Source organism: Astyanax mexicanus, chromosome 12 (genome assembly GCF_023375975.1).
Source record: "Astyanax mexicanus isolate ESR-SI-001 chromosome 12, AstMex3_surface, whole genome shotgun sequence".
NCBI classification, from domain to species: Eukaryota; Metazoa; Chordata; class Actinopteri; order Characiformes; family Acestrorhamphidae; genus Astyanax; species Astyanax mexicanus.
In genome coordinates, this window is record NC_064419.1 from 39,935,657 (window position 1) to 40,075,018 (window position 139,362).

Genomic DNA, 139,362 nt, shown 5'->3' on the forward strand with positions numbered 1-139,362 from the left:
CCAATAATCACAGTATATTCTTTACATATATAGTAAAACATTGTTTGATCAGGCATGTGACTAACACAGACTCTATTGTGACAAATTAACCCACACGATACATAAGGCGTTTACTAACACATAGGGTCTATTGTATGGCGGTCTAACCACGCGCCACTAACACATTAACATATAACATATGAGATTTATTGTGAGACTTGTGTAGCTCATGCTTGAAGCATTTTGTTTACTGCATGTCTTTGACTAACGGCCATCAATCATCAGCTAGTGCACTCTGTACGAACTAAATTGATACAAAGGAGGCTTCAGGACGAACAGTGCGGCCTTTCTCTCTCTGTGCGTGCAAAGTCCTTCACCTACCAAAGCGGGAGGACGCGCGCACATAGGGAGGGCGGCACTGTCTAATGATTGAAACAACACCACACTGTCCGGCTGGATACAGTCAAGGCCAAACACTAGTGGTCCGATCAGACCTGTGAAAATTGAGTATTAACACGTGAAATTACGCATGCTAACATGAGATGATTTTAGCAACGCCTCATCAGCAGGGTTCACATCATTTGGGGTATAAACATGGAGTCAGATCAGAGGGGGGTCAGAACTTCTACTGGGACGGCTGTTAACTGTCTTGTATGTATTGGTTCTCCTGAATTCAGTAATAAATACTTGGTTTGCTTTCAACTTCACTCCACCTGCCTACGACTCTCTATCTAACGAACACGTAGGGGAGTTGTACCCCGGATGAGAGGTGGGGGTAGCCCACCTTTCATTTTCTTTTCTACAACAATATGCATGGGAGTCTCCTGCATTGAATGTGGCTCTGAGTCCCTGTTTGCAGGGACAATTCAAGCCAGATGCTGTCAGTCATGATCATCATCACCCCCTGTGCTGTGGGTGGTAAAATCGTCTGTGTTCTGTGTGTATTCCCGGTACAAACGTGACTCTGTGGATGGAGGAATGTTAAATGTTCACACAGCTCAGAAACAGAACGTCCCAATCATCTGGCACCCACTATCAGGCCTCGGTCAAACTCAGATAACCTGACATACAAGATAAAAACATCATGACTTAAACAGTTATGGGTTTCAATAAATTAATCATTTTACTGACGTCAGAAGTACACAATGTACAAAGAGTGGTTCATTTCTGCAGCTTAATTTATATTTCTGAATGGATATGTACTGCACATTAATTAATTGTACATGGTGTCCGCAGTGTAGTGAACTTCTAACTTGTCTATTTTATAGTAGTAGATACAAGAGTTTACATATTATAGTAAACTTTTACTAAAAATCAAGGGAGCTGAGTGGTCCAGTGAGCTAAGCGCTGCCAGTATAATGAGGAGACTGCGGTTTGAATCCTGTTTATGCAGCTTGCCATTACCGGAGCCCTGAGAGAGCAAAATTGACCTTGCTCTCTCTGGGTTGGTAGTTGGCGCTCTCTCCCCACATTACTTTAAAGGGTGATGTTTGCAACAAGAGGCATCTTTGAGCTGATGTATCAAAACCAAGTCGCTGTGCTTTCCTCCGAGTGCGCTGTGATGCTACTTAGCAATGCTGCATCATCAGCAGCAGTTAGAAAAGAGGTGGTGGCTGACTTCACATGTATCAGAGGAGGCATGTGCTAGTCTTCACCCTCCTGGTGTTGGCGCATCACTAGTGATAGGGGGAGTCCTAATGAGTGGGTTGGGTAACTGGCCATGTAAATTAAGGAAAGAATCGGAAAGAAATTTAAATAAAACTACTATAAACTTTTTTTTACGAAAAATCAGTTTTCCATGATAAAAGCCCTGTAAAGTTCTTAATCTCTTTTGCGCCTGATTATGTTCCAGTTCCATTGCTGTTTCAGTTTGTAATGCACTCAAAAACACACGATTCTGTAAATAAAATGAATAAAATAATAAATAAGTAAATAATAATCAACCAAACTTTGTATATTGTGTTCCATTTATTGCAGTCTATTTACTTGTTAAATATTGTTGTTTTATTTTATATAACTTTTTGTTTCACAGATCCTAAGCGGTAAAAACATCCCATTAGCTGTGATGCTGCCATGCTTCACTTCAGTTTTACTTTACTGCTTTACTAAGTTTCTGTTCAATTGGCTGATAAATGTCTATTTAATAGACAGTAGGGCTCAATCTGTGTTAAGAGCTAGAATATGCAAGAAAAAACAACACACACGTCCATTGTAATAGATGCAAGGTCTAGAAGGGTTAAAGGTCTGCAAAAACACGTAACATAAACATTTGATTTGTTATGTGAAATCATATCATATCAAATGGTGTCCTTAACTGTCCTTAACTAATAATAGAATTGGCTGTGCTAGTTTGAGCTGGTATTTTTTAGGTTGACAGGGTCATTAATCTAGTTCACCATCCTTATCTGTGCCCTGCTAGTATAAAAATATATAGCATGTTGAGGACGTGAAATACACACTTCACATGAATGAGGTCTTCTTTCCCTTACATGTGCTGAACGTTCACGTGCACACTCTGCTATATCACACTTCACCGCTGCCAAGACTGCTTGCAATTTAAGCATCCATCATGCATGGAAGGATGGAAAGACATATATATATATATATATACATAGAATACAGGAAAATGTACTTATCTTTGGTTGTTTGCTGTGGTGAGACCCATCCATTTCTTTAATCAGTGAAAACATAACAGTATTGTGTTTTTGGGGGGGACTTTGTGGAAAGATTTCCCTTCAAAATACTTTGAAGTGACATCATACCACTTCCTGTTTCGTCCTTTTTAAGCACTGTGCAAGCAATGTGGTTGGGCTTGTCTTTTTTGCTGGATCATTACATCTAATGTTTAAAATATAAACCTCAAAATTTTGAGATGGTAACAAAAAAAAAAATCCTGAAAATTAAATGCTTAGCAAACTCCTTCAAAACATTCAATGTTTCTTCATAACCAGCATAAAAGATTGATAATAGTTTGATAATAACTTTCCCGTTCCACCTTAAATGTGCAATAGATGGCAGGGGGGCTGCAGCATTTAAGGCGAAATGGAAAAATAAAATAAAAGCTAATAAACGTTCATTTCATCTCCCCATCATAGAGAAATTAAGGAATGGACAGTAATAAATAATTTTTGCACCTCCTGCCCCCTTTTTGAAGACATAATGCACTAAAGATAACTAGTTAACCAGCAGCTAGTTTGCTAAACTTTAGCGCTCCTGATTACGTATCAGGTGCTTGAAATTTGTTTAATAATTTATTCTTCCTGGTAACCTTTATTTTCCTTTTCAATAGCATAGCAATCTGACATATCCTTCGGGGTGCAACTATTGTTTTGATGGTATATAGTGTATACATGGCATTAAATGATTTTAAAATGATAAAATATTGTTTATCACAAATATTTCTGGGATAGTATATGGCACAAAAAATAGTTATCGTGACAGGCCTAGCTTAGCAGAATGTTAAAAGGTTAAGTTAATTCCATGAAGGCCATTCCATAATTTCCACCCCTGAAACCCCTGTGAAATATGGTTAACACATAACAGAATACATACAGAAAACTCCTGTCCTTATTTCTTTGCTGACTAACTTATGACTTAGAAGATGAGAGAAGGTGCTGGAGAGCGCCGCAGCTCAAATGATGAGATAGATCCGTGTGCAGCCAAGGAATCTAGGGCAAACACAAGCACACACTTCTTATGTTAGCTGCATGACCTAATTATTAGCATTGGCACCATCATAAAGATTCACACGTGCCCTCAGAGACTAGAGCAAGGAGCAAGTCAAAATAACAAGTAAATTTTGGCTGATATTAGGTTATCACGTGAAAATGTGAAAAAAATCTCTTTTCCCATATGTCTATATTTGTATATTATTTAGTCATTCCCTCTTATACACAGTAATATCATAGTATTTTATTCGACATTGCTACACACTGTACTTGCACTTTATTGCTGTAGACATACTGCACATCTGTATATATAGTACTGCAGCCTTATTACTCTAGGTTTTATTTGACCTTATTTTATTTGTAGATTTTATTTTTTATTTAATCTTTTATTTTATATCATTATGTACTTGTGTGTATCTGTATGTAAAGTGCTGGAACATGTAAGTTATAACAATTTATATATTACATCTTAGTATAATATAACTTATTTCTTATCTTTTTTTTCTTCTCTATTTTCATGCAAATTAATAATTTTACCTCCTATAATTAGCTTTTTTAGAGATTCTGGTGATGCACAAGTGTGTCATTCAGCAACATAAACGTGGTATTGCTACTGTTGAGATAAAAAAAAAATTATATTGCATTTTATGTATGCACAAACATGGATTAAATCTCATAACTAGCTATTTTAATGATGATTAATCATAGAATTTTTTTTTGCAATGAATACAGATACTTTTTTAAGTGATTGACACCACTAATATAAATGTGCATAATTCAATGTTTGCTAATCTAACATGGATCATTTTATTTACAATAAAATCTAAAAGTCTTAAGAAAAAAAAGTGTGATTAATTATGGTTAATCACAAAATATTATTGTAATTAATCAGATTATGTATTTTAATCGATTGACATTACCAGCTGTAACCCACACCACTGGTTTAATAATACATTCTCTTTTTTTTTTTGGATGACCAGGATTCAGATAAAGAGAAAGCTATGAAAAAAAGCAGAGCCGAGACATTCCAGAACTTACTGGAAGGCAGTAGAGCGAGAGAGACTGATGGAGAGTAACTGGTGACTCACTGCCAAGAAAAGATGGTACTCAGAGATGTAATCACACCTGAGCAGGACCTCAGTGAGCCCCTGCGAGAGCGAGAGAGAGCATGTATAGCACGACCCGTTCCTGTTTATAGTCACTTCAGGCCAGACCAGGCCAGGCCAGCGTTCCCGGTTCTAGCAGGCTGCTCACAATGACGGCTCTATTTCTGCACAGCATGCACCAACAACATGATCAGTTTGTGGCGGTCCTCGTGTTACCAGCCTGTGTGTAGGTGTGTGTGTAGGTGTGTTGAGAGGGGGTCAATGAGTTTGTAAATATTCTGGTAGCAACAACAAGAATCTCTGGCACCAACCACATCCAGCGTTCTTTAGCTTTCATGGAACATGCCAAAAGTCATGAAACTATGGGGCCCATGTATAAATAAAAATTTTATATAATATGTAAAAAGAGCAAATTATACTACTTTGGACTCCACTTACATTTGACTATGTAAGTGAGAGGTGGATGTGATTGATATGGAAATACTCAATTCTCACACATATATATATATATATATATATATATATATATATATATATATATATATATATATATATATATATATAAATATAAATACACCCATTTTCTATCTTATCATCTCCACTGATATATAGTAGCATATAGGAGCAATTTGTAGTACTATAATCACAGACTGTTGTCCTGTATCAATTGTTTCTCTGTATACTTTATTATTATCCTCCTTTTAGCCTGTTCTTCATGTTTAACCCCTCTTTTTCCTATCAGCAGTGATGGGAATAACGGCTTTGAAATTACTAACGCCGTTACTTTTTTCAGTATGGAGTAATCTACCTAATTACTCTGACTGTCACTATAACGCCGTTACCATTTCCGACACCCCATCACTGCACGTTACTTTAGCCACTCAGTTAACTTTTTTTTTTTTACTTTGTGCATACAGTCAAAGGCGCAAGTGTGTGTGTGTGTGCATTGTGTGTGAGTCACAAGGGAGGGGAGGATGAGATAACCGCCTTAGCAATGATTGTTGTCTTTGCTGTCGTGCACTCTATTCATCTGGCTTTTGAAACACGATCTGAGAAGGTGGGGGGCGCCGGTGTGTTACGGGGGCAATTAACACAAAAGTAAAGCAATAGTTACTTTCACTGGTAACTAGTTACTTTTATAGTGGAGTAACTCATTTAGTAACTCAGTTACTTTTTTGGAGAAGTAACTAGTAACTATAAATAATTACTTTTTCAAAGTAACGTGCCCAACACTGTGATATCCATATGTGTGGTGCATGGCACATCCCAAAAACTTTTCTCAGGGAGGTACCTCCAGACCTGGACTTGGACAACACCCCCCCAATCCCCTGTCTGAAAAAAAAAACTTGTGCACACACTAAAGATGGACTATTAGATGGATGGATGAATGGATAGATAGACAGATGGATAGATAGATGACTTGCTGGCATCAGGGAGCAGTTATTGATATGCGGTAGACTCCCACGACTTCCGGGACACTTGGGAAGTCTGCGTATGTGCGTGTCCTACATGGACCCATAAACAAAAAGTCTTGGTTTCCAGTTGGTCTTCACATACAGAGACCCCACATATTATCTGGGTTCAGATCAGGCAACCCCTTTTTATGGCTCCGAAGATCAGTCCTAGTGTTTGTGCAAGAAGACTGTAAAAAACATTATGAATGTATGTTTCTGAACTGATATTGGATATTGATATTGGCCTTAGTATTATTGATATTGAAAATGAAAATCAGAAGCATTGGTTCTGAAAGGCAGAGAGGCTGCATCCCCTGCTGCTGAACTTAAGGTATTGCACCAGCTGATCAGAGCTGAAAACCATCTTCTCAGGATGATGAAATCTCACATACTCTTCCAGAACTTTTACAGCACACTGAGTTCACTGTGCCTGCCATGTCTCAATCTCAAACTCTCAAATATCAGAACCCTCTTCAGCTGTAATGGAAAAAGGAATGCACTTCATCAAATTCGTCATTGTGAATTTCCCAATCATGGGACTGCTAAAGGTTTATCTCTATTATTACTTCTTTGTTTTTAGTTATTCAGCAGTGTATTTTACATGAGTGTCTCTTTATTTTGCATTATGTCAAAGTCATTAAAAATCTTTAAACAAAACAAAAAAAAACGTCATCTGTTAGTGTAATTTACAAAAAAAAAATCTAACGATGGGTGTGTTTACATGAACTCAATAATCTTATCATAATCAGATTTCTGCAGTTATTTCATGGTCATGTAAACAGCATATACTCTGATTTCTTAGATTGGATTTAAGCCCAAAAGTCTGATGAAATGTAATCTGATCAGTTGTTTTTTTTCAGACAGTACGTGCTCTTAAATAGGACAAACTGTATGAAGGGCAGTGTTGCAAACTGTAAGAAACCATAAAAACAGAGATCTATATTTATGCCAGTGAAGTGAACCTATGTAGGTCAAAAGCCAGACTTCCTACAAAACAGGATATTTAAAAGCGCGCAAAAATCATATGCTTCAGTAGAAATCTGATTTTTGCCTCAATAACTGAGATGAGGAAAAGTTTTCCCATTATCTGAAAAGTTAATGTTGTGCTGAATAGATTAGTGATCTGATTTGAATTGTTAAATGCAAATATATATACATTTATCAAATGAAAAAGCAATAAAATCCAAATGTATGGATGTTAACTGCAGACGTGTTATAGAATACCAAATACCAACATTTTTACATACTGTTGGAACAAAATGCAATTAATAAAGCTACAATAGAGTGGATATCCAAACACACACACACACGCACACACATTCAGAGCAAACATAAACATACATATTGTTAAAAAAATAGAGATTTTGAATAATATTCAAAATAATAATATTGTTGGCTATAGATGCTGTATATACTTTGTGTTAGGATAATTATAAAGAAATTAATATTCAATTTTCTTTCTATATATACATAGTGTATGCTGCTTACCTTGTAACTGTATAGGCCAGTTTATAGGAGAAGAAGGACTTTTATTGGAGATTGGTCTATTGACCATAAAACCGATATTTTAAAATGCAAAGTAAAACAGCCAAATTCACAGCATGTCAAAAAAGTTACAAATATAGAATAGGAAAGTATAGATATGGCTTAGTGCTTATTACATATATACATATAAATTATTTATGTATTATGCTTTAATAAATCCTAAAGGAAAAATAACTGCTACATCAAGAGCATCCATCAAATCTATTCTGCAGTCTTTTTTTGTACTGTTCACTCAGGCTGATCCACACTTTCCTCTCTGCTCCCCTCGATCTTACTGCCCTCTGCTGGATCTGAACAGTTGTTGCCGCTCACAGTCCAGTAATGGCTCACATTCTCTAAATAATCCAGCACTTCACTGAAGTCGGGTCTCTCCTCTGCTGATTCTCTCCAGCACTTCAGCATGAGGTCATAAATGTGAGGTGGGCATTTGGGAGGGGCGGGCATCCTGTATCCAGATGAGATCAGGTAGAACACTTCATGGTTGTTGTGGCCTAGAAAACCCAACCACAGAACATCTTTTACTGCACTAGTATTACAGATACTAGAACATTAATAGTTTTTTTATTGTCATAAAAGCATGTGAACCAAATATGTGTAAAAAATAAATATTTGTTCATTTATGTAGGTATATAGAGTCACTTATATAGCAAAACACTGATAAGTGAGCAATATGATCAATATCACAATACTTATTATCAAAAATGTGACACAGTACATTTGAGTTGCCATCTATACACTTTGAGGGGTGCACAAGAGTAGTGTATGTTCTGGAACCCACCGGTACAATGATATGGTTCATTGTTTCATTACATTACATTACATTACATTTGGCAGACACTTTTGTCCAAAGCGACTTACAATTGTGAAGTACAAAAGTAATAGAAATTAAAGGTAAAACATCTTTAGATAGGGCTTAAAGGAGGTCAAAGGGAAATAATGGGATAGAGGAGTGAAAGAGGGGAAGAAGGAAATTAGGTTAGAAGTAGTTAGTGTGTTAGAGGTGCTCTTTAAAGAGCTCTGTCTTCAGGAGTTTATTAAAGATAGCGAGAGATTCTCTTGATCTGGTAGTGGAAGGTAGTTTGTTCCACCATTGGGGAACTCTGTATGAGAACAGTCTGAATTGTTCTTGGCTGTGTGTGAATGTTTGTTTGGCAAAGCGAGGCGACGTTCATTGGAGGAGCGCAGGTAGCGTAAGCCTTCAGGAGCGAGTGCAGGTAGGAAGGAGCTGTTCTGTCATCACCTTGTAGGCAATTGTAAGAGCTTTGAATTTGATGCGAGCATCAACTGGTAGCCAATGGAGCTCAATGAGCAGCGGGGAAACATGTGCCCGTTTTGGCTGGTTGAAGACCAGACGTGCTGCTGCATTCTGGATCATTTGGAGTGGTTTTACTACACAGTATAAAGCGTGAAGCAGCAGGATCGAGCAACTGATGCCACATGGTGCGTTTCACATACTGTGTTTGACACTTAAAAAAGTTGCAATTCTTAATAAATTCTCAAAAACACATAACTGATTTTAAATGAATAAATGAACGTAAAGCCCACTATATAACTTGTCCTTATTGTCCAACTTAAAATAACTCAAATTTTATGCATTTGATTGCTTATCTTTTTAAATGTTATAAAAATTGCTATATGTTGTATTGCTTATATTGCTTACACACTTCTCACAATAGCACACTATATTATATCATAAAAATATAATTTATCACAATTATTTTGTATATATAAAATGACTTTTTTCTTTTTCCATAATGCCCACCCCTAGTTGTAGAAGATAAAAAGAAATGTGCTAAATAAAGCACGTACTTGGATAAGGAGATCCACCGTAAGTGAAGATTTCATAGAGGAGTATGCCGAAAGACCACACATCAGATTTGTTGGAGAATCGGCCATGGCTGATGGCCTCAGGAGCGCTCCATTTATATGGAATCTTCTTTTCTTCAGACAAGTAAAACGGCTCCTACAAGAAACACACAAACCAGTGACCGCTACTTTAAGGGAAGTGGACACACCAATACTACGCAAATGACTGTGATGCGATTCTGTTCCCAGAGGTGTTTGTAACAGAGCATATCTGATCACAAAACTATTCTTTCTATATTGACTGACATTCCCAAATGTCATGGGACATGGCAACATCATGATATTTGCCACGTCCCTTGTAAGTAAAAGTACACAGCATCTAGCAAGATGCTGCTGGTCACGAGCATTACCACCCCATGCACTTTACTGTGGGTGGTAAAGCCTTCTATGACATACTGCAGTACATGTGTGACACTGTGCACAACCTTAGAAATGAAATGTTCCATCTATCTAGCATGCTGTCAGTCCTGACACTCTCAGTCTGCCTGCTCTGGACCCTGAACTACTCAAAGACTCTATTTCCCAGAATGCACTCACACTGGACTTCCCTGACTCTGCTGATCATGTCACGCTATGGAGCTCCTGCTTCCCCTGTTACTGATTAGTTCCACCTGTCCTGTCTAGTATAAATACCCGTCGTTTTGAGTTTTGAATTTAGTTAGCTAGCTCTTCTACAACGCATTTCCTTTGTTTAATGCCTTTGTTATTGATTTGATTTTGTTTCTTACCACCGATTTCTCTCTATTGTATATTGCTGTTGCTGAACTATTTTGTATTTTTGACTACTCTTTTACCTTTCCCCTTCTCTGCTGGATTTACAGTGTATGACCCTGTTTGGCCTGACTACACTCTGGTATGTTGTTTATATTGGCTGCCATATTGTAAATTGACCCTGCCTGCCCCTAACTACTCCTGTAAGCCTAGCCCCTTTGTGTCTGTCATGTGTCTGGCCTGCGTGACACATGCACTATCGGGGCTCACTTTAACTAATTAATTCATGTTGCCTAGCCAACAGCTTACTGGCCATTGTTGAGCATTACTCACAAGATAACACCTCACAACTTTTGTGGGCATTGCCAAACTGTCCCTTAAGTTAACAAGTCATGATCAACTTACACACTCCTATCCCATGACTTTCAGCATGTCAGTGTATAATAAAACACAAAATTGTACAATTTTTCCAGACAAATAATCATAATCTGAATAATATAGTCATGAATGACAATTGTGGGACCAAGCACCATAGACCCAATGAGATCTAACTGACTGAGGAAAAGAATGCAGAAAAAAGAGACAATTACAATACGAACAATTGGACCCTTAAAAGCAGGCCAAAAGTAAAAAGTCCAAATGATAGACATATAAAAATATTACTTTTTCTTATATTCTAATATTGTTTGCCTGGGAGATTAACATTTAAAAAGGCCTGTTTTCAGTGTTGATGACACACCTATGCCTTAAAAAGATGGACTGAATTGGAACACGCATTACAGTAGTGATGCAGTTAAAGTTCAGCTGATCTGGTGCACGGCTCATACTGGATTATGACAGCAAAAATATGTGCACATGCAGTCATAAAAATTTATCTGACTGTTGGGGTTGCAAGGCCACATGCTAGATCTGTATCTGATTCAGGGTCATAAATCAAATTGGGTTATAGGATTATGGATTATGGCTCATAATCCAACCAATGAGTGTAAATTCAGCCCTGCAATGTGAATATTGTCCATTATCTTCTCTTCCTTCTTTAAAGTCTTAGACTCCGGCATCTGATGGCAAGCAGTGGATCCAGGATTCTAACTGTCAATCCTCTGATCACAGGGGCATTAGGGGGCATCAATAATATAATATAATATCAGCAGCTCTAAGTAATTCCACTCCATAAAATGTTTAATTCAACCCATTTAGAAATTACAAATAAAGACCTGATAAATACAACATGAAACTACAGCTGTAGTAAAACCCTTTTTGTTGCTTTTTGTATGATGAGTGATGGATGATATGATACCCATCAATATCTATAACCCAAGACCTAATAATATGTCAACTACCTACATCAAATTTCTTTTAAACTTGATGGGCAGACATATCCCATCCTAAATGGCCTCCCCACCCGCATTAAACTGCAAAATGCCCTCATCATTTCTACATTTGTGAGCATTTTTAGCATTTTGCTTTTATGGTTTGTATTATGAGTGTTTTGATTCCATAAGCGTGTTACCTTGATGACCCGTGCCAGGCCAAAATCAGCCACTTTGCAGAGGTTGTCCTCCCCCACCAGAACATTGCGTGCTGCCAGGTCTCTGTGGATGCTGTTTTTCTCCTCTAGATATGCCATCCCATCAGCCACCTGGCTCGCCATATCTGTCAGAGCATGCGGTTCTAAGTTGCGGCCCTCCTGACCTACAGGCAGAGACAATACATGCTGCTTTAAGAGTTTTACATATATTTCTAAAAGTAGCATGACATACCGTATCCTTTAATGTTCCCAAAAATCTGGTGCACCTTATGTATGAATTTTACCAGTCTAGCATTAAGGATCAGTAAAGCCACTCCACTGAAGTACAGCGTTATAAGGGTGAGTTTTCAGTAAAGTTTCTCCAGCACTAAGGCTGGGAGCAGCAGCATTAGCATTAGTCTAGTTATTAACACTTGTTATTTAATCGTTCAGAGGAGAGTATATTGCACTGTAAACTGCATTTTTGCTGTGTTAAGACAAACTACACAGGATGAACTGCTAGCTGATAGCCCTCTGGGTTACTGTTACTCAGTCTAGCGCTGTCGGGGGGGCATTTACGTCCCGCTGGCGCTGCGGTTAGCGGCTAATGCTAATGCTGCTGCTCTCAGCCTTAGTGCTGAAGAATCTTCACCTAAAAATCACCCTTACACAAAATATTGGAAATATAAGCTTACTGTAAATAAACGGAAGCGCTTTACTCACCCAAACAATAAACAGTTTTTCATTGAAGAAGAAATCTATATAGACTAACATGCAGTGCTCGTTTGACTTTGAATTTTATGTTATTTTTTTTTTAATTACAGTTTTGTTTACTAGGACGCTTCCCTCAACTTTCCTATTAGAAGAAAAAACATGGCGACACCCTTGCTCACTTCGATGTCGCTTAATACAGTCAAAAAAATACAGTACTACAATGACATGCCAAAATTCATGGCATAGCAGTATGTAAAATGATCTTAAAGTGTTACCCCATCCTGGGACAGCTTTAAAGCGGCAAGTGCTGTACGAGTTGTGAGGTGATATCTTGTGAGTACGGTTAAACTATATCCCAGCTAACAATTACAATTAACATTGTTCTTAAATTTTTATTTAACTTTTTGAATCATTCAATTTCATTTGTGTCAGTGTCTTCATTTAGCTTTAGAAATGCTATGTTTTGTATTTGTCAAGCTGGGAATGCTGTGTGAGAAACATTCTAAACAGGCTAACCTTCCTGGAGCCTCTTCAAAATGTTGCTAAACATTCTTTTATCGTTCGTATGACAAGGTGACATTAATAAAGGTAACATTGAATGAAGCCTGATAGATCTGGCTTACAGAAGTTTTTGACATTTGAAAGGGTTGAGTCACAGTCGCATGATAAGACCATGGACTGATAAGAAGCGGAACCAATGCGTAATGCCCTGAGTACAAGTGTTTACTGGCAAACTAGTTTCATTTACTTACTTCATTTACATATGAGTAGTTTTAATTTCACTTTGACCCCAATATTCCCTGTTACGTTTTTCTTAGTAAGGATTGCCCAAAAAGATAAATGGGCCAGTATGTTGACTTTTTAAAACAGAGGTTTAATCTATGTTTAAATTTTTTATGATATTTAAACATTTTGTTTTTTTTGTGCTGCATCATTCCTTGTTACAATTATAAAGATGTTAGGAACCCACTCCAAACCCACATTATCACTAAAGACAAAGCAGTAGATGCTCTGCACTGTCACCGAGATGAAGCTGATCTCGCCTTTAACTCTCCAGTGATGGAAAAAAATAAAAATGCTGTTCTTTTGTCTGAAATGCACAGAAAAACGACTTCTACATAGCAAATAACTTTAAATTAACTTTTTTAAACATTGTTTTATTTCCATTGCACTGGAAGGCTGTGTGTAATATTTTATATTTCATATGGATCTCTTTATTTCATAAACAAACAAAAAAAACATGATTAAAAAGTGTTCTAAGTAACATAAAAGGAGTAACAGTTAGCTGTTACTTTGCCTCAATGGCTGTAGTACTAACCTACTGTTTTTCCAGTGCAGTGGGCACCTAGGGGACAAGCTACTGTTTCATTAGTTTATAAACTTGTTAATTGGCTTGTTCATGGTCTATTCAACAGATCTCAAATAGTGTTTTGTGCAACAACAAAAAAAAGAAAACACATGATGTCCATTGTGATGGATGCAGGGTCTGAAAGGGTTAATTTAGTACTTTAGTACTACCACTTGTGTGGAGCATAAAGTACACTTTAACTTCTATTAAAGTCACTCTTTTAGCTCTATTAGCAATTTGAAATTCCTTGCTTGCTCTTTAATAGGTGTAATTGTATAACTATACTATTAACATTATAATAATATCGCTTATCACAATTAATTTTTAACAATATATCGTCCGATTAAAGTACCTATAATCACAAGCCCTTTTATGCTAAACTGTAATCTGACCATGGGAAGTACAGGGCAGGAATAATGCTAACCTCGCAAGACATTCAGCAGGTTGCCCTTCTCCATGAGCTCAGTGATGATGTAGTAGGGGACATTGGTGGTGCAGATGGCAAACAGAGTTATGAGGTGTCTGTGTCGGAGCTTCTTTAGCATCTGAGTCTCCAGCTGGAACTCCCTGTGGTCGAGCGAGTCTGAAAGCATACAGGGAGACAGACATCAGAAAAGCGACAGCATGGATCCATCCTTATCAGACGTCTCTCTCCGACTGAGCAGTTAAGCACATATTGATTTTTTACAGAACTGTCAATTTGCAGTACCACTGACAATCAGCTATTAATGAATTCAGTTAAAGTGAGGTAATGACTGACAGCTAGGGTTATAAACATAAATCAGTGCACTGTGATGCATTAAATGTATTCATATTATACACACATGCACACACATACTAATCTGTGGTGGAAATTAACTTTTGCTGTAGTAATACATGATGATAAAAAGTACATGATACTATGAGCGGGAGGTCGCAGGTTTGAATCCCCGATCATGCAGCTTTGCCATCAAGCTGCCAGCGCCCAGAGGGAGCACAATTGGCCCTGCTCCCTCCGGGTGGGTAGATGGCACTCTCTCCCCATATTACTCCTAGGGTGATGTCCACAGCACGGGGCATCTGTGAGCTGATGTAAGCGCGCTGGCTGCTCGGCAATCCTGCATCACAGTAGCTCGAAAAGAAGCGGTGGCTGATTTCACATGTATCGGAGTTTTCGCCCTCCTGGTGTGTTGGGGCATCACTAGTGATAAGGGGAGTCCTAATGAGTGGGTTGGGTAATTGGCCGTTTAAATTAGGAAGAAAATGGGAAATATTTGAGGAAAAAAAGTACATGATATATATATATAAATCCGGAGTTATTACTACATCTCTGCCCTTTGTAACAAACCAAACTGTGTGAAAATAAAGTTGTGATTAGTATAGGTGTATTAAACACCTTCCTCAGTGTAAATAGATGCACTGGGCACTGGGAGGCAGGCTATGTGGAAGCTATGTATATATGTCTGTCATTATCAGTACAGTGATGGCGGCACCCGGAGCTACAAAGAAGCACTATGGGATGTAATGTCAGCGCTCTCCAGATTCTACCAAGGAGGTGTGGAGCTACTTTGAGCCTGGATAACAGTGTAAAAAACGATTTATCGGGGCAAAATATGCCCTGATACGGCTGTTGTAAAGAGTGCTGGGCAAAAAGCACAAAATTACTGGATCTCAGAAAGCTGTAGGAGAGCAGAGGTAGGCTATTCAACAAAGGTAAGTACTTTTTATCATGTTTTACTATATCAAAAGTCAATTTTACACCAGAGTTCTCCATTTCATTGTTAATTTTATCAGTTCCACTGACCATATAGGAGCACATTGTATTTATATAGTTAGACTTTTTCAATTGGTCGATTAGTCAATGATTATTTCTGCCATGTCCTTCATCTCTAAAAATTATAGAAACAGCTGATCATGATACATTAAGATGCATTTAAATGCCTAGATGCTGTTTATACGTGGAAAGTACGGACATTTAGTGGGTAAATATGTAATGTGTTGTGTTTGGGCACTTTTGGAGACACTGTTGGAGACACTGTTGGAGAGTGTGACCTGTTTGAGTAAGACATTTACCTCGCTCCCATTGCACTTCTGTCTCCATTACTTTGTGTAATGCAATACTGTTACAAATTAACGATTAATCGACAGTGAGATAACCAAGATTAATCCCTGGACAGAGCACCAGCCCCCCCATTCATTCATTCATTCATTCACACACTCATTTCCAGGGGCAAATTAGGGACAGAAACCAAAGTGGGGCCCCTGGAATATTTTTCCTATTAAATCAAATCTACCCTGATTAAGATTTACAGCCTTCATGTCTGTGTTTCCTCTTTGTTTTCAATTACATGTTAAACCACAAAAATGAACAAAGAACCCTGAGCTATGAGGAAGAAACTTCCAAAACGATCTGTCTTATCTGTCTTCTCATTCTTTTAGTTCTTTCAGTGATTACAACCAGAAAAACAGCATTTCTCACATTCTTCAGTCGTGTCCGCCATCACAAAAATGTGAGCGGAAAATGCCAGTAACATTTACGCATTATTCTCGATTCTCTTGACAGCGCAGTAAAGCATCAACATCAAAATAAAAACTGTTTACCATTATTTTTGAGGATCTTAACAGCCACCTTGACCATGCCTTTCCAGGTGCCGCGGTAAACATCAGCGAAGAATCCAGACCCCAGCTGTTCCTCCAGGGCGAACTCCTCCTTGGGCAGCTCCCAGTCGTCCACAGTATTGTGGGACAGGTCCTGTGGCTTCGGCTCTGGCTATAAGAGGAGAAAAACAACAGGGGAAATGTGTGTTAAGCATTATTAGGCATAAGTGTAGGCCTGATGCTGTAGACTACTCTTATCTGTTGTGCTACCATGAAATTATATAGAGCTGTTTATGGTCATTCTTACTCACTGGTGATTCTTACGCATGCCCATATTTCCTGCTTTACATCACACAACTTCAAGAACTGATAGCTCACATGTTTTACAATATATGTATATCCCAACACAATATTATTCAATTAACATCAGTAGTTATAATGTTATGGGTGATCGGATGTATCCACAGTAATAATCAATTAGTACGGATATTTTAAATCCACACCCCTGACCATATCACAGCTGTAAATAAGCTCCTGTAAATAATATGAGCGGGGGGCGAGTGGCATTCAGAACAACAGCAACAAGTATTTCCGGAAACAATTCCATCAGGGCTCAGCAGCAGCAGTCCGAGCAGATTTCTCCCTCCTATTAAATCATTTTCACTCCAGTTACCTCACACATAACACATGAGCCAATGAGTGAGGTCATAACTCACGTAGCTCACATACAGTACACACTCACCCGTGTGCAGGGCTCTCCGAGGAGGGTGCCGGAGCTCAGAGGATGGCTTTTATAATGCTCCACTAACTGCTCCAGTCCGGGGAAAGTGGAATCAGGGTCCACATAGAAACCCTCCTCATCCTCATAAACTTTAAAGTGCTTCACCTCCTTATCGCTTAGTCGAACTAACAGACAGAGAGAGAGAGAGAGAGAGAGAGAGAGAGAGAGAGAAAGTGGGATATTAGATTAGATTATTATACATGAGAGATCCTATTATCCTGAATTTGCATTAAAAAAAACACAGTATCGATTAGAGATGCATAATAATATGGGAATTACATCAGTATGGATCGATAATTCCCTTTTTCTTTTTTTTTAACCATTGGAATCGGATGATATGGCCAACATTTCAAACTGATATTTGCTGATGTATTTATTGTATGCTGGAAAAGGACCAAACAATGCTTTCTGTGCTACTACAACTGGCCATGTTACTTTAAAATATATTGATTTAAGCTCATTTTTGTTTATTTTTATTAGTTTCAAAGTTACCAGGGTATCTAGCTTCTTCTCTGTTATAAATATGCATATCGGCATCAACGTCAACAGATATATAAAGGCTTAGAATTCCCACATCGGTGTATCCCCAGTATCTATATATTTTTTACAATTATTTACATGTAAACATTGGTGTCAGACAGTCGTTCATTTAGTGTTGTAATTAAACCCTGCCCACTAGATAGCAGTGTGGAACTCACAGTTATTTTTTTTTATATTAAAATAATCACGATACATCACCTACAGTGTCACAATTAATCACAATATATTGAATTTTAAGCCCTGTACTGTTCTACATATTGTATACAGCCCTAGTGCAGAGGGAGTCTATTTTGTATTATACCAGTTTGCTAGTTTAAACTATGCCATCCGCAATATGGTGGTTTGGAAAGAGAAAGGAGAAAAGGAGTCAACATTTATTAGTGTTCAAACACTAGTGATTAGTGATCAAACTGTCCTTTTTTTTTATTAGTCAATATAATATTTTTATTTTTACACCTTACACATATTTTTTACACCCTATTTAACTACGCAATGGTGAAAAAAGTGGAAAAATAAATTCTGAAAAAAAGAAAAATTCTGTTTCAGAAAATTTTAATTTTAGTGGATCCCTACCTGTCATGGGAACAAGATAGAGATTGTATTTACACAATTTTAGACTGGGAACTGGAAAAGGGGGGATTGTAATTTTATAACACCTCTAAATGAGAAATATACAATGACCTTCTTTCACTTCACATAGACAAGTCACAATGTACTGCACTGTACTTCTGAACAATTCACTTACCTGACAGCACACAGCCCACCTCATCCCTTTCACTGCGTCGCAGCAGAAATGCACCGACCTTGTTACCTGCGGCCAAAAGCAGTTTCTGGGTCTCCAGGCGATTCAGTGACCCAAAATACCATCTGAAAAAAAACAGGAGATGACATTCTTCCTCACCAGGTAATTTAATTTTCTTTGACTAGTGAATTACCGTAGTTAAAAGGGAGTGCAGATGTTAAATCCTTCTGGATCACACTAGGGACCTGAACAGATCTTAGATATTGTAAGTATTATTCTGTGTCCCATCTGAACCTGGATGTTAGGATTTCTGAGTTCCAAATAGGACATTTTAACTGGAATGCCCCTACAAGCCACATTTCTCACAAGTCAGAAGAGCCTCATGCTGTGCTTCATTTACCTCAAACATTAGATATAGGAATGACATCACAACCCAACAAAACCCATCTAAACAGAGGTACGATACAAGTACTTTTCTGTACTTAATGTACACTTTTCGTAATTGTACCCTCAAAGGTATAATATTCTGTATAATAATATTCCAATCTTTACAGTGTCTGATGTGTTCCTTCAGAAGTACAAAGTATTTCCTTACAGCAGGTAATACAGATTTGTACCATTTAACCAGTCAAAATGTACATTCTGCATTCCGTATCACTGTACTAATAAACAACATATATTGTGATTATACATGTTTCATTTGAAATCCAGACAATTTTGGATCATCAAGTTCTTGACACATATTCAGGTGATGATGATGTTTATAATCTTTACTGGTACAAAAAAACATGGGTATAAAAAAAATAATTTTACTGAAAACTACTCTATTATACCTCAATATAAGGTACAGCCCAAGAGACAAGCTATATACTCTTTAAGTACAAATCTGTACTTACTTTTCTTAGTGTTTAACAGCAGGAAGTACAGATTTGTACCATTTTACCAGCCAAAATGTACATCCTGTGTTCAGTATCTCTATACTAAAAACAATACATATTGATGATGTTTATAATCTCTCTTACAAAAAACATGGGTACAAAAAATACTTAAATATAATTCAATAAAGGTACAGCCCCAGTTTTGTACTCTTTTAAGTACAAATCTGTACTTTTTTTCTAAGTGTGTTCAGTGCACAACAAAAATAAAGGATTTTTTTTTTTGCAGTTCCTGTACTTTAGGAGGGACTGTATGTGAAAACACTCACGGTTGTTCCTCCAGGGTCTGCTCTTTTGCCAGGTAGTTGGAGGGCACGAAGCCCTCAGCCTGTATGAGTCCCTGCGGGCTGATCTTCTCCACCCGACACCACTCTCCCTCCTGCTGCAGCATCCTAAACGAGTCTCCAGTCTGGAAGGAGAGCTCGTCCACGGCGCGGCCCTGGAAACTCCACAGCGCCTTATACAGAGCCCGGGCAGCTGGCGGGTCCGCTGGCTGGGCTGTGGGCGGCTGTGTCGGCGGCTGGGTGTAGTTGTAGGTGCCGATCTCTGGGTTCTCGAAGTTGGAGTCTCCATCTCTCTGCTCTGCTGCCTCTCCCTCCTCCTCCTCCTCCTCCTTCTTCTTCTCTGCCTGTGTGAAGAGGCTGGAGAGCAGAGTCTGGAGGCTCTGGAGACTCGGGCAGGGGCAGCGAGCCTCCCCCTCAGGACCCTTCATCTGGGTGGAGGTGAAGAGACTGAGAAGTGTGTGTCTACATCTCCTCAGAGTGTGTGTGAGTGAGTGAGTAAGGTGTGTGTGAGTGTTGGGGCGGATGTCTCAGGTTGGGCAGGTGTATTTATGGGAGGAGCTTAAAAAAGAAAAAAAAAAACTTTCCATAAAACAGTTGCTATTGGATCATTACCAGAATTGTTGTGGTTTGAGGTTTTCATAACTTTCAAGAAAATGAATTATGTAGGTAAATCATTGAAATGCCTACATTTATAAAAAACATCTACAAAACATTGATATATATATATATATATATATATATATATATATACTTTTAACAAACTTAAAAGAAAGGCTGTCAATCTAAACAGGCAGAATTGTGAAAGAGTGGTTCAGGTAGAATGAGATCATCATCTTCACACATGGATTGTTCACCACAGAGTCCAGACCGTAAAAAAGAGAACTCAGGTGTAAAATGGACTTTTGGTCTAGTAAAAACATGATAAAAAGACCTTACCTTTGTTGAATAGCCCAGCACTCTTTACAACGACCGTATCAGGGTATATTTTGCCTTGATAAATTGCTTTTTACATCTTTATCCAGGCTCAAAGTAGCTCCTCAACTTTTAGGTAGAATCCAGAGAGCCCTGACATTTAAAAAGAGGCATTAATAACTTAAAAAGTTCAAAAGAAGCTTATTAAAAACCACTGTTTACATCCCATAATGCTAACTTTCAGCTTTGTGTGCCACTATCACTGTACTGATAATGACAGACATGTATATACATAGACTCTGCATAGCCTGCCTCCTGGTGTAGCAGCCAGCGCCCAGTGCATTTAATTACATATATATATTATATATATATATATATATATATATATATATATATATATATATAGGAGGAGTTGTGGTTATTATAGGTGTATTAAACACCTTTCTCAGTGTAAGTAAATGCACTGGGCGCCGGCTGCTACACCAAGAGGCAGGCTATGCGGAGTCTATGTATATATGTCTGTCATTATCAGTACAATGATGGCGGTGCCCAGAGCTTCAAGAAGTGATATGGGATGTAAACAGTGGCTTTTAATAAACTTCTTGTGCATTTTTAAAGTTAATAATACCTTGTTTTAAATGTCAGAGCTCTCCAGAATCTACCAATGAGGCGTGTGTAGCTACTTTGAGCCTTGATAATGGTGTAAAAAAGCGATTTATCAGGGAAAAATATGCCCCAAAGCGTCCGTCGTAAAGAGTGCTTGGCAAAAAGCACAAAATTACTGAATTTGCTGTAAAAAGCTGTAGGAAAGCGAAGGTGGGCTATTCATTTATGTACGTAATTAATAACAACACTGGATTGAAATAAATCTAGTGACATTGCAGAAGCTTATCAAAAGAAAGCCACAGTGTGCATGCTGTAATCAAAGCTAAAGGCGGTTCAAGAAATATTAGGGTGTGTGAGCTTTTTTTTTATGGCGATATTTTTTTTTGGACAGGCAGTTTACCAAGAGTGTACAGATCTGTCCTCAAAGCTAAATGTGGTGCTTAAAAATCTATAGTATTAAACATATTCTGGTTTTATTTAACATTTTTATTTACAGAATAAATGTGCATGTGTTCATGTAAAGCTTTAACTGTACACTAGCAGAGTGGATGTAGTGTTTCTAATAAAGTGGCCACCGTGTGTATGGGCTTCAATGGACTAGCTACCTGTACAAGCTGTAAGAAACATGGTGAAGGTGAAGCAGGCAGTGTTGCATCAGTGGTTAGAGCACCAGGTTATTGATGACAGGGTTTTGGGCTCAGTAACCAGGTTTGACAAGCAGTCACAGTTGGGCCCTTAAGCCTAAGACCCCCAGGGATGATGACCCACTGCTCCAGGCACTTGTGCTCACTAGTGTGTATGTGTGTGCTCAGTGGCAGAGACCAGACTCCATCAGTGTCCAACACAAATGATGAATATGGATGTCTTTCTAATATTTTCTGTATTTATTATGTATTTGTACAACTCAAATGATGCATGTATGTGTGTGTGTGTTCAAAAGACAGAAACCCACCACAGAATGAGATTTTTCAGCTCACTGTTTTTATTCAGCAACTCCGTGACACACACACCTCTGGAGGAAAGAGCCTAGCAACTCTGCAGCAGGTGGAAAACCAGACAGTTTTTCAGACCGTAGCGTTGACACCACACTGAAAATGTAAAAAGAGTCTTTTTTTTTCTCAGACGATAATGAGTCTCTTATCAGAGTGATATGTTCAAGGTGGGAAACTCCCCCTCCTCCCTCCCCGCGTTTTTTTTTTTTGTCTTCTTTTTTTTTTGCATGAAACAAACAGAAATGGAATTACCTGCCATTTTTTCCATCTTTTAGTCGCTTCACATATATTCATATATATATTTATATTTATCAACACTTTCTAAAGAATTCAAATATTCAGCCACGTGTACTGAAAAGAAGATTCACTTTTAAATCACAATAATAAATATAAAAAAAGGATATATAGCAAATCCGATATAAATGACGTGGTAGTAGAGAGAGAGAGAGAGAGCGAGGACTGGTCGGTCAGGACATATTGGCCTGTAGTTAAAAACAACAGAACAAAAAAAACAAAACAAAACTCAGATTCAACGGTTCCTGAGGTTCCTATGTTCCCCATATAGACGAACAACATGAGGGGAATGGCTTTTTAAAATCACTGAGAAGCTTCTACAAAAGGTCAAAGTGCAAAATCGAACATTAGAGACCATAACCACATTGGAAAATCTTTAGTCGCGTGGGCCGCTGAGAGGAGGCCGTTTCATTGGCCTTATTTACAAAACAACATTTCAAGTCTTTGCGAAAGGTCAGAAAACATCATTTGAAAGCCGTTAACAAGCAGGCCCTCCGTTTGCTCCGTGTCGTATTTAAGGGAGGAGGATTGGTGTTGCACTTTGAGCTGATAAGAAGCTCTCTGTTGCTCTCTCGCCGTTTTTTTTTTTTCTTCATCATCCAGCACTTTTATTTTCTTTTACCCACCAGCAGTGACTACTGCACCCTGCCTCTAAAGGCCCTTGCACATGGACCCCAGCCCCAATTCACTCCAGACCTAACGCTGAGGAAGTAATGCACTTCTGAGGTGCAAACAATTAAAAAAAGATAAATAAAAAAATCTAACAGTGTTTACGAGAGAGGTAAAGCGAACCTGTAAAGGAAAACAGGCTTCCGTTACAGTAGCACTACAATGAATCGATTTCAAGACTTGGAGTCCCGGTGAGAACGTGAATAAGAAACAGAAGAAAAGTATAAACAACTGTCAAGAAATGCTCAATGAGAGTGTTCTCATTAACAGATATGCCCTGGGATACTAACACGAACCACTGTGGAGCAACAACCGTCACAGATACTCGTTTTTTTTTTTGTTTGTTTTGTTTTTCTTTTTTTTGTAAATTGTGCAAGGACCTTAAACAGTAGTTTAACCAAGTCTCTATAACCTTCTAACATAGCCCCTCCATGCACTAGATTCAAGAAGCAACTCAAGTCCTAAAACAAAGGCTGTGGGGGCTGAGCGGAGGGGTGAGTTCTTAAACGAACACAAAAAAAAAAAGAGAAAGAAAAAAACAACGACGAAATAAAAAACGACAAAAGAATCGGATCCTCTGTACATGTAAACATCACACACTTCCACTGAGTCAAAAAACCAGAAAGAAATAATACAAAGCTTCACATTGGTATACAAAGAGAAACGGCGGCCTCGGCCCGCGGTTTCCAGTAGGTACAGGAGTAGAAACAAATAAAATACAATAATCATATTAAGAACAATAACAATAATTTTACAAAGCACCACAAAATTAAAAGAAACACAGGCAATGGTTGTTTTACCACATTTTGATTGCAGACCTCAGCTGCACTTATAAAAAAATAATTTGTAGCATTTTCTCTGTTTTTCTCACCCCCTTCAAATTTCCTCTAGTTTCCTACCTGTATGTGTATGTGTTTGTAAGTCTGTGTATCTGTGTTTTATGTGTGTGTGTGTGTGTATGCGAGTGTTGGGCTTTACCTCGTGAAAAGATCACAGAGCTTTCCCAAACCAGGAACATTACTGAACTGTCATTTCACTTGAAATCTCACACAAGAAAATGTACACACACACACACACATGTACATACATACATACATACACACAGACACACATACACTAATGCGCCACATTAGGCTGATTTATATAAAAAAGAAACTTGGGGAATAAGTACTTTTCAAAAAAACAAGAAAACAAGCCCTGATTGCCATCCCACCTCACGATCCTTCTTTAAGCACTCATGGGAAATCAACCTGTTCTCTCAGCCACAATGACTCAGATATGGACTCACAACACAAGGGGGTGGATGCAAGTCGTGACGGGGTGGTGCAGTGTTTCTATAATCTTATAAGAGTTAAATTAATTCAATAAATTCAATTTGTATTAATTGATTAATGCAGTGAACTGTGCTCTGTACATTTATGTTGTCAATTTCAGATTTTAAGTAAAACACCAGGATCTGACCAAGCCAACCTATTATAAGTGCTACTGTATTTCATAATGTATTTGAATTTAAAGGGTTACTCCAGTGTCCACACTCTACCTGCACCTACGTGATTACAGCTGCTACAGTTTTTTGACAAAATCTGGCCAAATTCAAACTGTTATTACATTTACAGTAAAAACAATAGGTTTTCCTTTTTAATAAGTCTGTTAATAAGTCTGTTTTAAGTGTTTTCTTCCTTTTCTCTTCTGCTTAAAATGATTGCCATTGATAATCTTACACACGCTACATTTACGACTAGCAGAAATCGGGCAAATTAGTCCAGTGGGAACCCAAATCAATGTTTCTTCACACAGGAAAAGGAGCACACTCTAATAAAATTGAATTTTCAGTCACACAGACTAGATCTATTTTCTGCTTACACTTGGCTGAGGTTAGATTCTGCGATTCTCTGGCTGGGGCTGGCAGAGCTTTGACTGCTATGGCTGGAATGTTGAGACACAAGGTGAATTCCCGTTAGAGTCAGACAGACAGACAGAGCTTTAGGAACTCAATAGACTTTAGACACAGTAAAGAAATACATATAAGGAAATGAAGCACAACATAGAATAAAAAATAAATAAATAATGAAAAATAGAAATTATAATTTGATTTCAATTTCAAGATATTAAATTAAGCACAGTTATCTAGTGGAAAATGCATTGCTCCCCTTAACTGTAAGCCCCCCCTCCAGCGAGAGTATAGTGTGTCTTGGGTTTTTCGAACAGTTGTCGAACAGAGTATGGCTATAACACTTGCTATATATACACTGCCGTGTTAGAAAGGCTTGAGACAAAGAGCAAGTGTTAATATAGCTAAAGTGGTTTAAATTAGCTTCTCCGAGATTGTCTTCTGCTTCTTTATACAGTGTGTTTTTTTTTAAATCTGAGGACAGAATCTGTTTGAAATGACAACAAACAGACTGTGTGTGTGTGTATATATATGTGTGTGTGGGTTGGGGGGCTAGTATAAAGGGGGGCTGGCTAAGAGTCATAGCCTGCATCTTTGAATAGTCGTGAGTACTATATAAACTACAGAAATTTCCATGAGAAGAACAGGAGACATAAGCTTCCAACACCTTCTAGCTTCTACTTAATCCTTAATCGTTACACCTCCTTTCCCAGCCAATCAGAAACCACTCCTGGATAAGACTGACATCACATAAAATTATGACATATCCAGTATGGAGGTTTTTTTTTTTTTTTGAAGCTTTGGCCTCCTTCTACTGATCGTTAGGTCCCTTCAACTCTTCCACTCGTGCATATGTACATAGATAAGTCCCTCTGACAATTCTGATTGGTCCCCCGTACAGTATGAAAGTGACTCAGTCATGAGGTTAGAAAACAAGAGCAGCATTCACAACTTAACAAAATTCGTTTACAATGCAGCATGGGAAAAACGCAGTTCATCTCTCTTTTTTTCTTTCTTTTTTCTTTTCCTCCCCCCCCCCCACGTATGGATATGCCGGTTCCTCTGGTAGGCCCCTCCCAGCCAGACTGCCGCAACCGCCGCCACCAATCTGTTCCTTCTGCGAGTGTGCTTTTCCCAGAATGCATTGCTGTGCTGAGGGCAAGGGGTTGCCAAGGCGATGGAGTGTGTAGGAGGGGTTTGGAGAGGGGGGGTTTCAAGCCTTCCACTCAGCACAGCTTCATTTGCATAATGTCCAACAGTCTGATGTGCCCCTTCGACAGATCTGTAGCGTCTCGAGCGGTCCGCGTCGAGCGCCGACGCTGTAAGTGGAATGTCTGTTTGTACGCTTGTGTTTTTTTTATATATGAGACAGAATAAATGTATGTAAATAATGAATGTAATGTCTGAGAAAGACGCCGTAACAACTGCCGTCTACATTGCACCTTATTCCCAACCTCAGTAGCATTAATCAAATGTCAGATATATCAGAAATATTTCAGTTTAACCCCACCCACTCCTCTTTTTTCTTTGACGGTATCTCTATATGTCTGGAGGCTTGGCTTTGAATGAGTCTATGCAGCTTCTACTACATTCTCCTATTATCATCTTTATGGCAAATTTGCTGGCTAAGAGTTTGCCATCCCATGCTTCCTGTTTAAACTGTTTAAATGCTATGAATAAAACTAAGCCCTTGAATGTTCAGACAGCGCACCTGAAGGTGTTGGGAGGGATCAGTTTGCACCCATTTATCTATACAGACATGCTGTACTTGTGTACTTGTGGTTTGCACCAAATCTCATGTGTTTCGGCTTGAATTAGATTTAATACCAACCATCTTTATTGATGCACGATACAGAAATTCTTGGATAATGGCGATATTTGATATTTCTTATTGTGTTAAGTAAGACAGGGTGTTCAAACTAACCCGCAAAGGCCCAGCGTGGCTACAGGTAAGATTTCTAAACAACCAGCAGCAACTGCAATTGATTGGACCTGTGTGATCAGTTGGTCAGCCTTTAAACAACCTATGGATTAAGCCATGAGCTTCTGCTTGGCCGGAATGAAACCCTGCAGCTAAACAGACACACTTCAGATGAGACTGGACACTAAAGCATTAAGATGTAAAACATCTTGATTGGCATTAAAGGGAAATCATCAAAGCATTTTTCTGTAGGGTTGCAGAAGTGCCAACATGAGCAGACAAAGGCTATGTTCACACAGCAGGTAAATTTAACCCAAATCCAATCTTTTACTTCATATGTGACACAGATGTGGCATTTGTGTGGCTGTGTAAACAACAAAAACACATAAAATCTGACATTTTAAATTCTGATTTGGGCCACTTTAATATGTGGTATTGAAATTTGATTTGTGGGTGTCAGATCAGAATCCATGCAACTTTTACATGCCATGAGAAGGGAGCAGATGAGAAAATGAATGACAGCTGTGAATAACTGTTTAATTGGCAAGATAGTTTTTTATAATATTAGAAGCAGCCTTTTAGCGTTTTTAATGATATGGCCAACCTCAGCCACAGGAGCTGCTTCAGTGTTAAAAAAAAACATAAATAAAAAGTTTAAAAGAGTTTATAGAAGGGGCTGTCTGTATGTGACTGAAACTGTCAGACAACTCATTCATAGCTCTTGAGATTCTGATATGAATTAAAGCAAAATTAAATTTGAAGCAATGCTGTTTTCAAAATAATTGTTTAAACAGCTTAAAATAATCAGATTTGATCAGAATTGGTGAGAAAATCTGATCTTGGATTCTTTCACCTGCTGTGTGAATATAGCCTTAGTGAAGTAGTCGAGCATAGCCAAAAAGTTCTTCTCTTCCAGAGTACAATAAATGAGATATCAAATATCTATTTAAAATATCTTTTTAAAGAGTGATCATCTGCAAACACCCACATTCTAAATGATTCTAAAACTATCTTGCACAGCAGCCGGGATCATAAAGACGCTCAAAAAGTATTTTTCTTTTCTGATACATTTCACACTGTTGTGCATTTTTCTCGCTTAACTGTTATAGACTCCTGGGTACAAATGATCCCACCAATTATAAAAACTACAGCCTAGGAATGAAGAGTAGAGAATGACTACTGGATATTGATGATCCAATCACACAGGAAACGACATTGTGTGCTCATTCTGATAAGACGCCAATAATGCTAATGGTTAGAAGGAACTGATTGTGTAGATTAGTGCAGATCTATTCTCCACAAGTGCTGCAGTGTTTCTCTCTGTGATCAGCCATAGGACTGGCTTTTCTATCACAGCTTGTGCTCTATGTAGTGCTATGTTATGACATCATTGTCTTAGTCAACCCTTTCTCTGTCCCACAACTTTAGCGGATCTCCACTTCTTTCAGCAACACATGGGCAGTTGTGCTGCCCAGCTGCAAATCTAATCACGGGCTAAGGGAATTTGGTAAAGACACTATACTGAAGATAAGGCTGTCATGAAGAATGTAAAATAGGTAGCTCTATAGAGTGAGGGGACTGTGTTTGTGTGTGTGTGTGTATGTGCGTGTGGGTCCATGTAGCTACATATACCTTTTCTGCTAATGTGCATATATCCCAATTTTTTGTACTCTGTACGGTGTGCACATTTCTGTGTCTGTGCACGTTTGTGCATGTGTGTTGCATGTCTGTGTGCATGTGTATGCATGTGTGTGTGTGTGTGTGTTTGTGTGTGAAACATGACTGAACCGTGTGCAGTACGAGTTCTCAGTTCTGCTGTAAGATGAGGTTCTCCAGCTCGTCGGCTGAGCGGAGCAGGAAGGCTGCGGACTCGCGGTAGCCTGCGATGAGCTGCCGGACAGCGGTCACTTCGGGCGGACTGAGCTGGGCTGATGCACCGCCGCCACCACCTCCCTGACCATGGCTGTTAGAAGTGGAGGACGAGGAGGAGCTGGAGCCCAGGGACTTCATGCTGAGATCGGTGGGGCCTGAGAGAGAGAGAGAGAGAGAACCAGAGAGAGAATCGTGAAGAGAGAGAGTAGAGAACAGTGCCAGAGAGAAAAAATAAGTCCTATGCATTTCAGGTGACGTCATTTAAATAAGTCACGAACCGTTGCTCTGAGTCGTCCCACTGTTCTGCAGGCTGTTGCCTAGGGCTCCATAACCACGGAAACTATAACTGAGCCCACCATTGGTGTACAGCTGGTCCTGGGAGTAGGCTGTGGCAGCCAATGAGAAGCCTGAGTGGGCCAAGGCGGCCGGGTCCCGGGAGTTGGGCTTATTATCTGCAGTGATTGGCTCATCCTACAGAGGGCAGCAGAGAGCGTGTGGTGAGAAAGGGAGACAGAATGCGCAGAGAATGTGATACAGAGGGATCTGTATTATTAACAGCAGCAACAACAATTGGATTTTGCTACATTTCTGTACCATTTAACATTACAGTATAAAAAAAATAATTGAGAGTGACTTCATATAAAATGCTTTCTTCTACAGAGAAGAATCATTCAGAATTATTCTTTTTTTTGGTGACATTGTTAGTTCTAATATGTTGTATCTATATTTTCTGGCCTAAAACATTTTACCTTGTGCTGTAAGGCCAAACAAGAATGATTTATTAATATATGTATTACTATATTACTATTTCATACATTTAAAAACTCAGAAGACTTTTTTTTGACAGTTTTTCGGGATAAATTGGATAGCACATGAAATAAATGCCTATAATTTTAACAGTGTGGACACAGTGTCTAGAATTGTCTCAACAAAAGATCATTCCACTTCTAACTTAAACTGAATGTCTGACTTATCAGTAAAGTACATTCATATTTATTTGCAAAACTGCTCCCCTTAAAGCTTAAATTTATTCACAAGGTAACTGTAGAAAGGATTTTTATTTTTGTCTCTTTATGTAATAGTGTTCACTTATATTTACAAAATGAGAGCTGCAATTAATTAGTTATCTTCAGTATTATTTTTGGATATCTCATAGATGCAAACACATATACACACCTGATTACCTGATTAATTGATATACGGAAAAAGTTACTAATAATCTATTGGACTGAGAATCATATATAGCACATTATTCTAATATGGGTTTGAACATCTCCCAGCCAATCAGAATAAAATAATTGAGGAGGTAAAAGTTTACAGTTATGTTTTGATGTCAAAGACTTAAATTTATCAATTCAGCACAACCTTACACTTTGTGCCAAGTATCAAAATGTATGTATAAACCCTGTATATTAGTCCTGCTACTGTAGATGTTATTTATACCTCTATTTCTCATACATTTCTATATATCTGATACCATGATGATACCATTAAATTAATTTATTTTACTTATTTCTGCTCATTTGTTGCTGTAGTTTAATAAACAGTAGAATACGTAGCTCTAAATTTTAATATATTCAAATGTGGGTTTCCAAAAGGTTCTTAAAACTAAGATGATTCTTAGATGGTTGAGCGAGCTTTACACTGAGCATTCTCTTTTTTCATGTTAAATTGTTGTCAATGCTAAAATGCTTTTGGGAAACTGGCCCCAGTCTATTTTGGCATTCTAACTAGCACTGATTATTTATATACATGGACATATGTATTAATACTTCAATTTGAACTGGCTGTTTTATTATTAATTTTATAAATAGGACTTCTATCCTAAATATTTTTTATTTAAAGTTAAATTATTTTTTCCACATTGCACACTCACGTGGGTCTGGTAGATGTCGAGGCGCATCCTTTTGGCAGCATTGCGTGTCTCGCTCTCACAGGCAGCTGCCAGGATGTTTTCAGCCATGGCGGAGGTGAGGTGGGGGGGTGTGGGCCGTGTCTGAGGGGAGGGAAATGGAAAAACAATGGAAATGTCAGGACACCAAGGCTAATGCAGACTGCAGAGTTGCACTTTAAGTAGCCTGCTCCAAAAGAGGTGCAGCTTCTATCCATTATCTACAGTCCCGAGATGTAACAGAGGTCATGACAAGTGTTCATGTTTAGTATGAAATATAACAAATACATCTACTTCCATTTCTGTGAGGCATTTACATTTATTCATTACCCAGACGCTTTTATTCACTGTGACTTGCAGTACAGTGAAGGTATATATATATATATATATATATATATATATATATTTTAGTGAGTGTATGCTTCCACCTGGAAATCTAACTCACGACCTTGGAGCTGCAACTGAGGTACTGAGACATAAAAAAAAAAAAATCAATCAGACAAGAAATCAGAACTAGGCAAGGCAAGCTCTGACAAGCAGATGTGTATTGCAGCTGGCTTGGTTTCTGTAAGCACGAGCAGCAGGTTTATAGACTATAGAGCATGACAATACCCCTGTCAGCTTTGCAGAAATCTATTTTTTGACATTTTAGATTTAAAAAAAAAATAATATTTACACTACTCTTAACTGTCTTTCAGGTGATATTTTCAAAGCCTTTGTCTTTCACCTGAGTAGTTGGGAATCATACCATGCCCACACTAGGCATAATGAAATGGGTCTGCATGTGGAATTAGATTATTTACTAATAATGTGAGCCTGACTGGATCTAAACGGGCAGAAAAAGTTCATAATATATAAATGCATTCTTCTTATTTTTTTACACCCTTGTATTAGTTGTAGTATATTTTGTTCTGTTAGATAACTTTATATATACAAGCACAAATCCTTATGTACTGGAATACAAAAAAGAGGCTTTAAAAGTCTCTGGCATGCATTTGGTGACTTATCAATATAATAAAATATTTCATTATGATTAAAATGGGGAAAAAATAATTTTATGAAAACGTACTGCTGTGCATACTTAATATACATCTATTTTTTATATCAATCAATTAAGTCAGAAGACTTAACCATGCCTAATTTAAATGTAAATCTGCAAATGTTAAGATGTTGAAATGAAATAAAATATTGAATTATAATATTGAGTTATATTTTAATGTTACAGTGAAACAATAATAACTCTTAGGGTTAAACACAAGAAAATCCTTAAGAAAAAACTTGTAAAAATGTCCATATTTTTTTCCTTATCTTTAGATGAGGAAAACGAGCCTGAATATTGATAAATGAGTCACACTGCTCTATCTGTGGGTGTCTTTATATTTTAAATAGTCACTAAGGAACTCTCAAGATATTTTAATGGTACTAGAGAATATCACTAGTAGATTACATAATCATTTTAAGACTATAAGGATCCTGATCTCAGATCACTGCAGGAGAAGCTTTAACACCATGGTGTGTTTCTCTGTGTAATTTGCATGTATTTGAGTGTAGGTAATTTGAGCTTTTGTACCTCAAAGCCTCCCTTCTTCATGCGCCTGCAGGATTTGAGGTAGGTGCGGATGCGTTTGCGAGCGCGCTCCTGGAACTCAGGGAACTGGCGGCTGCAGGACTCGATGATGGCCTGGATCTTCTCTTTGGGCTGCTTGGAGATGGGCACCATCCGGTCCAGATTTTCATCCACAAACAAACGCACAAACATCTGAGAAAATAAGACCAGAGGAAATGAAAGTAAATTTGAGCAAATGGAAGGAAAAGAGGGAGGAAGAGAAGGAGTGGACGGAAATGACGAGAGGAAAGGGAGAGGATGTAGTTGAGCCTGAGTGAAAATGAAGAAACATATGGAGCAGCGTAGCTTTTTAATATATAGAAAAGCTGAGAGACACAGAAATAGGAAAAAGTTGCAAAAACAGAGAGATAGAGAACAGTATAGATTATAGACTAGAGCTGATTGATATGGCCCTAAAATATTATCACAATATTTCAGGGTGTTCTTGGCAATTCAAAAACATACTACAAAACATATACATAACATGTATAACATATATAAAACACATATATATATTTAAAACAGTAGTGTAATGCAATCTAACCACAGTTTTACTACAATACTAATAAACATAAATATTAGTATTATATAAACTTTAATATTAAATAAACATTAACATTTATACAAAAAATACCCAAAATGTTTCACAGTAAATCCCACACAAATGCACAAGACAAAATATCTCTATTATCACTATATGGATTTTTTTTTTTCAAAAACTATGACGCTATATAGCACATCCCTTGAATAGACCTAAATAAATATGGGTCTTACATTAAAAGCTTTAAGTCTCTCGGGGTCCATGCCTTCTGCATCGTTTATTTTGTCGCTGTCGTCGTGATCATCATGATCATCATCATCGTCATCCATGACCTGAGCGCGGGCTGTGTTCAGATCCTCAGTGCACACGCTCAGTTCAGTCTTGACCGAGTCGTAGCTCCCTGAGCTGTACTGAGGAGACTGGACACACAGAACAGAGATTAACATTTACCTCCACAGTCAGAACAGACAGAACAAATAGACACAAATAGACATTAGTGTAATGCACCATTTCACGTTAAGGACAGAGTAAATCTCACATCACAACACTTTGATTTCATTGTGATTCTTGAGAAAATGGCAATCTCAAATTTCACCATAATTTAAATAGATTTCTGTGATATGATTCTGAAAATACTGAATGAGTATGTTTTAATGTTTTTCACTTTCAGAAATAATGTGTATATAGTTTCTCCATTTCTCTTGCACAGTTGGTATTTTGGACATAAGAGTTTACTAAGTGACAGTGACAATATATAAATGCGACTAAAGGAACTTTTTACATAGGAGCAGAATACAGCAAATACAATTATTTTATTGTAAGTTAGTTTTATATGTTGTCCAAAAAATTATAAAATGTTATAATCCATCATAATATTCCACAATTGGTCATTTTCCCCCCTTTAGGTTGATGTACTGTAAAGCCATTTTGCATATCAGTGGCCATTCATACTTAGAGGTTGGGAATCCATATTCATGAACTAAAAATTCATCCCAGTATTTAGTTCCAGATACAACTGAAACAAAAATCCTGGGATGTTTTTTTTCTTTCTGGACATGAAAACCATTTTTGAACTTAATTTTTGTGCCTCACCTTGTTGTTATACTCTGTTTTAATAGCATATTTTCTGCTGGGGTCTGCAGGGTATGATCCAAGGGGTGGGGTAACCCCTGGCAACAGTCTATCACTTAGGTTGACAGGCTGCTGTCCTTCCTCTGAGGAAGAGGAGGATGAGGTGGTGCTGAAGTCCAGCGGCGCTGCGGCTCCGTTCCCATTCACCTCTCCGTACGGGACCATGCCTTCTGACACCGGAACACCACCCGTTACCACAACGGCACCGCTGGGCGGAGTCAGAGCGGGGAGGCCGTTAGCAGTGCTGCCGCTCTCAGAGGAGGAGTCATCTAAGAAGACGAGAAAAGGGTGGAGTTATAATAAAAGCAATTTGTATCATTTAACAATAGATGATAGACCCACATGGGCAAGAAATTACATTGGCAAACCTTTATCAAGGACTACAATAGTTACTACATTTACAATTACCACTTAAACTTTACTCTGAAAAACAAAAGAGATATGTTAACTATGTCTAGAAGCAGTGTTGTCTCCTCTGGGCTTAGAGACAACACTGAGGAATAGATCACCAAACTGTGGAAATGTGTTTAGTGGTCAAACAAATAAGTATTCATGATCTTTTTTGGACGGACATCATGTGCATTTATATAATGGGAACACAATGCAAAACCATATGCTACACACAATAATAAATGAGAATTCTGAAATGACATCTCTGTATTGTTGCACACCTTAAGAGATCTTTGCAGGAAAAATGGGACAGGGTACACCTAAAACATTTCCAACTTTTTTGAAATGTGCTAAAGGCCTGAAATGCAGAAATGAATTAACAAATTGTATTATTTTTGTATTAACAAATTAAATTAAGTTGCTGAGATGTCCTACGGACATACTGTCTGAAGTGAAATAAAAGTCAAAGTAAATGACTTGTACACTACATTTTATATTGGGATCTTCTTTTTTTGTCTTTCTTTTTAATGACTTTGTTCTTATTTTATTTACCTAAGCTGTATTGTATTGTTGCTTATATTCCTCATTAGGGATTGATAAGTGGGATTAGGGATTCATTAGGGATTGATATTAAAGTGTATAAAAATATATTTTTCTGTTTGTATACTTTTACCTACAATGAAATTCACAGCAAGTTATTGCTTAGTGTTTTGGATTAAAAGATTTAAGAAGACTTTATTGTCATTCATATCACATGAGGTACATGAGGTGGAACAAAATTGTATTCTCACAGTTCAGTTTACAGCCAAAGAGCAAATATTATTATAAATAGATAATTATGAAAATAAAATAAAATAGAATACAAAATAATTGAATAATATAGATATCAACGTATAAAGGGGATTAGGAAAGTAGCAGCAACATGAAGTCCAGAGTGCAAATTTGGTAACTATTTTCACTTGAATCCGTTGCTATACAGTATGAATAAAATAAATATTTCATGATCTAACAACGAGATTAAATATGGATATAATGCATGCAATGATTCATTTCTGATCTATCTATGACCTGGAATGACTAATAAAATGAGCATTACATTAATGCACAGGTTATTACCTTGTATAGACTGTGGTTTATGCAATTAAAGTTATTTTCTATTTAAGTCAGGATCTTTTCATTGATCACAAGCAGGACAATTTCTTTGTCCAACTGAGCACATGTAGCTTTGCTTTTGTGTTTGTGAGGAGGGGGGTAGTGGTGGTGCACCATGCTCCACTTTAGCGGTGTATGTCAATGTGTGTATTTGTACATGAGAGCGACATTGGGGTCAACCATCAAACCATGGGGGGTTGGGAAAGTGAGAGAGAGTGTGAGAGAGAGAGAACAAGCTTCGCAAAAACAAAAAGAAGGATGAGGTGAGCAATGGAAGCTATGAGAGGCAGAGAAGATAGAGCACTTCTCATTTAATCACCAGAAAAGGAGATAAAACAAAAGCGCTCGGAGCTATTCTATTCTATTTTATTCTACAGAGTACAGTCATATACATTGGATAATTCAAAGCCACTGTGCAACTGGATGTTGTTTAATTACTTTTAAGCAAACATCTGAGATGGACCACTTCTTCTAAGGGTTTGACAGAACAGAAGGCTTCGCACTAAAAGCATCACATTCCCCACATTCCCAAAAAGCCCCCTGGCTAGAAGCTTTCTGCTCTCACGTTCTCTCTCCCCTCTGAAAGGAGGCTTCCGCCAATCAACACCGGCTCCCTCAAACCAACATCAGCTCCCTCAGGAGACAAATCAGTCCTCCACCAGAACATCACAGCCCCTCCTCTCCTACACACGTTAAAGAGGCAGTGGCTGGCAAAGGCCTACAACGGCCCACAGCTGACACACACAAACTCATAGATGGTACAATACACACACACACATTCACACACACGTGCACACACTCGTAAGTGGGGAGGGGTGTAGGAGGAGGGCTACAGGGCACAGCAGATTAGAGGAGGAGATATGTGGAGTAAAATGGATGGAAATGGTGCAGTGGGTAAACATCTTTTGAGAAATTATAAAGCGCTCCTGGAGAGGCTGCAGAATGAGAATACTAAAACAGGGCCTGGCACCAATAATGTGTGCACGAGCGTTAGATGCTCACTGAAGGAGCAAGGGGTGGGAAGCTTATATTAGAGCACAGTGAGCCCACAAAACTGTTCTTTTATAGACCAACGTAACGTTTTATTTTCTCAAAGAAACGATACTGTAAAGGTTCAGTTATACCAGTGGATGTGATTTTTAATCTACTGGAACAAGTTTTGGTCCTCTGTGCTCTGTTAACAAGACTAAACACTCAATAGCTCTGATAAATTTCCTTGAGTTTTCTTGGTTTTCTGCCCTTTTTAATCTGCTTACTTACACAAGCTAATTCACACAAGTGCTTATTAGTAAGTGAACTATAGACGGCACTATCGGAAAAAAAAAAAAAGTGGTGGAGCGTTCTTCAAAATGTAGACTTAAAAGGAGAAAAAATTGGTACACAAGTTTAAACACTTTCAGATTTGCTCCACCCTAAATTTTCTTTTACATTTTTATAGACAATGTGTAACTCATCATATAAGCTTTTATGTTCTGATCCTAACATCATTAATCTTTCTGCTGTCATCATGCTCATTTGTTTGGTCCGCAAATATGACAACGAAGCTATGTTGCTCAACAAAGCTTAGCTCCAATTGATCAGCTTGATTTTAACACATCTGGCAAAGAAAGAAAAGGCTCCAATAAAAAAAAAAAAAAAAAAGCAATGTTTTAATCCATCAGTTTCATACTTGACGTGAAAGACAACCCTCAATCCCTCTATAGTAGTAGTAGTGTGAGGGCCAGCTTTGTACCTTATTTTACAGATTAATCTTCACAATTTACAGTAACCCAACAGCGATACACTGAGGAAACCTGAGTGTTTTGGTAACCTAGGACAATCTGAGGTAGCGGTTCTTCCCATGCAGCTTGTTTTAATACGGTAAACACGCAGGCTACACTCCAATGTACTCACCTCTGAACGAAAAAAAAGGTCTAGCGCTGCAGTTTGCAGCTAATGCTAATACTGCTCCAGCCTTGGTGCTGAAGAAACTTCACTGGAATTCCTTTCCAAAGCTATACTTCAGCAAAGTGGCTTTACTGCTCCTTATAACCTGACTGGTAAAATTCATACTTAAGGCGCAGCACATTATAAGGTGAACTGTCATTTTTTAGGAAAATTAAAAGATTTTAAGTACGCCCTATAGTGTTAAAAATCTGGTATTTAAGAGAGCTTCCTATTAGGATGCCAACAATAACAGCTCAGCCATTCCAGACAAATATAGTACATGGTCCTGACCTCATGACTGCTGCTGGCCTCTGACCACTGCTCCTAACACTCATCCCTCTTTAGGATAATTCCCCTTAGAGCCTATAGAGCTGTGTGTCAAGGGTAAGTCGTCCTGAGCATTGTGCGCCACTCTTTCTCCACTTTCCCTATCCCCCCTCTGAGGGTGTGCAGCGTGTGTGGCCCAGTGATTCTCTCCAACCCCCTCTGAGTGAGATTACACCGGATTAGCCCACAAAAGAAGCGGCACAAGCTGCTCCTGCTCTCTTTGGCCCGGCTCTCGGTGACCCATCAACCTCTCGGTTGCCTGAGCGGCCATTTTAGAGAGCCCTGTCCCCCTCCTCCTTCTCCTCTCTGTCATGATCAGGCCAAGCACAGGATGGATGGGAGCAAGGAGAGACAGAGGGAGCGAGAAAGAGAGAGAGAGAGAAAGAGCATACTGTATATGTACTGCTATGACAGAAACAGCTCATCTGATATCTGACATACTAGTTAAAGCTGAGATTTTTATTAGGGCTCTTATTATTATCAGCTATACTAATAATCATGTAATCTACTAATTATTTGTGACAAAGTAATTAAATGAAGGTACTTTTATATCAAAGCTATTTAATTCTAGACTAACAGATCAAACAAAGTATTTGAGTGATTCGTAAATAAATAAAAAGGCACAAAAATGATTAGACCCTTGAGTGGAAAGCCGTGAAAAAATGCAGGTACAGGTGTTTATTGATATTCATCTTGTCATCTCTAACAAAAAATAACGAATTGTCTTGATACAGTACTAAAAACATTGCTATGTTATGGTATGCTTTCAAATACGGCTCCTGTAAATCCATGTACTACTATAAAACCAGCCAATCAGAGCAAACTGATTAATTTGCAGTGTTTAATTTGAAAACATCAGTGTTTTATTTATCATATAAATAAAATAACAATCTAAATATTGATTGATAAATGCTATCTATGGTACACTGTCTATTGTACACTGTCTGTCTGTTGCATTTATGACCTAATATTGTGAACACCCCTTCAAATGAATGCAGCAATTAGCTCCTATAATGTGCACCAATTGCTGACACATATGTGTGAATACACACATATACACACACATATAGCTTCTCTAGTCCTTGTAGTGAAGTATAGCCAACAACAACAAAAAAAAAAACTATTGGCACCATGCCTACTGACAAGAATGACAACCAGCACTGGAACTGCATTCTTTGGAATGATGCTGGTCCATCTAATACTTCTGAGCTGCAGAGTTGAGGATGAATCCAACATCCTGACCTCACTAATGCTCTTGTTGCTTAACTCAATGAAATCCTCCAAGTAGTGTGAGTACAAAACAACTCCATATTGTGATAATAGCAATAATCTTGAAATCAGGTTAATAAAAACCACTTTGACTTTTGACTTTGATTTAGTATTTGAAATCCTCACAGTAGTGCTCCAAATCCCAGTAAAAAGCCTTCCCTGGACACTACGCTACAGACTACAGACAAAAACAAGACAAACTCTTCGAGTGTACTCCAAATGAGAGAGAATTTAAAACATGCATTTCTATCATATAAAATATCAACTAATCACTGTTGATTCATCAAGTAAGTTAATTGTAATTAATGCTATTTGTTTTTTGTCTTTGAATGATTAGTCAAAGCTCCTGACTCATGGCATGTGGCATGTCAGTGTAAAATATTTGGAAGGACAGTTCTCCACAGCTGAACACAGGCTAAACACTATACAGTGACTGCCTAAGTGATGCAGCAAGAAGATTCAGAAAGCCTTCAAACTTCCCTTAATGGGGCCAGAATATAATAGACAAGTGAGAGAGCAAAGCACTGAGAATAGACTGTAATGGACTTTATGACATTCCATCAAAATTATCTTCACAAAACACTTACCTAACATCTTAACAATCTTAGTTTCCACTCCACTTAAACATCTCTATCACTGTAAGCCCCTTATATACTCCAAAACAAAATTAGCTTCAAAATATTGTTTTTTTTTTCTTTTCAACCTGATTGTTTTGGGTTATAATGCTGAACCCTACTGTAAATAGACTCTGTGAAATCAGAGAATAGATAAAAGGATCCGCCTGTATCAGTATCTACTGTTGAGTGTAAATGAGTCTTTAAAAACTCTTCTGCTGTCATACATAAAATCTCTAATGAAAAAAGCACTAACACTCAAAACACAGACCAACAACCACCACAAAAACTACCACCTGGAACACCTGGGAAAAAGTCTCAAACAAAATATGACTTTCACTCACTGGACCAATATACACTACACACCCTCATACATCCTTCACAAGAAAGTCTTCATTCTGATCCAGTCTGACCATACAGAATTCCAATGGGATAGAGGGGAGGAATAAAAGAGGAAAAGTAAAAGTGAGATAGCACGGTCTAACCTTCCTCCTCTTTGATGTTGGGTTGTGGAGGGGTGGGCTTCCTCTCTGGCCGCTGCTCGGGAGTGCCGCTGGGCGCTGGAGTGCGCTCACTAGAGACCCAAGCTGGCTCGGCCATGTCCAGATCTTCACTGCTCACCGAACTCTCATCCTAAAAAGCACAGAGGCATAGAGGGAAAGAAAGAGAGAGAGAGAGACAGAGAGAGAGGGGGGAAAAGGCAAAGAAGAAAATGCTTAGAAACATATATCTGGAAAATGCATCAACAGTGCAAAACTATTACCTGGTCAGAAATCAAATTTGATAAAAAATATCCCTCACAGAAGCTACAGGGCGATTGTAAATAAGCAGTGGAAGCTTCTAACTGCCAATTCATCTTAAACTATAGTGATGCAATAGCTAATCACAGCTCAGAGAGCACATACACTCCCCATCCCTCCCCAGCATGATACTTCTCAGTGCAGGTCTCTGTTAGCTGACGCAACAGAATTGGGAGTTAGTGCTCTCCTCCAAGCGTGTTCAGCTTTCCAATGAGATGCCTTTGGTAGAGCCCTATGAAATACGTTGTATTTTTTTCTCTTCGGTTGCTCTTTTTTCCCTTTCAGACTTTTAAGACTTTCTTTGCTTTTGATTTGACAAAAATATAACTAAAGACGTTTCGATAGCGTAGATGCAAATCATATGAAAATCCCAATGATGTCTATCAACATTAAACCCAAGCAATGACCTACAATAATATTACTTGTTAAATATTTAAAATTTAATTGGAATATTAGTTTGATTAATCAATAATAACAACAAAAAAACTAGTCTGTAGTTAAGATAAGTCAGCCATCTTTTCAAGAACAGCATCTACAAGTTTCAAAACTCAGTGGAACTGTGTCAGATCACAACTGCTCTCATTTTCTGCCATTGCAGCTTCGTCTTTACAGCATTTCATCATAAAAAAAGTATTTTCTTTGATTTGTTCAAGTGGTATGATTTGTTCCAAGTCTATGTCTTCTGCATACATATCAGAACCCTCCACACACTCACACCTTGCATTCAGTGATTTTGTAATCTGAAAGGGCACACTTGCTGAACTTATTACCACCCTGCTCTTGGGGAGTATTTGGATTTATCGTGGTATTGTAAGTGTCTATTCATGTCTTGTCTATAGTATTTTGGCACAAATCAGAGAGAAGCTGTCGCGTTCTTTCACCAAGTTAGTCTGTTCAGCATTATTCTCACGCAGTAAATACTGTGATTATTGTGCACAAAGAAAGAAGCATGCCAGCATGTGCCGTAAACTTAGATGCTAACAGAATGAATCCAGTTATTCATATTTTGCACATTTTCAACTTTATGAATGAAAATTCATTTCACAACGAAAGGGAACTGTTTTAGCAACAGTTAGAGCAGATGTGGTTGGCTGGCCTCACAAAGCAAAAGCAAGTGCAAGCCTCTATCCTCCCAACAGGTAGAAACTGGCAAATAACAACATAGAAGGAAATAGAAAAATCCCTTCAAAGAACACACAAGTACATACAAAGTTAACGCTTCATGCTGCTACTGTTTTCAGCTAATGCATGTGCACCCATTTTCACTATACTTTGGGTAAGAAGGAAATAGTGGAAATTATATTTCTCACTAAAATAACCACCTCAATACTTCTTCTATGAATTTACAACTCTTTCTCTGCTACTCCCTGACATCCTGAACATGCACTTAACTGCTTCTGTAGAATTTCTCAGGCAGGTCAAAGTCGACAAAGAAAACCAGCCCTACCTATTAACACATTTCCTCTTTCCTGGTTCACACGGTTTTCCTGGTTCAACATAAACATCGCATCCAAGTCACAGTTCTCTCTGAGGACGTTGAAGGGAAATGAGAAAACAATGTCACGAGTCTTGATCATTTTTTCCCTCAGAAGTCAGAACCAATTCAGTCACTCTGCCTGCTTTAAATTCCTTCCCGAGGAAGTGCTTCCCACTCCCACCAAACTGGGAATGGGAGGGAAGGAGGACGACTCCGTGTTAAATAATGAGTGACTCGGAGCGGTGCTATTTTTAACTGTGTTGGAGCCGGAACCCCAAAGATGCTCAGTGTAGCGTGACATGGAGAGGAGTGGACAGGGAGGGGGCAGAGGCAGTATTGGGGGAAGGAGGGATTGAGTAAAAACACATGCTTGTGTAGGATGTATTAACACCTATACACACACATACAGTGGCATATTTGTGGAATGTGGAGTGTAATATCCTTGCTCTATATATATATATATATACATAAGGTAAAATGATATGATGACATGTGTGTGAGCATTATGTTGGTTTACTAATATTACTACTACTACTATTATTTTAGCCATTTACAAATATGAACTAAATGACATTTCCAGGAAATCAGGTCCAGAAATTAATTGGAATTGTCCTTTCTCTCATGTAGCGTACAGCTGGAGGTTTACTGTGTTTGATGTTTTCTCAGTACAGGAAATGTTCTGTGTGCCTTAGGAAAAGGGTGGCATCTGCGTAGGTTATGCAGGAGACATGGCCTTTCCAGAATTCTCCAGAAAATGATCTGCTCCTTTCACACATGGGCTTTCTCAGACATTACGTGGACTTTATACTGGGGGCTGGCAGAATCTGGGTAATGTTCTGTCCAACTGATAAGAACATTTGTGTTCACACATACAGGTAAGGTCTTACCTCCAGGTAAGGTCGGAAAAAGTTCTGGGTTACAATGCATAAGTGAAAGGGGCTTTCAATGGTGGCGCTATATAGGTTCTATATAGCACTACAAATGTGTTATTTAATTGTAACCACAGTGGAACCTGTTTTGGTGAAATACAGAACATTTTTTATCTATTCTATATGAGACCATGTACAAACGTCATTCCACCAACTTGAGGACCCTCTAACAAGGCAAAGTACCATTCAAACTTCACTACAAGATACAAGCTAAAACAGATTTCGACTGAATCGAAAGGAACACTTAATTGTGTATGACAGGAATAAAATTGGATGCAGTAATGCTCCTCCTGAACAGGTCTGCAAATCATGTGAATACAAAAAACTGTACTTATGTTTGTAAACAAAGTATTGTCCCAGAAATAATTGCAATAAATTATATTATTGTCATTTTAAGACAAATTTATGCCACTGACATTGGTAATATACAACTCTGGGAAAAAAAAATAAAAGACCACTTAAAATGGTGAGTTTTTCTATGATTTTATCAAATTGAAAACCTCTGGAATATAATCAAGAGGAAGATAGATGATCACAAGCCATCAAACCAAGTTAACCTGCTTGAATCTTTGCACCAGGAGTGGCATAAAGGTATCCAAAAGCAGTGTGTAAGACTGGTGGAGGAGAAAATGCCAAGATGCATGAAAATTGCGATTAAAAACCAGCATTATTCCACCAAATATTGATTTCTGAACTCTTAAAACTTTATGAATATGAACTTGTATTTATTGCATTATTTTTTTCTTTTTGTAATTTCAGCCATGTCTTGTTTTCTGCAAATAAATGCTCGAAATTACAATACTTTTATTTGGAATTTGGGAGAAATGTTGTCCGTAGTTTATAGAATAAAACAATATTTTACTTAAACATATTCAATGTTCATTTTATTCAAACATACACCTATAAATTGCAAAAAAAGAGAAACTGATTCAGAAACTGAAGTGGCGTAATAATGGACACACTAAAGCATTAATTAATAATACTTTGAGACAAATACACTTTTAGGAAGTCTGTCAAAAGACAACAAATCAATTTTAATGTCAAGCTGAATTTATTATGCCCAAACATCGTTTGATAAGTTGATAACATAATTATTGTGACAGGCCTACAGTGAATGTGATCGACTGTTCTCACAATGAAAAACCATCAGCCAAATGATAGGTTCATAATTTGACTTATCAAGAACATTAATTTATTCCTTATACACCAAGCACCCCCTCATCTACCACCTCCAAGCACCCATGTTTCTGTGTTGCTGTGTTTGCCTTCTTAAGAGCTAGAAATGCTGTTCTTTGATTCTTCACTAGTGCACTAATAAAACATAACAGCTCCTGCTTAACTGGACAAATACAAACACAAGAAGTATGGGAAACAAGCTGTGTGAAAACATCCCTGCACACACACAAGCCATGCCAGCCACAACTCCCTGCTAGTAGAACACAGAGTCTTAACTGTGGACTGTAGAACACTAACAAGAATAAACTGATTATGGTGTGGGTGTAGGTGTGTGTGTGTTTGTGTGAGTGAATGTGTTACAAGCTGACACATGTCAAGTGCCATGACCCTTCTTATCACCAACTGAGCTGCTGGCAGGCGTGAAGACACCTCTCCCTGTGGTGGAGTGCCCTGACAATAGAAGAAGGAAAAAGCAAGTGTTCTGTTGTTCTAGTTAGGGTTCCACAGTTTCAGACGAGCCCTGCCATCTGGCAAAGCTAATATTAGCCTCTGCACAATCTTGGTCCAAAACTCTTCCTTTCACGTTATGGTTCAAAAAGCTTTACATCAAAGCATCTGGTGTGAAATGAAAACTCCTGCCTGTTTCCGCAAACCAAGCAAAACACTCCTGCTACTCCACACTTTAAAACAAATCATATCTTATCACATAAAGTGACACAACCTTTTTGGGTTTTGGTGCATTGTTATAGGTTTTATTTTCCTATTACAAGTTTGGCAATAATATAGTGTAATGTGTAATGCCATGGTTATGTGGCACTGATACATGCCTGTCATGATACAATTTTTCGGTGGTTGATTTACTGTCCCAGGAATTATTGCGATACACAATATTTTTGTCATTTTAAGACTATTTAATGCCACTGACATAATGATTACAGAATAGCATTAAAAAAAGCAATTACACACTTTTTAAAGAATTCTATACTTATTTTTTTCACCTACTTTAGTCCACACTGTTTGTATGGAGTCACAGTTATTGAAGCATGGCTGGCTTAAGTACTGTTCACTGTTATATATGTAAACAAACATAGAAAGAACCACAATAGACGATATCACAATTATCAAAAATTATTGAGTTCATAATAATTTATTGTACGATAAATCAATATTGCAATGATTGTGACAGGCCTAGCCATTGTTGGTAAAAAGGATCATTTTACTTCTGATTGGAGTAAAAATTAGGAACAAAATTATGCATTTTATGAAGAACATTGCTCACCAGATTTACTTTGAGACCAGAGAAACCAATGTAGATCATATGACTGGAATTTTACCTAGAGAAACAGTCCTTACACAGCCAGTCTTTGGTAAACAAACAAATGCTAAGGCTATGTTATCTCAGCTAACGTTACTATGCTAGCCCTGTACAGCTTGTATTTTTCAGGATGGTTTGAGAGAAGGTATTTTTACTGGATACCGAGCGTAAAGTTATTCCATTTTACTTGTATGAGTAAAGTGTAAAAAGAGTTGTAAAGAGTTGTAAAGAGGTTTCCAATTTTCACTTTTGAGATGGAAATAAAATAATAAACCAAAATATTTTGTTATTCTTATAAACTATAATACGACTTTAGTTTTTCTCATATACTATAAGACTTTCGCTTGTCATTTTTTTTTGCAAGCTCTTTATTGTATGTCCTTGAAAAAATATAAGTAAATAAAGCACATTTAGTTTTTAATGTTAAAACGATAATAAATCGATTACTTATACATTGGAAAAATTGTGAATATATGTTTTTTTCATTGAAAGGGCTCATTACATGTCATTAAACCCAATACTATGCTCACCCCAATACATCAGCTGTGTGGTTTCCCAATAGCTGCCACACTGGACAATCTTCTAGTCACTACTACTAACATCACCAGCCCCCACCTTAGCTTCCCATGCGTGTGCCATCCCCTCACCCATTTCCATCAAAAACAATCTCCCCCTCACAACCATCCCCCAGCCCTTACCAAACCCACACATGCACACTGCCCTGCCACCTCCCATTCCCATCCTCATTTCTACACTCCCTAAGCCCCCATGCTTACCCATCCACATGAGAAAAGCACAAAACACACACACACAAACACTTTTCTTTATCAGGATGTGGGATAGATAGCCTGTAAGATAGACAGACACACAGACAGACAGATAGATACACTGACATAGATGTAAGCACTTCGCAAACTCAGGACATCCGAGGAATGTACCAACAGGCATGAACATACATATATGTATAGACATAACTGTGTGTCCCTATATGCTGAACCATTAAAGCAATCCTCCAACCCCCACCAGTACCCTCACCCAAAACACCAATGGCAGTTTCTCCACTATCCACCCCCTCCCCCTGACTTTCCCCCCTCCTTTGGCACTCCAATCAAACAAGGCCCAGCGCCAATAGCGAATGTGGACGTCAATCCCATATTCTTCTCTTTGTCTCTCCTGGCTCTCGTTTTGCTCCTCACCCATGTATCTTTTCCTCCTGCTCACTGTTTAGTGTTTCCCATGGTAACGGGTGGACTGGGGTGTGTGTGTATATATATATATATATATATATATATATATATATATATGTGTGTTGGGGGGTTAAAAGAACAGAGAAGCTCTAGAAAGAGAAATCCATGTGGGTGTACACTGCATATGGAGGTGTGTGGTGGGGGGTGGAGAGTGGAAGATGAGTGCATGGGTGAGTGCCAATGTGTGCACAGCCCAAACAGTGCTCCTCAGCCACCTCATCAAAGCTCCAAGGTAATGTAAAAAAGCACTTGAGCGGAACCAGCTAACGGCTGATCCTCACTGCAAGCAGACGTGTTCAGAAAACTCTGGCAAACCCTGGAACTGTGGATATTCAAGAACATCCAAGACTGACTTGGATGGGCGAGTGATTTTAAACCGTATCTACAGCTAATGTGACAATATCTACCAATGGTTAGAAGACACTTGACAAGAATAGAGAGTCTTAAGATATCAACTAACATGTCTAGGTTTAAAACTCTGAGAGATTAGAGAGACAGTTACTATCCACACCCAATCCATCCCACCACTCTGATAACACTAAGCTTTTAAGACCCAGACTATGTTACTGTTACTCTGTTAAGTTCAGGCGAGCAACCATTCTGTTATTTCTCCTCCAAACTCTGAAGCCTCTTACTCTGAATACAAAAGGTGCTGAAACCAGTTCCTTGGAGCAATGTTATTAAAAAGAACCAAGAAAGATTAAGACATCAGTATAAGTTGTGAGGTGATATCTTGTGAGTAAAGTTGAACAGGTTGAACCAGCGTGCTTCTGGTAAGGCTATGTGTATTAACTTTGAACATGAAAGTGGGTGACAGGTGGATGGATCAGGGATATTCCATTTCCAAAGATATGGAAGTTTTCAACATTCCTTGATCCACAGTGTCACGTGTGGGAGTGCAGTGGGAATATGTCATAAAAGGCCAACTCCACCTCCAAAAGGCCACCTCCACTTGAGTAGGTGGTAAGGATCGTGCCAGGCAGTGTCCAGCTAGAATTGTCCATGCAAACAGACAAGCAGGAATAACATCCAAGTTCAACGCAGAAGATGCCACACATATATCCCACAGATCATAGCAGTGTTCTTTAATGGGGCATGGCAAAAGTCATGGGACACGATACTAGCTCCTATCCCATGAGGTGACATGTCAGTCTAAATTCCTATTTCTCTCAAGTGAAGAAGTGAAGAAAGATAGAAAAATAGAAGTATTTTTTATATATTTAAGCAGAGGTGGCTCATCATTAGTTTAGGAAGGCCTTGACCCTATGATTTGCATGCTCTCTTACACTTGTGAACACACACACATACATCCACACCTACATACAGGGGACTATATGCGTTGCCAGCTTAACCTCAAGAGGAATAGGGTTCCCTGTGAAGTTTGTTTAGAGGCCTGATGTGCTCAGTGTTGGGTCTATTAGGTACCAAGTGGGGCATGGCATAATACAGGAACAGAGAATAGAGAAAGGGGGAAAGAGAGAATGAGAGAGCGATAGAAAGAAAAAAAGAAAGGAAGATTTGTTAGATCTGTTGAAGATACAAGGGTCGAAAAAAGTGAAACAGATAAAGGGGGATACTAGAGGTTCAGTGCAGAGAAAGAGTCTTTGATGTAAAGGAATTCTGCATTATATCTCTGTATGTGTGTGTGTGTGTGTTTGTGTATATGTGTGTGTGTACACCATCAATAAGGAAGTGCAGAAGAAAGCTTCTAAAGTGCAATAACGTGAGAGAAGGACATGAAGGCCCATCAAGATCCGGTCATGAGCAAGCTAGGAGACAGAGGGATGAAGACTGGTCCGATTCAGAGAGGAAGAAGGGAGCTTCTGGTAAATGGTCTAATGAGTTGAGAGAGGATTTAGCACAGAGGGCTGCTCTCCAGCTGCTTCTGGCCCTGTTGGGTGGGGGATGAGGAGGGAGAGAAAGGGAGTGAGGGAGCCAGGGAAGGATATACTGAGAGAGAAGGAAGCAATATAAGCATGAGAAATGATGGCCTGCTTCTGTCATTTTAGCTCTTCACTATGTAAGTTACTTACTACTTTTAGGGTAGTTAAGGAATGTTTATTGTCTGGTCACTGGTTCACTGGTTAAATTTCTTAAAGACAAAAAACTGAATAATACTCATAAGTTAATAATAATAACATATTTTCATTTGCACATGTTTGTTAAGTTGTATACATCTCTTCATCTGGTTCCCTTTAAATTTAACATTGAATTTTAGTGAGCTGGACAATTTACAGTTAGAGCACATACAAGAATGGAAAGCATAATCTGTTATGCTCATACTGCTACATGAAGTGCATTTAAACTACATTTCAAATGTAACACCCATTCAACTAATCAGGAGCTTCTAAAGGCTGTAATAAGTTGAATCAGGTGGAGGCAACCATAGTCAGAGCCAGGCAGGAGACTACATGTCTAAGACACAAACCAGGGTTTACAGTCTTTTAAGGAAATCATTTTCCACAGCTGTTGCAGGATACTCTCAATGACCTCTTAATATATGATAACATACACATTCTGAGCAAATCCCTCTGTAAATCTGCAATAATGCATACATCTGTCACCAAATAGGGGAAAATGTTATGCAGTCGCTTTCAATTTATGGGAGTTAAACAGTGCCTTAAATATTAACTACAAATGTTTTTTTTTTAAACATTTTTCACTTTTTGACATAAATGGAACTTGAAAATTGTTCATCAATGATTGAGGTCACATTTGTCGAAACTGATAAATGAATAAATGAAAATGCTCTAAAATAACATGGAATAAATTCTTTTTACCCTGTTTACTGAAAGTCTATTTGTTTCATTCCCCTCAATAGTTGTAATTTTGGAGATGAAAATGAATTAATTTTTTTGCATGAAAGCGACAATGAGTATGATAACCTACGCATACATATATAACATTAAACAATATAAGACTTAATGCCAGTGAATGTAGACATTAGGACATCCTGGCCAAATTATAGCATTTTTTCTTGAATTTTCTTTACATTTCAGACTCTTGGGACACAAACCAGATACACTAACTTATATTACTAATTATATTATATTACTTTTATTACTATATTTGCCAATCAACATAAAGTGCATGGTTGTGGTAGGTTAAAACACACCAAACTCTCAAAGGCTGCAGTAAAGTGTGAGACCATGACATAAGGCTTCCAAGAACATGCAGCATAGTTTGTTTGTTATGTTTTTGTTCACTTACTTTTAAGTACTGTTTTTATATTATTTTTATCCTTATCCTAAATGCTTGGTGGTCAAAATAATTACGATTATGACACCAATAGTCCGACTGCTGCTAAATCTTTATTACTACATCCTTATTTACTATAAAAGTACAGTGAAACAATAAATGTAAACTTTAATTATCATCATTAATTATCATTATCAGTTACTTGCAATGCAATATATGTCAATCTTACTACCTAGGTAAAATAATTTAATCACAGCTATTTTTTGTGGCTTATCTTTACAAAACACACTATAATAAGCTGATAGTAAACACAGAACTGGGTCATTTATACGTAAGATAATTTATAACTCAGCACAAAAACACTGTATATAAAAAATATGTGGAGATGGTCCTTTAAATCGTTTGTTTGGCCCTGTGCAAGTGTTCTTCCATCATCTTTCCCTCTCTCTCTCCCTCTCTCTCTCTCTTTCAAACACACATGCGCACACAGTAACTTATTGATTAAATGCAAATTGTGTGCATTGTTGTTCCAAAGGCAGTGGTGTACACTGCACTCCCTTGGTGCTGCAATAACATTAGACAAAATCAGGTTTTAATGGCTGGTGCACTGTATTGCTGTTGTGGTGGTGAAGAAAGAGAGAAAATGGGGAAAAAGAAAGAGAGTATAGGGAAAGTGTGACTTTCACACAATAATAATTCATCCATGGATGTGATGAGGGGAGGTTTTAAGGGCCTGGGGTTATGAAACACACAACAAAGCAGATGTAGGTGTTGTTCTTTTTGTTGTCATATTTTGTTTGTGTACTGCAAACTGCATGGCTTTCTCAAACTCTCTGCCACTCAACAGAGCATCAACAAGCAATCGATAAAACATAACAGCACAAAACACAAAGAGATAAACATACAGAAAAGGAATAGACGCTGGAGACAGTGCTGAGTAAAGCAAAAGCGTTTCAGTGCAGTTGTGAAAGATGAGCAGTCATGGACATATTGCTGCAATTTGCTTCAGAGCGAGGGGGACATGGCACTAAATGACCTGCCACTCAGGGAAGAAAGCACTGCTCTGAGGGGCCAGAGAACCTGAGCTCAAGCAGAAGGTTGGGTTTAATAGTAAACGACTGAAGGAGCTGAAGAAGAGGGGAGAGTGTGAATAAGTGTGGTTTCCAAGACTCAAAAAGTCAATCCTTCAATCCTTGCTACAACCAAGCTGTTGCTTGCTATCAGCAGCCAGAGTCTGAGGGAGCACAATAGGCACAATAGGCACTGCTCTCTCAGGGCTGGGTTAATGGCATTTCCTCAACAAATCACTACTAGAGTAAGGATAGTCAACATAAGTATCTGCTGGGTGATGTTCCAGAGCTGTGGATACAGTGCTTTCCTCCAAGTGTGTTGACCTGTCTAGTGATGCTGCATCAGCAGCAGTCTGAAAAGAGGAGGAGGTGGCTGAATTCACATGTCTGAAGAAGCATGTTCTAGGTTAATGAGACTGAGGATTGGGCACTTGGCCTTCCAAATTGAGTAGAAAATGGAGAAAAAATTGCCAGTTAGCAGAACATTATGTGCTCCTTTCTGAGCTAGACAGAGAAGAATTGATTATACTGAAGGTTTTAGTTGGAAGACCACCGAAAAGGAAATAGTAGTAGTTGCTGCAGCCCTAATTAGGCAGGAACCTGTGCTTCTCTATCCCTCATGTTAAAGCAGCAGTCCCTAACAACTAAAAGCAGTCGTATTCATCAGTTCAGAGGTTTCAAAATTATACTTTAATTAAATGGTACCAGTGATGACCATCCTTGCAACACCTAATCTATATACTCTAAGAACAGAGTTGTCTGGTAGGATTGTTGGATGTAGTTGCTGATAGTATTTTACACTTACTATTCTATGAATAAAATGAACAAAACAATGTACGCAAACACAGCAATTTATTCACATTTAACTGTATTAAAAGTACTCATTTACATGCTATGTGCAGTTAAAACATCCCAACATTCTCAAAAACGTACAGACTGTCACTTTAACCTGAGGGCGAAGGTGAGAAGTGCTGAAAATGCAACTAGCTAATCTAACATGAATTTATTATGATTTTATATAGCCAATATTGTTTTTAAATAGTGCAGAGCATTTTTAATGCTACAAGAGAAGGTGAAAACAGACTTTTGCAGAAGTAACACAACTTCTAGACCATGTTTACGGCGAGTAATAATGTTTTATAACAAAATAAAATAACAATGAATATTAGCTAAAATGCTAACTAGCTAATATAGTTAACTAGAGTATATTAAATGCACACCTTTAGCTCAGAGGTCAGAAGTTAGGTTACCCCCATTCAGCTCATATGTGAAGACACGCAGTACATGCTCAAGTTTATCCCTTCCACCACAAGCCAGCCAGATATTTCTCTAATACCTATATAAGCTAAATGATTTTTTTTAGAGAGAAAACAAACCCCAGCCATGATGCTAACCCCACCTTTAGCAACCCGAGGTCAAACCGAAGCGGGTTGAGTTGGATCTGACAGAGGTTAGCATTAGGTACCATACAGGCACGGGATGCTCTAAAATATCAAACCTACTGCTTTATAATTCTTAAAACAAGTCAAAAAAGGTTCTCACCTACCTCTTTATCTAACAGCTCTAGTCTTTTCGCTGAATGAAGCCTGTCAGGGGCTTTAAACCCGCGGGTTTCCTGCTCTCTCACCGTCCCGGTGCTTCTACTTGTGTTCAGAGCGCTGGAGTCTCCCACCGCCTCAGAGGGAGCAGGAGGAGGAGGGGGCGGGGCCTACACGCACACACTGCGCTGACTGACAGCGGTAACTCCACCCACATGCTACATAGGCTCCTCCCCGAACCCATTTCCCATATAATATACAGTTCCGTAAAAAATAAGACAGTTTCTGAATCAGTTTCTCTGATTTTGCTATTTATAGGTATATGTCGGAGTAAAATTAACATTGTTGTTTTATTCTATAAACTACGGACAACATTTCTCCCAAATTCCAAATAAAAATATTGTCATTTAGAGCATTTATTTGCAGAAAATGAATAATGGTCAAATTAATGAAAAAGATGTAGTGCTTTCAAACCTCAAATAATGCAAAGAAAACAAGTTTGAATTCATAAAGTTTTAAGTTTTCAAGAGTTTTTAAACACAGTTTTCCTGCATCTTGGCATGTTCTCCTCCACCAGTCTTACACAATGCTTTTGGATAACTTTATGCCACTCCTGGTGCAAAAATTCAGCAGTTCAGCTTGGTTTGATGGCTCTGATCATTCATCTTCCTCTTGATTATATTCTAGAGGTTTTCAATTTGGTAAAATCAAAGAAACTCATAACTTTTATTTATTTTTTGCAGAGCTGTATATTCTATACTGTGTATAAGTATATAATACTTAAATACAGTCTATCCAAATCCAAACACTCACTGAATTTGGTATAATAATGTTGGAATGTTTGGTATAAAATAAAATTGTATAATTTTGTAATCAGTCAAAGATGTTTGATATGGGTATTAATAATTAACGTTTATATTGGTAAGATTTAGTTTGTTACCTCTTTCTGCTTCTGTGTGCTATCCCTTTGCTGCTGTAACACTGTAAATTTGCCAGCTGTGGGGCTAATATAAGACTTATCTAAATAAATACATTTAATGTAGGCCATTCTCATATCCAAACACTTTGTGTTTGGCCAAATAAGTGAATTAGACCAAATAATCTATACTGAACAGTGATGTAATTTCAACTGGAATGTTAACTGTTCAATTTCCTTTAAAATGCAAGACAAAAAAAACAAAAAAAACGTTTAAGCTACTTAGGCAATGGTGGAAAAAAGTAGCAAAAATAAACGTGCTTGGCCAAATGTTACATTTTGGCCATTCTGGTGTATCCCTTACAAGTAGTAGTGTTTATAACATCATATTATAGTATTATAGTAATTTATATTTCAAATAATCTAATTCTTTAGCATACCATAAGCAGTAAAATGACCTAAAACAATCAGAATGATCAAATAGGACTCGGTGTGGAGAGAGATAAATATTTCCCCATTCTTAATACAGTCCCCTCATCCACTGATATGTTCTTGATGATATTTATCAATGAAACATATTCAATCTCTTTTCCTCCATTCTGTACAACCAGCTCCTCCTATAATACATTTGTACATCACATTGAGTAAGTAAACGCTGCCCCCTAGTGTTAATATCACCTAACAGCACCTACTTGTAAACAAAGTCAAAGCAACAACGCAGCTCAATGCAAATAAGCTAAACATCAGTTTAACATACTTCAAACAGGCCTGTCCTGCTTCCCAAACCAACAGCCCAGCATATTTCAGCCTATCTGTCAGACTCAGTGCTAAAGTTCAAGTCCAGCTCATGCTATGTTTCAATTAGCTATGTTAGACAAATACCTCTGGAATGTACAGTTCAGTCTCAGGGGCCACCAGTCACAACTTATGACATCAAGGGCGGCTTTGAAATCTCGTTTCATATAGACACACATTTCTAAGCTCTAGAAAATCATATTTGTAATGAAATGCTATTCTAGGAACCCAGGAACATACTGTTGCTGAGGCAACTGAAGCTATAGGAGTTTACCTTGACAACCGCATACCTCACATTATGGCCCCCATGCCTGCGTCGCCGTGATGTATGGAACTGTACAGTGCTTTACACTCAGCTGTGTTTCAGACACTCCATAGGGTTTAACTTTACCCCATTTATTAAGCTGTGTGATAAAAACTATGCAAATCATTAGGCAAGAATATATAATACTGCTTAATAAACACAGAGTTTAAACACAGCCCAGTCATAGCCACAGTTTCAACTTAATTTTATGATGAATAAAATATTTATTTAATGATCCATAAATGTAAGGCATTCAAGTAATTTAATTTCATAGTGTCACCACTGTATAGAAAGTGCAACAGCATTTTTTTAAAGTGATCATGTAGTCTTACAAACAGGACGGCTTGGAAATACCTACAACTGTGTAAGTTGTGAGGTGTAATCTTGTGAGTGAGGCCTGGTAGCAGGAGCCAGATGGATGGGACCATTTACTTCCAAAGTTCTATTGGCATTCAACATTCCTTGATCCACAGAGTCACTTGTGTACTGGGAATACATTACAGCATAGAGAAAACAATGCGTCCGCATATGCACAATGGATGCCTGTGTATCCTCTCTGTTTATTAAATGAATGAGATGGGTGTGTGAGATGCAATTCACACAAAAATGCTAGGGGGCAGTGCAGGCACTCAGCAGCAGCATCAATCTGATGAAAAGTTTTATAGAACAGCTACTCAGAACGAGATGATGTGCACCTTGCACCTGTGGCAAGCGGAAGCCTCTAAAGCAGTGTTTTTCAATCTGTGGGCTGCAGAGGTACTGCAAGGGGGCCATAGGTGAAAATTCTTTTTTTCTTATTTTTCAATTTAAAAAAATCTTAAATACATAGATAGTTTAGCATATCATTTAGACGTTTAAAAAAAAAAAGTTTATTTTGTGCTTGTTGATTAGCTTGGTGTAGTACAGTCACATGACAGGCAGAATGAGCTAGCTGGTAGGTTAACAAGCTATAGTTAGGTTATTAGTGTGGGTCTGAGCGTGCTATATATTTTGCACATCATGAATAAATGGTTAAAAATTCAATGAGTCTTCTATGAGAATAGCAAAAGGCCCTAAAACTGCACCAACTACAAGTGAAGCAGCCACTGTATCTCTGACTGAGGGAACCAAAAAAAGCAAACAGAATACAACAGAGACTACATACAGCAAACCTATACAATATGATGTGCTGCATTTGGCTTTAAATTGCAAAAAAAAACATTTTCTAGTGAGGATTAACCAATAGCAAGTATATCTCTAGCCAACGATCAACAACACACACTGAGCTGTCCACTTTGGGTGGTAATGACAGTGACCGGTGCCTTCAATCTAGAATTGTTAACGCAAACCAACGAGTGATTCTGGCACAAATCACATCCATATTCAATACAGGACATACCACACACATATATCCCACAGGTCAGAGCAGAGTGCTTTAGCTTCCATGGGACATGGCAAAAGTCATGTGACACAATGCACATTTCTGAGTTCCTGTCCCATGACATTTGGCATGCCAGTGTATAAAGTACTGAAAAAGGATCTATGGAGAATGCTTAAATATGTAATAGAACAGCTATAAAACCATCACATAATGTGATTGTCTGTTAAACCTTTTAAATGTGCTGATATATATTTTCAAATTTATATTTTTCAAACCTCTTTTAATGCATTACTTCAAACAAAAAATGTATGGCCATTGTTTGTACACAGCTTTGCTTCAATATAGTACATAAAGTTTATTGACTTGATATAATCTGAAAACACATATATAGGCTTCTTTTTATCGTAAAAAAAAAGATCAGATTTAATGAGGCCAATTTTATTAATCAGCACAACTATTAATGAACTTAGATTAAATTCTCTACTTTTTCACACGCCATTCACAGGACATGGTTCATGGAATAGAAAAGCCAGTAGAGTAACCACAACATTTTCAACCCCCTAAATGCACATCCAATCAACTAGCAGCTGTGTCCCCTTTTCCTGTTTCTGCCCACGCTATTCTGATCAGATAAGGGCCTTTAGGAATACAAAAACATGAAAGAAAGGACTGAGTCAGTCAGGAGACAATCAGTCTACAGCTCCCATCTGCTCTCACCTGCTCGTTGGCATTCATGCACTGCAGTTTCATCTGTTTTAGGTAGGTAGCAGTGAGAGGCATGTTGTAGTCGATGAGGTCCGGGACCAGAGAGGTGGGACGGTCATTTTCTGTGGGAGTGAAAATCCATATTAGTCCCAGAATAACTGATTTACCAACACAAACATAATCACACACATCTGCTTAAACAATCCTACATATTAAAAAGGGGTTTTCCACACAAAAAAAAATAAAATAAAACGAGTAGGCAACAGAAATCATCTTAAATATAATCTAATTTAGGTAATATTTTGTATTACATTATATGCTGAGAAAAATTGTGTAAGATTATTTGAAATATATATGAGATTTTAAATTATATTAAAATGCCCATATTGTGGAAAACTAAAACTTTTCCCTTTTGTGAAATAAAAGAGTTGAGCACTGTAAAACTTCTAAAATGTACCATTCAGTTCTCAATCCACGCAGACTGTATAAGGAAACTATCTAAAATCTAAAAAAAACTCAACACTTACATTTTGTCACTGTTAACATGAGAAAAATAAATACATAATAAAAAAACATAAAACAAACAAGTAAATCCATTCGTTAATACATTTTACATTTAAAAAACATTTCTGTAATTTGACTTTTTGATATAATTTTAATTTGGTACTCAAAATTATAGATTACTTCCATTTAAAGTTACGAAGGATTTTTCCTTTTATGTAAAGTTGTAATTTTAGATGACACTAACAATATAATACCTTTTCAGCCAACACTAGTGGATGCTGTCTCCGCCCATTTGTGTTGTGGTATCTAATCACAACAACAGAACAATCACAACAGTTGCATATCAATTTTTTAAAGACTATTTTTTACTTCATTTTAAGATATAATGGTTCAGTAACTACTAATTCTGATGTCACTAGTGGACTTCTTAGATAAAACAGCACAGTAATGTATATAATGTTACATAACCTTTAATTCATTACAAGTATAATTCTCACCGCACTGGCAGTCAGGTTTGATTAACTAAAGAACTAATGGTAGATTAATGCTTAAAATAAAACTTGAAAGACCTTATCACCTAATAAGATCATATTATATGTTTAGAAATATGATGAATGAGCCTTTAATATTCTTATAATCTTTTAATAATCTCATATTTTAAAAAAGCTTTTGATTTATTGCCTACATTTAAGGAGCTCAGTTCCATGCAGCTGTATTTTTTTACCACTGCACCATCAAGCCACGAGTAGATGAATATTTGTCATATTTTGTTTATGATATATATGAATATGTATATTTAAATCAGTCAGTTAAATTACATTAATTATAATGATTTAACCTTTTAAGATAAGAATAAGTGAAGAGACAACAAACAGTATTGTACAGAAGAATTAAGAGGGAAGTCAAATGCATCATGTATTGATCTGAATGCAGTAAATCAATAGTACTGATTTTGGAATAACATAATTGATCACAAATGGATTATATATTAGTCATTTATGATCACATACAATTCTCAGACTAGTTTCACATTAAAATAGTGTATAACATTTCTATATTTTTATATGTCTATATTTCACTATATATCACATGCAGCATTAACATAAGTAATGCAAAATCACATTTAAACATACAGTAAAAGTAGAAATGATTGAACACAGAGTTTAACTCAAACGCTGTGATGTCAAAGATAGCCAGACCTATAACTGGGATCTATTATTCAATTGTATTATACAATGCTGTGCTGTATACAAATAAGATATCACTTACAAATGGTGAGTTTCTTTGATTTTACCAAATTGAAAACCTCTGGAATGTAATCAAGAGGAAGATGGATGATCACAAGCCAACAAACCAGGCTGAACTGCTTGAATCTTTGAATCAGGAGTGGCATAAAGTTATCCAAAAGCAGGGTGTAAAACTGGTGGAGGAGAACATGCCAAGATGCATGAAAACTATAAATAAAAACCAGTGTCATTCCACCAAATATTGAATATTTCTGAACTCTTAAAAAATTATGAATATAAACTTGTTTTTGCATTATTTGAGATCTGAAAGCTCTGCATCTTTTTTGTCATTTCAGACATTTCTCATTTTCTGAAAATAAATGCTCTAAATTACAATATTTTTATTTGGAATTTGGGAGAAATGTTGTCTGTAGTTTATAGAATAAAACAACAATGTTATTTTTACTCCGACATATACCTATAAATAGCAAAATCAGAGAAACTGATTCAGAAACTGAAGTGGTCTCTTTATTTTTTTTTTCCAGAGCTGTATGTAAGATATTTCAGCAGGTGGACCTTTTGGGCTTCATTTACAACAAATCAAACACAACAGATCAAAAACTCCAGATCTGTCCACTGGAGGGTGATGTTGAGAACCAGTCCAGTCCCAAAATTCCCAGTGAAAATCCCCTGGGTCTTTGTTCAAACACAATAAACACCAGCCTGCCCTGGTTTTATACAGGTCTGTTGACTGTAGGGGTTCACCTCTCCGTTTTAAATAACTATAGCACTGGGTTTTGTAAAGTCTGTGAAATGGGAAATTCTCTGGGCCAGGTGCAGGTGGGGGTGGCACGGGGGTGGGGGTGTTACAGGAGGATTCATCCTTAACCCATTGAATATACCCTGCTTGTGTCATCTGGGCCTCGCTTTTTAAATATGAAGAAAGTCCAACCAGCAGCATCGGTGTGTCTGGGTCTGGGGAGGAACCTGACTAACAGAAAGTGAATTAGTCACTTTTATGACTAACAGCAGACAGACATCCTGTCTGTGTGGTGAAGTATTACAAAGGGAGTGAATGACTGTATGAATGTACTGTATGAACTGCAGTCCAATGTGACAAAGTACAGTGCATACAGAGACATAAACATAACAGAGAGAGGATGTATTGGCAGTGGATAGTGAACTGGCGAAGGTGATTTATTTATATGTCTTAATACTGGCTAGTTAAATTGTGGCTCAATTGTCACCAATTTTTGATAAAACTTGATTATATTTCTATAATACCTTGTCTATGACACATTTAACTTTTTTTTATTCTGATTTGTTTATACTGGTATAATCATTTGTTAATTCTGAAATATGATACATATCCAATACAAAGCAATTCGACTCTGATCTGAACAGCCAGATACAAATTCTGACTTTAACATCAAGAAATTAGTTAAAGAGATAGCCCACCTACTTTTAGAGACATGCCTGGATTTAAGCCACTTTATTTTACTGTTATGTGAACGTAGCCTTAATCAATAATGAGGAATGGTGTCTAAAGCATTGTTAGATATTGATAATTATTTTTCTTTTTTAATAGAGTTCATGTTGGAGTTTGATATCAGCCCAGTGTTTGTTTTAATGGATATGTAATGATTTTCAACCACAATTTAAGATTTGTGAATTATTATGGGTGTGCCATATCGAATCGTACACGATAATATCGACCACCATTTTTAAATATCGTGAACAATATTATACCCTAAAATATCTAGCCATATCACCCACCCATAATTATCACATCAGAGTACTACTTTTTTATTATTTTAGGCAAAAAGAAAAAATTAAACTGTTCTCATTTCTCATTATATTTCTACTAGAGACAGATTATATCTGTCCAGTATCAATTTTTTACTTTAATCTTGGATATATGGAGATATTTGGAGTGCATTATTAGTATCATGACATTCTGGATCATTGACTTCTGTAACAAATATAAGACAATTCTTGTATTTTTTGTTATATATCTCAGTTAGGGGTGTGCCATATCATATTGTATGCAGTAGTTATTTTGTTGCAGTAGTGTATTCTTTAAATCATTTTTAAATTCAGTGTTATCATATCTCCAAGACTATTGTTACCGCGAATATACCATGAAATATTGTGATATTATTTTAGACCATATCGCCCAGCTCTAGTCCAGATTAAGGTCCAGTGCCTCCTAAGTAAAGGCACAGTAGCAAAAAGAGACTGGCTGTTTAATTGAATGGCTTACTAAGAAGTTAAAAGTAACCATATAAAAATGAATTAAGACTGGGATTTCATTCATCTGAATCACCTGAATATTTTTTGGTATATCCTTTGTAAATAAAAGGAAGCATAGTATTAAATATTCTATGTGGCCTAATTATTTTGCCTGCAAATAGACTTGGCTTTACAATACATGAAAATGCCAATTTCTTTAATTAACTCAACAACACAAAACATTATTACATAAATATCCAGCTTTTCCTCATGGTTTAAAGGCTGCATCGTATGCCGGAGGGTGTCAGTCTAATTTCTTTGTCATGTGTCGCTGCTGTGCACCAGGCTTTTGTTTGCTCAGAGGTGTGAAAGAGGATTCTGACCTTTGAACTCTGCGGTGCTGGGGTTGATGTGCATCCTCTTCTGGCACTCCCCACAGCTCATCAGGAAGCGGGTCACTGCCTCCCGGGGCAGAAAGGCATACGTCTCTGCAATCTGGCCACCAGTGAGAGAGAGAGAGAAAAAGAGGATAAGGAGGATGAACTAGAGAGTGAAAAAAGGATGAGGAGAAGATGAGGGTTTTTCAGGTTGGGGGTGGAGGTAGAGGCTCGGGGGTGTGATTGACTTATCCTTACTCCACCTACTAATGTGTTCATTCATAGGAAATGATGTGAAGTTTGACAAGCTTTACAGTAGTTTACACTAGAAACATGAAACTGTATATCATTTTATTTCGAGTCTAAATGTAAAGTTTATGACAATTTAGAAAGACAACTCTATCTAGGCAAGAAAATATAGAAGTCCTTCAAGCAAAGTGCATTCAGACAAACATATTATTTTTAAAGCTTAATTTCTAACAGAAAAAAAGATAGTATCTGATTGATACTGGTATCAGCAGATAATAAAAGTTCCTTTATTGGAATTGGACAAGTGGTATAGTGCCAGCAATAATTTCCGTTTATTCATTCAATTCATTAAGTGATTGTTATAAATTTGAAAAATATTAGGGACATAACAATATACTGTATATATTCATCCCAGATTACCATGGTTACAGTTAAGTGTTTGTAGCTGTATAAATAATATTACTGTAGTCTTTGTAATTAATACTCATAATGCACTCTGTTTTTTTAATTAAATTTTTCCCCTTTTCACAATTTAGCTAGGCCTATTGTTCCAGCTATTCAGCTACTACTCAGCTGTATATCCCCCATCACTGGTGATGCCACCTCTGTGCCTCTTCCGATACATGTGAAGTCAGCCACCGCCTCTTTTCGAGCTGCTGCTGATGCAGCATTGCAGAGTAGCATCACAGCGCACTCGGAGGAAAGCGCAGCGACTCGGTTCTGATACATCAGCTCACAGACGCCTTGTGCTGATCGACATTACCCTAGGAGTGATGAGGGGAAAGAGTGCCATCTACCCACCCAGAGAGATCAAGGCCAATTGTGTTCTTTAGAGGCTCTGGCAGCTGATGGCAAGATGCATGACCAGGATTTGAACAGCAATCTCCCGAACATAGTGGTAGCATTTTAGACCGCTGGACCACTCAGCACCCGATCATTATGCAGCCTGACTGGAGTCTGACTATGGCGAGTGCAAATGACACACACACAGGCTAGCACCTCACCTCCTCTTATCAACTCTCCTGAGGTTCCGTATACAGTATGTGGAAATGTTAGTGGACAGCCCTTCTAATGAATGCATTCTGCTACTTTAAATTGGATCCACTGATGTCAAAGATGCATAAATACAAACATTTATTCACACAGCTTGTCTAGTCTCTCTACAGAAGTATTCTCAATAGAATAGGTCTCTCTGGAGCAGAAAAAACATGAACATATTGGCACCACCCATAATGCCAGATGTAGGTTACAGGGGTATAAAGCCATAGGAGAGGTGGAACTGTGCTGTCTGGAATAATGGTGCTTTTGGGATGAGTTGGGGAGGTGGGTGTTTATTATCCAAAATTCAGACCTCGCGAATGCTATTCTCAATGAATTCAACAATGCAAAAATCCACACAGCAATACAGAAGCAGTGGAAAGACAGTTGAGACAGTTACTCAAATAAAATACCCTTAAAACCCTAGTCCTGTCAGGATAACTACATATTGTACAATTAATGGACATGACCTCAATCATTTTTGATACTGTCTATTGTCGTGTTTATTTGTATGTTTGTTTGCATGTATAAAAGTGAACAGTATTTAAAACATTTGTGCAATGACCAATGTTACAATATCAATACAATACATTTGTCCCAATATAATGTAGTGCGTTGGCACTGCAGTGTGAACTGGACAAAAAATTTCTCAATGTTCTGTAAAGTTTGTTGGACCTGGCAACAGTTGCTATGGAAGAAATAGTGGGTGGTGCTTGGATAGGCCAAGGTGAACAGGGATACACAGGTGAACGGAGATATTTCCCAGAGATTTTCTCTCTTTCTCTCTCTCTCTCTCCCCTTCTGCTGCTGTTCTGTGTGCGACCTTCACCCACACACACACACACACACACACACAGAGTGGGAGCAGTAGCAGCAGGCTCCTCCCGCCTCGGGCAGTGCAGAGGGAAAAGGCCACCCAGGAAAAAAACACACACACACACACACACACACACACCTCCCAGAATGCCACAATCGCACACCCCGCCCCTTTCTGTGTTGGCCGCGCTATGAGACGTGACAGCAGCTCTCTCCAGGGCAGAGGCTGAGGAGAGGAGGTGAACATAAGCCCAAGGGTGTGGTATAGGACCCCTGTCCAACCTCTCAAGTCCCCAAAACACACACACACACACACCAACATGGCATAAATTTCCCTCTTCATCTTTCTTAACCACATTAGTTAAAAATAAATTTCTTATCAATGTTCTACTGACAGGACCCCCTTCTCCAGCAACTACAGACATCATCCTTAAACTTCTGAAGAACAGACACCTATCAATCATTTACCACAGCTCATCTCGAACATGCCAAATCAACACAACAACTACATTAAATCACCACTAGAGGGCAGAGTTCACATCCTGACAGGACAGGACAAGGAAGCAGTAGGCCAAGAGTACACATCCTGAATTGGGCTAAAATGTTTTACACATATTTTCCATAAAACTGATCCAGCTCCGTTGAATTCACCCAAAACTGAAAATATTAATTTATCACAAGTGTTCAGAAATATCAAGCTGCTTTAAAAAGACATTAGCAAAATATTATTAAAATAAAGTGTGTTTAAGTAAGGCTAAAAGATTCATAATAGCCATAATTTTTCTTAGACAGAGGTGGAGTTGAGGGTAAACAACCTATCACCATCAGTCACGGCTGATTACAGCCAATCAAAGCCTGTCCAACCACAGCAAATCACACCAATCACAGAGCATCTCTGCCAGTCACAGCTGATTTTAAAAGTCATAGCCAATCAGCTAGCACCGAAGGCGATAACACAGCAGCTAGCGTCGGTGATGGACAGTTGAGTGGGGCTGTGTGGGACTCTGCGTGCCAAATGTCAAAAACAGACCTATCAGCTGGCTAATTGCTTTAATTAGGTGATTAGCCGAGAGCTCGACGGGGGCTGGAACCTGACACCTGCTTTCACACACTGTGGGATCATAGCTCAGGGCCCAGATTTACCAAGCCTTCTCAAAGAAGGAGTGCCTGTCCAAGACGGGCCCATGTATAAGTCATACGGATGTCAAAGACAAAAGATCCGAGATATAAATATGCTGCTTGGATTTTAATCTGTTAGAATAGTAACAAATCAGAATCGACTGAAAGGGTTGCTGTGCTAAGCTATGTTATGCCCTCAATGCCAGTTCTTCCTGACTGTCTGTAAAATTTAATATAATGGCATCAATTCTGCAAAGAATATTAAGTGCAATTCATCAACCAAGACATGTTTGTTGTTGAAAGTTTTGTATTCTTTTTTTAGAGTGCACTGTAGCTAATGGGTAATGTCTTTTATATAATATTGGGTGAGAATACATCTTCTTTCTCCTAGGCATTATCTCTTCCTTTTTTATTTCTTTGTCTTTTTAAAAAAGATTTTTGGTAATTTTACCCATTTTTTGGAAGGCCAATTACTCAATATCCATTCATATGAACTCCCCTTTTTTTTTTTTTCTTTTCTTTTTATCCCATTTTCTCCCCAGTTCACATGGGTGATTCTCACGAAATCAGACTAATGAGGTGGCATTAAGGAGTGTGATGAACAGGTAAATGCTATCAATTTGGGAAACACTGGTTTATAAACATCTCATCAAAGGCTATATTGGAAGTGATTAAAAGTAGACATTGTGATATTTTAAATTATGTATTTTTTATAATTTAGTGTGAAATTCTCAGTACCGCAACGCGTCCATTGCTGAATCTCGGCTCTTCAATTACACAATTTTAATATTTAAAATAAATAAATAATAAAAAACTTAAATGTATCTCATAAAGTAAATTGTTACAGTCAATAAAAATGTATTACTTGGAATTCATTGGTAAAAGAAAAGAAAATATTTAGAAAAATAACTTTGGTCAGAACCAATGTTCTCAGCCTCCGCAACAATTTTCAAGCACCATTTAAGACCACAAGGAACAGAAAAAAAACAGCCATTTTGAGAGGGGGGACACCTTTTAGTATGACACCCAAGATGGCTACCAGGTAAGCACCTAATTTTATACCTCTCCAGATAAATGTTAAAAACTTGGTTGTCAGCGAGCATACACAACTTTTTGTTTCTCATTACCGAAACAGCTAGTTTTTAATGTTTAAAAAAATGAAAATGTTATTGTGTTTTGGGAATTTTTAAGGTTTTTAAAGTCTAAATACAAAAAGCTAGCAAAAGTTTAGCCAGGCATCATGGTGGCCCCACAGAGATCAAAGAAGGTTAAGGTCCCTCATACTCCGCAACAGCCTTCTCATACACCGCAACAATTTAAGGCCTGTTGCGGTAGAGAGATTCACTGTTGCGGTAAAGAGAAATTAATGTTTTAAGTGACATGAACTTATATATATATATATATATATATATATTTTTTTTTTTTTTTTTCATAAAAAAGCCTTTATTTACTTATAATAAACAATATATAAAACAATACATGATGCAATTTCAGATAAAAAACAGATTTATGTAGCAGGGCAGTGACACCCATATAACTTCCGCATAAGATATAAAAATAATATATAAAAATAATAATAATAATATATATATATATATATATATATATATATATATATATATATATATATATATAATTTTCATATATATAATATATACATTTCATGAAACAACTTTTATTGTTATAAACTGTTAATAAAGGTTGTTTCATGAAATTTATTTTTATAAACTTTTATTGTTATAAACTGTTTATATGTATATATATATATATATATATACACACATTTTATGAAACAACCTTTATTAACAGTTTATAACAATAAAAGTTGTTTCATGAAATGTATATATTATATATATGAAATTTATATATATACACACATATATACATTTCATTAAACAACTTTCTTTAATTTTATCTTTAATTTTAATTTAGTTGCACATTGATGTTTACATTTTTCATGAGATTAATGCTTAATACAAAGATGTTTAATGAGATGTTGAATTGCTTGTTTCATACTTAAATATTTAATTTCAATTTAGTTGTACATTGATGTTTATATCTGTCATGAAATTAATACTTAATAAAAAAGTTGTTTTATGAGATGTTGAATTACTTATTTTGTATTTAAACATTCCATTTCAATTTAGTTATACAGTGATGTTTAAAGTTTTAAGGAATTTATGTCTAATGAGGTATGTTGAAATTTGTTTTATTAAAATACACAGTTCAAAATAGGATATTTTCACAGCTTGAGTCTTACTGAGAATAATTTTCAACAGCAAATACCACATTTTGTTCAATATTACTACTCCATACAAAACTCAAGAAGTACATCATTAGAGTTTGTTATTTATTCACAGCATTCACACTCTGTGTTTGTTGTGTAAAGTGTTATTGTTAATTAAGTAGGAATCCTTGTAATGACTCTCTTTACCGAAACATTGACTCTCTTTACCGAAACACCATTCTCTTTACCGCAACACATATTTATTTACTAATTATTTTACTGTTATAAAACAAATTCTAGTTTATAATGGTATTTGGATAAATTGTATTTCTTCATAGGTCATCTGTACTAAATAAGAAATTATACATGTAATTTTTCAGTTAAATATCCTGAAAAGACAGGACATGAATCATGAAATCTGTTGCGGTAATGAGACAAATCATAAAATAAAAAAAAATGGGAAACTTATAAATATAATATTTTCTGGGTTATATACACATATGAGCACAACTGTTAATAATATCTATTTAAAAAGTAACAAATGTGTAACTTTTAAACCATATCTGTTCTGTGTTATCATGTTGCGGTACTGAGAATGTGTGTGCTCTGACTGACTAAAATGGTGCAAAATATACAGAAAAAAATTATAAAATTAAAAAAAAAAAGTATTTCTAAAAAGTTCAGACCCTAGTCTTGCATAACAAAAAGAAATTTTATATTTAAATGCCTTTTGAAATTTTTCAAGTGTGAACCCTTTTAAATCTGTTTTTCGTGAGAATCACCCACATGGCCAATTACCCAACCCACTCATTAGGACTCCCCTATCACTAGTGATGCCCCAACACCAGGAGGGTGAAGACTAGCACATGCCTCCTCTGATACATGTGAAGGCAGCCACCACCAGCATTGATGCAGGATTGTCGAGCAGCATCACAGTGTGCAGAGGAAAGCACCGCTAAGTTGTTTTGTATAACTGTTATTAGTGTTGGTAAATGATAAAATATTTATGTATTCATGTACAGTATATTATAATTTTGCCCCTACAAAATTAGCTAAGGGTATTTTTGTTAGCTACGGTAAACAACAAAGCACAAAGCACTTTGCTAAATGCCTTTGCTAAAAATGTAAATGTAAATGATACTGAAATAGCCCTGTACTGGCTTTAGTAACAGCTCATGCAATGCCACCAACCACATTAGCAAGTCTCTCCAACAACAAATTTAGTTTTGGAGGTGTGTAATAATTTAGGCATGAAGTCTTTAGCTTGATTTAGCATGATGCTAAATTAGTACTTCCCTTAAGTCTTAGTGGCTTTGACCTTATTTAGCTCCATTGCAAAGCTAAATTACCAAGCTTGGTTATTAAATGCATTTGGTAGATTTTTTTTACCACTACAAACATTAATAAATTCTCACTTAACAATTGTTTTTATATATTTAATTGTGATAAAATACCCACTATTGGAAATAATTACTTTCAAACATTTTATCATCTTCTGTAAAGTGTTTTTTTTTTTTTGTAGAGACACAAGGTTTTGCATCACAGCAATGTGAAACAGTAAAATCCTCAGATGAGGAGGATTCTTGGATGGTGCAACTGTCTAAGCGACTTTGATAACCAAGCCACAGCCTTCATCTATTTAAGAGACATGGCTTGATGGCTAGCACATTATTCTCTCAGCACCAGGGTCTTGGGTTCCCTATCTGAGTGGAGTGTCCATGTTTCCTCTGGGAACTCAGAATTTAATCTTACAGTCCAAAAACATGGAGATCAGGATAACTGGTTACTCTAAAATGCCCTAAAATTGGTTACTCTAAAAAGGTATAAATTCTAAAAAGGTACCATATAACTATAAGTAATAAAATTATTATCCACAGCCAGAAATGGCTGTTAACATTTTCTGAATGTATTGAGCACTCAAATAACCTTGTGTTAGCAGGTGTTCAACTCAAAAATTGGCTAAAATGCAGACTCAGAGAGCTATATTTAAATTTAGAGCGTTTAAAAAACGCTTCTCAGACTCACAGTAAGTCAAGAGTACAGCTCAAAGACCCCCAGGCTCCTTTAACCTGCCCCTCAGGTAGTAGAGGAGAGAGCTGTTCACAACACAAAGCACTCGCTTTACATTGTTAGGAGGCGGCGATAAGCTGCTCTGTATCGCTCGGCGAGGGAAATGAAATTGGACAGAGATGCTATAAAGTAAATGAAAAATTGTGAGGGTGTCCTTCCCCCCAAATGCAATAATATGCTCCCGAGTCGCTGGCTCTCCAGTTCCCCTGGCTTCACACTCTCGCAGGCTGTGGGTGCAATACCCAGTACTTAGTCTGTCCGCGGGTAAGCGTTTCACATAATAAAAACCCCACGGTCGCAATGAACTAGGTGCTTCTCATTTTATTTATAATTCTGAATTGCATTTTGCTGCCCAGTCTGCAGCATGGTCGGCTGCCTGGCTCGCACAATAGCGCTACAGGTGCTGCAAGATGGCCGCGGTTGCCCCAGCAACCGCCTGCGCCAAGCGCTATTAACAATGCAAATGTATTAATGGCCATTAGGCATTTATGAAATAGTGTTAAACCAGCCATGATGCAGAGACATTATAGAGAACTGCACATTTGGTTGGTTAAAGTGTCTGCAGAATGTGAAATATGCACGTTTAACATATTCACTGTTGATACACATGGCGTTATTTACAACCATACATCAGAAAATATTGAGGGAGTATAGAAAATGTGAATATATATAAATAAATAAAACATTTTTGGAACACCTCCCACCACATTTTTTGAACATTGTTTCTTCCATTTACTTGTATTCAGTATTCAGTCTATGGACAACATTTCAGGTCTGGAACACATTCTAAAAAAATGGGATGGGGAAAATTTGGGGCTAGTAATGAAATAAGAAAAATGACTTTGAATAGTTGCAACCAACAGGAGATTATACTCATGATTTGATACAAAAGCAGCATCCAAGAAAGACCTGAGAGTTTGAGGAGCAAAAATGGGCAGAAAATCTCTATTTTGTAAGAAATGCATTAGAAAATTATTGAAATGTTTAAAAATAATATACCTCAAATATAGATTGGAAGGGATTTCTTTACAGTGCACTTAAACTATTCAAGAAATCAGATAAAAGTTTAGTGCATAAAGGGCAAGGGCACAGGCCGTGATCTCCAATCACTCAGTCGGCACTGCATCAAGAATAGTCATTCAACAATAGCTGATAGAACCACATGGGCAATAGATTACTTTGACAAACTTAAGTAAAGCACCGTTATACATGTTACTACATTCATTAATACCATTTCAAAGTTTCAAAAAACGCAAAACAGAAGCAAATAAATCATACTTCATATTAGTTTAGAATAGTAACTCTTAATGGCAGTGATATAACTATTTGGTAAAATATCAGTAAATCAAATATACTGTATTATACTGTAAATCAAAACTAGGTATATTGGTGCATCCTATAATTAGAGAACACTTGGGGGAGAGTGGGGAAGGCATATGCTCTTGTATGTGTATGTAAATATTTTATGTTTTAAAAGAATTCTATTTCAATTCCAATATTCTTAATAAGCAATGGTTCATTGCTTTTAAAAAGGCTGTATTTGCATTACTACTTACAGGGGTTGGACAATGAAACTGAAACACCTGGTTTTAGTCCACAGTAATTTATTGTCCCAACGGACAGTTCTGGTGGAAACAGGAGAGTTGAGGTACACATTGAATTCTGCCGTGATTTGATCAGCCGTGGTTTTATGTTTTTTGGATACAATCCGGGTTAGCACCCGAACATCCCTTTCAGACAGCTTCCTCTTACAGCGTCCACAGTTAATCCTGTTGGATGTGGTTGGTCCTTCTTTGTGGTTATGCTGACATTACATTGGATACTGTGGCTCTTGATACATCACAAAGACTTGCTGTCTTGGTTAAAGATGCGCCAGCAAGACGTGCACCAACAATTTGTCCTCTTTTGAACTCTGGTATGTCACCCATAATGTTGTGTGCATTGCAATATTTTGAGCAAAACTGTGCTCTTACTCTGCTAATTGAACCTTCACACTCTTACTGATGCAATGTGCAATTAATGAAGATTGGCTACCAGGCTGGTTCAATTTAGCCATGAAACCTCCCACACTAAAATGACAGGTGTTTCATTTTCATTGTCCCACCCCTGTATTCAGACGCTAAACAGTATTATTGTAAGTACATTCTATGCCACTGGCATAGCTAATAAGTGGCATGATTTTTTATATGACAATATTATTGCCAATTGCAATAATCACACAAACAAATAAAGTTATCAGGACAGGTCTATCCACAAGTGTGAAACTTTTCCTCACCGCTTTGTATGTTTTCTTCTGGCCTGCATGTTTGGGTGCTCTGCCTGGATCAGCGCCCATCTCCACATGCATGGCATAGATGATGTCAAAGAAATCCTCCACCACGGCCACCCGTTTCAGCGAGCTGTCCTGCGTCTGTCCGCCATCAGAGCACTGCAGAAGAACAAGAAGACAGAGGACAAAGCAGGACACAGATTAGACAGTTCATAAGCCTGAGCTCACAGCGTGAACTATGAAGAAGGATGATAGTGAGACCTGCACTCGCGTCCTGAATGGAAATATCACACAGGCCGTGTTCAGGAACAAATGATATGATGACGCATTTGTGACACATTTGTATTCGAATGCTTTTCTTTCAACGTTTTTATTTTTGCCCAGACGCGAGAGAAACTGGATCCTTTTAGGGTATCTACAGTTTACATCACAATATTTACTTTATTAACTTATTGTATAATATATGCACTTTACCTCAATCATTTTACTGTTCTCAGTATTGCCGATTGTGTGTATACTGACCAAGAAGTCCATTCACATAAATTAACTGATCTGTACACATTGCATAAAAAGAGTTCCAATTCAAATGTCTAAATACTCAAACATTAAAGTTAATTGCTCCTTAAATGTAATCTATACATGCATTTTTATATATGTGTAATCATAATTACATATAATACATAAAATGTTCATAAAATAGAAATAATATTGTTTATTGCAATTACTTCTTGGACAATATATTGACAAAAGAAACATTATTATAACAGGTTTACTTATTTGCAATATTTTCTCCATAAAGCTTTTCCTCCATTTCCATACAAACTTACTGTTTTGGAGATACCAGTTTATTATGGCCGTGACAAACTGTTGTATAAACCATATACCCCAGAGATTTAAGAAGTTGCCTCGCCAGCATCTGCATGCAGAGCCATTCATTCAAGCCAAATGAGCCATGATAGCTTTGATGACACACTGCTGGATTCTTCTAGAGAATCAGTTTGCTCCAGGAGAGAATTGTGTAGGATGGCACCCTCTGAATATGATAATCCTTTAAACTGTATTCACCTTAACCTTAGACAATGGACTCAACTGAAACAATTGACCTTCAGAATAAAAATGGCCATGAAACATAACATTTTATAAAAATCTTGACCAATAATAATAACATGGCTTGGGGATGGCTTAGGAATGCCCAGGTTGTGAAGTGTTATCTTGTGAGTGAGGCTAAACACTGGCTAGCGTGCTCATGGTAAGGCAACACAAATGATCAAACTTGCCCTGAGTCGTGACAGTGGGTGCCAGATGGATAGACAATCCATTTTTAAAATTGTGTGGGCATTTAAAATCTCTTGATCCATGAATATGTCATAAAAAGCACCCACAGTGGGTAGCACAGAATGTGGTATAATTGTGTCATGTGACACAATACTGATACTGATGATTCCTGTCCCATGATGACATTTAAGATGTCAGTGTTATGTCATTTACAGTATATAGTCAAGAGAGTGAGTAATTGAAGTGTGGACCCGCTTCCCACACACAGGGCCTCAGGCTTTGGGGCATTAATAGGCTCACAGTTCAAAAAGGTTAACTAGAAAGACCATAAGATAAGATCATTCCTGTTTAAAAATGGCTTTAGGCACAAAACAGATCCAAAACAGATCCACGATTCGTACTCAATTCCTGAGGCACTTCATACAAGTCAGTGTCTTCTTATAGTGTATATCTAGATCTAAAACCCAGCTAGATCTTAATCCAGGTCTAGTATGCTACACAGGCTACTTTCTACAACACAAGAGGCCTCACATAGCGGCTTTACAACTCTGATATGTGCCAATCAGTGAGACAGACAGACTATGAGAGAGATACTGAGAGCGCCTGAGAGAGAGTGAGACCAAGAGAGAGAGCCTGAGAAAGTGAGACCAAGAGAGTATCAGAGAGAGCCTGAGAGAGAGAGACACTGAGAGAGAATGAGAGAGCCTGAGAGTGAGACCAAAAAAGAGAGTCCGAGAGAGAGCCTGAGCGAGAGAGTGAGACCAATAGAGAGAGCCAGAGAGAGTGAGACCAAAAGAGAGTGTGAGAGAGAGTCTCAGAGGGAAGAGAAAAAGACTGAGAAAGCCAGAGAGTGTGACCATGAGAGAGAGAGTCTCAGAGAGAGCCTGAGAAAGAGAGTGAGAGACTGAGAGTGAGACCAAAAAAAGAGAGTCCGAGACAGAACCTGAGAGAGAGAGAGACCAATAGAGAGAGCCTGAAAGAAAGTGAGAACAAGACCGAGAGAGCATGAGAGAGTGAGACCAAGAGTCTCAGACAGAGCCTGTGAGAGAGTGAGACCAAAAGAGAGTCTGAGAGAGTCTTAGAGAGAGAGTGAGAAAGAGACTGAGAGAGCCAGAGAGAGTGAGACCAAGACAGAGAGTCTCAGAGAGAGCCTGAAAGAATGCGTGAGAGACTGAGAGAGCCTGAGAGTGAGACCAAGACAGAAAAAGTGAGAGACTGAGACCAAGAGAGAGGGCCTGAGAGAAAGTGAGATCAAAAGAGTTATAAAAGAGTCAAGAAAGAGAGTCTAAGTGATAGACACTAGGATGGAGAGCCTGAGAGAGTAAGATCAAGAGAGAGCTAAAGAGAGAGAGCCTGAGAGAGTGACTAAGAGAGAGAGAAACTGAGTGAGACCAAGACAGAGAGAGAGAGAGACCAAGAGTCTAAGAGAGAGACTGGGATAGAGAGCCTGAGAGAGTGCGACCAAGCGAGAGCCTGAGAGAAAGAGAGAAAGACTGACAGAGGGTGTGTGTGGTTTTCATATGCTCTCCCTGCAGCATTTTTAAAATAACACCGTTCTGTGCCGCGCTCAAACACATGCACCCGCTGCCCCACCTCCCACCACAGGCCCCCTTTACAACCCTGTTTTCCATGCTCCTGACCCCGTCGCTATGGCAACAGCTCCCACTCTCTCGGGCAGGTGCGCAGGGCAGCGGGTCATGTGACACCTGCTGAAACTCCTATCGCTACAACAAGCGCCCGGCTCCCCGGTCCCACACGGGCCTTATTGTCACCTGTTTTCTTTTTTTCTCTTTTTTTTTTCTCCTTCCGTCCTCCTGCCGCTCACTCTTTCTTTGTTCTCCTCCTTTGTTTTTTTCCCCTCGTTTGCTTCACTCTGCTTTACAATAACTCCCAAAAGTGTTTACTTTTACCTTTTACCGTACTTTTTCCCTGATTCCAGTTTCCTCCCTTTCAATCAATTTGCATGCTGAAAAAGGTAGTGTTTAAGCATATAACTGCTGATTGCTTTCAGCTATGCTAATAATGCTAACAGCGCTAACATATTCTAGCCTAGAGTGTTCTATGCAGTTCTTTTTTTTTTTTCATTCTAAGACCTGCAGCAGGTGTGTGTGTGTGTGTGTATGTATGAATGTATGAGTTTGAGTAGTCCAGACTCCCATGATTCTGGCAGGCCCCCAGGTGTCAGGAGGAAACATCCACAACAGCTAATCTCCATCTCTCACTTTTTCTATACCTCTCTCTCTATCTCTCGCTCTCCTCCCCTTTTTCCTTTTTCCCTTCGTTCCACTTCTTCAACCCGTCGGATGCCTCCTTTTGTTCTCTATCTCTCTCGCTTACTCTCTCACACCCTTTCCTCATCCTCTAGGCCGGATATTTTCCCTTTCCCCCTCCTTCTATCCATCTCTGTATCTGTCCTGCTCTCTTTTCTCCCACCCCTCTCTCTCTCTTTATCTTTCGCTCCACGTTGCTCTACAGTAACTCCCATAACTGTTTACAGAGGGTTTCAGACATGCTAATAGTAATAATGCTAACTAATGAATAGGAAATGCTAGATGTTAGCCTTAAATGTGCTATACCATTTTTTTTACCCTAAAATCTGCATCAGGTGTGTATGTGTATGTATATGTGTGTGTACGTATGAGTATGAGAAGCCCAGACACGCATGACTTTAAAAGGTCTCCAGGTGTCAAAAGGAAACATGGACAACAGCATATTTTTCTTTCTATATCCCTCTATATCTTCCTCCTCCCCTCTTTCTTTATTTAGATTCTTTCTTTTTCTCCATTCCGTCTGATGTCTTCTTTTGTTCTCTCTCTCGCCTCATCCTTATCTTCTCCCAGATATTTTCCCTTGCCTCTTTTGAAACTCCTTCCATCCATCTCTGTATCTGTCCCGCAGTCTTGTCTCCCCGTCTCCCTTTTATTCTTTCTCTCCACTCTGCCCTACAGTAATTCGCTGAAGTGTTTACTTTTACCCTGTACTGTAAATTTCCCCTCTTTCCAGTTTCCTCCCTGTCAATGAATGTGTGTGCTGATGTGGGTAGTACATGAGGATGCAACCGCTGATTGCTTTTACCTATGATAAAAAAATGGAAATGCTAAATGCTTTTTTTCCACACTAAGACATGCAGCAGGTGTGTATATGTCTGTATGAATTTGAGTAGCCCAGAGTCCCATGACTCTGGCAGGTCCCTTAGTATCAGGAAAAACATGGTCAACAGCCTTACTCTCTCTCTCTCTCTCTCTCTCTCTCTCTCTCTCTCCGTTTCCTCCCTTTTTTGTTCCCTTCATTCTGTTCTCCATCCTGCTGGACACCTTCTTTTGTTCTCTCTTTCTCTCTCTCCTCCACTTACTTTCTTGCCCCCTTCCCTATCCTCTCTCCAGGTATTTTTCTTTTCCCTGCATCTCTTTCCATCCATTTCTTCATCTGTCCCACTCTCTTAGATTAGCACTAATATATCCTTAACCAGAGTGCCCTATGCTTTTTTTTCTCTCTAAGTCCTGCAGCAGGTGTCTGTATGTGTGCATATATATGAGATTGAGGAGCTCAGACTCCCATGACTCTGTCAGGTCCCCAGGTGTCAGGAGGTAACATGGACAAAAGCATCTCGTTCTCTCTCTATCTCCCTCTCTTTCCTCCCTTCTCTTTTCCTTCCTCCATCCCGCCGGACGCCCTCTTTTGTTCTCTTGCTCCCTTTCTCTCTCCTCCACTTACTCTCTCTCCCCTTCCTCATCCTCTCTCCCGGATATTTTCCCTTTCCCCCTTTGCGTTTTCTTTCCATCCATCTCTTTATCTGTCCCGCTCTCTCTTCTCCCCTCTCCCTCTCTCTTTCTTTCGCTCCTCACTCCCGAGTGCCAGGTAATGAACGTTGCTATGGCAACTAAAACCAGCGCACAGAACGGGCTTGCTTTAATCCGGCCCTCTCCAGCCTTCCTCCTGTGCATGTGCTTTTGCTCCTAATAATAATTATCACCCTTATTACATTCATATCAGTCAAAATACATGCAATTACACTTGTCCCTACCACAGTGTTCATTACAGCTGGAAACAATACCATGTCCAAAGACTGCAAGTGTGTAAAGTACCCGTAAGCTCTGTATGGGTCGCACTCTCGCCTTCTCTCTGTATGGGTCTCTCTTTTTCTGTATAGGTCTCTCTCTCTTTCCCTTTCTTCTTTCTGTATGGGAAATATGTATGGGAGAATATTCTCCCATATTCTTTCTTTCTCTCTCTCTCTCTCTCTCTCTCTCTGTATGGGTATCTCTCTCTCATTCTCTCCTTATGGGTCACCAGCTCTTCCCTTCTCTTCGTATGGGTCTCTCTTTCTACTTTTCCTGTATGGGTCACTCTCTCTCTCTCTCACATTTTCTTCATATAGATATCTTTTTCTGTATGTGTCTCTCTCTCCTTATCTCTGTATGGGTCTCTCTCTTTTTCTATAGATCTGTCTCTCTCCCTCCTTCTCTCTGTGTAGGTCTCTATCTATATGGGTATCTCTCTCCTTCTTTCCGTATGGGTTTCTGTTGTTTCCCTTCTCTCCGTATGCTTCTCTCTCACTCTCTCTCTCTCTCTCTGTATGGGACTCTCTTTCTGTATGGGTGGTTCTTTTGCTCCTTCTCTTTTTTCTCTTTGTAGGTCTCTCTCTGTATGAGTCTCCATACCTTTTCACACTTTACCTAACCTTTCTTTTCTCTGTGCCTGTCTCTCTTTTTCTCTGTATGATTCTCTCTGTATGGGACTCTCTCTCTCTCTCTCTCTCTGTCTCTCCCTCTCTCTCTCTTTATGGGACTCTTTTCCTCTCCCTCTCTCAGTCTCTCAGCTGTACCAAACTGTTTCAGAAATCACTCCTCCAGGACATGATGTGATGCAGACTTTTGCAGTCCTTCTGAGAAGAAAACCATAGCTTTAGCTGCAGGGGAGGAGGAGTGTGTGTGCATATGTGTGTGTGGGTTTCAGCCCTAAGCTCCAACTCCCTCTGTCCTACAAACATCCCTGTCTCAGCTCTACTGCTCCATTCCGCTTGCTTATACCCACACAAACACACACACACACACACACACACAGGCGTACACACCCACACTGCCCCCCTTCCCAAGCCCCCATTCCCCAATTTGAGGGCACATCACAGGCTGGGATGAGAGTGTGTGTGACTAAACTAGGGCAGGGAGGTGGGAGGACCTCAGGCTGATGGCCGACAGGACCAGTGCCTAACCCTGTCTCAAACCCCGGCCCACACACTTGCACATGTGTACGCACATGCATGCACACACGCGTACACACACACACTGCTCTAGTGTAGCCTCAACCCCATCTAAACACTACATCTATCAGGACCGGCACTGCAGATGAACATAGCATAACATTAATTCTCTTAAGTTATGCCTCAATCTACGGGGTCGAATGTACTGGGAATATGTCATTGAAGAAATTACTGTAACTGGAGGTATCTGGCAGAAATCATATGCACATTCAATGCAGGAGAACACACTCCCATATTCTGCAGGTCAGAGCAGTGTTCTTTAGCCTCCATTGGACACAGAAGCAAAGATCCCACCATAACACCGGACACAGCATGTCACCTGGGCTTGTAAGGTTGATAATTAGACCCTAGAGGGCTGGCAACATATGTGGTGGTCTTGCAAGTCACAATACAAACTCTATGAGGTTGATGGTAGTGGGGGTAGGCAGAGTAGTGTGGCACAGAACCCATGAATCCATGAACCAAATAACCGTGCACTGTGCAGACTGGTGCCTACTATGTTTCACTGCTTGGTGACCATATGCAGCTTTTGGTTGGGTCAAGGAGCATTCTGGAGAGTTCCAACTAATGGTCTGGCCAAAAACAAGCCCAATGGAGCATTAATATGATGTGATCCTGAACCTACAAATGCCACAGAGCTGTGCAGAAAGCATGGCTGTCCAGGAAGCATTAATCAACATCCCTTTAGGTGTCTTTTGGAACTGATGCCCAGATTGAGGGGGATACTTGGAAAAGATAAGTATTCTACAGGATACTTGTCCTAGGACTTTTGGTCGTTCAGTGTATAAACCCTGCAGTAAATACTATCCACTCTTTAAATTAGCATTACAGAGATTACAGAGTTTTACCCCCTTGTTTTTAAGCACATAAAGAAACAGCCACATTTAATTTGATCTGCAGTATCTGTCAATCTAAAACATCTATCAAATGCTGTCATTTTCTTATGCAATTATCTCTTGATACTGATATGATTCCAGTATCATTACATATTCATCACCTATTTGTGAAAGTGGAACAGAACTTTTTTTTTATTGTTGGGGCATTCTTAAAATTTGAGATTTCCCTCTTTCCCTCTTTTAAAAAATATTTTCATCCACACAGAGATGAAAATGTTTGCATAAAGAGGTACCATGTAGGAGAAAAAGAACACAGAAGTTTAATATGAAATTGCACACTAATCCTTATATATTGTACTGTGTGTTAATTCATGAAATAACATATTCTAAATCTAAATAGAAGCTTATATATTTGTAATAGAACAGTATTTACATTAATTGTTTATGGGGAAAGCTTAAACTAAGCGCTATACACATGTAGAATTATGTAGTTTATATAGGGTGAAAGGTGGTATTTCGGACTTCAATGTGTCCATCAATTTGTTTGATGGGTTTAATGTGGTCAGAGGAATGGGCATGGGTTTTCTCGTCCACACGACGTTTTTTCACCGTTTTTTCAAAAATCTCAACTCTGGACAGCATTTTAGAAAAGCTCAGTATTTTTTAGTACTAAATTTTTAAGTAAGAAGGCCAAAATGCATACAAAACCATTGTTTTTAGCAAATCTTGGACATGTAAAAGTGTTTTGGGCCACAAGGGAAAACTGTGAAATGACTGTAAGTACCTTGATTAGATGTTTAATAAAGTGGTTCTTAAATTGATTTTTGGACATGCTTTATCATTTCATCACCCAGAGCTACATAGACATAACCCCCGTACCACCCTCTACCTCCCACCTGCCTCTAACAGCCAAGAGCAATTTGTCAGTCCTAGGATACATAGTGTTGAAATGGCCTTCTTCAGCATGGTAAATAACCCATGGCTGTGCTGGGTGTCCCAGGGCACATCTCGTAGTTGGGAATAATCATGCTATGAGTGCGGGTACTATTATCAGCAACCTGTGTTTAGATACACAGGTTGACTTATTATCCTCTGTGTGGTGTAACTGCAAGTGTTTGTCCTCTGAATGTGTGTGTGTGTGTGTTTAATCATTAAACTGCAGTACAGTGGGACATTGTGCGTTTGCCTATCTGTGTGTGCGTGTGTCTCAGAGGACGGCAGCTGCTCAGTGGGCCAGTGAGTGTGTGGTTTCATCATCATCACATCATTTTAAAGAAGCCCCATGAAATGTCAGCAGCAGCAATCAGCATTTCCCTGCTAAACCTTCTCTTCTTCTCTTTCACTCTCTCTCTCTCCCTCTTTCCCTGTGTCGCACGCCCCGATTTTTGCTCATCTCTCTCTTTTCCCGCTTTCTCTCTCTCTCTAAATCCCGCAAGCCGCTGCTTACTCCAGATGTGGCATATTATTCATCCCTTCTATCCGCTCTCCTGCTCTCTATACCTCCTATTTTCTTTCTCTCTCTCTCTCCCTCCCTCTCTATCTATCTCTTTCTCTCCTTCCCCGTCCCGCTCCAAACAGCTCTGTTGCTAGGATACTGGAGGGGCTGATTCGGCAAGCGGCCGCCTCCGACCCCCCACCCCCCTCTGGCAGTCTCACAGACACACACACACACACACATACAGAGTGCACTGACTTGCTGAACAGTCCTATACACACAGAGGTAGTGGGGGGGCACAGTGAGGAGGCAGCTGGGTCAGTCACAAACACACACACACACATATACACACTTTCACAGGCAAACACACAAACACACACACACACAAACACATACACACATGGGCCAACGAAAGAAGAGACCCGGCAAATATTTAAGATGAAAAGGGCAAAACATCCCGTGCTGAGAGGATATGAAAACAGCAACGCTCCTCAGCATGGAACACCACTCCACCACAGGCTCAACAGGCCGGTCGAACCATAATAGGCACCCCGTGCAAAAAAAAAAAAAAAACCTTATACTGCATATATTATACAGCATTTAACTATATAATAACAGCTTCAAAATCCCAGTAATGATGATCCACTGACCTGTAACAGGGAACAGGGAAAACAGCATCTCTACAGTTGCTACTCTGGTCTTGTGTTCTGCTAATTGCACTATGTACTATAGTAGAACAGGACAACACTTTTGAACTCCTATAATAATATTCTGTCCCCTCAGTTCATAAACTTAATGTGGTGTTGCACTGTCTTGTTGAAATATGTCGCTCCAAGATCTCAAAGTACATCTCTCTATTAATGCTGCATCAAATAGGTGTACTGGCACAACACTGACACAGATCATACGATGACAGTCCCTTGCCTTTGGGCTTGCCTGTGATTGCTTCATGTAGTATGGTTATTTTCGTTTTTGAGTTTTTTTCGTCTGACCACATTACGCTGTGTTTCCTCCGAGACAAGAGAAGTCAGCACCACTTCTGGACATGGTTAACATAATGTTCTGTTTTGCACAGTAAAGTTTTTAGTGTCTTTGTGAATGCACATAGTGTTCACATGGCACTATCAGCTACTGCTGAATTGATGCAGTGTCATCTGAGGGAGGTCGGAGATCATGCGTACACACTTGCCCTTAAAGCACTGAAATTACAATTTAAACATTTTAATCATTTTCTTATGCATCTTTTGACACACTGTCATCAATCTATCTCTGTCTTTGCTCTAAAAGAACCCTTCTGGGGTTATGGTAATATATTTTAATATTAGCGTCAGAACAAGTTTGAGCTACTCAAGTAATTTCTTTATTACTTGAGATTTTACTTCAGTGAATGGCTTAGAATCACCTACATCTGTATAAAATGTATGGTGTTATCTTGCGAGTAGGCCTGCCATGATAGGAACTTTTTGTGGACAATATATTGTCCCAGAATTTTTTGCGATAAACGATATTTTTGTAATTTTAAGACTCTTAAATGCCACTGACATAATAATAGCAAAATAGCATAAAAAGCAATTATGCACTTTTTGAAGACAACAAAAATTAATTGAATGAATTAATCATTTATTTTAATTATACTTATTTATTCGCCTAATTTAGACCACACTTTGTGTATGTTATGGAGTCACAATTATTGAAGCATGACTGGCTAAAATACTGTTCACTGTTATATATGTGAACAAACAAACAAATAAACCCAATAGTCGATTATCAAATATTATTGAGGTCATATTCATTTATTGTACGATAAATCGATATTGCAATTATTGTGACGGGCCTACTTGTGAGTGAGGTTGAACACCGGTCAGTGTATGATCATGCAATGTAGATTAGGCAACGTAAATTATGGGAGTTAAGGTGAGGTCTGATAGTGGGTGCCAGTTGACTGCACATTCCATTTCTGAAGTTCTGAAGTGGGAATCTAACATTTCTTGATCCACAGTGTCCCATGAGAACAGGGCAAGGTGAACAGGGCAGAGTGACTGGCAGCATCTGGCTAGCACTGTCCACGAGAATAGAAATGTGACTCTGAAACTGATTGCAGGAGGCCCTACAAGCTTCTAATGGACATGGCAAAAGTTATGGGACATGATACTAGTTCCTGTCCCATTACTCACGGCATCACAGTGTATTATTAACCTGTTATCATGCAGTAATCCAACATTTGCATAATATTCACCCAACAAATGCACATACACAAATAAATGCATCACATGACCTGCGCTCTACCACGTTCCACTGTTTACGGCCTTTTCTAATCTTCAGACAATGATGTCCGAAATGTGAATCATTACCCTCGTCCCACGTCAATAACTCAATTGGTTTCATTGTGTATAACACATCTGAGGGAAGCGATGGCGCTGCTGGTTCAGAGCAGCTGGGAATGAATGAGAGAGCGAGCTGTCAGGCATGTAATGTATGTTTGAGGAGGTGATGGTGAGGGTGAACGAACCTGTATGTGTGTGTGTGTGTGTGTGTGGTACTGTGTCAACAGTGCAGGTTTTGGCAGCGGATTTAGATTAGTTCACCACAAATACATCAAGAGGGCACTCCTCCAGCCACCAGGCCATCAGAGAGAACTACACACGAATGAAAAAGCCAGTTTTTCAGAGAGCCTGAACTGAGTTCCGTTATTCTGTCCTTTATTTCCATCCCCTGCCTTCCCTCTGTTCTGTTGATCCTCCTCCTCTCTCTGTTAGTTCATAAAGCCCCTTCATTAAATCCACATTACTTCTCTCTTCCCATCTCTCTATTTCTCATGCACCCTCTCCTTCTCCCTACTGCTTTCTCTCTCTCTGCTCTCGTTCACTCTGTTCTCATTTGTATCGTTCTGTTTCTCTCCTCCTTTTCTCTTGCTTTCAGTTTTCTCTATTTCTCCCTCTTGTTTACTCCAGCTCACAAATTCTTTCTCTCTCTCTTCTTTAACACTTTCTCGTGGTCCTTCGCTTTCTGTTTTTTCCTCTCCTTCTCTTCTATCGTCAATTCGCTTTCTTTTTCTATCATAAGGTTTCTCTCTTCTTTTTTGTCTCTCATGCTCTCTCTTTCTGTGTCTCTCTCTTTCTGTTCCCATTTCTCTTTCCGTTTCTCACTTCTCCAACACTCACATTCTGTCTTCCGTTCTCTACTACTCTTTCTGTCTCTCCTGTTTTTTCTCTTCTCATTTCTTTCTGTTTCTCAATCTCAGTCTACAACACTCTTCGTCTTGCTCCTTAATTCTCTCTTTACTATTTTAGTGTATTTTCTATAACCTTGTTTCTCTTTTTCTCTATCAATTTCTCTCTTTCCCCATTTCTTCCCATTTTTCTTTATTTCTGTTCCAATTTCTCCACCCCCCCTCAACTCTCTTTCCTTCTTTCTCTCAGTTTCACTTTCTTTTGCTTTTCTCATTTCTCTCTCTTCAACACTATGGTTCTTGTTCCCTTTACTGTCCTGCTTTTCTATAATTCCTTTTCTCTTTCTCTGTATTAATTTTCTCTTTCCTTCTCCATATCTTTCTCTCTATTGCTCCCTCATGCTCTCTTTCTATCTTTGCTTTTTCACTTTTCCACTTTCTCCCTGTTTACACTGTTCTCTCTTTATCTCTTTCTGTTTGCCTAATTCTCTACACCTCTCTCTTAGTTTCTTTCTCCCTGTCTCTTTCTTCCTCTGACGTAGATTGTTTTGTTGCATATCTCTCTTATACTCCTCTCTTCAAAACAGTGCCAGTTTCTTCCTCTCCCTTTTTACATTAATTCCTCTTTATTTATATATAATACTCTCTCTCTCTCTCTCTCTCTTGCATTAGTTTTCTTAGTTTCTCTCTTTCTCTCTCTCTCTCTCTCTCTCTGTGAAAATGATTTGACAGATTCTATATCCTAAACTCTTTGCTCTTAGGACGCTCTCCCCTCTCCTCCTTTAAAGACAGACTGTCGTCCTCACCATGCTTTGTATTTCACTCTAATTTATACACTCATTATCACAGCTATGATCACACTCACTTTCTGCTCCAACTATTACTTAGTTCCTCTGTCTCGTCATTAGCTCCTCTGTGCCGCTACATCTCATCGTACAGCTCATCTTCACCATCAATTAAACTGCTTTAATGACATACCATTGTTATCAATACAGTAAATCACTGTGTGTGTGTGTGTGCTTCATGGAAATTATACATTACCAGGCACGGCGAGCTAACAGTTCATCATGTGGATGCATTAACTGCTAAGACAGCTACAATTACCAACTGATAAAGTCAATCAATGTCATCAACAATGTTAGCCATGGATATGATGATTAATGGACAAATATAAACAATAAGAAACTTAATACTTTGCTGCCAAACAAAAACCTTATATGTGTAGTCATTTTTCACTTTTTTTACGTAATGTAAATGTGACAGTTCTTTGCATTGTGTTGAGAATAGATAGAGTATAAATATAGGAATAAAATATTTTTATATTGACTTTGTTTTAACTACAAAGTTTCTATTGTCAGGTTTTGCCAATGTTCACTACCCTATTCTGTCTAAAGATAGGGTAGTAAAGAGAGTATAAAAAAATACTCCCCTATACTACTTATAATCCCTTTACTACTCTATAATCATTATGATACCTATACTACAACAATTCCCTATATTACCCTATATTCTCTACACTACCCTATTTCCCTTATACACACAACACCCCCTATACCTTTTTTACGACTCAATATTTCCTAAACTGTAGCCCCTATATCACCTTATAGACTGCCCTTATATTATATATTATATACTACATTATACCTACACTACCATATAATCCATATACTACCCTATTCTCCCTACACTATCCTATACTCCTTACACTACCCTATACTCTCTGCACTCCCCTATACTCTCTACACTACCCTATACTCCCTACACTGCCCTATACTCCCTACACTAACATATAATCCATATACTACTCTATTCTCCCAACACTATTCAAGACTCCCTACACTATCCTATACTCCTTACACTACCCTATACTCTCTACACTCCCCGATACTCCCTACACTGCCCTATACTCCCTACACTACTACATAATCCATATACTACCATATTCTCCCTACACTATCCTATAATCCCTACACTACCCTATAATCTCTACGCTCCCCGATACTCCCTACACTGCCCTATACTCCCTACACTACTATATAATCCATATACTACCATATTCTCCCTACACTATCCTATACTCCCTACACTACCCTATACTCTCTACACTCCCCTATACTTCCTACACTATCCCATACTCCCTACACTACCCTATACTCTCTACACTCCCCTATACTTCCTACACTATCCCATACTCCCTACACTCCCCGATACTCCCTACACTGCCCTATACTCCCTACACTTCTATATAATCCATATACTACCATATTCTCCCTACACTATCCTATACTCCCTACACTACCCTATACTCTCTACACTCCCCGATACTCCCTACACTGCCCTATAATCCCTACACTACTATATAATCCATATACTACCATATTCTCCCTACACTATCCTATAATCCCTACACTACCCTATACTCTCTACACTCCCCTATACTCCCTACACTATCCCATACTCCCTACACTATCCTATACTCCCTACATTATTCTATACTGCCTACACTGCCCTATACTTCCTACATACTCCCTACACTATCCTATACTCCCTACACTATCCTATACTCCCTACACTATCCTATACTCCCTACACTACCATATAATCTCTTTACTACCATATACTAAGCTGGCCCAGGTGGCCGGTTACTGGAAACAACTAGCGCTCTTGATGATCTGATCGTGCCAGATCCATATATAATACACCCTCTAAGGTTATTCTAACAGGTTCCATATCTTTAAGACTAACCGATTCATCTAACAATAGTCAACAGATTAAACTATTAGTTGCAGGCCTGGACCCAAGCAGCAAAGCCAAATGGATGGAGCAGTGCATTACCGAAACACAAAAACAGCGCCTTTTCCGTTTATTTGGCTTTTGTTGCGATTTGGCACAGCCTCCGTCATGCTAATAGCACGTGCTGAGATGCTGGTAGGGTCATGTGACCCCGATGTCATGTGGTAATTGCAGGGGGGACGGACAGCCGGAGAGACGGACAGGTCCACAAACGCTAATGAGAGACTGCAGCGGCTAATTATACACAGAGCGATGGTGAGGGAGAGATAGAAAGAGAGAGAGAGGTAGAGAGAGTGGGAGAGAGACATGGAGAAAGAAGGAGAGAGGGAGAGTGAGAGATATGGGGGTAGAGGGGGAGTGGGATGCTCTTTTGTCCCACTGCAGCATCCTCCCAGAATAGAGATGGAGAAGGCTTTTATTCTCTCTCTCTCTCTCTCTCTCTCTCTCTCTCTCTATAGCTCTCTCACTTACTCTGTCTCGCACACACTGGCACACACACACACACACTCACACACACACTCTCACACACTGATCCGCTCAGCGAACCCGACCAAAAGCTGGCAGCGTGAACTGGGACTGTGTGTGTGGTAATCTGTGTAGGTGCGCACATGTGAGCAAGTCTGTATATGTGTGTGTGTGTGTGTGTGTGTATAGGGTTGTGTATTTGGAGCAGCTCTCTTTCTCTCTATTTCTCTCTCTCCTATCTGTCTCTCTCTCTCTCCTATCTCTCGTGCTCTGGCAGGGGGAGGCCCTGGAGCCAGTTAAAAATGGTGTTAATTTCTCCTCCTATGGGAGAAAAGAACTGTCTCTCCATGGCAACAGAGACAGGGTGCCGAGGGGAGGAAAAGCAGAGCAGCGCCATCAGCGACCCTCTCTCTCTTACACACACACACACACACACACACATATACATACACACACACACACACACACACACCATGTATAGAAAGTAATGTGCATGCAAAGTCCCATGGCATACTCATTGATAAATATGGAGAAAACACACATATTTAAGCTTTGGGCTCATGGGCACATAAAACTGAATGCCACAGAAACACTGAGAAACTCAATGGCACAATAACCAGCTCTTATACACACATCATAAAATAAGTTCTCACACGCACAACTAAAAACACATACACACAATAGCTACATAGAATTCCAGTTATACCAAAACATTGAATGAACAGTGGTTAGCTACTGTTAACACTGACAAACGCAAAACTTAATAGAAGAGAGTTCTTCTCCAGACCTCCCTTATCCTCATCCAAAACTCTTGTCTACGTTTCCCATAATTCTGAGAGCAGAGATGAGTGAAACAATGCTGACAAAGACAGTGGAAACAAGATGAGATAAGATAAGAGAAGATGAGAAGAGAGGAAAGGAGATGATACAAAAAAAGATGAGAAGAGATGAGAAAAGACAGGAAATTAAATAAAATAAAATAAAAAGAATGCATAATTAGTTGAAATTTGAGGAGATGATGTGAGATCAAATTAGAAAAGATGATACATGAAGAGAATAAATGAGAGAACATGAGATGAAATAATATGATATGAGAGATGAAAAAAGAAAAAAGGAGAGAAAAGGGAGAAAAGGAGATATAGGAGATGAGACAATTAGAAATTAGAGAAGAGAGCAATGAGAAAATAAGAGATAAGATGATAAGAAATATGAGAAAAAGAGAAAACAGAAGAGAACAGAAAAGACTGAATGAGAGGACATGAGATAAAATGAGAAGAGAAAACAGTAGATGAGATGAAAGGATAGAGAGGACATGAGATGAAACCAGCTAAGATGAGATGGAATGAGTGGAGAGGAGACATGAGAGGAGAGGAGATAAGATGAGAGTAAAGATCACCCATCATCTGATCACTCTAAAACTCTAAAAGCTTCTCAAGTAGGAGGCCTCTCACTTGCAAAAGGCAAGATTTGAAGTGGGTCAATCAAGCTCTGTGTGTATGTGTGCGCGTGTGTGTGTGCTGGCATCAAAGTGGGACCATTAAAAATAGCTTTGTTTCATAAAAAAATATGCTTAATACTACAACAGTAAAAACATAAATATTACTATGAAATCTAAACGACACGCATGATACATTTTTTTTGTTAAAGCCAGCCAATATGAAAGGCCCATGGATTTTTTCAGCATCAACAGAAATAAATGACATACAATAATGTCATTCTACTTTAATGAGACATATACACTGACAGTAAAGGAACTCTTGTTCTCAGTTCTTGCCAATGTAAGCATTCATTCTGTTTAAACATTGGCTTAAATATTTATGTTTATGTAGACTGTATATATATATATATATATATATATATATATATATATATATATATATATATATATAAATTCTAATAACAACATTGTATTTTACAGTATTTGACATCATGACTTAATATGAAAAGTAATACAAAGTGGGACAGGAGAATGTAAACTGGTGATGAACTGGGGAAAATGTCCCCACACCTGAATAAGTTATGAGGTGTTATCTTGTAAATGAGGCTGAACACAGATAAGTGCTGGGCAGTATGACCAAAAATGTATATCACAGTAAGTATTTTTCAAGATTCTGACGGTTTTATGGTTTATTTATTTATTTATTTGCATGAACGGGCTTAAATATAGGTTTGTGACTTACTCTACTGTTAGAATAACATGTAATATCAAACACTAAGGCATTAATTAATAATGGGTTTCCTTCTTCCCAAATAATTACACAATATATGAAGAAATTAGACTTCATTAGCTAAATGTAAACAATAGACCTAATATTTTAGTTCCATAAGCACTTTAAATGGACCTAAATACTTAATGTTTAAGTATGCAAATGAGATATTTCTCAAAAGCTCTATTGTGCAATTAAGACATAAGTTTAATATCAATTTACAATTTTCATTTCTCTCACTCTAGTCACTCCAGTGCATTAGCTTGTTATGCTAACTGGCTAGCATTATTTATCTTTGTAAAAAATATATACCGTTTTGAATTTCCCCTCCGGTATACCGGATGAACCGGTATACCACCCAGCACTAAGTTAGATGTGTAGGGATGTAACATTCTGCAATCCACAGTGTAACAAGTGTACAGAGAATAAGTCACAGAAGGCATTCCCACCCACAGTGGGCAGCACAGTGCATAGTAATGATCATGACCAGCTGTGTCTGGCTAGAAATGTTCCTGCTCATAGACAAGTGACTCTGGCAGAAATTACATCCACATTTAATGCAGGAGGCCTCACATGCATTTGACATTGGTCAGTGCAGAATGCTTGAGCTCAGGTTATATTCTGCTGAATTAAAAACATCCGTCTACCAGGCTAAGATCTTGAAATGCAAGATAACAAATTGAATCTTAAACCGGGACTTATAGTAAGCCTACTAAATTAGGTTGTGTTGGTTTGGGGGGTATATTACACAGCTAGATTATTGCTTAACTAATGAATCCAGGGTCACAGTATACCCCTGAAGCTACCACAGCACTGACAGACGACAGCGGTCAGGCCTCCCTGATCAATATTACTGTGAAGGTAATGAGATGATTGACATTTCATTCATTCCCTCACGGTGCATTCGCTTAAGCTTACAGATATACAGGGCGGATAAAATACTCAAGTCAGTGGCAATCATAAAAGAAGTTTCTGCTGCTTGTTTCAGGTCTTTCAAAGACTTCTGTCTGATGGTTTGATATTTGGTTGCAGACAGCAACGTCTACACACACTACATCCTTTCATTTGTACATGCATTATGCAAAACTGTTAGCGTTAATGCAAATGATTGGTAATAGAAAGCACCACTATTGCAGCATCGGGTATCAAAGCTAGAGATGGCTGATTTTGTTTTCAGTATACTCTGTCTCTCTGTGTAAATACACGCTAATTAATCATTTAATATAATAATTCTAGGCCTGTCACTGTATACTTAAATGATACAATATAAGTAAACACAATAAGCAATACTCAAGTCAGCAAATACATTGTTACGTTTTTTACATCCATATACTGTACGGTACATCAACAATGCAATTAAATATTTGTCTGTTTTGATATTGTAGGTTATTTTATAAGTGATTTTAAGAATAAACAAATAAAATTCTAAAGTCACATTTTAGCTTCTGATGTGCAAAAATATAATAAAAAAAAAAGAAAGAATAACTGATTTTTTTCCAAAATGGAGAAATTGTAGATAGATGGTTATTTGTTGGTAGGGCTTAATTATTGTGATGTGTCTAATTATTACTTGATGCAAAAAAAGATGCTGACAGCAGTTTGGTTTGTTAGTTTTGATTTGTGTCTTAGAAAGAGAGAGAGAGAGAGAGAGAGAGAGAGAGAGAGAGAGAGAGAGAGAGAAAGATGTAGGAGAGTCTTGGTTGGGTTATAGCTGTCTGTGTGTATTTTGCATTTGCAGGACTGGAACCTCGAGCCCCGAGGCAGCCGTCTCTCTCTCTCTGACTCCAGACTGCTATTGTGGTTAACCATCTGTTAAAAATGCTTGACAGAGTTTTATCCACCAGGGTACAAACAGTGTCGAGGAGCAAACAAGGGTCAGACAAAAACTGTGTACAAGATCGCCATCAGTATACTGGTGAACATTCAGCCTAGGGCACCAAAATGGGTCAGCAGGCCCTTAACTGGCTGTCAGTGACTGTGTGGTAATCATAGGCACACAGGCGTGTCCCAGTAACTGGGCCTGAACAGAGCCTGAACCACCCTATTGTATGTATAAAGTATGTATAAAACCAGGATGTTCCTGAAAGACCACCAACTCTGGTTCTCAGAAGAGTTTTCAGTTTCATTAGGTACAGGAATAAAATGTAGGGATGCACTGAATGTTCAACAACCAAAAGTTGTAGAAGTGTTCAAATTGCAATTATCTGAAATGTTAAAATGTTCAGTGTTCAATTAATATTTTAGACAGTATTTAATATTTATGCATTTGGCATTGTTGATGAATTCTAAACTGGATTTTAAACTTTTCAACAAGGAAATCATTGTTGGTGCGTTTAGAAAAAAATCCTTTTTGAAACCAGGAAATACTGTTCAAATTGAAAACACTATTTTAGTCTCTGATAGAGATAAAAACTGTTTAGTGTGTCTTAATAGTTTTATGATAATGAAGCTCAAAATGAAAAATTTTAATTAGTGTACTTTAATAGTCTACCTAACGTGCTCTATTGCCACGGGCCGGTGCAGTGAGATGGCACACTCTTAACATAACACTAAAACTGTCACAGAGCACGCACACACACACATACACACACACACAGATCAGGATATTTCTGTTTCCGTTGGCATGGAAACTGAAAGCCATCATTTTCCTCACTTAAAATCTTTCAGCAACTTTCCTCCTGCCTCCAAAAAAAATAATAATCTAAATTAATGAATCGAACAGCCTGTTCGGTTTTTGTCATTTGTGTATGAGCAGCGAGTGGGTGGGATGAAGGTAGACAGACAGGTTGTTGGGGGGTGGGGGGGTGAGTGTGAATGAGTGAATGGCTGATTCAGTGTTAAAAATGAAAATGGCGCTAACCTGACTGCAGTGTCCTCGTCTGTCAACCGCATGCATGGGCAACGGCGATGGATGACTGGACCCCTGGCCGTAGTACAGTCAGTCATTGTTTGTTTGTATTAGCCTGTTAGGTTCTGCAGAAATTATATATAGCAGTATTGCTCATATATGATGGTGTGGCGTGTTAGTTGTGGTATTGAATACAATAAAATATACTACTCTATGGTGTTATTGTACTAAACTACTGTACTTCTATAATATAAAAAAATATCCACAGGTTCCATGTTGGTCCCATTTATGGATGTAAATGACAGGATCATGAAGGGTTAAGCATGGGCAAAATCAGGGTCGTGTTTTGGACATGGGGTCAAGATGCTTTCCATGTAAGACTAACAACAGATTAATGATAGATCCCATTTGGAAAGCTCAACTGGGTACCAGTAAAAACACATAGGCCAAGTTCCACCAATGTCGGCCCCATGTGTGTATGTTAACTTGGAAGGCAGTAAAATGCAACAGCCACTTGTTCAGTGGTTTTTAATCTTTTGCTCAGTTTCTTGGGACAAGTAGCACATTACTAGATACTAGAACAGATTCTAATAGATACTGGAATAGATGTTACTATGCAAACCTCAAAAGTGCTGCATGACGCATGGGTATCCGGGTATCCATGCTTGGCTAAAAGGTAACATAAGCCAACCAATTTATATCATCTCTTCTCTACTATTCTATACTATATCTGGTCCCTCAAAAACAAACTAGACTTCCTCAGAGCAACTCTCTGCTTCTGTACTATAGGCTGTGCTGTAAGCTCAATGAAGGCAGTCTGAGATGCATGGTCTGGGAAAATTGCTACATGAGTAGACAAGTCTGGTTCCGCCTCTGTTCGCTACTATGCAGTGTGTGATTGCAGATTTGACAACATGGTGGACAATTTGGTGGACTTCATTTAGTTGCATTCCCACAGTTAAACAGAGAAGCCTATTTGCACAGTGCTCCATTCTAAATGTCTTAATTTACTTGTTTTATTCTATAGGAAATCTATAGACATTTCTCCAGTGTTCCCAAGGCTATATGTATCAAAGTGTGGGATTACTGACCGAGATTCTTTGATTGGGACTCCTGTGTGTGTGTGTGTGTGTGTGTGTGTGTGTGTGTGAGTGTATACACGTCAGCACACGCTCTTCCTCTCAGTCTTCTAATCAGGGCATAATGAGAGATAAACGAGGTTGCACCCCCACACTGGAGACTGAGAGAGCCTTCCCAATAGTCCAGAGACAGAGAGAAAGAGAGAAAGACAGAGAAAGAAACAATAGAATGCTGATGAAACGTGGAGAATGGAGGGGAGAGAAAGAGGAGCACTAAACGGAAACACACTCAGAGCTGAAAAAAAGAATGTGATGTCCCACAAGTGGATCCAGCAGCCCTCGTAACAAAGTGTATACGAGGGGACACAATGAGAAATGCATATTTAATGATTTTATGAATGATCTGCGCCTCGTCTTCTCTACTTCAAGCACAAGAAGCTCTGCCAGAACATCATCAGACAATGACTACTCAGCTACTCACTCTCTCTCTCTATATCTGGCTAGTTTTTTCTTTTTCTCTCTTTCTTCACCTTCTTCTCACCCTCTTTCTCATCTCTTTTTCACTCTCTTCTCTTCCTAGTGAGTTACTGTACCATATGCAGCCACTAGAAGGATTTTGCATAAAAGGTAAATCTAATTAACACAGTTTTTACACACCTTTCTCCACTTTCTTCCGTTTCACTTCAGAATAATTGCTGCTAATGTTTTTAGCAGTGTTCGCATTTGAACCATTTTTAAAAATAGCAATATGCCATACACTTCCAGAATCAAGAAAGTCCGATTACTAAAATACAGAATGTGGTTGGAGTAAAGTGTTTAAGGATTTAGGCTGATATTAATTACTGGTCATAGACTTTTGACTGAGCTACATTAGCATAATTTCATTACTTCCTCACAGTGTGAACCTAAAGGTGTTTTCACACAGAACGTACGTACCATTTATGGTTCAGTTACATTATATATTTTTGGTCCAATTAGTTTTGATTTCAAACTTCACTTTGCTTTGCTACTTCCCATCATTATCACCTACATGGGTTGCATGTCCCGTTTTATAATGACTTTGAAGAATATATATTTATATATATATATTTATAATATATAATGGATTTGAAAAAGCGTGTGTAAATTCTGAAAAGTTTACTTCTGGCATACTTTGCCAGAATCCAACTCTATTCAAGAGCGTAACAGATTATACAATGATATCTCTGTTTATTAATTAGAGTTAATGTACAGTTACAGTGGATACAGAAATCACCACTGTAATCTGTTGTGCTTGTACAACAGTGTGATGTAAATGCACATTAAGGAGCGTTGAAATTTTTGAATCTTTGCTTATTGAGTTCCTTTGAGGTCAGTAGTAAAATTGTAAAGTGCATAACATTGACTTTGTTTGTAAGGCCTCGCAGTCTCTCTTTAGGTTTCACTTCCTCTCAAACCTTATGTGCCTCGCTTCCTTAAAACCACACAGATGCCACCCCTCCACCCTCCTGTCCCTCCCCACCCATCTTACCCATCCTCCTCTGTGGCCGCGGTGGGCCTTCTGTGCTCGACCCCCGCCCCCCACCTGCCCCTTCCTTGGTGGTGAAACTTGGCACACGCAGGGAGCAGCTGCATCAGAGGGGGCCTCCTCCGCCACGCAGCGCACTTCAGCCCAGACCACGGCAGCCCTGCAAGCCCTTGCACCCAGAACAGGGGAGGGGGAGGAGTCAACGGAAGTGAAAGTCTTGGGGGTGTACTAGTTGTGACAGATGGGGGGAGGGAGCGTGGTCAGGAGTTAGATAAGACAGTTTTGTGTTTTGTTGCGATGTGGAGATAAACTAATGTTTTTACTATCATCATCACGTTTTGTTAAGGAGACAGCAGTGCATAAATCGAGTAGCCACTCCCATCCCAGTAATTTATCCCAAGCTTTCTTTTCCTGTGTAAATCAGTCATATATTTCACGTCAGTCAAAATTACACCTTCCCTTGTGGAGTGCTTAATGATCCCTTTCATTTTCACACAAACGTCTTAAGCTTACCCTGGACAAAATTGTGCAACGATAATAAAATAAAATTACTACAAAAAATAATTTCTAGTGTATATTTAGTACTATTTTTGGGGGGTTACACTGGTGATTGTTAACATTTGCTGAAATGATGTGGTTATTAGGCTATGTAACCTGTTATACATGTTTATATACATTTCTAAACAAAATATTTCCATTTTTTTAGGCATGGCATCTTTTATTTTTGAAATAAAATGATGTCTTTTGACTACCCCTGTAAAAAAATGTTTGTTGCTCCAAGTCAAATTATATATATATATATATATATATATATATATATATATATATATATATATATATATATATATATATATCACCACATTCTAACACATAAATTACTATTTATTTGTTTATTTTCTGTAAAAAAATATATATATATATTGTGATGTGCACAAAAGAAAGGGAACATAAAATATGTTACTTTTAATTTTATTATTATACAGTAAACATAATTAGTGCAATATGTGCACTCTAAGATTTGTTCACTTAATTAATCTTAAAAAAGTAACAAAACAGGAATGACAATTGTGACAAATTTTGTTAACTTGATACAGAATATGCGTTTATGAGCAATTCATGGATATTAACAATACTGAGCAAGTACAGAATAATACTTGTATAGCAAATTTTAAAATGTGCTGTTACTGGTGCAGTTTGAATATATGTCATGTATATATACATATATATGTCAAAAATGTCTTTAAATGTCGTAATAATCACCCTGCTATAATCGTGTTTATATCAAATTAGACTAGGATGTTTCAACTTTTCAACATGTATGTTGCAACTTTTTAACTGTTAAACTCTTTAAAGCATTTTTGTTGTTCACATTCTTTATTACTTTTTTAATGATTTAGAATAAAACCCTCACCTACTGTAAGACAGTAACATTTGTTTACTCATGCTTTGACAGTACTGAAACCAAATATGGCCATTCTAATAAAGTATAGTTAATTGAATTAAATCAATTAATTTTGTGAAAATAAGAGAAAGAGAGAGAGACAGATAGAAGGTGATACTGAGAGAGAAACATTCTTACTGATCTTCATCACGACAGAATCTTGCATGTCTATACTAAGAGAGAAAAGAGGGAGATCTAAAATTTTATCTGGCATTTGTTCTTCCACCAGTTGACAGCAAGAACAGGAAGCACACGCACTCACACACATGCATCTGCACTGATAGCAAATGCAAAGCAGACACATATTTCTTAAATATAAATGCAGAATTAATCCAAATCCATAAAGAGTAAATAAAGGGTCCTCCATTTCACACAGAAACTCTCTGAAAGCACGGAATCTGCATGGCGAGCGCTGAGCCCGCACTTCATAACACAAGCCTTCCTTGTCTGGCAGAACTGTAACTTCATCTAGTTCCCTGTAGCTTTCCAATTATTCCTTTCTGTTTGCTATTCTCTCTTTGTTTGTAGTTTAATGTGCTCACGCAGGGCTGGTCGGAGGGGGGATCTCCTACTGTTCCAGTTATTAATGAGCTAATAAAAATGATGTGAACAAACTCTCACTCTGTGCAGACAGCTTTACTTCCTCTAGAAGTGCCTGCTTTCGGCCGCTGTCTGTCATGCTGACTGGCGGGGAAGATGTAGGCCCCTGCATGAGGCCATAATAGAGGAAGTTACCTCTGGGTCGCTGCCAGGGCGAGTATGTGGGCTTTTTGAGGAACGCTTCAGTTGGACTAACCCTCCTCGCTGCCGTGTTAGAAGAGAAAAGAGGAAGTAGAGTGAATCACAAGCTTTCTGATTCATGCTTTAGTTGGGACACTCTTGGCGAGGTGGTTTTAGTTTGATACCATGTTTTTAAACATTTTCATGCTGTACTAAACACACTGTAAAGAAAAGGCGCCAAAGAGCACACACTGTATGTGCAAACGATTGTGAAGTACCTATTATAAGTAAACGTATTAATCACAAGCTAACATGCTAATCACAAGCTGGCATATTTATTATGAGTTAACATTCTTGTCATACGTTAATATTCTAGTCAAAGGCTTTCCCTCTAACCAAGTGTTAAAATACTAGTCACAACACACCAACTATACGTTAACACATTAATCACAAGCTGCCATATTAGTCAAAGCTAATATACCAACCACAATTTAACATACAAGTTTAAGCTTTGTGATGCCACACAAAAATTGTGTTTTGTTCACTAAAATACCTTTCGCCAAACTGTTCTGCAAAAAAGGCGCTCTAAGAAACAGCATACAAGTATTAATGCTGCTTAATGCAAAGGGTTATTTGTGTTGCTGCAGTTGTACTTCACTATAAAACTTACAATAGCGTTTAAAAGACACAAACCCCTTTTTAATCATTTTTCCTTAAGAAATCAAATGTGGATCCTCCACTGCATTGCATTAAAGACTTGGCATATTGGTACTTTTTTAAATAGTGCACTTTGATACAACATGGTCAGCAACACTGATGCAGCCCAAGCTTCTTGTGTGCACTGAAATCAATGGCATCACTTTTTAGGGCCTTTATTTCTGAAAGTGGAGTTTAGTTGACTGGGTATTTCCCACAAAGTTCTAGCCTGTTTTCCATTTGACAAACTCACTCATGTGTGTGATTGACAGTGGCTTTTCATGGCTGAGATGTAGCTTATGCATCATTCGCTGACAGGACGGTGTATTAGAGCGCACCAAGCGGCTCCGCATGTGGACGGAGTGATTGATGCAGTGTTAAACAAATTGGGGCATTAACGAGGCCTCAGTGGTGCTACAGTGATGCCACTGAATGGCAGTAGTGTACACACACAGCACCTGGACCAGCAGTAGTGACCAGACAGAGACCAACGTCTGTGGATTGTACAGGTTTGTGTGGCCTGGGCTGGGTGAGGGATGCGGTCCACAGGTGGCAGGTGGCAAACTGCCGGCGAGAGCACGCCAGAGGAGCGTGCAGGCTGGAGTGCTTCTAACCGTCAGTTTCCTTCTTATGCAGCATCCTCCTTTCAGGCTGCATGGATGAAGACTTCCAGAATTGGTGGTTTGCGAATGATTTGTGGTTTAGAGGATCCACGCTCTCAATCGTTCAGTGTGGCCAAACACTGCGTCCTCCAGGCACTACGAATTACCCCACCCCACCCACCCATATCTGTGTGCAGGGTTAACAGTGACTGAGATGTTACTATGTTCAGAGTTACGCCTCATTTCTTCCTAATAGTCGCTTATAAATTAAAATCACGTCTGGAGTTGCCTCTCTCAGGAGCTGTCAGACAGTTGCGTAGCAATTATCTGCTAACAAGGATTTATCTACACTAATGTAGTTTTGCTTATTTTCCAAAAGTGAAAGCGTATTGATGACAGATTCAAACACAAAGTGAACAAAAGGAGTTCACTCGCACCCTTTGAGCAGTTTATAGAACATGTGCTTTGCCACAATAGCATCTACCCTCTCTCTTAAAAAACATTTTAGCGTTTCCCCTCTCACTGAACAGTCATTCAACACTCGTTCAGCCGTTATTGTTCCTAATCTGTGTGTTTATTTCTCTGGCGGGGCGTGTCGGGGGAGTTGGTCCCACCTGCTCGGCAGGACAAGGTCTGTTAGCAGGTCCCCCCTCAGGGCACTAGGCTGCACAAAATGGTGGCTGTTCCTCACACTTCGGGCCGCAGAGGCAGTTTGGTGGTGAGCACTACAGTGAGGAGGAGTGGAGCAGTGAATTACTCCCAGTGTCAGGGGATATAGCTGGCTAATTGTGTTCATTTAAATTAGCATTGTGTGTAATAACAAGACTTATTAGTGTTACTTTCTATTGTTACTTATTAGGTGTGTTGTGGTTTCAAACAGAAAGACATATATTGTTTATATTTTTATTTATTTTTGGAGTGGATTTTTTCAATATTCTCGCCTATTTTCACAATTTCTATTGCCAACTACTAGCTGGGACTTCTTATCATGATTTTCTTTTTTATGATTTCTTATGATTTCTTAGTTATTATTAGTCATTTTTTTATGATTTTGATATTGGACCCCGTAGTATCAGTTGATACCCTTTATTAATCTATATCCAGTGTGTACAGACATATGTATACTTTGCTGTACTTTGTTATAGTAGGCTTATAAAATGGGACAGTTTTATCAATATGTGATCCATTAAAAAGGGATGGATGCAGTGAATTAGATCAGTGCAACAACTAATTGTGGTTAATACATATTTATATTGAAAATAATCACTGTTATTATAAAATCACTATTAATAATCGTATAAATCTTATAAATATCTTAATAATACACATCTTGACTGGCATATTATTATTATTGTTACAATAAAATATAGATTATTCATTAAGCAAACCATGCCATTATGTGTTTTGGGTCACAAGTGAAAAGCAACAATCCTATATAATAACCCTATTTAAACCAACCAACCATTAAATTCATCTTTCCCTCTCTCTCTATATATTTCTCTTTATCTTTCTATCTCCCTCTACTTCTTATTATTCTTAATATCTTTCTCTCTTCTTCTCTTTATCTTCTCTCTCTCTCCTTCTATTTCCCCTCTCTCCCTCTATTTCTCCTTATCTTTCTCTCTCCTTCACCCCCCCCCCCCCCCTCCCTATATTTCTCTCTCTCCGTCTATTTCTCTCTCTTTAACCGAAGCTAACTTCTTCTCTTTCGGTCCTGGGATGGGTGGGAGAAGCCCCGCCCCTCTCCGCGCGCTCCGTACAGCAGAGCAGGTAGGTTACCATGGGCAACGGGGCCCCGCCGTCCGCTCCGCCCTCCGCGCGCAGGACAATGCAAGCGGCTGACGGCTTCAGGCTCTACGGGAACGCGCTCATCATCACCTCGACGTGGGTGCTTCGGCGCACGGGCGCTCGGTCTTCCTTGGCCGACACGCCGCTGCGTGCGCGTGAAAGAGGTCAAAGGGGTTAGTGTATAAGTGGAGAAGAGCAGCTTGTTGAATGACGGATGAAAGGGGGGGGGGGGGGGGCTCTGTGACGTGTAACGACCACCGGAGTGTACGGGACGCGTGCACGGTGTCCCGTGCAAATAGCATTTGAGCACGTTAAACCTTATTAATTCTGTTTATTTTTATTCTCTGTTTTTTTTCAATGAATGCTTACGTTTACCTCGCACATTCTTGCCCGTGCAGCACCAGGCACACGCACGCACCCTCCCACCCCCCATCCCAAACAACTGGCACCGTGAACGCTCCCCACGCGCGCGCCCTCTACCACCGACCACACACACACACAGACACACACAAGAAAAGAACAGCCTTTGCACCGACCGTCCCGTTCAGCATCCACCCACACGTGTCGTCCCGTTGGCAGGACGACGCGCGCGTAATGTCCCCTTAGATACTATTATACGCGCGGCCCGGGACTGGCACGGGACTGGCACGGGGATCCGTGCGCGCGTTGCTATGGCAGCTCGGTCTCGGAGCGCAAACGAACGAGCAATTGAGCTAGGCAAGGGACGGAGGGATGCAGAGACGTGGCATCCCGGTCCTTAGACCTGACTTTTTATGTACAGTTGTTATTTTCAGCATAAGCACTCACACTCACTCACAGAGTACAAAAAACACAATCACATACACATGCACTTCACTTCTTTCACTCATAACGGGAGTAAAGCACACTTTTACCGTAGACTTGACGGGCACGTAGAGCACGGGCTTCCCCGGCGCCGACCCCTTCTTGTTGTGCTCGCCCAGCACGCTGCTGCTGCCCCCGTTGCTGCCACTGCCACCGCCGCTGCAGCTGCTGCTGCCGACCTGGAAGCCCTTGGACTTCACCCAGAACTTGAATTTGGCGTTGATGTGGCTGTTGTCCACGTACACGCCGCCGTCCACCTCGTCGCTCTGAAGCAGCGTCTGCATGATCTTGTTGTATTTCCTGCGAGTGACCGTCTTGGTCTTGCCCGAGTCGCCGTAGGTGCGGAGGCACCACTCCTGAAATTCGCTGAACATCTCCGCCTCCAGCACGACGGGACTTCGGCTGCGTTTGCTCGGGTCCACGCACGCTTTCTTTGCTGCCATGGGCTGCCTGGTGTTGCTGATGATGGTTTTTCTCTTCTTCTCTCTCTCTTTTTCTTTTTTCTTCTTCTCTTTTTCTTCTTTGTGCCTTTTTCTACTTGCTTTGTCGCGTCCCTGCGCTTTAGAAAAGAATAGAAAGAAACAGTTAAAAAACAAAGCGCGGACAGAGCGCAACTCCTGCGCCTCAGCCCGCCACTGAGAGATGACAGCCGGCACGCTCTCCTTACCCCCTCCTCTCCCCGTCCCGCTAACAGGACGATTTCCCCGGCACTGTGCTCTCTCTCTTCCTCTCTCTCTCTATTTCTCTCAGTGACCACTCTCTCCTAACTAACAAGCTGTGTGTGTATGTGTGATAGAGAGAGTGAGCGTGTGTGTATCAGTCAGTGTGTGTGTATGAGCCGCACATAGCACACCTGTTAGCTAGCAGAGCCGCCTCTCCTCTCCTCGCTCAGCTACTGTCCCAGACCACCACGGCTAATGTCCCTCACACACACACACACACATTCATAGCGCTTCTACACACACACTACACACCACACACACTACACACATGCTCCGTCCTCACTCGGCGGAGGGAGTGATGTGAGAGGGAGAGTGAAGGAGTGAGAAGGAGGGAGAAGGAGGGGGTCGTCCCTCCTCTCAAAGCTCCTCTCTCTCACTCACACCTGGACCATTCAGCTAGTTAGTTAGCTAGCTGACTATCTTACTAGCTTAGAGTTAACCTAGCCAGCTAGCTAAGCTAGTTAGCGTTAGCACTTCCCCCCCCAGCGAAGAGCGCTGTGAGCCGGCCAGAGGCAGAGGTGACACCCCTTAAAAATCACCACAGTTCAATATTAACCTAGAAATCAAACAATGATCAAAAAACAGCAAATAAAAGCTTAAAACGACCCCCATTTCACACCTAACCCTCACCTGCTTTATCAACAAGCTACCCCCCCCCCCCCCGAAAATAAACTTCCAGAATGTTTTTTTTTTTATAAAATTAGCTAGCTAAGCTAACATTTAAAAAACAGCACGAGGCTAATTTTAGCTACTCTGAGTGATTAGCTTGTTGCCTATGGTGATTAGCAGCCGTCAGCAGCCGTAAGCTCGCGACCCCTGTCCGTCCACCTGTTTGAGTGAAGCGGACCAAACGGTGGAAACAAGGCTGATAACAATAACATACACATCAAAATCATCCCAAAAACACCCATAACAGGGTTAAAAACGATCACACCCTCAGTCACCAAGCCTAAAAAGCAAGTAGTGATATTACAGGTTAGACAGTGAACTCAGTCAGAGTCAGAACATATTTTTTTATTTTTTTATTTTGAGGAAGTGGAGGGTCTACTGTTGCTGCTGCTTCTCAGTTAGGAAGAGAACCGTGGCGCAGTCTGAGTGGATGAAAGAGAGACCAGTTAAAGGCCAAGCTCTGGGTCTGAATTTGACTAAAATGAGGAGTTAATGTGGTAAGTACTGAATGTCATGAGAATTCCACAGACGACTTTAAAACAACTCTGAAAAGACTTTTAATAGACTAAGGTCTGACATCCTCTCACCTCGAAAGACAGGTCACAAACTTTTTAGTCACAGATCAAAGACTGGGGATCCTGCACTATTGGCAAGACTTCTTTTTGAGATTATTTCCAATCATGCTTCTGGTGGAGTTTAACAGGAAGAGAAGCACCAATTTGGCCACAGCTGCCTCTGTGTGTGCAATTCTTTTTTCAGAAAAAAAACAGGCAACAAGAAAAAATACAAGGCACTGCAGAATGTGTACACACATCTGGTTGAGTGAATGTAAATGTTCCAGTGCCTGCCTTGCAGCTTACCGTAGCTCTCCTATTGGTTGTTGACATTGTTTACATCACTATTTGCGTGAGTCAAGTCTCAAGACTTACGTGAATATTAAACACGATTTCTCGCCAGGGCAAGAAAAAAAACACCTTACACTGAACGATCGAAATAAATGATCATGTTGTCTAAAGCTATTTAAAAAAAAAAAAAAAACTTCCAGTCTGGCCCAGATGAAGATATCCCATAATCTGACATATATTAACCATTGTGTGCATATGCAAGGAGTCATGGGCCAGACATCTGTCTATCAAATACGTGATACCATGTCCCAGGGAAGCTAAATAACACTGGACTGACCTGCATGAGATTGTGGATGTGGTTTTCACTTCAATCCACATGCCGCTCATCATGATTATTACCAACCACTTCACTGTCCACTGTGGGTGGTAATGCCTTCCAAGATGTATTTTTAGCACACACATGGCACTGTTTATTAGGCAATATTAAATGCCCACACAACTTCAGAATTGGAACGTCCCGTCCATCTGGCATCCATTATTAGATCTCACATGAACAATTTTTATACTGTTATTCCAGTTACTGCCATGGACATCCAGTTTTGGTCCAACCTGACATAAGTTAAATAGGCTACTAAATTGTAGACAAACACCCTTTGAATTCATTGTCGTAGCAAAGTGGTCAGCTCATTTGTTTTTAGACCCAGCCATGTGAAGTAGAATAGACCAAAGATCATTAATGTCTGACCAAACAGAGATTACTATAAATTAGACCACATTAATTTAACAGAAGTTAAGCAGAACTGACAGTGTGAACTAAACAAAAAAACAAAAGAACAACAAAAGAAATTGTCCCCTAATAGCAGCAGTATGATTTTAGACTATGCAATAATATTCTGACACTAAGATTAGCTAAATATATAAGCTTTCATCTTTAAGCTTTTGTTTTTTAAATATGTTTTAACTTTATTGGTTACGCTATCTCCATTTGGGCTGTGGAATGTGCTGAATTATTTAGTTACAGTGTAAAAGTCAAGTAATTTAGATGATTTTAGTCGGTTTATTGTCGCTGAAACGTTGATGCACTTTGTTCACAGTGATTTGGTTGATTTTTGCTTTGGTTTTCCTCATCTGTGATCATTTGCTGAAGTGCAGCATTAAAGGAACAGGACACATTCTCAGTCCTTAATGTGCTGTTGGGAGCAAAGGAAACAATGGCCCACTCAATCAAGTCTCTGGATCTTGGGTGCTTTATGTGGGCACTGTCTGTAGTTTATGTGTGTGTGTGATGGAGTATGCGTAAAGGTAAGGAAAATTAGATGGTGGTGTCTATGTCTGTGAAGCAGTGTCTGTATGTGTGTGTGTGTGATCTCTGTATGATCTGCCTAAAGGAGATCTGTGTGTGAAGCCTATCACACAATAGTGTGTGTGTTAGTGATGATGTATTGTCAGGTTCTTTGTGTTTTTCACTTGTGGATTGTGTGACAGTAGGTTACGGTGCTCCGTGTGTGGGTTTGTGTGTGTGTGTCTGTAATGGTATGTGAGCGTGCTGGGTGTGTGTGTGTGTGTGCCGTGCAGTGTGACTGCTCCGGGGCTGTGTCGAGGACCATGCTGGGACTGCTGGTGATGTCGGCTGCTGTTGCTATGACAGCAGCTCTGCTCAGGCTCTTGCGGAGGGAGAGGCAGTGCAGGACGGTCCGGATGCCCCAGCCCAACTGTTACACCTCCTATAGCTCCAGCCTGCCTATAGCACCACATATATTCTGTACATTCTGAGCCAGAAGGATCTTTGACAATACCGGAACCCTTGTAGAGTGTAGTAAATAGCACATAAAATTGTAAATTTAAAAGTGTTACAAAGGGTTCTTTGAGCGATGCCATAGAAGATCTACAATCAAAAATGTTTCTAAGCCAAACGCATTCTTTGACTAGAATCTTTTTTGGTGTTATATAGAAACCATCTACAAAATGTTTTCCACCAATGCAAAAAACCCAATTGGTTCTTTGAGATGTCATGGTCCTGTATAGAACCATTACTTTTAGGAAGGAACCCTTGTAGAACCTTTCATTAAGAATGTAGAACCATGACAACTCAATGAACCATTGGGAGTAAAAATATGCAATGATACTTTGAACAAAGAGTGTAGTACCTAACATATGTGCACCCATAATAATAATAAAGGTGCCACAAAGGATTCTGTGAATGGCGCTATAGAAGAGCCACAATCAAATTGCTTCTTTGCCTTGCATTGTTCTATATAGAACAACTTCCTTTAGGGAAAAAACCCTTTTTAAATTTTTTAACACTGCAGTAGAAAGCATGTAGAAAGTAAGTAGAAAGTAGAAAACCTCAAAATGAAGGTGCCACGAAGAGTTCTTTAAATGATGCCATAAGAGAATCACCTTTGCTTCCCTAAAGAATCATGTTTTTAAAAAATCTGTGAGAATACAAACAACATTTTAAACCCTTAACGTTATGTTTTGGTTTTAGCAGCAAATGGTAATTTAAATTGTGTGATTTTATTTATTTATTGGCAAATAACCATTAAAAAGTGGCTCTAGGTGGTCCTGGGGAATCACTGGCAATGCTACATAAGTGGTAGTTCAAAAAAAGACAATGGTTGACTTTATGCATTGGAGGAGGCATATGCTAGTCTTCATCCTCCTAGTAATAGGTTGATACTATTTAGTGGGTGGTGTAATTGGCTTTTCAATTGCACCAAAAAGAAAATGTGACATTGTAAAATTATAAAAATAAAAAAGAACTGTAATTTCCCAATAAATAAACATGTAAAAACTATATTTGAAAGGTGTAGTAATGTAAAGGTTTGTAACTAAAATAAAAGTTCTTTACCCTCACAGACTTTCAGATCATTGTACTTCCCTGTAGAACTAAGGGGTAAAATAGCAGCAATTGTCTTTTGTTTAATCTCCACTTTTTAAATATTTCTATTATATTTATATTTATTAACTGCTATTATTTATCTCTTAGTAAAACAGTAGACTTCATTAAAGGGTACTAAAATCTTAGGACAATGTAGGAAAACTAACAGGTTTACACTACATGTTTTTGCCCTGGTTTCCAAGTTTTGAGAGATCGTTGACAGAAGCCTGTGCTTGACGCTGTTCTGGTTTGATTTCTAAAGCTCGTTGATGCCTCGCAGTGGAAGGGTGCTCTCTTGAATGAGATCACAGATGCCTTTCAGGTGATTGAAAGATTCCAAATGTTTGTGGACACCTCTTCTAAAGGATGCACTCAGTAACTTTAAGTTGCACCCATGGCTGACACAGATGTGCAAATGTGTGCAACACAGCTTGTCTAGTCCCTGAAGAGAAGTACTGCAAATAGAATAGGAGCAGAAATACATGTATGGAGAAGATATAAATGTACATATGATCACTATGCCCAATGCCAGGTTTTGGCTAAAAGCTTGGGTAGAAAGCCTCTGGCATTGATCTGTGGATCAGAGGAACAGTGCTTTTGAGATAAGTTGGTGATGAAGTGAGGTGGTGATCATCCAACACTGTGCCCTCACTATCCTTGCTCCTGTTGTTTATGAAATCAAAACATACAACACACACTGTAGTAGAAACAGTAGGGACAGTAGAGACAGTTATTACAAGTAAAATCAGGATAAGCATATTTTTTATATCCTTGCATTTTACAAAACAATGACTGAGGTGTCCCAATTTTGTCAATACAAGATATCTAGCAGACTAGGATATCTGGAACTGTCAGGGAGTACAAATCCAGTAGTGTGAAAAGTGATGTGACCTGGTTGTGACTGCCAGTGAGTGATGCCTCTGACAAGCCAATGAGAGTGTGAGATATCGAGGCACACCAAGGTGAGGTTTATTTATTGGGACATTCATGCGTTGAAACACTTGTGTTTCCACTGCGAATAGGGGCAGACAAACCACATGGGCTGCTTGTGTCTCATGGAAAGGAAGGGAAAAATCCTGTCTAGCTCACGGTACTGCATCATTTCCTGTGTCACTTTTCGCATGTATGTTTTTGTGACAAATGCAGTTTAGAGACCAAACATGAGTACCAGACTCATGGATTTCCTACTGGTGAAATCAATTGTAATTCTGAAATCATTTTCGCTGACCATTCATGTCTCCATGTGGATTCCACACTGTATGTTCTTCACAGCATCTTTCAAAGTTTTCTTTTAAGAATAAAATGGAGAAAAAAACACTTTTGACTTTCACTTCATTAAAGACGCTTTAAACTCAAGATATTTAATGTTTGTCTACTCACTTTCATTTATATTATTAATATACATCCATTCCTGTATTTCAGGCCTGCAATACATTCCAAAAATGTTTTGGGATGAATACTTATACCCATAATTCTCAATCCCTCAGACACCATTGCATCAAGACCTGTTCACTTTATGAGTCTTATAGTAAACATGTCTAGAAGTGGTGTTGGTTGAATAAAGAACCATGATGATAATAAACATGTACAGGGCTTGGACAATGAAACTGAAACACCTGTAATTTTAGTGTGGGAGGTTTCATGGCTAAATTGGACCAGCCTGGTGGCCAATCTTCATTAATTGCACATTGCACCAGTAAGAGCAGAGTGTGAAGGTTCAATTAGCAGGGTAAGAGCACAGTTTTGCTCAAAATATTGCAATGCACACAACATTATGGGTGACATACCAGAATTCAAAAGAGGACAAATTGTTGGTGCACGTCTTGCTGGCGCATCTGTCACCAAGACAGCAAGTCTTTGTGATGTATCAAGAGCCACGGTATCCAGTGTAATGTCAGCATACCACTAAGAAGGACGAACTACATCCAACAGGATTAACTGTGGATGAAGGAGGACGCTGTCTGAAAGGGATGTTCGGGTGCTAACCCGGATCGTATCCAAAAAACATAAAACCACGGCTGCACAAATCACGGCAGAATTCAATGTGCACCTCAACTCTCCTGTTTCCACCAGAACTGTCCATCAGGACAATAAATTATTGTGGTCTAAAACCAGGAGTTTCAGTTTCATTGTCCAACCCCTGTATGAGTGTAAAGAACCATACAAAAATATTTAGAAAGTTGAAGGGTGTTCACACTCTTTATGAAAAAAATATGTGTTTCTTCTAATGGCACATCTTAAAAAAAATCGTTGAAGCACCATCATTTTAGAAAGTGGCCTTCAAAACGAATCTAGTGTCTTTCCAGAAGAATTACTTATTTTGAGCACAGCATATTTGCGCTGTAATACAAGCTCTACACTTACATTGTATCAAAGTGTCATACCTTCAGTGTTGTTTCATTAAAAGATATAATAAAATATTTACTAAAATGCGAGCTTTGTACTCATTTTCGTGAGATACTGTAAAAGAAAAGAGGACATTATTCTCAGCCGTGCCATTCACCTTTATTCATGCAGGCCTTTGTGCTTCAATGTTCCAGGCCACACTGATTCTGATATACATTATTATTGTCCAAAATATTGGAAACTCTGTCTTCTGTGCTTTTGAATGCACCAGTGGACGAGCGAGTCAGTCTGCTTCAGGCATTCAGGTGAGCATGGATTAGCCTTGGTGTTCTTTGTCCATGTGTCTGGGTCTTTCTCTGAGTTTCATCATTTTTGACTGAGCGCTGGTCAGGGGGATGGCGAGCAGCTCTGGCCTGCCGTTGTTTTGTAAAGGATTTTTTGGAGGGGTGATGATGATGATGGTGGGGCTCTAGTGCTGCTGTTAGCGGATTAGCGTCCTTGCGCTGCTCTCTTGCAGACTGAGTGGGCTTGGCACACAGCTTAACCCAGTGCTTTCACATCGCGTCCTCAGGGTGCGATTAAGAATGCTGGCAGTGGAGGAAAAAATGTTGCTTTTCGGCCTTTGTGTGTGTGTGTGCGCGCATCTGTGTGTGTGTTTTTGCTCAGTGCGTTTGGTGTAATTCCCTTCAGTGCTCATCATTTTGGCCACACACATACATATATACACAAACACACACCCATACACATGCATATACATTTAAGTATACATATACATACATTTAAGTCCCTGTTTTATTCAGTACAATGTGACTGGATTCTGCATGGGGTGCATACGCAGTAATGAATAGGGGAGGTGGTCCGCTCCAGGCTGGTGCAGAGCCTCTCTTGGTGTTTGTTTCATGCCGTGCAGTCAGGCTGATGCGCCGCCGCTGTTTATTTTTGCCAGCTCAGGGTGGGTGCACCCAAAGCAGAGCATTAGCCCAAAACTGTCCATGGAAAAAAACACACTTTCACATCACGCTGAGTCTTCTTTCCTAAGCCCCTCTTTTACCTCTATCTCTCTTTCGCTCTTTTTCTTGTGCTCTCTCTCTCTTTCTGTCTCAAATATCCTACTCAGTTCTTTTCTCTGCTGTTCCAGCTTATTTCCTTCACCCTCTCTCTATATATCTCTCGCTTTCTCTCCTTTCTTGAACCTTGCCCATTTCTTCACTGAGCAGAATACATAAATAAAGCTTTGGTTAAAAAAGAAAAGAACTAAAGTGTAAAATTCAGCAGAAAAGTAAGCACCCTCCCAAAAGAATATGACCCCTGTAGTGTATTAACGTTTATTCCCCTTCAAGCAAGCATATATACATATATATACTGCTAGGCTACCGGATGTCCCCATGACTCAGCATCATTTATCTGTGGGATCACTGCGCGACCCTCTGACCTGTGGCCTTCAGGCTAGTGCTGGACCACCATGTGGCCCAAAGCCAAATCAGGATGATCTTAAGGATGTTGGGATATTAGGGTGAGGGGGGATGGAATCCTATGGGGTGGAGTGGGACGGGGTGGCATAGGATGGGGTTGAGTTGGGTGGGGGGGTGGTCACACATGTTTCCGACAGTTAATGAGGCTCTTGCTTCCTTATTAAATGCCCCCTCCCCCCTTTCCTACGCGCTCATGATGAACCTCAACCCATCATCTCCATAACACCGGCCCTCTAAAGTGGGGGTTGGCGGGGTGGAGGGTGTTGCAGTCCTCCCCCTCTGGCTCCGCACAGGTCACATGACATGGCGGTGCTGTGGTGGTGGTAGGCATGCTACCATAGTCAAGGTGATTAGTGTCAGAAGGAGGATTGTGACTCTCATCTCAAGCTGGTTTTACTGTAAGAAGCGCGTGGTGACTGCGGAGGCGAGGGCACGGAACGTCTTCTCTTAACGTTCGTTAAGCTGAAGGGTACCGCATGCAGAAGACGTTGAATATGGAAGAGTATTTCCACAGGGGGGGATGTATATTGTCCTACACTCATCCATAGTATAGTTTCTAGGATTCTGTTCGAGTAGCACTGGTTACACAGAGAGCATGAGAAAGACATAAACAGAAAGACAAACGGAGAGACAGAGAGAATAACACACATATACAGCTCTGGAAAAAAGAGACCACATAAAAATTATGAGTTTCTTTGATTTTACCAAATTGAAAACCTCTGGAATATAATCAAGAGGAAGATGGATGATCACAAGCTTTCAAACCAAGCTGAACTGCTTGAATTTTTGCACCAGGAGTGGCATAAAGTTATCCAAAAGCAGTGTGTAAGACTGGTGGAGGAGAGCATGCCAAGCATACATGAAAACTGTGATTAAAAACCAGGGTTATTCCACTAAATGCTGATTTCTGAACTCTTAAAACTTTATGAATATGATTATGTTTTCTTTGCTTTATTTGAGGTCTGAAAGCTCTGCATCTTTTTTGTTATTTCAGCCATTTCTCATTTCCTGCAAATAAATGCTCTAAATGAGCATTATCTAAATGAGCAATATTTGTAATAGCGGTATAGTGGGGAAAATAAAAATCGATACACTGCTGATTTTGCAAGTTGTTCTCTCACAGTTGAAGTGTACATACCATAAAAATTATAGACCTCTCTATTCCTAATTACCTATTTACCCCACTGTATTCATTACCCCAGAGCTACTCAGACTTTGCCAAAAGCAAAAGTCATGGGACAGCAGTATGTAAATTTACCATGTGTCACCATGTGTCATCTCAGTGGACAGTTTGGGATCACCCCCACCTACACCTACGTTCTCATGGCAAGACCATGTGAATTATCAGAGTTCAAGCAAGGCCTAATAGTATAGTTGGTGTCAGATGGATGGGGCATTCTGTTTCTGAAGCAGGCTGTGCAGGCATTTCCCATCCCTTGATCCACAGTGTCACCTGTGTAATAGGAATAAATAATTGAAGGCATTACTGCCCACAGTGGACAGCATGTTGCTTGGTAATGATCATTACAGGGGGTGTCTAGCTAGATTTTTTTATGCAAACAGGCATGCAACTCACATTCACATTCAATGCAGGAGACACACATATCACCCAAAGGTAAGTACAGCTAGCATAATTTAGCTACCACAGGACATGGCAAAAGTAATGGAACAAAATAGTGTATAGCCATTCAGTGTATGTTAAAAATTTAGCACTGATATTGGGGTTGTGGTTTAAGACATTGATTTATGCTAAGCAGTGGGACAGGCAACTGCCTAGGGCCACCATAAGCAAAGGTCCCATGACAATCTGAATTTAATATATATTGTGGCTGGCACAAGAAAAAAATCCATCTCCTAAATTGTGACTTTACAGGTGAAAGGAAAAAAATCTTGTTTTTGAATGAAATATATGTAAAAACAGTTATAGAGCATTTCTAGTTGTTACGAATGAGAGGGTGGACGTAAGTGCAGGTATATTACAAATAATTTTAATAAACAAGATAAATGAAAACAAAACAGAAAACAAACACGGGTATCGCATAAATAAAGAAATAATCCCTTAGAAGAAGATAAAGAATAGAACAAAACTAAGTATGACTAAACAAACAAACCACTGAATAACTAGAACACAAGGGACACAAAATAAACTAGGTACACTTACTAAGTTAACAAAACAACAGACCTGGATTCAGGGAACATAGATTCACAAAATACAAAACTTGGTTTTACAGACAGCAAGGATACAAAAGACGCGACAAGCAAACACTCATACAAAGGGCTATTTATACACAAGGAGGGTGAGGACCGGTAATGAGGGGGCGGGGTTACAAACAGGACACAAGGTGACAACACTAATGGCTAGGGCGGGGCTAGGGCGGAGACAGGACAATAACAAAACAATACCATGTGCTCAAAAAAGCACATGGCAGGAAACACAAGACAGGAAAACAGGGCAGGAGCACAGAAAACCAAAAGAGGCAAAAACACAGGACAGACAGGCTAACATGTGACATTACCCCCCCTCAACGGCGCCACTACCAGAGGCGCCGAGAGAGAGGGAACAGAAAAACAAAAGACAAGGCAAGACCTGGGGAAGAAAACAGGGGCAGGAACATAGACAGGAGACTAGACAGGGGAAACATACTGGGACTGGAACGGAGCCTGGAGAGGTGGTAGAAACAGAGACTGGACAGAGTGCTGTAACAAAGACTGTACAGGGGACGAGAACAGAGACTGGACAGAGGGCTGGATGTTGGACAAGGACGGAGACTGGACAGGGGGCTGAACATGTGACTGGACATTGGACAAGAATGCAGACTGAACAGAGGGCTGGACGCTCGACAAGGATGCAGACTGGACAGGGGGCTGAACATGTGGCTGGACATTGGGCAGTGATGAAGATAGGGCAGGGGACATTAACAAAGACTGGACAGGGGACGAGAACAGAGACTGGACAGAGGGCTGGACATTAGACAGGACACTGGATAAAAAAGGAGACTGGATGCTGGACAAACACGGAGATTGGACATTGGACTGGACAGTGGGAACGTACTGGGACTGAAGAGAGGGCATAAAGGGAAACTGGACCTGGGGTTGAACACTGGACTGGGACGGAGACCGGGTGGTAGACAAAAATGGAGACTGGACATTGGACTGGACAGGAGATGGAAACAGTGAGTGAACAGGAGACACAAAAGGCAGAGTAGACTGGACAGGACTGGACAGGGGAACAGGGACAAAAACATTGACAGGGACGGACACAAACACAGTGACAGGAACAGGAACTGAGACATTACTGGAAATGGGTACAGGGACACAGACAGGAACTGGAACTAAAATGGGAACGGACATGGGTACAAAAATGGGTAAAGACCCAGGACTGGCACAAGTTTGAGATAAAGTCTGTGAAGCCAGCCTGGGCACAGTTCTGGGGGTGAGTTCCGGAGGTCTTGGGGCTGGCCTAGGAACGTGTGAACGAGGGGTATATACAGTTCTGGGAGTGGGCACCATGAACACAGGGTCAGAACCGGCCGGAGCCGCCGGTACAGGGTCAGGGGCGGCCGGAGCCGCCGGCACAGGGTCAGGGGCGGCCGGAGCCGCCGGCACAGGGTCAGGGGCGGCCGGAGCCGCCGGCACAGGGTCAGGGGCGGCCGGAGCCACACAGGACACAGGAGCTGGAATAGTGGGTTCCATGTGGGCGGCAGGCACTGCTGACACTAGAGCTGGGACAGTGGGAGCTGCTGGAGCAGCGGGAGCAGTAGGAGCTGGAGCTGAGGCAGCAGGTGCTGGAGCTGGAGCTGAGGAAGCAGGTGCTGGAGCTGAGGCAGCAGGTGCTGGAGCTGAGGCAGCAGGTGCTGGAGCTGAGGCAGCAGGTGCTGGAGCTGAGGCAGCAGGTGCTGGAGCTGAGGCTGAGGCAGCAGGTGTTGGAGCTGAGGCTGAGGCAGCAGGTGTTGGAGCTGAGGCTGAGGCAGCAGGTGTTGGAGCTGAGGCTGAGGCAGCAGGTGTTGGAGCTGAGGCTGAGGCAGCAGGTGTTGGAGCTGAGGCTGAGGCAGCAGGTGCTGGAGCTGAGGCTGAGGCAGCAGGTGCTGGAGCTGAGGCTGAGGCAGCAGGTGCTGGAGCTGAGGCTGAGGCAGCAGGTGCTGGAGCTGAGGCAGCAGGTGCTGGAGCTGAGGCTGAGGCAGCAGGTGCTGGAGCTGTGGCAGCAGGTGCTGGAGCTGTGGCAGCAGGTGCTGGAGCTGAGGCTGTGGCAGCAGGTGCTGGAGCTGAGGCTGTGGCAGCAGGTGCTGGAGCTGGAGCTGTGGCAGCAGGTGCTGGAGCTGGAGCTGTGGCAGCAGGTGCTGGAGCTGGAGCTGTGGCAGCAGGTGCTGGAGCTGGAGCTGTGGCAGCAGGTGCTGGAGCTGGAGCTGTGGCAGCAGGTGCTGGAGCTGGAGCTGTGGCAGCAGGTGCTGGAGCTGGAGCTGTGGCAGCAGGTGCTGGAGCTGAGGCTGAGGCAGCAGGTGCTGGAGCTGAGGCAGAGGCAGCAGGTGCTGGAGCTGAGGCAGAGGCAGCAGGTGCTGGAGCTGAGGCAGAGGCAGCAGGTGCTGGAGCTGAGGCAGAGGCAGCAGGTGCTGGAGCTGAGGCTGTGGCAGCAGGTGCTGGAGCTGAGGCTGTGGCAGCAGGTGCTGGAGCTGAGGCTGTGGCAGCAGGTGCTGGAGCTGAGGCTGTGGCAGCAGGTGCTGGAGCTGAGGCTGTGGCAGCAGGTGCTGGAGCTGAGGCTGAGGCAGCAGGTGCTGGAGCTGAGGCTGAGGCAGCAGGTGCTGGAGCTGAGGCTGAGGCAGCAGGTGCTGGAGCTGAGGCTGAGGCAGCAGGTGCTGGAGCTGAGGCAGCAGGTGCTGGAGCTGGAGCTGAGGCAGCAGGTGCTGGAGCTGAGGCAGCAGGTGCTGGAGCTGAGGCTGAGGCAGCAGGTGCTGGAGCTGAGGCTGAGGCAGCAGGTGCTGGAGCTGGAGCTGTGGCAGCAGGTGCTGGAGCTGTGGCAGCAGGTGCTGGAGCTGTGGCAGCAGGTGCTGGAGCTGAGGCTGAGGCAGCAGGTGCTGGAGCTGCAGCAGCGGTGGGTACGACGTGAGCAGCAGGCACCACTGGTACAGGAGCAGGGACGGATGCCACTGTCAAAACAGAAGTGGGCTGCCTTGATGCTGGTGCTGGCGCTGGGTAGGGGTCATCTCTTTTGAGGGGTGCACGGGACAGGAAATCCATTAGATCCCACGAAAGGGGCTTGGCATGCTTACCCCTCCTAGACCTGCCTTTCTTGTCCTGAGGCGTGAGGCAAATGGCGCCAACTCTGACCTCCCCCCCAAAATCCTCCTCACCTCTGTAAGGAAGATCCTCCCATTGGGGGTGAGACCCAGCACACTGTCCGTGGCCTCTTCTAAGGCGTCGTGGGTTGGAGGTTTCTTTAGCCTCCGAAACATACCCCACAGGTGTGCCATTAGGAAGAGGCATCCGTCTTATAGCACACCTGGCAAAGGGGTTAACTGCTACGTCCATTTTTGGTCGCGTCTTATGTTACGAATGAGAGGGTGGACGTAAGTGCAGGTATATTACAAATAATTTTAATAAACAAGATAAATGAAAACAAAACAGAAAACAAACACGGGTATCGCATAAATAAAGAAATAAACCCTTAGAAGAAGATAAAGAATAGAACAAAACTAAGTATGACTAAACAAACAAACCACTGAATAACTAGAACACAAGGGACACAAACTAAACTAGGTACACTTACTAAGTTAACAAAACAACAGACCTGGATTCAGGGAACATAGATTCACAAAATACAAAACTTGGTTTTACAGACAGCAAGGATACAAAAGACGCGACAAGCAAACACTCATACAAAGGGCTATTTATACACAAGGAGGGTGAGGACCGGTAATGAGGGGGCGGGGTTACAAACAGGACACAAGGTGACAACACTAATGGCGGGGCTAGGGCGGAGACAGGACAATAACAAAACAATACCATGTGCTCAAAAAAGCACATGGCAGGAAACACAAGACAGGAAAACAGGGCAGGAGCACAGAAAACCAAAAGAGGCAAAAACACAGGACAGACAGGCTAACATGTGACACTAGTGAGCATTCATCATAAGCTTTTCCCACAACACAAAGAACAACTGATAGATTTAAATTTAAATTTCAAATTCAAAAAAAGGAATAAAACGGAGGTTAAACTTTTTTTGTGTGTGACAGTGACACTATGTTGATGTAAAATAACAAAATTAGGAGCATGTAATGTATACATTCTAAAAATGTTAGAAACCAGTTATTTGATTTAGATTCATTTTTAAGCACTGTTAATGCAGCCTCACCCCCCATGCATGACTGCAAAGGAATATTATAGTTATTATATGATGACGCAACTGCGTGACGTCAGACCAGTATTAGCAGGCAGTCAAGCGATGTTGTCAATAGTGGTACCAATTCTGACACTCTTGATAACACTGACCATGCCAATAGTGAAAATAACCGAGGCGATTACCAAAATTGAATCTCTCTTACCGTTAAAAATGTGACTCACTGTCAGATGACCCAGGACTGTGGCAAACGAACAGGCTAACAAATGAGGAAGTAGGAAACTAGTCAAAATGCGTATAGTTGGATGTGGCCCTTCTGCCACATGTTTAAAAAAAACACCCTTTTCAACATTATAAAAGGACATGATTTTTTAAAACACAATTTGTGCTTTCCAGTATTCCCCTCTAACACTCTGCCCACAAGATAATATCTTAGCCCAGAGCGTAATGTCAGCCACAAGCTAGGATGCTAATCACAATACTAAACAATATGCTGATAGGATGAGTGGCATTGTTTATCCTTATTATCTGCATATATGATTTTTTTTCTACAGTATTTCTGTATTTAGTGCTGAAGCATAGGCTTTTTTTACACTTTACATTTTTACAATGTTTAATTGTATTGTTTTGTATTATTATCTTTTATTACTATTAGTCTTTGGCAGTAAAGCATTAGCTGTTTAAACAAATAGTGAGAAAAAGAAAGAGAAGGCATTTGGAAGAATTAATTAGGTGTTTAAGAGTTGAAAATAAATATTGAATGTCTTATTTTTATCTTTATATTTAATACTATTAATCTTCATGGCATCTAAACACCATGCCATGTTTAACTAATGAACTGTATTTAAAGTAAGAACGGAGAAAAAGCAAGAGACATAATAAGAGAAAAACAGAGAGATAGAGAAAAAAAGGCATGTGGAAAAATATATTAATTTGTACTTGAATATAATAAATAGTCATTTTTTATCTTACAATCTGAGGCTTTGGCTATGAAGCATATAGCAGGTTAATAAAGCACCCTGAGCTGAAAAACTATGTTTAAGAAGATAAGGAGGTAGAGTAAGACACAGAAAAACTGAGAAATAAGTAAAGAGAAGGCATTGTACCTGTTATGCCAATAAAGCATGCTGAACTGAGAACATTTCAATGGAATGCCCCTACAAGTTAAATTCCCTACTCTGAAAATAGAGAAGATCCTTACCAATCCAAGATGCTGCACTGCATATCAGCAACAGAAATCCCCAACAATGCTAACCTGAAACATAAAAAGCGGGACATATTTTAATAGATTCTTCATGAAACACTACTAAATAAGTGTCAAACCAATCGTGTAAATGTGTAAATGTTTAACTGTAACACAGTCAATTAATTTGTGAAGCCATTCCCAACTCAGACATCTGACTTCTGAGGTAAATGGAACACAGCATACATTTAGAGATAGACAGAGAGAGTTAAAGAGACAGATTAAAAGAAACCACAATGTGTCCCATGATTTTTGCCATGTCACAGGGAAACTCAAGAATGCTCAGCTGAGAGGCTGCACTGAAAGACTGTGTCCCAATTGTGTACTGCATATTAATACTGTAAGTTCTAATACTACCTACAAGCAGTTCTCAAACAAATCTTAATAGTGCAGGTTTGGCAGCTTAGTACACCAAATTTCAACCCGTTTTGTTCCTTTGCCTCCCACATTTGCATTGTTATCCACCAGTTTTTGTTTTAACAAAACAAAAGGAGTAGATCCTTTTGTTTTGTTCCATTCGTTTTGCATTGCATTGTGGGATAACAGTATTTATTGTAACCATAGTAAAAAACAGACAGGTCCTGAGTATGTGTTGTCCATGTGTATGTTGTATTTGAGTATACTTAATTTAAAACTTAAAACCTATATGCTTACTCAAACATACTAGTTAGTATTGTTACGCAATTGAGGTGCACCCAAAGAGACAGATTATCATGTGTGTGTGTGGGAGAGAGAGAGAGAGAGAGAGAAAGAGAGAGAGAGAGAGAGAGAGAGAGAGAGAGAGAGAGAAAGAGAGAGAGACAGAAGTTTGATCCATGACATCCCAATAGTCACCTGTTTGCTTGATGGCTGGTGATGAGGTGATTGATGTTCTATTGGCTGCTGCCACCTGTAGTTCTCTCCTCTGAACTGCAGCTCCAGATCTGTCCCGTCACAAGGCAGCCCGCTTTTGTTCCAAAATCCAGTTGCAACAGATTGAATCTGATGTATATTTATGCGTCATTTGCATTTAATCCAGGGCCTATAAATATTTACAACATTTCTGACCAAACATTTTGGCTGGTTTGTTTGTACACAGCGTACTTTAAGGTGCTGTTATTGCACTTAATCACTAAGGTGTGCTTCCTGCCATGCTGGTATATGAATACTGGCTCATAATGCAATCCATAATTTAGCATTGTAATGTAAATGTAATGTAGGTTATAAATCACTTAAGAATGAGCGCAGAGTAATTACGCTGAGAGATTACGGGACTGTATATTATATTGGGACCATATTTCATGCACATATGTGAAAAAGTTATGCGGGTTGTTTGTTATTAAGCGCTGAGATTCTTCTTCTGATTGTGGATGTGTGTGTTTTTGCTCTGTGTGTGAGCAGAGCCAGCATCCTTCAGCAGGTGTTAAATTGCTGGTCTGGGGCGGTCGGTCAGCCAGAGGGAGGAAGACGGGAGGGGGGGAGGGGAAGGGAGGGTAGCATGCACACACACATACACACACACACACACACACACAGAGAGGCACACACACATATAGATATAGGCCTACACAAACTCGTTCACACACACACACACACACACATACACGCACAGACTCAGCCTCATGGGACAGCAGTGTAGGGTGGGCCAAAGGGGCGGCTGGGTTGGAGGGTGGGTGGTTGGGTGGTGGTGGGATGGTGGGGGGGGATGTCAGGACAAGGAAGCCAAGAGGCAGCCAGGAGACGACAGAATGGGCACGGTAGCCATGGCAACGCAGTCGGCCCAAGCAGTCCGCGGCAACCGGTAACCAAGTAACAGGAAACGACCAGCGAAAAGCAGAGGGGGGAGAAGCACAGGCGGGTGGGTCTGGTTAATCATGAAGAGAGAGAGAGAGAAAGAGAGAAAAAGAGAGAGAGAAAGAGAAATATGAAAACAGCAAAAAGAGAGAAAGAGGGGGAGCAAGCAAAAGCGAATGGGAAGAAGGCCTTGGATTCAATCAGCGGAGGCTCCCGTTCGCACCATATTAACCTGTGTTTAACTTCTGCATTGTGTTTAGTGATTACGGCTTTCTGCGGCACTCGAAACACAACTGGGTGCTGCGTGTTTATTCATGTGTGCAACAAAACTAACTTTAGCCGGCTGTGCGGCCACAGGCTTCTGTTTGTCAGGCTAAGTGAGGGATGTAGGGACACTGGGCTTTGTGCCATGATGCTTCTCCTCGCACAGGGTGAAACATAGGTCTGATGAGCGGGCAGTTACGTCCAGCAGCATCCCTACAGCTCAGCAGGCCTCTTAGGACCTCCTAGGCATTTTTCACTGCAGGGCCAAATGGTTACTGACGTTGAACTGTATCATTCAATGCCGGAACAGACCTGTTAGACAGGTTACGGTGTCTTTTTCCATTTGCTCTGGTTCTAAATCAGAGACTGTTGTTGGATGTGTCCAGTCGGACATTCCTTTTCTGATTTAGCAAGTTAGCATTGCTTAAGTTATCATACTAACTAAATGCGAAATAGAGAACTGACAACTACCAGCCTCATCCCACATTGCTACCATGGCATTAGCATGCTGGCTACAAACCTCATTTATTCCACATTTCTACCGGCCTTGGGTATAAGTCCCAGTGTTGTGCCAAAACGTGTCCATGTGGAAACGCCAGTTACCTTCCTTGCTCTGAAATGCCCAGAAACATTCTTGGGTCCACTAAGTTTTCTTTTAAAACACCAGTAGCAACGCATTACATTCACATTACAAGCCACATTGCTCAAATCGGATTTTTTGCTCAGATCGGATTTGGCTATCTTGACGGCTCACATTCACAAATGTAAGTGACCTGTGTCTGTGTGTAATGTGAACGAATCTGTCCCTAAAACGCCACATATGTGCACATTGATACCTGTATAAACGTTGCCTTCTTCACCAACAACAAAAAACATCATATTTGAGAGACGACTCGTAGCTTTATAAAGGTGAAATGGATGAGTTAGCAGCTCATATGTGGAGCACCTTTGCTGGAGTGGAAGCTCAAGCTCAAGTTGAGGAGGCAAAAAAGGCCAGGCGGTTTGCTTTTGCTGTTTTTGCAGCTATAGCTGCACAGCTGCACCAAGAGATAGAGTGTGGGTACGAGAGAGAAGCTTGTAGCGCATGCGTAAAAGCAAAAAGATGCATGAATTCCGATTTGACCATTTACATTCATGTCGCATGTCTTTGGGTCGGATACATATCTGATTTAGAACCACATATGAAAGTTACTCAAATCTGATTTGAAAAAATCGGCTTTGGCACATTCACGCAGCTTTAAAAAGATAAGCTTAGATGGCTTAGATCTTTAAAAAATCTGATTGGAGTCACTTCAGCCTGGTAATGTGAACGTAGCCAAAGATCCAAGCAAATCTATTTCTTCTGATTTACTTTGACCAGATCACTTTTACTTCTAATCTAACATCACTACTGCAGCGTTAATACCCTGGAAACCTCACCCCAGATTGCTACTGGCCTTTTCTAACAGTGCTACCTTGGTGTACCAAATTCCACCCAGAACTGTTACCTTCAATGCACAGAAATGTTCATCCCTGCAATGGATAAGCACTCTAAGCTTCTTGTACTCACTAACTCTCCTTTTACAAGACCAGTACCAACCTGTAGAATCAAGTGACCAAATTTACCTGGGTCTCCTACATCGAACAAATCAAATTACTCCAGCTTCTAAAGTGGGCCACACTCTATTTTATTTAAAAGCAGTAAAGTGCAATTAAAAGAATGAGACTTAAAATGCATTCAGTCATTGGGTCCTGGTTTGGTATAAAAGTGCATGGTTCTAAATGGTTCTAAAGAAACTTTTCATTCCTTGCTTATGAGATAAGGTTGCCCAAGGCAACTGCAACAGGACGGGCAATAAATAGCATGCACTAACACTTCCCCTAAAGTCAACATCATGAACATTTGCATCCTTTAATATCACACTTACTACACACAATACCACATTGTGAAATATATTTGATTTTACTATAACAATAGTCTTCTAGTCCACTGTTTGTGGAAAATTTTAAAAAATAATATTTGTCTTTCTTCGTAATGGTGGTGATCATTTTTATATGCAATGTTCATCAGAAAACCAAAGTCTATCTCTCTTTCTGTGGATACAACTTTGCCATACAAGAAACTTGTATTATCCCCAATGACATTTGCCATGTCCTATGTAATCTAAAGAATGGTACATAAGTGACAGTGTGGATGGAAGAGTGTTTAATGGCATCACAGCTTCTTACCGTATTTTTCGGACTATAAGGCGCACTTAAAAACTTTTAATTTTCACAAAAATTGACAGTGCGTCTTATAATACGGTGCGCCTTTTGTATGGATTTTACTCGTCAGGTTGTAAGGAGCAGTAAACACACACTCCGTGCAGCGTTATAGAGAGTTTCAGTGCTATACAGAGTCCAGAGCCGTGCAGCTCCGAGGCTGAGCAGCAATAGCATTAGCTAGATGCTAACCGCTAAGCTAGCTAGCTTATTCACTGAGATCATTATTATCTAAATTTTACTCGTCAGGTTGTAAGGAGCAGTAAACACACACTCCGTGCAGCGTTATACAGAGTTTCAGTGCTATACAGAGTCCAGAGCCGTGCAGCTCCGAGGCTGGAGCAGCAAATAGCATTAGCTAGCTTATTCACTGTTCAGAGATCAGTATTATCTAAATTTTACCCGTCAGGTGTAAGGAGCAGTAAACACACACTCCGTGCAGAGCCGTGCCGCTCCGAGGCTGGAGCAGCAAATAGCATTAGCTAGCTTATTCACTGTTCAGAGATCAGTATTATCTAAATTTTACCCGTCAGGTGTAAGGAGCAGTAAACACACACTCCGTGCAGAGCAGCAATAGCATTAGCTAGATGCTAACCGCTTAGCTAGCTAGCTTTTTCACTGTTCAGAGATCAGTATTTTCTAAATTTAGCACTTTTAATACTGCTGGAGCAGTATTATTAGAGTTAGATGCTAATCGCTAAGCGTTCACCGTTCAGAGGTGAGTTATCGGCCTGTAAGTCTGTGCTGCTTTGCCTGGCTAGCATTAGCTAGATGCTAAGCGCTAACTCTCTCAGAGGTGAGTTTTATCAGCCTGTAATCTGCTTGTTTACAGTGTTAAAACAAGCTACGGGGGACGAATCGCTAGCTAATATCTCACTGTCTTACCAGAACACGCAGGATTACTCAGTGTAACGCTGTCGTTTAAGTTTGGGTTAACTTTACTAGTTTAGGTGACTAGCTAGCGTGCTAGCGGATAGCTATGCTAACGCTGGTGCAGCAAGCCTTAGTGGACATCTGGAAATCTAAGCTTACTGTAAATAAACTGAAGCACGTTACTCACCCAAATAAACAGTTTTCAGGAGAGGAATCTGTGTAGATTAATATCCAGCACTCGTTTGACTTTGAAAGAGCTAGATTTATATATACTGAGACGCTCCACCGGCAAGCGACCACCCCCGGTGGGGGAAGGGAAACATGGCGCCACCCCTGTTCACTTTGATATAGGCACCCTTTCTAGTGTCACTTAACGCGCCTTATAATGCGATGCGCCCTATGTATGGAAAAATAGCAGAAAATAGGCGTTCTTTGATAGTGCGTCTTATAATACGGTGCGCCTTATAGTCCGAAAAATACGGTAATTGGAATTTCCCATCCATCCCATCCATGGCACCCATTATTAGAGCTAACATGAACTCTACTAGAATTACTAAAGCACAGTGGCCCATTCAGCCTCAAGATAACACTTCACAACTTATACAGGTGTGGGTGTTCCCAAGCCGCCCCCCTGAAGTAACACTTCATTATCAAGTTACATGCGTCCCGTGATTTTTGGCATATATGTCAATTTACATACATATATCCCATAGCTTTTGAAATGCACAGTTCTTACTGTTTAAGCAACATCGCACAATAATTAAATATAATATAATAAAACTAGAAAACTAAGAAATAATTAGAATGTCTTAGTTTTTAAATTTTTGTAATTTTCTCTTCATACCAAATATCAGGCAAGACATATCCAGTGTTCAAGCTGATTTAATTTGGAGCTGATGCTATGAGCTAATAAAGTAATGTCAATCAGGAAACATATATGCATTGTATACTCTAGATGGGTAGTTTGATTGATTGATTCATTCGTTCACATGCCAATACAAATGCTTCATATTCATAGACAAATGTGCAGGTCCAAAAACATAGATTTAACCATGAAAATCCTCACTCGCCTCTACCCAGAGTTCCCTGTGTCTGCGGTCTGAGTAAACACACCCCCAACTGCCCTCAAGGGTTAGCCGTACCGGCGATCAACACAGCCCCCTACAAAGACTCTGAACTGCGTGGGTGAGAGAGACTGTGCTCCAGGCACAATGGGGCCTTGCAGTCTGGTGGTGTACTGATGTCTGGTGAGCTTGGGCCGTGATGTCAATGTCTTTTGTCTTTCATCCAGAAGGGGGCAGTCAAAGCACTCAGTACCCACAACCTCAGAAATGGGCAAGGGGGTCAGAATCCCTGCTGTAACAGACTACTAAAACAAACAATAAACAGTTGAGTAGAATAAGACGTGCTTGAGCAGGAAAAGCAAAGAACTGATAAGGAATCCATGGCCAGAATTGGCCAGAATTGACCACCGCTGCCCTATCTTCCATTTCGCTGCCTGCCTTCCAGTTCAATTGCAGCATCCCACTTCTGACACCAATGTATCATCAGCTTAGAAGAAAAAACAACAAGCATCTTGCTTGGAAATCTTTAATTGAAACCAGACAGTAACGTTTTTTGAATTAAATACTTTTTTCTGTTCTCTACCTTTTTACATGTTCAAAAGTAATCAAAACAATGAAAATAAATTCATGGCTATAAATCTCTAGCTCTCTTCTTATTTTATGATAAAACAGTAAAGGCTGATTAAAGGCCTGAGGTTCATTTTGAGATCTCATATACACCGCTAACTTAATGTAACACACTTCTGATTTTTTTTCCACATGCTTTTTCCACATTTGGTAGTCAAATGCATTTTCAGTTAAACTGAAATCTGATTACTTTAAGGAATGGAAATTCAAATTCAGTTGTTGCACAGTGTGAAACCTTAAAAAACATTCTGCCAAATTTCTGCCCTTGTAATTTTCAGTGTACTGGTACTGCACTATACCATTTATATTCATGAGCATAAAAAAAAACTAAATGAATGCACAGTACGGACAAAAGGCCCCGTCTGTATCTGTATATCATCATTGTCCAATGAAAAACAAGTATCTCCAAAACAGCAACTTTACAGGAGGGAGAAAAAAAACTTCCAAACTTTCAATGGAAGTCAGTGTAAAAAGAGACTTAATTTTTAGGTATTTCTATTGGTCTGTTCATTAAAACATTTTGGCAGAGTGTAAGGGACTGTTTATTAAAATTATGTAGTAAACTAAACATCGACAAAAATGGTGATACTTGTTTTTCATTGGACAGCAATGATATGTAACCAAATAGCAAAAATCACTCAAGCCATTTCTAGGCCAGATACCTCAGGCTGAATCTGAGTTTCATCTGCTCGACTTTGAATTTAGGTCTAATTCTGGTCTAAATGCTTGGCTCACATCCAGGCTAAGTGCTGTATGTGCCAACACCCCGGTTACCAAGTATAATATGGCAGTCAGCTGGAGCTGCTTGTGCCAACATTCTGGTTGCAGGGAAAATTGTGAAAATTGGTCCATGCTTCTTGTGCCACCTCTTCGGTTGTCTCAGGACAATGCAGTTAACAGCAAGTATATCTCTAGCTAAAGCACCTCCTCTTTTTTTACACCAGTGCAAACAATTTGTTACATGTTTTGCAATGTACTTTAATCAATTTCTATAGATAACAGTATTTTATGTAAGTGTCAAAAAACATGTGTTACATTTATAGAAAAACCTGTGTGGTGTAACCATTTAGACACAATGCTAGTTGGTACGAAAAGGCTTTTATTACTTGTGTAATATTGACGTTTCAGTGTAAATCTTAAAAAGCAAACTTTTTAACGAGACCCAGAAACTTCAGCAGTCTGCTGCAGTAAATATGCATGTAGCTGCAGTAAAGAAGAGTGACTGAAAAAGTGACAGTTTACTGAATAAATATACCAAATGTACCGAACGGATAGGAACAAACTGTTTATGTCTGTGTAAGTAGCTTACTTTTGTTTGTATGCAAGAGTGTACCTGCAAGCAGAACAGTAAAAGAGAGAGAGAGAGAGAGAGATAGAGAGAGAGAGAGATGGAGAGAGAGAGATGTATGGGGGGTGGGGGTGGGGGGGGGGTTAGTCCAACGAAAAGAAAACTCAAGAACACAAGCAGCCAGGGAGTCAAACTGACAGATGGTCTATGTACCAAAAGACAGCTAGACACAAATAGATCAGCAGAAGGCTTCAAATGGCATGGAATAGTCAGATAAGCCGTGTGTGAGGGCCACACTGAGAGGGGCTGAGATGTGCTTGATGTACGAAATCTTAAGTTCAGCTTCTACACGCAACCCCGGCAGAGTTGCCGTGAGGGGAGGTGAACGGCGTGTCCCTCGCCAGCCCACGAGGTGTATGGCAAACTGAAACCATGGAAACAGCACTGTCGACATCCACCCTCATACAGCCCAACTACTTTATTAACTAAAGAAAGAGATAAAGTCTCATGAAAGCTGACAATTAAAAAGAACTATTTATACCCCCCTTCGCACACCTCCGATCCATCCACGCACACCTCCAGGGTCAACCAACTTTTTACAGTCAAACTCTCTGCTACAGAGCTAACGGATGATCTCACTGCTCTCATACATGTTAAGTGTAAATATTCCTAAATGTTCCTTTGGTGGTATTATGAAATATTGAAACAAATATTTGACAGGAGGAACATGCCTCAAGCCCCTCCTTCCAATTTAACATCCGTTATAAATGCAATCATCTCTACCTTGCTCACATATTTATGTCAAGTCTTCGCACCTCTCCACCACCCAACTCCTCCCTTCTGAACTAGGTTATCATCTCTCCTTTCGGCTCCATTTATCACAGAGGGCTGTGGGCTGGCTTCTGACCAGAATTCACCAGAAGTCACCTGAAATCCAGCACAAAACAAACCCTCATAAGCCCTATCCGGACGGGATAGGACGTCTGTGAAAAATGTTATACTTCTACTCAGTGATAAAACTCTTGCATCCGGACTGCAATTGGCTTTCTCAGTCACATGACATCGCGTTCAGTAGCTCCTCCATTTGCACTTGCTGTTGTGTTCATGTGGATCTCTGTGGAAAAGTGCACCCAAAGTGTAATTAAGGTGCGTGTCAGTGGACAGATAGCTATTTTATTATACGTGAGGTGACAAACCTCACAGATGTGCTAAAATTACCTTAAAACCTCAGAGTTCAGCGAAAAACAGTAGATAATTCAGCCTGTAATTTTCTCAGAGGACGTCTGAGAAAAACACATACGTGGTTGTTCTGGACAGGAGTAAAATCACAGAAGACCCCCAGGGAAACTAATCCCGCCCAGATAGGGCTTAACATGACCATGGTTCACCTGATCCAGAACAAAACCAGCTTATTTGGTCAGACCAGGTTTTGACCTTTTTTGGCCAGACCTTTTACACCTACTTTTTAGGTCTGGACCAAACAATATAATTGTAAAAGCCCTCTTAGATTCTCAGAAATGTGTTATAAATTAGTTTTTCGGGTGATTGGTGCTCATTGGTCCCATATTTCTGTAAAACATCTGTAAAGCTGAAAGTTTAGCAGTCTTCAGGTCCTATTTGCTGGTACCTGCTGGACCTATTAAGAACTTCTGTACTTTTTTTCTTACTGTCTTTTACTTCTACTAAGCTTCTTCTGTGTTTATTGGCAGCTACCGGTAACTTATAACACTGTAATTAATAACACTGAGGACAATACATTTATTTTAGGACGGTTTTAGGCGACTTCGCCCACCTCTGTGTCTTGTACTGTAACCGCTTGTGCTTTCAATTTTATTTTCTGTCAAAGCACACGTCACCTTGAGCTACTTACTATTTTCTCGCAGCTATTGGCATTTGCTTTTTAAAGCGATGAGGTAATTAAGTTAAGGGGTATTTCATTAGTTCTATGCCTCTGTAGCTTAGTTGTCTTGGAAACTGTCTGCCAACAGTTAAATACAGAATAGTGCTTTGATCAGGCTGGTGGTGAGGGAGAGATGCTTTAATTAAACATGCAATCTGGTTATTATCTACTTACAGAGAAGTTCCTCTGCCACAGAAGCATAAAAACAGGTAAATATACACTCTAAACAAAGGGTTCTTCTGTATTTAGAACAAAAAGGTTATAAATGGGTCAGTGTCAACGTTTCTTTTGTGTTCGTAACATTTGTAACACTATGTAGCAATACGTGTTTCATGATTTTCTCTGAATGCACACATTGTTAGAAATATAGAGAAATTATAAATTTACTTTTAAGTAACTTTATACATTTAATACAGTTTTCTTTGAAGCTAGGGTATGTTTTTGCTATGCCCACAGTGCTGCCTGGTTAAGTTGGTAACTATTAAGTTATATAGTTAAGTTTTAACTATTTATTTAGCTATTTTCACAAAAATATCAAGCTATCTAAGAATTCCCTGTTCACCCTGTCATCTTGGGATAACAAAGGGGCGGCCTTTAGGAAAGTAATCGTTAACATCAGTGACGTCATAAGTGTCACACTGTTTTATTTTCATGTTATATTTCTCATATTTTCTCCATAGTTCTCTGAGGTAAACTTAAGCTGTCCACTCTGTCATGGTAAAATATTACAGTAATTAAAATAACGTTAGAAAATCAAAATGAATCTTTGAAACAGAACAAGGTGATTATTAACAGTTCAAAATGACCATAACATGGTCAATCATGTTTTTATTTAATGCCAATTTTTTACGGAAATCTTACTAACTTTATAGTGCAGCTTGATGTGACAGGTTTAATGCATGCCTAAAAGAAAATAACGAAGTAAAGCTGGAAAAATATGATTATTTAGTAGTCTAAAGTGTTATAAATATGATAAAATAAAATTTTTAAAATAAAAACATTTTAGGGTAAAGTTTTGAAGGCCAAAAGGCCCAGTTTTTATTACGTTACATTACATAGAATTTAGTGGACGCTTTTATCCAAAGCCATTTACAAATAATGATGTAAATTTAGCAGCAGAGGACAAAGAAGTTCAGGGAAGAAACATTTCAGGGGTGACCGATGTACATAGTTTGAGTGGTATAGTCTGTGTGTATGTGTGGTAAATGCATGTAGAGTGATGCCCTTTTACTTGAACTAAGTTTCATGTGGAGTACCAAGGTTGCCATGGCAACCCAAGGTCAGCTGAGCCTTAGCTCAGTGTGTGTGTGTGTATGTAGGGGTGGAGGTATTTGACTCCTAGTGGCCAGAGCATGAAAAAGCTCCTTGTGCTACAAATCTAGACCAGAGCACACTTATTTTTTTTTATTAAAAATAAGTGGAATATGATAATCAGAGAAAGATTTTTGGGCTAGGATGTATAAACTGTGAAACAAACTGTATTACGGCATGATAACTGCACTTCTCACAAAGGTGCAAAGGTTGTAAAAAAAAAAAACTCATATGGAAGTATTGCAATGCTATGTTTTGCAATACTGTATCAATTACAATATGTCAAATGGTTTTCCACACATTATCTCTTATAATCTCATATAGCACTTTTGTCACTTTTTTACATCACATTTTGTTTTTGTGCCATGTGATTAAAACAGGCCCAAATATTTGCTTTATAATATTTTTATCCACATTGAATACAAGGGACCCCACAAACATATTTCTCGGGTCAGAGCAGCGCTGCAACAAATTGCAAGCAAGCCTATATGGTATGTGTGCTTATTATTACATATACATAATATAAGATGTAAATGGATTATGCCTAATGGAAAAAAGTAAGTGTAATCTTTTGATGTTGTACTAAATCTATTTTATTTTGGCATACAAAAAAAAAAGTTACATAAGGCTTAGTGTTATTGTCCAGAAATGGTCCCAAAGAGAAGTGGGTATTGATTTTTTGAAACAATTTCTGCTGCAATAATGATTCATGGCCAGTAGACGTCAGCAGTCCCATTCAGAAAGACTATTATGAAAAACAATAGGATAATATTTTAGTTACTTTAAGGTGAGGAGCTTTAAATCCATTCCTGGAGAGTTCATCAGAGTGTGGTGATTTTGCTGTAAATTGATCAAGGTGCTTTACAAGGTTTTTTATTTCATTTTAATTTTTTAATAATTTTTTTGCTGAAATTTTAAAACAAAATAATGCAATTTGAAGACCTTGAAGCTCCATTACACACCTGAGACAGGTGACGAAAAGGTACACTGAAATCTATGTCTCAAGCCCAGCCACACCCACCCCGCCAGCTTTCACACATTTCCAAACATGGAACGATCTGATTTCAATAAACTGACCTTATGCATTAAAAAGTTACAAAAGTTATACAAATGTTATAATTGCTGTATAGTTTGTATATATCACAAATACTCATATTTGCTCACTAAAGCCCTATCTGGATGGGATTAGTTTCTCAGGGGGATGTCTGTAAAAAATATTTCAGGACTTCTACTCAGTGATAAAACTCTTTAATCTGGACTGCAACTGAAAAATCAGGAGGACCAGTGAGTTTTTAGGCTTTCTCGGTCACATGACATTGAATTCAGTAGCTCCTCCATTTCCACTCGCTGTTGTGTTTACGTGGATCTCTGTGTAATTACAGAGATGTGCGTCCGGATGGGACTAAAATTACAGGAGGGCCGTGAAGTTCAGCGAAAAACAGTAGGTAATTCAGCCTGTACTTTTCTCAGAGGACGTCTGAGAAAAACACATACATGGTCGTTCCTGATAAGAATAAAATCATAGAGGACCCCAATAAAAGAGAAAATTACCCTAGGACCCACTGAGAAACTAATCCAGTTCGGATATGGCTTTTCACTCCATTTAGTTTACTAGTTTACAAAGCTCACATCAGTGAGATGTAGATGGAGCTGTCTAGATAAAGGAAAGTAAACAAAAAATCAAATAACTGCAAAAAAAAAATTGATCTTTTTTTCAGATTTTGAGTTTGCAGTATATACATTTCCTTTTAATTCTTAATTTCTTTTTTTGCAAATTTAGTTATTTTATTTATAATTTGACTCGAGCACAGGGGTTGGAAAGCTCTGATCTAAACAGTTATAAAAAAAATAAACCAATGAAAAAAAAGTAAGCAAACAAAAAAGGCCTATCACAAGTCTAGAAAACTCCCATTAATGGTAAATATTAACTTGGACAATGCAATATGTCTGCATACAAAATGTTCCTTACCAAATAATAAACTTAAAAAGGGCTACGTGTTGTTTATCTAAAGCACATTAAGTGTGTAACCTCTCCCTCTGAGTCTCCTCGTGTGCTTCTCGAGGGCTCCTCTAGAGAGGAAACACAAAGACTCCACACAAAGCCAGAGCCAGTGTGTGACCCCAGTGACCTCGATGTGCCCTCCTTCCCCCGCATTAAACACACCCTACCTCTCCCTGCTTTTCACACCAGCAAGGACATAAGCAGGAGCACAAGGTCTCGCACGTGGACATACAGAACTTTCACACACTTAAAACCCTCTATCTGCGGGGTCTATTTAAGATCAGTTATTTAAACCTTAAAAATATATACAAATTAAAAATATTTTACCCCTGTTAAAGCAGCACTTCCTATTTTTTTTTTTTCAATTTGAAGCAGTAGTATTCCTAATTCACGACCATACCTGCAATGTCTCTTTTATTCATTCACACATTTTGAAAGTATTTTGTAAATTAAGAAAAAAGAATGTTAAATGTTAAATTCATGGCTCAGAGTGGTCCAGAAGACTAAGGCACTGCCACTATGATCAGGAAATCATAGTGGCATAGTGGCCGGTTTGATTCCTGTTCATGTAGCTTGCCATCGGCTACCGGAGCCCTGAGTGAGCCCAATTGGCTTTGCTCTCTCTGTGTGGGTAGATGGCGCTCTCTCCCAACATCACTCCAAAGGGTGATGTGGATCAGCACAAGGCGTCTGTGAACTGATATATCAGAACCAAGCCGCTGCGCTTTTCTCCGAGTACGCTGTCATGCTACTCGGCAATGCTGCATCAGCATAAGTTTAAAAAGAGGCAGAGTCTGACTTTAGAAATATTAATTTCTGAACTCTCAAAACTTTCTGAATATGAACTTGTTTTTTGCATTATTTAAGATCTAAAAGCTCTGCATCTTTTTTGTTTTTCAGCCATTTCTCCTTTTTTGCAAATAAATTCTCTAAATGACAATATTTTTATTTGAAATTTGGGGGAAATGTTCTTAGTTTATAGAATAAAATAAGTGGTCTCTTAATTTTTTCTGAGCTGTATGTTCGACTATGTGTGCTGCCACAAGCCTACTTATATCTTTTCTTTCTAATCTGTATAGACTTTCCCCTGCCAGCCTCCTTACTATACCTGCCATTCAGATTCCTAATCAATCAGTCTGATTGGTTTGAATGGTCTCAGAGAGGGATGATACAAACACAGGCGGATTGGCTGGGACATGCGTAGACTGACCCCCTGTGGTTGCTCCGAGTTCCGCTACACTGACTGTGTGATGAACCTGATCACACATGCCAGGAACAGACCCAGAGGTATTGTTTCCTGTCCGCCGGCAGACTGACTTCTCTTTTTCACTTCTTTTTCTCTATTTCCTTCAGCCCCATGCTTTTTTCATGCTCTCTGTCTCTTTTCTCCACTCTCTACAACTTTGAACTGATATCAGGCATAAAATTAAACTTTAACTTAAATACACTTGATTTAACCTATTTTGGGACAAGAAATCCATGTTTCAAAAAGGATAGTTTGGAAATAACAGGCTAAAATGTTTTTTTTTTCTTTCTTTTCTTTTCTTTCCATTTCCTTTCTTAAAATCTTATGTGCAGATTTTGTTATTTTGTGTAAAAATATTTGGCACTAAACTAACTCTATAATTTGACTCCAGCACAGGGGTTAAAAAGCTCTGATCTAAGCAGATGCACTTCTAGTGCTATGAAACAGAAAAAGTAAAACAAATACCCTTTGGTAACAAATATTAATTTGGACTATCAAATATGTCAGCATAAAAAAACAATATTTAGTGAAAAAAACACTACAGTGATCTTCAATTGATCCCAGAATGTATTGTTTATATATTAAGATATTTCAGTTTCAGTTTTGTTTACTCAACTTAATTTATTAATATTAATCAATTCTTGCATTTCAGCCCCGCAACACACCAAAACAAAGCTTAGACTAACATTATGTAATCATTAACCCCATGTCTTAACGGCCTGCTCTTAATCACATGTGCCTTACTCAGACTGAGGTCAAATCAGGGCCTTGACAGTCTTGTGAAATAAATCAGTGACAACCTTGTAACTCCAAGATAAGCAGTGATCATCATACCACCCCATTTGAAGTCAGTTCCGGTAACAAATATGTCTTATCGTTCTATTACAAATTAGTTAACATGACACATCTTATGCTTTTTTGTCTGTAAATTGCTGCTCATGGCAAAACAATTATTATTATTCACATATGCTGATTCACAAAGCTGCTGTTTACATTTAGCTAACAGAAACATATATACAAATGACCTAAATAATAAGACTTTACCAAATTTGAATGAAAATCACTACTATGTTACAAATAAATAGGAGATCACTTTAAAATGAGAGTACTTAAAGGAGAAGTTGTAAAGTGGACTTTTGGTGTAGTAAGACATGATAAAAAGTACATACCTTTGATGAATAATAGCACACCACCAGTCTCCCACAACTTTCCGAGATCCAGACATCCACAAAAACCCTTTAGACTGGATGACACGGGGCATTATTTTCCCTGAAAAATTGCTTTTTCAAAGTTGCTCCACACCTCCTTGCTAGATTCCGGTGAGCCCTGACATTAAGAGGCATTAATAGGTTACAAAAAGAGGCATTAATAGGCACAAAAAGCTTAATAAAACCCTAGCTTCAGCTTCGGCGGGGGTGTGCTATTCATCAATGGTAAGTATTTTATCATGTTTTACTACACCAAAAGTCCATTTTACACCGGAGTTCTCCTTAAACCGATGCCTGAATAAATATAGCAAGCAACAACAGTGATTGGGTTTCTGTGTTTTTCCAGACAGACACCGTCTTTCATTGAGAAAATCTCCAAAAATGAACCTTATGAAAAATTAAACTAAACTTTTTTTTGCAACTAGTGTCTTATTGACTCTTTAATCACAGTTGTTGTTGTGAATGTGATCATATGACAACAAGAATCAAATATGTAAGGAAGTTTTTTTCAATGAGGGGACATATAAAAACATTTTACAGACTTATTCGCCTGGACAAATGAAAAAGAGCCATTGCTGTAGCCCTATAGCCAGACCTGGATTTTGTCCTGTGATTTTGACCAGTGATTAGCAGGTATTTTGCAGTAAAATGAATTGCATTGTCCTCAATTCAGTCTTACTTTCTGCCAATTAGTGCATTTTAGAGATTTTCACCCTGTGATCTGAATAGTCTCACTATATTAAGACACACACTCTCTCTCTCTCTCTCTCTCTCTTTCTATCGTTCTGCTTGTCTTTCTGAATGGCAGAAGGAGTATCTCAGCACATCACTAATGTGAAGTGAATCCTGCCTCCTCTCCTTCACCTCTGTTTTTAGTTTGGGCAGTAGTCCTGCTGTGTGACCCCTGACCTTCAGATAAAGCCCTCCCTCAGACTGACCCTCTGGCCCTGGTTCTCCTCGTTCACTGCTCACGGCTGTCTCATTTTCTCTGTCTCACTTTCCCCATCTACAAACTGGTATCAAAAAACTAATGTGAAAACAAAAGTAGTTAATATAAAACTTAAACTGACACAATTTCCCTCTGATAAGGAAGCGTAGAAAGGCCATGAGCTAATTTAAAGGGCTGTCAATTAATTTAAAAAGTGATTAATCATGATTAAATTTCACAGAAGCAGAAATTTACATTAGTGCATATACATGTGTGTGTGAGAGAAAAAGAAAAAGAAAGAAAGAAAGAAAGGCTGTGGGAGAATGGCAGAGTAACCATAATCAATATGGATCAATTCAATAAAAATCAAGAGTAATCTACCTTCTGAACATCTGAGCTGTATTAACGCCACATTGCGTTAAAAATGCTAATATGTTACCAGGCTCTGTTAAAAGAGTGAAATATGGCCGAACATTGTGGCCAAAATAGGTAAAATGATTAATGCATTAAAAAATGTGTGCAGTAAACTTTCCAGGTTGATTGTGTGCTCTAACACGCAGAATATAATACAATTAATGTTGAATTTGATTTTAATTAACATTTTAACACTCGCAGCACATTTTCAGGTACAGGATCTTTCAACCACAAAGTCTGGAAACAGACTTTATGTACAGAATAAATGTACTGGTGGAGGTTTGTGGGCAGGCGAGGCGTTATCTTCAGTTACATACATCAATGCAGGACAAAGAGAGAAGGAAGAGGTAAAGGGCCTCTTCCTTCACATGAATGAGAACTTGAGAAACTTAGTAAACCCACAACCCTATGGCCCTCCACTCATTCCTGAGTACGTTTAGTTCCTCATCTGAGCATATATCGTATAGTTGAGTATCAGAAGAATAACATTTATTTAACCAGAATATTTATTGAGATTACCTGTGATATGAACATAAACTGTAATATGTTCTGAATGTAATCACATGTCCATGGCCCACTCATGAGAAGGCATTTCTGCCTAAATATAAACTAATCCTGGGTACCTTGCAAGACAGCAAATTACTCAAATAGGCATTGAGAACACCCAGCACAGCATTATAAATAAAAAAAAAAGCCAGGGTTGTTTATATAATGCACTGCACACTATTTGTTTACTGTGCCGTGCAGTATGTGGTGATGACCATAACCAGTGGCATCTGGATAGTACAAATAAGTGATTCTGTCAGAAATCACAAAAACATTCAATGCATATCACATACATATCCAACCGGTCAGTGCAGTGTTGTTTGGCTTCAGTGGGACATGATAAACATACCTGTCCCATGATTTTTGGCATGTCAAATGTATAAGAAAAACAAGCTCTGTTCTGACATCATATTTAATTTTGAAAAAGTGATAAAAAAAAATAATTCTATGATTCATTTAAATAAAAAAAAACTCTATGGGCCTGCATGTGGACCATGTTACAGTTCTGATAATGCCCTACTTTGCATGCTAGCTTTAGAGCAATGTGCTGATGGAGTCGTTCACAGGCCTGATAGTTTGAGGATAGAAACTGTTTTATTGTCTAGTCTTATTGTCCAGGACTTCTCGCATAATGGTCCTTGTATGGTGAATGTCTTGAATGTCTTTTAAAAAAATTAAATTTAAAACATACTTTTAGAAACACAAATCAGAAATGTCAATGATCACACTTTGATTTATTTAATTTCCAGTCAAACTGCCATTATGTACTTATGTAATGTATTGGGTTTTCACAATAAATATTAAATCTTAAGTATTTACTGTGTTCACCTTTTGCCTTAAAAACAACATTATGTAACAGTTGTAACCATAATAACAGCTTCAAAATCATGTTATTAGTCCACTGACTGGTAATCGCACAAACAGCATCTCTGTTAGTCCTACTCTACTCTAGACTCAGCACGTATATAACTGTATGTAACTTTGGTGGAAATTAATGAGACTTGCCAGAACTGTGAAATGTTGCGTGTTCAGGTTCATATAAGTGTAAAATCCTATAATAATATTACCGTATTTTTCACACTGTAAGGCACACCAGATTATAAAGCACACTATAAATGAATGTCTAACTCCTGGCCTATTTTTATACATAAGGCACACTGGATTATAAGGCACATTATGTTACACTAGTAAGGAACAGGGGTGTCGCCATGATTTCCATCTAATTCAGCAGGTCTCACTGTTGGCTGGCGAGACCTGTAAAGCTAAATGCTAGTGCTTGCCGCGGAACTACACTGACGAACCCCGAGTGTTCCGGTAAGCCAGTGTGATATTAGCTAGCGGTTCGTCCCACGTACACTACACCAAAAGTCCACATACTTCTTTCACTTCAGAAGTATTCCTTGCTGTTTCTGTTTCTTTGCATTTGTCAACAATTGTATGCATGTGTGCAGCTGTCCATGAGGGGGAGCTCAAAGCATAATTGTAAATTACCCTCCCCAACTGTAGGGGGAGCCTAAAACCAAAAAAACACCAATTATCACATAATGCACAACTCATTGTGTATCTCTAAGATTATCAACAAATGCATATATTTCACATATTGATGCTTTAACTAAGATGCAATACAAATCTGTTACTTGAAAAAAATTAAAGCTGGTTGTCAATGCCTTAATTTTTTAATAGTGCCCTCCACTCACACACACACTCTTTCTTTGAATAAGGTTAAGTAGCTGGCTGAGGTCCACAATCCCCCACCACTAGTCTTCCATTGTTCCTCTCTTCAGAAGGGTGTGGTTAAATGGATATACTACTTTTCTAAAAGGGGGTGGGTAGAAAGGAGGGTGTAAAACAGTGGGCACTTTTTAAGTCTTCTAGAAAGCTTTGTGGACCTACTCACATTCCAATCCACATCTGGGGTGATTTCCTTTTCAAAACCGGCACTCGTGTAACTGCCAGCGAGGTTGCTCTCCAGTGCCTGTCAATGATACCAGTAATCCCATCAGTTTTATGTTTGTCAACTCTCAATGCTTTTATCTCTTATCCAATGAAAACATCCCTGTGTAGTATGCCCTGTATTAAACACTGTGCAATGTGTTTATACATGTGTATGGGTATAAGGGAAAGCAAAAAAGCGTGCTAACACCAGATTCTTTCAGTCAGATTTTGAGGCCAGGAGCAGGTGGTGCCCTGCACAGGAAGCATCTGCTCTGCTTGTACAACAACTCTGTTCATGTTCTCTTCTTGTTTCTAATATGTCTTGTTAAAGGCTTGGATACACTACCTGACTTTTAAAGTTGGAGCAGATTATAAACAAACTGGGCGTATTACACTACACGACTGTTTTTATACTGCACATTTGATAAAATCTAAACCAATATAGACTATGGAACACCACCAGCGAAGTACAATTGAGATAGGTAAGTGTATTTTTAGAACAGTTCTGTTTACACTAGTTAAAAATAAAAACTGCCTGGGCGGCTCTGCTGCGGCTTAGCCAACAAAACCCGGGGGTGTTTTTTTTTTTTACTTTCTGGACCTGGACTATACGTAACTAGGTTTACATAGGATCTCCGGTGGATTTCGCGTTTTATAGAGACTCTAAGACTAGGTCAGTGGCCGAACTGCACTGAGCAGGGCATTAAAACGTTTGGTGTTGCAGTGCTGCTAGCCTATGTTTGCCTGTATGAATATTTATGGGCAAGAGACGAAATCCTATCCTTTTACCTCCCACACTTTTCACCTTCACCTATACTAGAGACCACAACTAGACATTTTAAAATGAATTTAAAAACGATGGAATGAGACTTTTAAACTGTACTATTTGCACTTTGATAAACAATGTTACAGGAACACAATTTTGGTGAAAAGCCTATTTAAACTGTAAAGACAGCTGTTGATTTCCCTGCAAATGCATTTAAATTGCTCTGTTTCCCACAATTGTTGCCACAACGTAATAATGTAATATTTTTTCTTTTTTTATTAGTGGAATTCTGTTAAGTTGTCAAAGGGTAGCCTTATGACCAACAACCAATATTGACTAATAATATTGTTATGATTATGTTGCTAATAAAACAAAAACACCCATCAAGCACCGGACGTTATTTGGATGTTTTTACCAGTATTTGGGCTAAATTTGTTTAGTCCGTCATGACATTTATTTAGACCAAATATAGACACTGAAAATGGGGCTGTGTTTAGTCCGTCAATTTTGTTCCAAATTTCGCCCATGAAGGAAGTCGGTTTCGGACCACATTTAATCTTAATAAAAACGTGTATATGTGTATTAGACTCATGCAAACCCATTTGTACAAACCCAAATTAGTCTTTCTGAACTTTTTTTTTACATTATTAAAACATGTATCTGACTTCAGTTAGAGGCTTCTGTAAAAATATTGGACATTGTTACATAAGACCAGCATTGTAGACAATTAAAAATTAACTATGTGTGTTTTTATGGAGTTATTCATATTTAATTACCACATAAGTGCATTACAGACAGCTTTAGTTTTAATATTCTGTAAAAATAGCCTAAATATGAACCACTAGTGATAGTTTCATGTTGTCTGAGTATTTGAGGCTCATTTTAAAAGGTGTGGAGAGGACAGTGGGTTTGTGGGTCGTGTACATTTATACAGACTACCCCCTTCACCTCGGGTCTACCATTTTAGTGGAACAATGAAGCACCGCCATTTCATTGACTCACCAGAACGTCTCTAGATGAATGGGTAAAGATGGGCGGCTTGTTGGGCTCGTTGGACCCCAGTGCCAGAAAACCTGGCGCCTGAAATCCGTGCAGCTGTTCTGAGCTCACTGAAGAGTTCGCGCTGTGATACAGCCGGAGTTACATAATTACACAAAGTTACACCAGTACATTAAGCGCATGTACGCCTCTTAATCAATTAATAATACATAGCTAATTAACGAGTGTTTGCACAGCAAGAGGAACGAATCCGGAATGCACAAAAATAAGACGATACGACGTTTATCGTCCGTTTTTAATGTACAATATAACGTTACATTAACGTTACATAATAGTGTGTTAAACGGAAGTCGCACGTTTTCAAAGCGAATCGCGGCGCAACAGTGTCGCCTGTAGTCTGTCTTTATTACAAAAGACGACAAAAACAAAGCCCAGGCCAGTGTTGCCAACTTAGCGACTTTGTCGCCATATTTAGCGACTTTTCAGACCCTCTAGCGACTTTTTTTTTGTAAAAAAGCGACTAGCGACAAATCTAGCGAGTTTTTGTGGTGTTATTGGAGACTTTTGGCGACTCTGAGATAAAAACGCGCTCTTCAGTTACTGTCCTCCGCGCTGCACTCACGGTGCAGACCCACACTATCTCACACTCAGAGAACACACACACACCGCTCCACGAACACACTGTAAATGAATCGCGCTTGCCCACAGCCACCGCTGACTGACCCCGCTCTGTATTTACAGAGCAGAAGTATAAATATTAATGTGTCTTCAGTGTGACACGAACAGAAATCACTGAATTTAACTCACTTTGTCACTCACCTCATTCACCACCTAGCCTGTCACTCACCTCCTCCACAGTGTCTGCCTCTTTATAAAAAGCTAAATATCTATTAAACCATTCAACAATATGTCTATGATAGATTCAAAAATAAAGAAAACTTAAGAAAACGTAAAAAAATAAAAATAAAACAAACAAACTAAAAAAAATAAAAAAACGTAGAATAACAGTTCCGGCTAACTGCTGCTCTTATAATAACATTTAAGAACATGGCAAAAAAACTAATTTATGTAATTCACGTAAAAATGAAGTTATTGTAAAAAAAAAGTGACGTCCTATTTAAAAAGCAACAGAAGTTGTTTATTTGTAACATTTCTAACATATTTATGGTGTTTTTTACTCACTTTTTTTCCCTAATCCTTTACAGCTTCAAAAATATGTATTATGCAAATTAGGCGATGACGTCATTTAGCGACTGCTAGCGACTTTAAGGACAGCCAATAGCTACTTTCCTTACTGAGGAGTTGGCAACACTGGCCCAGGCTGAGGTGAATCACTGTTTTCTGTAAACTTGCACGTACTGGAAGTTCGTATATACGACGTTAAAGCTCATAAACACAAATTTAATCCTGTTCGAATTGGTTTTAATCAGAAACAACATAAGCACCCTGGATATTTACTAAATCTGCTTAAAAAAAGTACAGTTTAAAACTTAAAGTTTTTGCTGGCAAAGAGATTCAGATGGTCTAAGCTGGTCTTTCATGGTAAAAGTGGTTTAAAAACTTATCTATACAAAAAACTACACAAGCCAGCAGTTTTACCTGATTTTTGACTATAATTGTGTAAGCTGCGTGTGGTTTTGATCATTCATGGTCACGCTGGTCTTGTTGGTCACCTAAAACGGTCAAACTGACCATGCTTGCAGTTTGCTAGTCCACTAAATTGGTCATTCTGATCGACCAGCTTGATGTTTCTGGTTTTGCTGGCTAACCTGCATGGACAATTATG

At 39.2% G+C, this 139,362-nt stretch overlaps 2 protein-coding genes across 2 annotated transcripts; both read right to left on the bottom strand.

Annotated features, from left to right (window-relative positions):
* Positions 1 to 7,551: 7,551 nt before the first annotated feature.
* On the bottom strand, positions 7,552 to 20,202 carry ptk6a (PTK6 protein tyrosine kinase 6a). Its single transcript, XM_022670977.2, has 8 exons — positions 19,743 to 20,202; positions 18,542 to 18,663; positions 17,218 to 17,381; positions 16,479 to 16,647; positions 14,323 to 14,481; positions 11,840 to 12,021; positions 9,562 to 9,715; positions 7,552 to 8,243 (listed from the first exon to the last, which is right to left on the bottom strand). Exons 1-8 carry the CDS (start codon positions 20,183 to 20,185, stop codon positions 7,981 to 7,983), a joined length of 1,656 nt encoding a protein of 551 aa, XP_022526698.2. The 5' UTR covers positions 20,186 to 20,202; the 3' UTR covers positions 7,552 to 7,980.
* Positions 20,203 to 22,234: 2,032 nt separating this feature from the next.
* On the bottom strand, positions 22,235 to 100,963 carry nol4la (nucleolar protein 4-like a). Its single transcript, XM_007231893.4, has 12 exons — positions 100,536 to 100,963; positions 99,733 to 100,241; positions 70,725 to 70,877; positions 60,937 to 61,048; positions 56,604 to 56,713; positions 40,247 to 40,394; positions 34,045 to 34,352; positions 33,186 to 33,371; positions 32,376 to 32,564; positions 30,791 to 30,910; positions 29,193 to 29,385; positions 22,235 to 29,069 (listed from the first exon to the last, which is right to left on the bottom strand). Exons 2-12 carry the CDS (start codon positions 100,123 to 100,125, stop codon positions 28,849 to 28,851), a joined length of 2,133 nt encoding a protein of 710 aa, XP_007231955.1. The 5' UTR covers positions 100,126 to 100,241; positions 100,536 to 100,963; the 3' UTR covers positions 22,235 to 28,848.
* Between the last annotated feature and the right edge of the window lie 38,399 nt (positions 100,964 to 139,362).

What these genes read in the sequence shown, in the direction of transcription:
- ptk6a (XM_022670977.2), bottom strand. Translation starts at nt 20,185, where the DNA reads ATGAAGGGTCCTGAGGGGGAGGCTCGCTGCCCCTGCCCGAGTCTCCAG. An exon ending in GGTGGGCTGTGTGCTGTCAG is followed by an intron (nt 17,382 to 18,541) that starts GTAAGTGAATTG and finishes TCTGTCTGTTAG; the next exon opens with TTCGACTAAGCGATAAGGAG. An exon ending in TCGGAGAGCCCTGCACACGG is followed by an intron (nt 16,648 to 17,217) that starts GTGAGTGTGTAC and finishes CTCCTCTTATAG; the next exon opens with CCAGAGCCGAAGCCACAGGA.
- nol4la (XM_007231893.4), bottom strand. Translation starts at nt 100,125, where the DNA reads ATGGCAGCAAAGAAAGCGTGCGTGGACCCGAGCAAACGCAGCCGAAGT. An exon ending in AAACAGAGTATAACAACAAG is followed by an intron (nt 33,372 to 34,044) that starts GTGAGGCACAAA and finishes CTGTGTGTCCAG; the next exon opens with TCTCCTCAGTACAGCTCAGG. An exon ending in TGAAGAAGGGAGGCTTTGAG is followed by an intron (nt 30,911 to 32,375) that starts GTACAAAAGCTC and finishes CCCTCCCCTCAG; the next exon opens with ACACGGCCCACACCCCCCCA.